The following is a 144,179-nucleotide window of genomic DNA, read 5'->3' on the forward strand; positions in this document are numbered from 1 at the left end:
ATGCAGTATACCATACATACTGGTACAGTAAGCAGTATAAAGCATATACAGGTACAGTATGCAATATACAGTATGTAAGGCTACAGCATGCAATAGTACTGTATATACTGGTACAGTATGTGATACACACTATGTACTAGCATACAGCATATATAGGTCAATTATTCCATATACAGTACATACTGGCACAATATGCAGTATACCACATATACTTATATACTGGTACACTGTCCAAAAGAAAGTGTTTGTCTTCTCTTGTAAAGTTACTATTTTGGAGAAACATTTATTCTTTGAATAGTGATGATATACTGGTACAGTGAGGTAGACAGTATATACTGGTACAGTCTGCGATATGCATTATATATGGATATACAGTATATACTGTTACACTGTGCAGAATCCAGTTTATTCTGGTACTGTTTAAGAGAATACAGTACAGTATATAGCGGTATGATATGCAGTGTGCAGTATACACTAGTAGACTGTGAGGTATACAGCAGACAGTATACTGTTAAGTACATTGTCTACAGTTAGAACTTAAGTGCAGGATCCCATAATGCACTGTGCTCCTTTAGCACCCACTTCCGTTCTGTGATAAATAGCAGCCTGCCAGCCTACTCGGGTGAATATATTTATAGTTTTACTGATCCAAGGACAGAAGTGGACTTGTCCTTGCCACTGTCAGAATGTGCGTATCTCTATTGTTGTTGAGAGACAAAGAAAAGTCCCCAAAATGGTGGCGAACGGGAACCAAGCGTTATTGTGGTCAATTATATCCGTGCGTGCTATTGTTAAAAGAAACTTTTAGTGCGTACAGAAAGAAGGAATGTGAACATCAGCATGAGTGACTGGACTGCACACATATACAAGTTTGTTTTTATACAATGTCAGGATGTGGAGTCATACAGGCCTATGTCCAACATATCACATATGTATTATACACACGGAGGTATCTATAAGTCATACAGTATCACCTACATGTATTACATATGTGTATCTATGTGTATTAATGTGTCCCAAAGTTTAACCCCATAACATTCCAGGCTTATCTCATACTAAGGCTTGTTATTTAGTAACCACAGGGACTTCAGTGCAAACTTCTGGAGCTATTCTTGAGTTAATAAGTCTTAAGAAGTGTGTATTAAAACTTCGGGCCTGACGAGCAGGCCCATAGCTTGTTAAAGGGTTAAAATATAAATAAAAGTATATAAATATAAGTACAAGTCATTCATTTTCAGGAGAGATTTCTGAGATTACATAAAACATACTTCATTTGCATGAAGAAGGAAAAAGTCATAGGACAAATAATAAAAAAACAGGAGTTTCCAGAACTGGAGTTCAAAAAATGATTAAAAGTTACAGAGAAAATAGACCTCCTAACAACCACCTGGAAGACCTGGTAGACACCAACACTGCCCCCATCAGATAAACAGCACTTAAAGCTTTCATCTTTGAGAGAGAGGAGAAAATCAAGCTGCTTCAGATCTGAAAACATCCACAGGTGTTTCTGTCCATCCTTCCACTGTGAGAAGACGACTCAGCGCTGTGGGTCTGAAAGGATGTGTAGCTGTCAAGAAGAACCTCACTGAGAAAAGGAGACGGACACATCAAACAAAGAAGCTGAACAATGGACTGACCACCCCAGAGTCCAGACCTCAACATCACTGAATGTGTTTTGTGGATCGTAAGAAGCAGAAAATGCAACCAACTTCTAAGACTGAACTTTAAAGAAGTGAAGGAAAGTCTCCTGAATGGAAAGAATGGAAAAGGTTATAAAGATAAACAAAGTGTGGTGTCGTTTGTAATTGACAGGAGGCTTCTGTGTAAACTTTTGTTAAATATGTGTTTTCTGCTTTTTTTGTGATATTAAAAAAATTTATTATTTGTATTCAATTAATTAATCATTTCTCCAAAATAGTAACTTTACAGGAGAAGGAAAAATGATCTTAACTTTGAATGGAAATTTATAAAATATTTTTTTCCTGTGTAATTTTGGAGCATTTCTATTCATTCATTTATTGTGAAGTATTAATACAATGGGAAAGGCACCTGGTATTCTCAAATTCTGAAAAAAAAAAAATCTATATATATATATATATATATATATATATATATATATATATATATATGTGTGTGTGTGTGTGTGTGTGTGTGTGTATGCATGTGTTTGTGTATCTATCTATCTATCTATCTATCTATAGTATATATATATGTATTTACATATTTATACTTGTATATGACTCTCTCTCTCTCTCTCTCTCTCTCTCTCTCTCTCACACACACACAATGTTTTTAGTACAGAGGAATGCTCGTCCAGCACAGTCTGCTCAGTGCGGAGCCAAAGCAGCGCAGGCATGTCTACACTAACGCTGGTTATGTAGCCACAGCACTTCAGCATAACATTTCTAACCTTGAAACAACAGCAGATACACTGTAAAAACACTATTTAGACTGTTTGTGTTATCACAACTTCTCTTTTGTCAAGTCAACTTAGATTCCCCAGCACAGCTCAGACAACATCACTCACTCTTTTACATTGTGTTACTGTTTCAGATTCACTGAACTCTAATATTTATTGTGGCCAGGCTGCCCACTGCGTTATAAAGCTTCTACAAACAGTCTATTCTGTTTTACAGTCTGTGCTCCACTGCAGTACATCTGTCTGTGACTGTTTCACAGAGTAAGCAGAGCACGCTTTCAGCAAAGTAAACGGAAGCTTCTTCAAATGTTTTACATTTTGTATTTAGCTGCGTAAAACAGTAAAACACAAAATTACTCTTAATTTTCTGTCAATGAGGCTAAATTCTCCCACGACAATTAGAATTAGTCTCACGAAATGGTGTAGCGTAGGCTGACTGGTTGGACAGCTTATTTGGGAGGTGTTTATCTGTTAGATTCTGCTCTGGTCTGTTCAAGAGGCTGTAAATGTCCGTGTGATTACGAATGAGCTGATATAATCTGCAGGCTAACAGATGCAGGTCTTTCAAAAATGCTTTTGGTAGCTCGTGGTCTTGGTAACAGCAGTAATAGAAACATGCAGCTACATCATAGTAGCTTTTAGAAATGGACACTTTAGCAGAAAGAGCACACAGTGCTGAGAAACATCTGACAGTGTTACATGAACCGCTACATTGTAGTGTTAAAGTAATATCTACACATTAATAGCTAATGTTGTATAGTGTTAGATTAACTCATTTGGGTCTAATATACGTCTGTCATCTTTGAACAATGTAATGGTACCTAGTACTGTAATAACATCAACACTGTAAGCATTCATTCAACACTAAAAGTACGTTTAAAACTATAGGGGTTGATTCAATCCTATAAGAGTTAATCCTACACTATAACGTTCAATCCAGCGCTATAAAATTAAACCCAGCACTACAAAATGTCATCTAACAATATAAGAATGAATCCAACACTATAAAATTTCATCCAACACTGAGTTAATCCGACAGTATAAAACTGAATCCGACACTATAAAATTTAATCCAATGCTATAAAATTGGACCCAACACTATAAAATGTTTTCCAACACTAAAGCAAATGTAATGTAATGTGACTTTATAAGAATGAATCCCTTACAAATTTTTGTCCAACACTGAGTTAATCCAACACAATAAAATATAATCTAACATTGTAAGAATTAATCCAACACTATAAAAGTTAATTCAATGCTGTAAAATTTAACATAACAAAAAAGAGTTAATGCAAGATTATAAAGTTTTAAACCAACACCATAAAATTTATTCCAATGCTATAAAATGTAATCCAGAGCTACAGGGGTAAATCCAACACTTAAACTTTAATCCAACACTGTATGATTTAACTTAACGCTATAAGAGTCAATCTAACACTACATCTAAAATTTAATCTAAGAGTTAATCCTGGATTAGAATAGTTAATTCAACATTATATGACAATCAGACAACATCAAATTGTGTCTAACACTGTAAAATGTAATCTAACACTACAATCATATCCAACACCACAAATGTTATTTGACAGTATGAATAACACCAGCACCATAAGACTTGATCAAAGATTATGGGTCAGTTTTCCAGACAGGGATTAAGCATAGTCCTGGATTACATTTTCCTTTCAATGAAGAATTCCTTTTCAGAATGCTGTGTAGGCTTAATCTGTGTCCTGGAAACCAGACCTAAATGATGTAATCCAACACTGTAACATTTAACCCAGCACTATAAAATTTAATCTAATACCATGACATTTAACTGGTTATTTAAATATAACACTGCAAAAGTTCATTTAATGCTGTGAAACGTGTAACTCAACACGAATAGTTAATTCAACTTTAACACTATATACATTAATCCAACTCTGTAAAATTTTATCTAACACCATGCGTTAATCCAACTCTGTAAAATGTAGTCTAACACTACAAGAGTTAATCTAGCTCTGTAAAATTTAGTCTAGAACTGTGAGTTGATCTAACTCCGTAAAACCTCTTAATCTAACACTTAAAAAGTTAATCTAGCTCTATAAAATGTAATTTAACTTGATGTGAATTAATTCAGCTCCATTCAATTTAATCTACAATTACAAGAGTTAATCCAGCTCTGTAAAATGTAATCCAACACATATGAGTTAATCCAGCTCCATAACATTTAATCTAACACTTTTAAATGTTAATCCAGCTCCATAAAATTTAATCTAACGCTTATAAATTTTAATCCAGCTCTATAACATTTAATATAACACTTATAAATGTTAATCCAGCTCTATAACATTTAATATAACACTTATAAATTTTAATCCAGCTCTATAACATTTAATATAACACTTATAAATGTTAATCCTGCTCTATAACATTTAATATAACACTTATAAATTTTAATCCAGCTCTATAACATTTAATATAACACTTATAAATGTTAATCCTGCTCTATAACATTTAATATAACACTTATAAATTTTAATCCTGCTATATAACATTTAATATAACACTTATAAGAGTTAGTCCAGCTCTGTAAAATTTGATATAACACTGTTAGGGTTTTAATCTAACGCTGTCAAAGCTCTGTGAAAGTTAACTTTACTAAGTAAAATTTATTCTAAAATTTATAAATGTTAATCCAGCTCAATAACATTTAATCTAACACTTATAAGAGTTAGTCCAGCTCCAAAACATTTATTCTAAAACTTATAAATGTTAATCCAGCTCAGTAAAATTTTACACAACACTATAAGGGTTTTAATCTAACACTGTCAAAGCTCCGTAAAAGTTAACTTGACTTGGTAAAATTTATTCTAACACTATAAAAGTTAATCCAGCTCTGTAAAATTGAATCTAAAACTGTAAGAATTAATCCAGCTATGGTGGCTGTTTAGAACTGGATGAGTTAACTCTCCAGTCTGCCGGAGTGAGCTTCATCATCCTCATCATCACGCATCTTGGAGGCTGTCACATGAGGGTGATAATCCAATGAAGAGGCGTCCAGCTGCGCCGCCAGCCATAAGAGGAGTGAGTTACACACACACGGCAAGATGGGAGCGCATTAGTCTCGAGACTCTAGAGGCTGCAGGGCTGCACGCGGGTTCCTCACGCGCACTCTCCGAGGCTTTGGAGGAAAATCAGAAGCTTCAGCGCAGACGAGACAAATGCTGGAGGCAGAGAGTAAAGGTAACCCCGCGCGCGCTCGGTCCGCTCCGGCTGATCATCAGTCGGACCGTTATTAATGATCGATAATCAGATCAGCGCGGATGGACTGACCTGCGGTATCAGCGCTGATAAACCTCTCAGGCTGTTCTGCTCAGACTTCGGGGCTTTAGTCGCTTTGGAGGGTTTTATTCGGGTCTAGTGCTTTTTAGGGAGCGCGCGCGCCCGAGCGTCTGTAATTACAGCGTTATAAAGCGAACCGACTGAATATGATTTAATCAGCGCCTGATGATGATGATGATGATGATGAAGTGCAGCGCTGTAAGAATTCAACAGACTGAAACTTAATATTAAATATTAAACTTAATATTACATTTTTACAGTAAAATTACAGTGAAATAAAGATTCCCAAATTTCACCGTGTCGAAAAATCATTTTTAATTTTTTTTAGAAATCATGCAGAAGTGTATGCTTATTTTACATTTCTGTACAATACTAAATTATGATTCTATTTTTATTTATGTAGGATTTTTTTTTAATGCAGTTATTTAAAATCTCTTCAGAAAAGCAGAAATACAGAAAATTCCAGGATTATTTACGCTTTAAATAAAAGAGCTCAGCCTGATGTCGCGATTAAAGTCGCCTTATTTATTTACATATTTATTTATGTATTTATTTATTTATTATTGTTATTCTGTGTTAGAATTAAAACTAAATTTTGCGTTAACGTCATTACTACGTATCTAAAATAAAGGCTGTAACCTTTATTACCTCATTTATTTATGCTCTGCATCATATTCGCGTGTTTCTGGATCATGATATAAAATAAGGCAGGAGGAGGGAGGAGGGTGTGTGAAGTCAATACAGCCTAAACAAATGAATTGCAATTAATTATGTACAATTATGTTCCCTAACTGAGGGGACTGAGACCCCCAGTGACGGCTTAGCCCCTTTTTTCTGAGACTGTAGCCACAGTATGAGAAGAGAACGCGCTGTCAAACAGGCTACAATATTATTATAGAGTATATTAGAGTAATTATTTATAAGAATAAACTGTCATTCTGATTTTCTTCACGGCTCTCAGAAGAAACGGCTGCATGTTTTTCTTTATCAGGGTGCAAAGCATTTAAATGGACCCTCAAAGGAGGCACAGCAGTGGTCTTTTCACTTGAGGGTGGCACCGCAGTCTGATTGATTTTGGCCAAAATGATGGAAACATCTTAGACATTAAATTCAGTACAAAAAAAAACCCAAACAAAGGATTAATAATAATATTGCCGTTGTTGTGCTGTGTGCCGATCTGGTCCTGACGTCATCTGATCTCTCAAAAAAAGATACTTTTTCGAGAGTTCTTTATTATTCTGTTTAGAACCATTTGCGTGCTTAAATGGTTCCTTGCGTGGTGAAATGGTTGTTCAGATTGATTGAGAATGTGTTGTAGAACCTTTCTAAAAATGGTTCTATATAGCACCAAAAAAGATTCTTCTATTGTTACAACTTTGACCTCGTTACAACAGGAGAACCCTGTTTGGAGCTACGTAGAACCATTTCCGAAAAGATTCCACAACACATTCTCCATCAATCTGAACAACCATCTCACCATGCAAGGAACCAATTAATCACGTGAAAGGATCTAAATAGAACTCATGGTTCTAAGTGGAACCAGTGCCTTTATTAAAGAACCCTTTTGAATAAGCTGGCGTTACAGCGAGAGGATAAACAGTGCCTGATGACATAACCTACATCTCAAAAAATATGGTTCTACAAGGGTTCTTTAGCAAAAATGGTTCTATTCAGAACCATACATTCTATATAAAACCATATGCAAGCTTAACTGATTCTTTGCATGGTGAAATGGTTCTTCAGATTGATCGTGGTAGAAAATGGTTCTAAAGAGCACCAAAAGGGGTTCTGCTGTTGCTACAAGGTTGACATCGTACCTTTTCTGTGTTACACAGAACCAGTTAAAAAGGTTCTATACGATCATCTTCACAGGGAGAGAAAGAGAGAGAGTGTTCAGTGTGATGCCCGCTCTACCATTTAAGAGTCATGCTAAGATGCTTTCGGGAAAGCCAGGAGTGACCACCACACTGACCACAGTCACATCAGCAGCCTCAGTGCTTACAGTGAAGGAAATCTGATTAGTCTTCTTTAGTACAAAATAATAATAATAATAATAATAATAATAATAATAATAATAATAATAATAATATCTCATCTCAGATCAGGCTCTGCATTATTGGTGGCCACAAATGTGAATTATTGTGATCAGGGGCACGGGACAGTAGGCAGTGTTGACCCGTGGTGTGTTTTCAGTGGGCGTGTCTGCACAGATTCATGCTTTGAGAAGGCGCGGGAGTGGACCTGGAGCTCAGATCAGCGTCCACATCACACACACACACACACACACACACACACACACACACACTCAGCACTGCTGAAAATCCCTCATTCACACTGAATTCAGCCTGATTCCGCTTTATATTAGCACTGTTTTAGGCTCATCTTCAGCCTGTAATGCTTAAAAGCTTTTCAGTACAGAGACTCTTAAATGGTAGAGTGAGCATCGCGCTGAGCACTCTCTCTCTCTCCCAGTGAAGGCGATCTGAGCGCTGTTTTTCGGCTGGTTGTTGTTCATTTTGATCCGCTGTGCGTGATGTATTTTCTCCCGCAGCAATTATAGGGGGCCAAGCACCGTCAGCACCACGCTATTTATTGGTGACTTAATTCTGAATTTAAAATCCTTTAGGGTCCTGAGTGGGCCTTTTTATCGCGGTCAGGCTTGGTAAATGTTTTTACACTGTAAAAAAATAACTGAATGCTTAAACAACCTGGTTGTCTTAAATCTTTAATAAAGACTAAATAATAACAATGTAAAACACAGATTGCTGTCTTTAAATTTACTATATAAGTTCTATAAGTTCAAATTCTGTTAGGTTTTTTTTTGAGATAAAACATTGAATTTTTTTTTACAGTGTAAGTCCTTCAGCTCTCTGTAACCCCCCTCGGTAGGTTGTGTACAGTAGTAGATGTTTCCGTGTTGCTCTCTGCAGTGTGTGAAGGTCTGCTGAAAGGGATGGAGTTCCCGAACTCTGATGAATTTGAGGAGCTTTGTCCAGTGTGTGGGGACAAAGTGTCCGGCTACCATTATGGCCTGCTGACCTGCGAGAGCTGCAAGGTGGGCTGACCATTAGATCTATTACTATTACTATTATTACTACTGTTACTAGTAGTTGCCTATAGTAGTGCTTACATCTGTTATTTCTATAGATCTCTTTACTCAACATCTATATTGATATCTCTATTATCTCAATATCAACATCAATATCTATAGTCAAGTTTATTTTATCTCAACTTTATATCTTGATTTATCTATTTTATATCAATTATCTCATCTACATCAGTATCTATCTATCTATCTATCTATCTATCTATCTATCTATCTATCTATCTAAAAATGATCTCTATAGTATTTTACTTGTTATTTATTATTATTATCTCTAAGTTCAATTAATAGTATTTATATTTTTTGTGTCTATATATCTATATCTAAATGATCTCTACATGTATTATATTTATTATATAATGTAGCTTATAATTATTCTATAATGTATTGTAATTTAATGTATAATTATTTTGTGTTTTATGCTATATTATGCTTTATGTTGTTATGTTTTGTTATATAATTTAATGTAATGTAATGCAGATTTGTTTTGTAATGTAATGTAATATAATATAATGTAATGTGATATAATGTGATGTAATGTGCTCTTGTAGGGTTTCTTTAAGAGGACAGTGCAGAATAATAAGAGGTACACCTGCAGTCAGAATCAGGATTGTGGGATTGATAAAACTCAGAGAAAGAGATGCCCCTACTGCCGCTTCCAGAAGTGTCTGAGCGTGGGAATGAGACTGGAGGGTAGGACTTTTATCATATTATATTATATTATGTCATATTATATTATATTATATTATATTATATTATATTATATTATATTATTTGACTATCAGACTCGAGGGTCAAATTGCGTGTTTTTGTAGATTTTCTAAGTGTATTTGTAAACACACTTCTGCACATTTTAATATACAGTAACTGTTTAATTGCTGAATTTAACATGTTGGGAAAAAACATTAAACGTGACCTGTTCAAAGCGGCTTTTTAAATTTATAATAAATGATATATTTTTCTTCAACAACCCAGAAAATAAATATAATTTGGCACTAAAATTAGCAGAAAAATATGATATTTATTTTTTTAAACTAATTTTCGCTCAGAAAATCAATAAAACGTTATCAGAACCTTCAAACTGTCTCGTCCTGTTGAATATTCTGGTTCTCATTAATCTGATAAAACACCGGCTTTTGCACACGGCTCTGTACTGAAGCGCTGCGGCTGCGCTGTTTCTGCGCTCATTTCAACGCAACGGTAATAATCATTAACAGTAGAAACCGTATTCAGCAGACAGCAATGATTATAGTGGATAATATTCAAATAAGTCCGCACAGGATTTAGCGAGCAGCTAAAACTACCATGAAAACATACATTAATAATAAAGTAATTTAATCAGCCCGTAAATGCGGCTTATAACCTCCTGATAATATATAACAAATACAGATTAGCCCGGAAACGCGAGACTCATTTAAAGAAATGTAATTAATACATTTACTGAAAGTCCTGCTTAATTAACGCCTACAGACACTTTTAATGAGGACGAAACGCCTCAATTTAACCAAACTAAAATAATAATTTCGCCTTTAAGATTTTTTACATTCCAGAAATATTTATTACTCAAATCTAAGACGGAGCAGACAGTTCCGTTTATTTATTTATTTATTTATTTATTGTTGCTTGTGAACTTGTGTGATAAAGAGACTCGCAGATCGAAGAAGAGCTTCATTTAAACTGAAACCGATTTACACAATAAACATCAATTATTACACTATAATTCACTATTTACTACAGAACACAGAACACTACAGAACACAGAGCACTACAGAACACAGAGCACTACAGAACACAGAACACTACAGAACACAGAGCACTACAGAACACTACAGAACACAGAACACTACAGAACACAGAGCACTACAGAACACTACAGAACACAGAACACTACAGAACACAGAACAATACAGGACACAGAGCACTACAGAACACTACAGAACACAGAGCACTACAGAACACAGAACACTACAGAACACAGAACAATACAGAACACAGAACACTACAGAACACAGAACACTACAGAACACAGAGCACTACAGAACACTACAGAACACAGAACACTACAGAACACAGAGCACTACAGAACACAGAACACTACAGAACACTACAGAACACCACAGAACACTACAGAACACTACAGAACACAGAGCACTACAGAACACAGAACACTACAGAACACAGAACACTACAGAACACTACAGAACACAGAGCACTACAGAACACTACAGAACACAGAGCACAGAACACTACAGAACACTACAGAACACAGAGCACTACAGAACACAGAGCACTACAGAACACAGAACACTACAGAACACAGAGCGCTACAGAACACAGAACACTACAGAACACAGAGCACTACAGAACACAGAACACTACAGAACACTACGGTACACTACTGAATACTACAGAACACTACAGATCACCAGTAAATATTATAGAACACTATAGAATACTACAGAACACTACACACTATATATCACTACAGAACACAGAACACTACTGAACACTACAGAATACTACTAAACACTACAAAACACTACAGAATACTACTAAACACTACAGAACATTACAGAACACCACTGAATACTACAGAACACTACTGAACACTACAGAGCACCATTGAATACAGAACACTACAGAACACCACTGAATACCACAGAACACTACTGAATACTACAGAACACCACAGAACACTACTGAATATTACTGAACACTACAGAATACTACTGTATACTATTGAATATTACAGAACACTACAGAACACCACATAATACTACAGAACACTATTGAATACTACAGAACACTACTGAACATTACAGAACACTACAGAACACCACTGAATATTACAGAACACTACAGAATACTACTGAATATTACTGAACACTACAGAATACTACTGTATACTACTGAATATTACAGAACACTACTGAATATTACTGGACACTACAGAATACTACTGTGTACTACTGAATATTACAGAACACTACAGAACACCACTGAATATTACAGAACACTACAGAATACTACTGTATACTACTGAATATTACAGAACACTACTGAATATTACTGGACACTACAGATCACAGTGAATATTACAGAACACTACAGAATACTACTGTATACTACTGAATATTACAGAACACCACAGAACACCACTAAATACTACAGAACACTACAGAACACTACTGAATATTACTGAACACTACAGATCACCAGTGAATATTACAGAACACCATAGAATACTACAGAACACTACTAAATACTACAGAACACTACAAAACACTACAGAATACTACTAAGCACTACAGAACATTACAGAACACCACTGAATACTACAGAACACTACTAAACACTGCTGAATACTACAGAACTCTCTCTCTCTCTCACACACACACTCTCTCTCTCTCTCACACGCACACTCTCTCTCTCTCTCTCTCTCTCTCTCTCTCTCTCACACACACACACACACACACACACACTCTCTCTCTCTCTCTCTCTCTCTCTCTCTCTCTCTTTAACTGTCTCTGGAAAAAAGCTACATTTAACTTTACATAAATTCCAACAATGCATACAAATTTAAATACACAATACACAAAACAATCTATCAACAACAGGCTGCTATTGTTACTGCCTTGTTCAAAAGGTACTGTCCACTGAAATGGCAGTACGTGAATGTGCTTGTTTTCCTAACATCACACAAAGTCAAATGGGCTGTTTTTGCAGCTTATAATAGCGGCTTATAAACAACATCTAACCTTTTATTAAAAAAGATTTTCTGAGATTTAAGAATTTTTAAGGACAGTAACGTAAGAAATACAACATTTTAGATGTTCAGAATGAACTACTTGATTGGAGCATTTCTCTTTCTCTCTCTCTCTCTCTCTCTCTCTCTCCCCTTATCTCTCTCTCTCTGTTTTCACTCAGGCTAAATTGGCTATTTGCCTTATAAGCTAAAACTAGAAGAAGGGTCAAGAGGTCTTACTGACCCAGATCCACTGTTCACATGCTTTACTGAGGTTGATTTGGAGGGTCTTCAAAACGTGTTGATGGCTTCTGTTCATTTTTGTTATGAGGAACTCATTTATTCATGATGTTCTGTCTCTTGGCTGAGAGCATGTACTGTATATGGAGTGAAAGGACTGATGAGGCTCTCTCTCTCTCTCTCTCTCTCTCTCTCTCTCTCTCTCTCTCTCTCTCTTCTCTCTCTCAGCGGTCCGTGCTGACCGTATGAGGGGAGGCAGGAATAAATTCGGCCCCATGTACAAGCGGGACCGTGCCCTAAAGCAGCAGAAGAGAGCCCTAATCCGGGCGAGTGGTTTTAAACTGGAGTCCAACCCACCCCTTGTGCCGTCGGCCCAGGCAGACTACCCCTTCGCCGGCTCTCTCCCCAGCCTCCTCCCCCCATCCCTCGCCCCTCCTGAATATGACTGCCCCCCTCTCTGCCCCCCTGCCTTAGGGGTGGCCCTACAGAGTTATGGCTCTTTCCCGGCTCAGTACCAGTACACTACTCCCACTCTGCCTGGGAGGTCCATCAAAGCGGAGCACCCGGACCCCTATTCTACTTCCCCTGACTCATCTCTGGCGTACCCCTACACTGAAGGCTGCCTGCCTGCTTCCCCCCAGACCAGCCCTCTGAACCCGACAGTACCATCGCTGGTCCTGGAGCTGCTCAGCTGTGAGCCAGATGAGGAGCAGGTAACTGTTCTAACCCATTTCCTAATCTACAAAATGAAACGTTGAGATAATTCAAGATAGTGTTGAGAACTTCAAAGATCATCAGGACAATTAAAGATCATTGGAGATCACTTGTGATCATCAGATCATCTTGAGATTATTAGAACACTTTGAGATCATCTGAGATCACTTAAGCTTGAGCATTTGAGATTAATAGGGATAAACTGAGATTATTTAAGATCATTTGGGATCATTTGAGATCAAGTACTTTGACTGACTTTAAGGATTCCCCTTTCCCTCCATTTGAGATCATTAGAACAGTTCAAGATCATTTCAGATAACTAGAGAACATTTGTGATCTTTAGTGCAATTCAAGATCATTTGAGATCATTTATGATTGTTCAAGATAACAGGAGAACATTTGTGATCATTAGTGCAGTTTGAGATCATTTGAGATCATTTATGATGGAGTTAACTGGAGAATGTCTGAGATCATTAGAACAGTTCAAGATCGTTAGAGGTAGCTAGAAAACATTTGTGATCATTAGAGCAGTTCACGATCATTTGAAATCATTTATGACTGTCTAAATTATCTGGAGAACATTTGAGATTATTAGAAATTGTTAGGAAAATCGATGCTTACTAGAGATCACCAGAGATCACTGGAGATATCTAAATCTGTTCAAGATCATTAGAACAGGTTCAGATTCTTAACACAATTTGAGATCATTTGAGATCAACTGAGCTCATTTGAGTGTAACGGGGATCATTCGAGATCAATTTGCGGCGGTTCTTTGGCTGATTTTCAGGATTCTCTTTTGCTTAATTTGAGATCACTTGAGATCATTTTGGATCATTAGAACCATCTGAGATAATCTGAGATAAACTGAGACCATTTTGAGATGAACTGGAATCCCTCAAGGTCAACTGAAATTAGTTTGAGATCATTCATCTGGGATTATTTAGCTATTTTTCAAGATTAGTTTTCTGTTTCCTGCAGCTTGGGTTTCTATAGCAACAACTTGTCTGACATCATCATGCTGTGTTTTGTTTGGTTGTCCCAGGTAAGAGGGAAAATCTGCGCCTACCTGCAGCAGGAACAGAGTGGGCGTGGCAAGCTGGACAAGCCCCGCCCCTTCAACTTGCTGTGTGTGATGGCAGACCAGACACTGTTCTCCATTGTAGAATGGGCAAGAAGCTGCATCTTCTTCAAGGAGCTAAAGGTAGTCCACCAAGATTGTTTCACAGCTACTGTTGGGTGAAGATGTTTTCTGATCCTGAAATAAGTCTGAATTTGTGATGTATCGATATCTTCCATTCTAATTTTGCCAGGAGTAGAGTAGATCCAGAGTTTTCACCATCACTTCAAATGAATTCCAGACTCTGTTAGTACGTTTGCAGTTGTATTGTTGTGAAATTGTCTGTGCACGTACAGTAAGACAATAGTTGACAGTGGTTTAGGTCCTGTGGTGTGCTTTGTCTCGACTGGTTCCACTTGTTATGGAAAATGCTGATATTGTGTCGCCGGGTCCTGCATCATGCAGCAGATAACATTTGGGAACACTGAGACATTTAGATATGAAGTTGCTGTTGCTTGTGTCGCACTGTGGTTATAAACTATAAACAAGCTTGATAGCAGAATACAGGATGTTTACGTCTTCCGGCTAACACAAACACCCTGAGAAGGACGAGCCTGAGATTTATTACAGCAGGAATAGAGTGTCTGAGAGAGTCAAATCAATAATGTCATGCTGGACCACACTGGTGACCTGAGTAGAGGAGGGTTTAGGCTCATTCATGAAGCCAGACAGTGAAGCGTTGCAGAGTGAAATGACAGAATTGTGAGGAATATCAGAGCTGTTAGTTCACAAAACAGCAAATAGTGACCACAACCCTCAAAGAACCGTAAAGAGATTTCCCAGCCAGTTGACCAATAAAGTCTTCTGATATTTAACCCCTTGTACCTCCTACACCCTTAAAAAGTGGTTCTGTAAGGTTCTTCTTCTTTATGAAAAGGCAATTGCTACATGTTCAACTGTACACACTGAAAGAACCATTTGAATGCCTAATGGTTCTTTGTGTGGTTTCATGGTTCTTCATGGTGGAAACCTGTTGCAAATGGTTCTATGTGGTTGCAAACAGTTGCAAATGGTTCTTTCCATTGAATTCCCAGTTTGAACTTTGAGAGTGTGAAGAACCTTTTAAAGTTTAAAGCCGTGGTTCTCAAATCAGTCCTCAAGATCCTGAGAAGTTCCAATTTTAGCTCTCAAACAACTGAATCAAATCTTTAAGAACACTGAATACCTTCTGAAGCTGAGTTGGGGGCAAAAGCATGGACTGTTTGGGGGATAATGATGAGTGATTTGAGAACCACTGATTTAAAGAACCTTCCACTTGAAGGTTCTATATCAAAGGTTTTCCTTAGAACAACAGAACCATTTAGGGAGCTTTAGTTTTAAGAGCATAAGGGTCTGTGGAGGATGGATGCCTCACTCTTATAACTGCATAACATATATAGCAAATCTATTTTTGTCATTTTTTTAATTTTTGAAAATCTTTATTTTATAGCATTTTATGAGGACTGGGCCAGTAGCAACTTTGAATAAAATGTTTTTACATGAACTTACATTGAAAGTTAGAAGTTAAATATTTTTCCTCCTCCTCTCCTCCTGAAAAGGTAATTTTGGACATATTAGTTTATTTATTAGTTATGGTATTATATAACTACTATATAACAAATATATAACATATTAGTTACACAGTCATCATAAAATCATTCATAGCAGGTAGTATTACTGAAATACAAGCCTACACTCTTAAAAATAAAGATGCCAAATATGAGTTCTTTGAAACAATGCCACAGAAGAGCCACTCTTGGTTCTCTGAAGAACCATTGGATAGATATTTCTTTAAAGAACCACTCTCATAAATTACAGTGTGATGACACTGGTCCAGATGTGTTGGGAGATGAATCATTTGAGGGTCCTGAAAGCCAGTTTAAGAACCGCTGATTTTTTGAACCTTCTACAAAATGTAATAAATTGTCCTAAAACTATACAGTCAAGCCAAGAACCATTTAGGAACCTTTATTTTTCAGACAGTAAGGCATGACACTCTCATATCATTAGAACGTCCATACCAGTTTCACACCAGCTAATAATAACTCAGAATAGGTACTAAATGATAAGATTAGTATCAGAAAAACAAGTCTACACTCTTTAAAACTCTTAAAAGGGGCCAGAAAGGGTTCTTGCCATAGAAGAACTATTTTTGGTAGTTCTCCTAAAGGACCTTACAAAGGATGGTTCTTTAAAGAACCATTGTTGTAAATGTGATACGCTGGAATCTTTTTAAAAGTCCACATAATGTAAAAGTGGGGTTCTTGCCATAGAAGAACTATTCTGGGTGCTTCTACTAAAGAACCTTTCAAAGGCGGTTCTTTAAAGAACCATTGTTGCAAATATGATATGGAGGAACCTTAGTCCACTCAATGAATGTAAAAATTCTATAGCACTTAAAGTTTTTTTCCTAGCACCAAACATCCAATCCAAGACCATTTAGAAACCTTTATATTTAAGTCAGGATTATTGGAATATATTATTTCCCTCGCCCACTAGACGTAGACGTTTTAAAGGCGGGGCAACGTTTTGATGAAAGATCACAGGAAGAATGTAGCTTTTCGAATGATGTGATATGATGAATTGTGCTTGACATGGTCCACTAACAGGGTCATTAAGAAGGTCAGTTTGGATCCCAGGTTGACTTGAGTGTGGTCAGGAGGCCCTGTTGAAATGATGTTCTGCATGTTCCGGTGTTGTGCAACATGCTGCCTCGATGGCCGAGGCCTGAGAGGCTCAAACGGACACTGAGTCGCAGCTCAGAGCCGGGAGTGTGGTGGAGCACAATAGATTTGTTGTTGCAGTGATAAGCGGAGTTATACATTCTTCAGAAGCCGATACGAGCTGCTGTTCCTCTTTTCAGACGCCACCTTCTTTATGCTGCTGCTGCACGTTTTCAAAGAAATAAGGTGACCTGTCAGATAAGCTGCAACGTTCAGAGACCAAACAGATGGATTTTCTTGCGATAAAATAAAGAAATAAACACATAAATAAATGAAGCCGAGCCTCGAGGAGCGTCTGCGCTGCCAACGTATAAATCGATACCCCGGATTTTGCTCAGCTTCTCTGGTGTAGCCATGGTAACCATCCAGCTCGCAAGGCACACGGTGCGAGAAAGTGTCCGAAAGTGAGTGAATGGTGTGTGGTGGGGGCTGCCTACTGCACACACACACACACACACACATACACACACACCGTTCTTTCTCTGCTGTTTAATTACATTCCACTCTGCAGATAGGCGAGGAATTCAGCTCTCCCGCTCCTCCGGATCTCCAGGCGCATTGTTCCAAACTGCTGAAAGCTTTCTGGGGGCACCTACAAAAGACAGTTGTGATGACTGCCCACAATAACATGTAGCTTGTGTATGTGTGAATTAGAGGTGTCACGATACACATATTTTCAAGTTCGATTCGATTCCAAGGTCAAGATTTGATCCCGTTTTTTGATATTGTGTTTATTCAACAGAACTGTTATTCTATGCTACATGGATAAATACACGTTCTCAAACAGAACCTCCTTTCAGTGCCTACATCTGACCAAATAACCCCCCCCCCAAAATGCTAATTTTATAAGAATTTGTAAGCAACTTCAGAAAAAAGGCCCACCCATTGGGGCCTGGGAGTGTCCACAGAGTGCCCCCTAGCCGCCCACTTGACTCAGATAGGATGCACCCAGATGTCTGGTTATGAGGCTTTCAACCACTGATGGTGCTTTCCAGATAGAAGGTAAATGAGAGACCCTTGGAAAAGACTGAAAAGACCAGATTTGTTCAGTTTTCCACTTACCCCAGATGCGGTCAATCAACCAAGACATGTTTGAGTGCCCTAGTTTTACTTTCTTAGTTTATCACTAGAGACACAAGGCAAATAAACTCTAGTCAGTCAGTAGCCACTCAAATCTTTTCCAGTGAGGTCTGGACTTTGGGGTGGTCAGTAAATTGTTCTGAGAACATCAGCAGCTCCTTTTCTCCGTAAGGTCTTTCTGAAGCTACACAGCCATTCAGATGTTCATAGCGTTCACTGTGGAAGGATGGACAGGAACACCTGTAAATTGACTTGCTTTAAGTTCTACAGTCTAAACGTTCAGTCTTAGAAGTTGGTTGTTTGTTTTTCCTCCTTGAGTGCTGTTTATCTGATGGGGTCAGTTTTGGTGGTCTACCAGGTCTTGCATGGTTGTTATGAGTCTCAGATTTCTTTTTTTTTGCTATTTGTTTATGCAAGAGGTTTGCCTTGTTTATGCAAGGTGAACACACTACACTGGAAAAATGGTGTTCTGAATTCACATGGTTAAAATTTGCGGTCACACTTTATTTGGATGGTCCCCTATAAATGACCTGGGTCATTCTACAGAAATGTCCACTTTTCTATCTCTCCATAGGAGTCACTGGTGTTACCGATCCTCATTGGTGTTACATAATAAATGTAACACCAGAAACATTTTTAATGAAAAATGCATTTTACAAATGGCTGCTGCAGAGCATCAAACCACATGTTGTCAGTCATGGAATGTCCACTAAAATATGTAGTTTAATCCATTTGTATTCAGTTTTTTCTATTCTATTCCATTCATTTCTGATAACTGAAAGACACAGTGGACTTACCATGTGCTTTTCTTCATAGATCTTCAGAAAATAGGTAAAAAGAGGTCAAGTGATGTCATCAGTGTGATTATTATTTCAAAATAAGAGATTTTTTGTTACATGGTAACACCGGTGACACGACTCCTGAGGACCACAACTTTCATTATATATTTTATAATATTTATTTGCCATTTGTTCTCTTTTTGTCATTTAAATAATATATTTCACAGTCATGTATAGATTCTTGTAGTTAAAATTTCAGAAAAATGTGTTTTTTTCTTCAAAATATGGCCTCACCCTTCACATATGACTGTGGGGACAAACACTTCTGTGGTGCCTGGAATTCTTGATAATGGATTTAAGAACTAATATTGCTAGATTGAGGCTCAAGAAGGCGTAATTGTTAAAATAACTTATTGTTTTATTTTAAAATGTAAATAAATTGTAACCCTAACATGTTTTTGAAGTGTAATATAACTGTAAATGCTAGGGACACAAAAATGGACGTTTCTGTAGAATGACCCATCTACAGATATTTTAATTTTTATTAAACTTTCTGGTGATACTCAGTTGATTATCAACAAGATTGAAGTTAGGATTAGGTCTAGGAGTAGGTGCAGGTTTTGCCCTAAGGTTTGGTTTAGGGTCAGCTTTAATAAAATCTTTCACACTGCATTTAATAGATATTTAGCTGAATAGTTTATCCAAATAAAGTGTAGTTGCAGTGGCTATTACACTACAGAAGTAGTAGATTTGAGACGTATCGCCGTCCGACAGCACTGCAGCCTACTAGCAGCAATTAGCCTCGTTTAGTCTGTAAAACTGTGTCCGACAGAAATACAGTCTAATTAGTCCAGCAGAGCTGCTCTCTTTGTGTGGAATTATTGACACGGCCTTCAGAACGCAGCACTGACAGGAGACAGAGAGAGCGAGAGTGCGAGAGAGCGAGAGAGAGAGAGAGGACAGGAAACGCACAAAGAAGGACAGAAAGAGAACATGAGAGATGGGATGAATAGAGATGAAGGATGGTAAGAGAGAGAGATACAACAAAGACAGAGGTGTGAGGGTAAGAGGTCACTGTCTGACTCATAAAGGGTCAATCAGAGTTGTGCCAGCAAAGCCATCACTCAACACAAGGACTTTTCAAAGGGCTCAGGTGTGCTTTTGCTTGAGCCGCAGGACTTGTGAATAGCATTTTGACAATTATCTCTCGAAACAAGGCCTCATGTTTTGGCAATGGTGCAGATGCAGGATGGGTGGGGGGCAGAGGGGGGCATGTCCCTTCCACTTTTTGTAGTTATGCAAGATGATTTTCGACATTGCATGATAGTCATTAAAAGAAGTAGCTGAGCTGCACCTTCAAACTCTAATTAAAGCTAAAATAAACTGTTGGCTCATTTATTATATAAGTTCATAATGACGAAGAAGCTCTAGCATGTCCTGGACTCATTTACAACATGGCTTTACTACATTTTGTAATGCTATAATGCTAATTTTTTGTGCGTTATTGAGCCAAAAGCTACAAACTATTAATGAGCTTTTGCCCGATTTTACCGATGATTTCAGACACGCTTTTTAAAACAGTAATTTTAAATGGACCTTCAGTTATGAGTATACTGGTCTCTCCCCATTTAAGAGAGAGGAGCCTGGTCTTAGAAGGCTGGCAAATAACTGCCCGGTGGTGTTGCAAAGATATCTGCCAAGTGGACAGACTTTCCCAACATGGTAACTATGCAGTGAAGGTGAAGAATATTGCGGGCCCACATACGAATCCTTAGGGTTTAAAGAGTGAAGGGTTAAACAATATTCTGGCACCTCTGAGCTTTGGAGAGTGGGTTCATTACTTCATGTTGGCGTCTTTGATCAGCCTGTAGGCAGTGAGAGTTCAGTGGTTGAGGTAGTGTTGGGCAGTGGTGAGGGGTGAGGGTCCTACCTTTTTCTTCCTAGTTATCATATTTATCATTACTGGGGTATTTTGCTGAAAAATTATAGCAAAATCAGACTAAGAAATTGTAATAGACGACAAAACTGAATCTCTATATTGAATATCGTCACTGTCGTGCAAAATAAATCTCCATTTTTAATGCTTATTTTGCATAATAAGTGTAGTTGCCCTCTGCATGGTGTTAACATTTCATGTTATTCTGACCAATAGAAATGCTCCAAAATGGCTTGGAAAAAATCTTGTTACATGAACTTCCATTACAAGTTAAGAACATTTTTCCTTACCCTGTAAAGTCACCATTTCGGAGATGACAATGTGCATAATTATAATTATTGTTCTTGTTTAAAATATTATTTGTTTTTGAAATGTTGACATATAAAGCATGAGATATGGATGTTTCCACTGTAATTGTAGCCATACTTTTCAAATCTGAAGTGCAGTATGTAAGCTTTAGCCTCCTGACATTCCTCCCACTCATCAGACCAGATTTGCACCCCTGCCTTTATGTGTAGTTGTAATTTATGTCAGGGACCCTATATTGCCCACCCCTTTTTTTGGTCTGTTTAAGATCTATTCTTTAGTAGCTGCAGAAACCTGTAGGAGAAAAAAGTACCTTCAGTCGTTCCTCAAGTCGTTACATTGACACATGGCACTGTGGCAGCTAACAGTGCGCTGACAATAAGTGAGAACAGTCATCTTGTTGTGTGTGCTGAGATGATGATGATGGCAGCAGCTAAACACTACGTTTCTCTCTCATGAGAGGGGAGTGAGTGCAGTGAGTGAGTGCTGCCTTTGAACAGGTTAATGAATAATAAGCCTTAGTATGTAATAAGCCTGGAATGCTAAGGGGTTAAAGGGGCACTCTGGCCAAAATAACAAATGTACCCATCGCTTCATCTGTTGTAAACATGTCTATTCACCTCCTGCAGAGGTGCTTCAACAGTGTCTAGAGCAGGAATTTTCCGTTCTAAGACTAAGAAACCCTCCTCTTATGATGTATCTTGAAGGTGGGAGGATCTTCAGAAAAACTACTAACACTTTGGAGCAGATATGTCAGGGTGTTTGATCCATTTATGTATTTATTTATGCTATCTGGGGAAGGAAAGTGAGATAACTAACATTTCTGATAAAAAGTTGCGTATCACGTCTGTATTTATTAGCCTCTACATCAGTGGTCACACAAGCGGTCAGGAATTTTCAGCAGTTGTATGATGTGATGATGTATTTGCGTAATGCATGCTGGGTATTGTAGAGAGAGTGATGGAAGAAAACACAAAACAGTTACAAAACTGTGAATTCTATCGAACTGATGAGCCTGACAGATGCAATATTGTGTAGTGGAATATTACATAACATGACAAATAACATATTAAAGTCTCCCTTTAGGCAGAAATGCCTAAAAAGGACAGAATGACAAATATGATTGTTCTGCAATAACATGGCCTGAGCTCTTATGTAAGCAGCATAGCATAGAAATAGTTCAGAAATGAGGCTGATGATGCTTTTAGATGCATTTCTCCAATTGTTACAAAGAATTCTGGGGGGAAGTTGTCATGTGGGGCTTGATAGCTTGTCTGATTGAGCAACAGTAACCAATGAGAGGTGAGACTAAGCGAAAAGCCCATTGAGATTGAGCAATGAGAACACACAGTATAACAGCGTAACAATTCTCCATGACATTTTAAGAACCTGTTAGTACTGAAATAACATTGTTACGTTGGTGTGATTAGACTACATTTCCCATGATCTCGTGCAGGTGGGTGATCAGATGCGGCTGCTGCACAACTGCTGGAGTGAGCTTCTACTTCTGGACCACATCTGTAGACAGGTGCATCATGGGAGAGAGAATTCTCTGCTCCTTATCACTGGCCAAGAGGTGGGTGTCCTAGAGATGTTTTTGCATGTGTGTGTACATTCTTCTGCATTGTAAACCTGCATATAACTGAACAGCACAAAAACATGATATTTGATATTTTAGCTTATTAACTTATTAATTATTTTTTTGGAAACCCACAGTCTCTGATTACACAGCCATGCTGTTGTAACACGTTTAGAATGTGGCTTGGCATTCTAATGTTGAAATAAACATGGACATCCTTGAAAAAGATGGTGTCTAAAAGGCAGCATATCGCTGCTGTCAGAACAAACCCTCGTATCTCCATTTTTGTCATTTTTCAGTTTTTGACATAACTTCAAACTGCCTGTTGCCCTTTATATTGTCTGTAAATTTCATGGTGAATGGACCAAATGAAACTGGCCTAAAATGACTTGGAAAAAAAGGTCTGGTTCCATTGACTTACATTAAAAGTAGAGTAGGTTTTTACCTTCTCCTGTAAAGTTACTATTTTGGAGATACGAGATTTTGATCCGACAGCAGTGATGTGTTGCTCCAAAATGTCTATGCATCTTTAGGAATTAAAGTTGCCTTCACAGTTATGAAAGTTAGTGACTAATTACCCCCCCCAATACCATGACGGACACTGGATTTTGAACTTTACACTGGTAACAGTCTCGATGGGCATTTTCTTCTTTGGCCTGAAGAACACAGCATCCATTACTGCCATAAACAATCTGAAAGGTTGACTCATCAGACCACAATACATGTTTCCACTGTACGTAAGTCAATTTCACATGAGCTGAAACCCAGAGATATCAGCAGCGTTTTGTGTGTTGTTGACATATGGCTTCAGCTGTGCATGTGAGGAACATTGTGCTTAAACAGTTGCATCATTTGTTGATGCATTTTTCGGCAAAGTGGTGAGTCTCGACCCATCCATCTGAACAATTAACAAAGGACCTCGTTCAACAATATCTTCCTATATTTGTTCGTAAATTTGTTCTTGAGAAAGGTCCTAAAAATAGTCTACATCAGATTTATGATGTGTTTTTAAACCACAAAACTGTTCACACCTTTGTGCTCTTGAGTGTGTGTAGATTTTGTTCTTACCTAAGAATAAATCCCAAATAAGAAAACATTGGTGGATGTCAGAACCTTCGTGAAAATTACGTAAGTGGCTTTGGAACATTTGGTGAATGAGGCCTAATGTTCCTAGTGTTTTTAGTGTTAGAAATTGATGTAAAATATTGCTTTTCCTTAAATGTATTAATTTTGCTTTGAACTGTGTTATTCAGAGTATTTATTTAAGTTAAATTGACCCCTTACATGGCCAGGGCCCACCAGCAGGCCCCAAGTTTTATTACACACTTCTATGACCTAAGAATAGCTTAGCCAGTTTGAATGAAGTCCCTGTAAGTACCGAATAATAAGCCTTAGTATGTCATAAGCCTGGAATTTTAAGGAATTACACCAGTTTAATTTCTTGTTACCACGTGAAGTCATTTTTAGGCTGAATGGACAAACAATTTACAGTATGTATTAGTTTATTGCAGATGTTACTGAGCACTGAATGTACTGAAAGAGGATGATGTGTTGCGTGTTGCAGGTGGAGCTGGCTGGTGTCACGTCTGAATCAGGACTGACCCTGTCCAGTCTTGTGCAGAGGGGACAGGAACTCTCCCACCGGCTTCAGCTGCTGCAGGTGGACCGCCGAGAGATGGCCTGCCTGAAGTTCCTCATCCTCTTCAACCCCAGTGAGTACTGCCCTCTGTGCATCCCTCAAAAAAGAGGTTCTTCAAGTGTTCTTTGGTAAAGACAATGATTATGTCAGTGGTCTCCAACCCTGGTTCGGGAGATCTACCTTCCTGCAGTCCTAGTTCCAACCACAATCTGCCACACCTGCTCCAGCTAATCAAAATCTTCACAAGTCCCTTATCAGCTGGATCAGATGTAATAGAGTTGAATAAGGGGTGGGACAGCTTATTGGATGCAGGTTGGAGCTCAACTCTGCAGGAAGGCAGCTCTCCAGGACCAGGGTTGGAGACCACTGAGTTATATATTGTCAATCTCACACAAAAAGCCTTGGTTGGTATAGTGTAGTGGGTCCTATCTCTGCCTTCTATGCTGTAGAGTGGGGTTCAATCCCTTGCCAGGACAGCACCCTACAGTATCTGTTAGAGTCCTTGGGCAAGACTCCCAACACTACCTTTGCCTACCTGTATAAAACGATCAAATTGTAAGTCGCTCTTGATAACAGCGTCTGCCAAATGTCATAAACTTTTAACTGCTGAAAACCTGAGAATCAGGAACTGAAAAAGATCAGGTCATCAATTTCGGTATTTAATTCACCTTCTATTCTGCAACATTTTTATTTGTATATCTCTAATAATATGCATATTGGTTATAATCTGAAAACATTTGATTCCACAATTTTTGATTATTAAGTTAGTCTTTTTTTCCACTTTTTGTTACAAAATGACATTACTGGCCCCGTACAAACCACTGCCTCCCTTTGAGTACAGGCCTGCGGACCACTAGAGGGTGCTTCACAGCCCACTGGAGGCCTGTGGCCCACAGGTTGAGAAACGCACATTAGAACATTGTGTCTGAGATGTGGAGTAAGCCTTTATGGACTGAGGAGTCTAAATTTGTAACTGGAATTATTTGTATTGTGAGAAGCAGAAAATGCAACTTCTAAGACTAAGAACTTTGGAGGTATAGAAAAGTACCCCTGTAAAACATCTGTGTAATAATTAGTTTAATATCTATGTAATTAATCATGTAATCATGTAATTACATATGAACAATGATGTAATTACTTAACTGTTCCATTAGACCCAGTCACAGCCATTGTGCATAGCCATTGTGAGACTGTGTTGCTGTGCAAATGAGCAAAAGTTTCACCCCTGCTCAAGACATTTTAAAGCAAGAGAAATAGAGGCGTTAAAGATCAATGTCTCCTTTTGCCGTTTCTTACAGCCCCTCGAATAAAGGTTCCTAAACGGTTTCTGGCTTGAATCTACAGTTCTTTGAAAAAAGGAAACTTTAATTGGCAAAGAACCTTGACATTATGTGGACATTCTTTAAGCATAAAAAAAAGTTTTTCACACTTTCTTATCTCACTTACAAAAAAAAAGAAAAAAAAATCCATCAATTGGGAAGTTCTTTAAAGAACCAAAAGTGGTTCTTTTGGCATTGTTCTAAAGAACCCTTTTTGGTTCTTTGAAACTAAAGGGTGAGGGGCATCGTGGAAATTTTCTTGCATTTTGAAATGTTGTAAATTTTGCAATAATGTTTAGTCATACAGTTGTGTGCAAAACTATTGGCGCCCCTGCTCAAATAACGTTCTGCTGGTTTCCTAAGTGAAAGGATGCAGCACATTTTAACACAGAGTCACTGTTTATCTGCTGAATTTAACATATGAGATGTACAATGTGGCCTGTGCAAAATTAATGGCACATTTATGTTGTATGTGGTTTTACCCCAACATGTTAAACTCTTGGTTTTAAATATCTATATGTGTTCTCTGCAGAGGATGTGTTCGCTTATTTTGACTTTAAGCATCAACTAAACATGTCATTTGACCAGGGTTGTTCAAACTTCTGCATATTCAGTTCCAGGCTGTAACACTGAAATTGACAGCAAATACTTGGATAAAATGTGTTCTGGTTACGGTGTAGAGAGGTTACAGTGTTCGAGAATGTGGCAAATATGAATATTTTCGGAATACCTTGGGCTGCATGAGCTTCTGTAACGTTTCCACTTTAATCATACGTGAAAGCATGAATCATGCGCTTCGGTATAAGCCCCGGTAATTGCATTCAAATTTTATCAGGGTTCAATGTGAAGAACTACTTGAATAGTGTGAATATTTGGCTAAACAAGTGTGGTCAGACAATGTCGCGCGCTGGCCGGAGCATATAGAAACACGACCTCTTTTTCCAGAAAATTCTGAGGCAATTACAGTTTTATTGACTGCCATACACAAAGCGTGTGTGTGTGTGTGTGTGGGGGGGGGTTGGGGGGGGTTGGAGGGGATTGGGGGGGGGAAGAATGTCTGAATGCGAAAGCATTTTCATTTCTACTCTCTGTCACATTCAACCTCTCTCGCTCCATCTGGAAATGGAAACAGGTTTATTGGGTAATTTGTGTCCTTCAAACCTATTTAAGAGTAATTCAGCGTTTTAATTAGATGGTGAATGGCTTTTCTGATGAGAGCCAGCTAACGCTCTGAAAACGACCATTCAGCCTATTGTCACTCACAGCACACACACACACACACACACGCTCTCTTTCGCTCTCTCTCTCTCTGTCTCATACACACACACGCACATAGACACACACTGACATATTCATCAAGACATCAAGAAAATACATAAACATGAAATACTTACATACTTTTAAAAAGCCTAACAGATTTAAACATACCGATCACGTTATTAGGTACACCTACCTTTTACTTTTATTGTCCATTCATTATTAGGTCCTACACTATAGTGTTCACAGGTCAGAGAGCACTTGTTCAATTTTCAGTCTAAACAGCAATTAAGTGCAAGTGAGATATTGCTGAGAAGATCAGATAGAAGATAATCCACACAGTCAAAGTGAAAAAAAAAACAGGAGTTTCTACAACTGGAGTTCACAAAATCATTAAAAGCTGGTGAGAAAATGCTCATAACAACCGCCTGGAAGACCTGGTGGGCCACTAAACTGCCCCATCAGATAAGCAGCACTTAAAGCTTTCATCTTTGAGAGAGAGGAGAAAATCAAGCTGCTTCAGATCTGAAAACATCCACAGGTGTTTCTGTCCATCCTTGCACTGTGAGAAGACGACTCAGCGCTGTGGGTCTGAAAGGATGTGTGGATGTTAAGGAGCCTCACTGAGAAAACGAAACTTATTTCACATTAATCAAATCAGGGAAATCCTGTAGCCACTGGGTGCTAAAGTAGCAGGTTTTCATGTCTCACAATGAGCAAATGAGCTAATGCTAATGCTAATGCTGGAGACGCTAAGGAAAACTCGGCAAATTTTAATAAAGCATTGCGAAGAAAGGCACAGGTACAGGTGCATTAATGTTTCAAGCATAAATGTCTGCACTGTACAGTCCTGTGTAATCTGACTGATTTGTCCAGCTGTTAGCAGCTAAGTTAAGACAAGCTAACTTGCTAGCTAACTGAGCCTAACAGTTTCTGTAATGTTATTTGTTGTTTGACATGATTTTTATCAAATATAGTAACCCAAATAAAGTCTAGCTGAACTTAGAGGCAGTATAAGTTTGTCTGTTAGTAGTTTCGGTGTGGTCTACAGTTTCATTGGAATGAAACAAAAACACCATTCTTCAGATGATCAAGATAGCATGTCACGCATTAAATGTTGTGTGCTAGGTAGCGAACCAAAGAAAAAGGGGTTTGTTGTGAAGAAAGTATGTCTTGGTAGGGGTTCTTAACCTTTACTTCCAGCTCAGAACTCCAATCTGTATTCTTTTTCTTTTTGTTTCTAGTAGAAAGAACACACTCAAACATCATTTAGACACAATAGCGCACCCTTCTGATTTTAATTATAGCAACACCCCCTGACGAAGAAAACAGCACAGATTGGCAAACATTTCATGCTACGTTGCATATCATAATACAGAACAGTACCTTTCTCAATCACTCATTTCCATCATTTCTTAGCACAATAATTCTGGCTAACTTGCTGCCACTGCCTTTCTCACTGCAGGTTTGTTGTAAGAAGTTTTCCTTTTGCCTGCAGGAGATGATGATCGTGATCGACTAAGCGACGCATTAATCAATTTTGCAAGCGGTCAGGTGATTGTGTAACACAAACAAGCACTGTTGTCCTGTCTGTCCTCCTCTCTGTAGATGTGAAGCTGTTAGAGAACCAGGCGTTTGTGGAGAGCGTGCAGGAGCAGGTGAATGGAGCTCTGCTGGAATATACGCTCAGCACATACCCGCAGCACCTGGACCGCTTCAGCCAGCTGCTGCTGCGCCTGCCCGAGTTGCGCGTGCTCAGCAGCCAGGCCGAGGACTACCTGAGCTCCAAACACCTGAGCGGAGACGTGCCCTGCAACAGCCTGCTCATAGAGATGCTCCACGCCAAGAGAGCCACCGCCATCTGAGCCAGGTGCGTGGGTGCAGATGAGCGTGTGGAAGCGCCCAGGCTGCAAAGGCTAAAGTGTGCTAAGGACACTGGAGTACTTCTTAAGTGCTATTAACACTGTCATTTGTGCTTTGTACGTGGCAAGATATTATTTCCAATTCCAGCAATGAAGAAATGAAGATGACAATCTTTATATTATAGCCACTGTGAGTTCATTTGTTTGGTATTGTATGACTTGCATTACTATGGCAAAGAACATTATGCTATGTGTTTGTCATTTTGGATTCAGTTGATTTTGTCTCAAAGGGCCCATTTCATGCAAAACAAAGCTTTTTTGAGCAAAAACAAGAAAAGTTTGATATACTATGTAAACATTGTTCAAGTTTCAAAACATGCTGTTCACGCCCCAGTATGGAAGCCAAGCTGCAGAAACAGCCCATTTTGCTTTCATTGTGGTTATGATGTAACAATCGTTCACATCAGCTGCCCGTTCAGCCTACAGCAGATTAGCCCTGCCCATTCAGGCTGAGGGGATATGGAGTGTTGTTACTGCATACGGTCTTTAGCAGTAGTTATTTAGAGTGGAAGATGTGAGGAAAACGGCTAAACATTGTACTGTTCATGGCTGTCAGGAGGCAAATTGATCACATCAGCCTTCCAAGACATCCAGAATTGATTTTTTTCTTAACATTTCTGTCCAAACTTAACATGTAGTTCTGTAAATTTCAGCCCAGACTGCTTTTTAAAGGAGATGCTATAAGGGAAAGCCAGTCAGAACAGAGATCAACAAATATCAGTCTGAAATGCTCAGTCACAAGGACGGCCTGTTTAATTCTAAGGGATTAAGAAAGGTTGGAAAGTGTTCAAGTGAAATAACAGCTGTTTTTGTTATATAAAACCACACAAATGTTGTAAGTGGTCTTGAGATGCAAGATGAAAGTAGTATAAGGGCCCTTAAAGCTTTTATTTTCATAACTTTTTTGTTTAAGATTAAGTTATACCAGTTATAAACAAAAAGCAGTAACACCAGAGTTTTGTTTGGTTCTTCAATTCTGGTCCTACAGCCATCGTGATTTGGGGTACTGCTGTTTGGCTGTCTGCTTTGCTAACATACCTATAATGTTTATATGACGGTAAGAATAGCTGTCTGAAAAGCATCACTGTAAATTTTGGTTCTGCAAAGAAAGTGACCAAGGACCTTTGTTGAAGTTTGATGGGGCTACTCATGTAGAGATGGCACGATACAACATTCTCTTTTCATATACCAATACTGATACTCCAAGTATTGTCCGATACTGCTGCAATCCGATTTTTTTTTTGTTTGAAAGTACATTTTCAAATGAAATATTTTGTGTAAAGATCATATACTTGATAGGGGTGTCACGATATGCACGTAACGTGGTTAAGAGACAATTCATGCTATAAAATGCATGATACTGGGAATGGCTTCCATAGTTCTATTCAACACAGTCCATTACTTTCCTAAAACTCCTCTGCACAGATCTTGGAACTGGAAAAATTAGCCTGCCTTGGATGGTTGTTTAGCCAAGCTGTTAGAAAAGGCCAGCAGAGAGAGGTGGAACACATAAAATCATCTTCGTATTCATCTCTTTGGGAACACTTTTGTTTTAGTCGAGTACAATAATGACGGCAGAGAATGGTTGGCTGAATTATCCCAGTGTGCTAACATTGCTCAACGTGAGTTTCTCAAAAACGCTAACTCATTAACTCAAGTTACTAAGGCGAGGAGAAAACACAAAGCTGAGCTTCTTATTTGATTTTTTCTTTCCCACTCCATTTAAGGTGGAACAGAAAATAAAGTAAAATGCTCACGAGTAGGAAGCCAACTTCAGCCTTGGGGAGAAAACACAGGCCGCAGCAGTTACTTCGCCCCACAGGATTCAGCCGATTTCTGAACAGCAGAAACCAAAAACTCGCTTACAGCTTCTGTTTTGCACCACTATTTGGTTGTAGAGAGTCCTGGATTGTGCAGTTTGCTGGGAGAGGTTGAGCCACATTAGAAAATCCCCTCCAGCACACAAAGAGACACACTATATACATATATATAGAAACACAAGATCGGATTGTAAATAAGACTGCAAATTTTGAAACATAGCCTCAATTTTGTTGTTTACTTTTAATTTTATGAGCCGCAATAACACGTACAACATGTAACATACATCTTGGTCTCTTCTGAGAACATGACTTTTATCACTTCAACAGGCACTGGACAACAGTAGGAATTCTGAAAAAAAATTGGGAAAGTACCAAAAACGTGTGGTATCGTGGTGCGAAAACAATACGTATCGTACTGTGAAATTTGTGTATCGTTACACCCCTAATATTTATACATCATGTTTAAACTTCTGAAACACTCAACCATCCCACTTTTACATGATGTTATCATGTTGTTACTGAAACATGACCTCACTTCGCTTTACAATTTGTGCCGCTCCAAGCGATTCTGCACTATTTCAGGACAGGTTTGTTACAGAATCAGATTGATTTGATTCCTTTTTTCTCCTGTGATTTTCAATCTAGCGTTTCTGTTGACATCAGCCTGCTACTGAAAACACGAAGAGGGTGAGAAAAACAAGTAAAACAATATGCAAATAGAGCCAAGCAGGGTCATGCTGAGTTTTACTCAACACGATTACACTGACCATTTATGAAGTAAATCTGACCACTCACTTAATTTCATTGACTTAGTCAGTTCCACTGATTTACATGCCTTTGTTAAGTAATAACAGCTGGAGAAACTGATTCAAAACAAAAAACAGCCCTTTCATTTTTCTAAGTGTACCTTTGAGAATTATGAGATCAGTGCCATCTCTACAGCCATGTGAAGCATTCAGCTTCATCTGCAAGTGCTGAAATGCCTCGCATTCCTCAAAATAGTGCAGAAGGACAAAGTGTCGCTCTTAAATGTCGTTGACAGGAGCAACAGTGAAACAAAGATTTCTGCTTCACTTGGACTGGTGTTTGAGTTTTCCTTGTTTTTTGTATTTTTTTGTGCACTTTTCAAAATGACATTCTGCATGTAATTTAAAGCCCCACTCAGGATGACTTGACCGTCTTATTTTGGGTCATTCACATTGCCATAGGCATGACAGATGCCAAACAAATTGAATGGTTATCTTTTTATTTTCGTTTCACATTCACATTGACACTGAGCTTGAATTGCTTTATGATCAATATATATATGCGACCTGACGGGGACTTTATTCTAGTGCATTTTCACTCTTATGTTTGTGTATTTCTACGTTGTAATGTGCCAAAAGCAGATATTTTCCTAAAAATACGCTCGTGCTTTTCTATGGAGGATTGTAACTGTGACTGTTCTGTACTTTAACCCTGTTGATCAACATCACTGTCACTTAGCCATCGTTTATTCAGAGTTGTTTAGACGCTCGGCCTACGAACAATGTATTCCCAGAATACAGACATAGTATTTATTTAAAATAATTCCAATAAAGAGGTAATATCTTATCTTATAATACTGAGATACTTCATTTATGTCAAAAAAATAACTGTGCTTGTCCACATTATCTGACTGCAAAGTGCTTTATTTCTTATCGAAATGTGAATAAATAAATAAATGCATAAATAAATAAATGAAATTATTTATGGGTTTGGAATTATTTTCTGAGGCCAGTGCTTCTGACTTGACAGCAGTGAAAGAGCGAGAAAGAGAGCGAGAGAGAGAGAGAGAGAGAAAAAAGCAATCTTATTTTGAATGGCCGTGTTTGTTTGAGTGCTGAGGAGAAAGGCGCGTCCCCCGGGCCGCCTCTAAGAGACTCTCCAGCTAATTTCTATAGAAAGGCTATGTGAAGGTCACAAAACATTCACATATGTTGCCATTCCTTTCGCGAGCGCACAAAGAGAAAGCGTATTTCTTGGGTCTGTTTGGAAGAACAGATATTAGGCCTCTCAAAATCCTGCTCATGCTCCTCCATTCACAAAGGCATCTGCTGCACGGCTGAGCACGTTAATTGTTTTATTACTATCAACAGGGTGCCAATATATAGGCGGCTGACATATCATTGAGAGCAAATTGGAAAATTTCATTATTGTTATTAGTCTGATTTCCAGTCAAAACAGCCATTAGGTACAAGTTATTCATTCATCAGTCTGAGGAAAAAAGAAGAAACATTTATATAACAGAAAATTACACAGAAATTACCTCAACAACTATAAATAATATCATTTTTTGATATTTAGTGTGTCCACTTTTGGCCTTTATTACAGCTTCCATTCTTTTCAGGAGACTCAGTTTCAGTTTTTCAAAGAAATCTGCAGACACACCCCCAAAGTTCAGTCTTAGGAGTTGGTTCGGCTGCCTTTGAGCAGTCAGTGGATTACCATGTAAACCCTTTTTAAAAATGCAAAATTATATTAAAATGATAAATGATTGGTTATTGGTTTATTAACCACAACAGGGTAATTACTGTTACTATTATTACCCTAGATAATTGATAATTCCATATCAAGGCATCCCTAATTACAACAACACAAATACAAATAAATAGATGTACTGAAGTTTGTCTCAGTTTTATTTACCATCATTACCATTACTGTCACAGAGATTGATGATCCTTTCTGACACGGTAAAGAAACTCAATTCATATGCTTTGTTTTTAGAACATACAGCTGTGTGCAAAAGTTTGGGCACCCTTGGTCAAACACATCCTCTACACATGTACAGTTAATGCACAGGCACTGCTTATTTGTGGAAAACATAAAATTTGGCCTGTCAAATTTGACATATTTATGTTTACAACAAATAAGTAGAAATTATGCACTAAAATAAGCAGAAAATTGCTCTATATAAGGTGAATCCCTGTAGAGGACATCTTAAGTGTTTTTATTTAGTTCAAACTTTTGCATATGACTGTAAATAAAGCAAGCGTCCATCGTTTCCTCAGCCAAAAATGCTAAAGCATTTTTGTTTTGGGGAAACTATTACAAATATATGGCTACATTTAACCCCTTGCTGATCCGAACAGTATCTGTTCTTGCTCATATTTAAATATTGGGCCTTTATTTAGGCCAAGCAATACTGGAGCAAGCCGTTTTGCCCTCTGCATAGCATATAAGCAAAGAAGCAAAGAATAGACATGTTGATAGGTGACATTGATAGGTTTCCTATTGTTCTGAACCGTCAGTAATACACTATCTACATTAACAACTGTTAAGTCTATTCACTGACAGCCACGGACTGCCTGGTCAAAACGTAACATGCGATGTGCACAATATGATGAGGTCTGCCACTAGACTACCGGTCAAATGTTTGGAATCACTTTATTACTAATTGTTATTTTGTTCAAGAATAACGTATACAGTGTACACCGAAAGGTGCAGTACTATGCAAAAGTCACAGACCACCCTTCACTTATTTCAAGGCAAAACAGCCATCAAGTACGAGTTCTTCATTTTTCAGCATCAGAAGCATTTATGTAACAGAAAATTACACAGAAGCTTCAACAACTAAATACAGTACCAGTTTTCAGTATTCATTGTGTCCACTCTTTACCTTTATCACCTCCCTGCTTTTCAGTAGACTTGCTTTGAGTTTTTCAAAGAAATCTGCAGGGATATTTTTCCACACCAAAGTTCAGTCTTAGAAGTTGGTTGCATTTTCTACCTTTAATAATCCAAGTAATCCCAAAAACATTCGGTGATGTTGAGGTCTGGACTCTGGAGTGGTCAGCCCATTGTTCTGAGAACAGCAGCAGCTTCTTTGAAATAGTTGCAATTATTTTGTCTATTCTCTTTTCTCAGTAACAACTTCTTGACAGCTACACATTCTTTACTCACTGGCTGTTTTGACTGGAAATGAAAGAAACGAAGGGTGGTTTCTGACTTTTACACAGTAGGGGAACGCAGGGAACAACCTAACACAGGGCACAAATTAACACAGACTATTGACGTTGTTAAAGAAGGTCAAGCAGCATGTGCTTCGGGCCACATCACCACATTTCCTCACAGCCAGTGATACTTAGTCTCCGTACTACAGGGATAGCTGTTACACAGTGTTACAACGAAGCCGTCTTTATTAAACAAAGACAAATAAAGTAAATTGGGTCTTTTTGTTTCATATGTCCAGACAGAGTTTAAAATGAAAGAGAGAAAACATCTGAAAAGGGATTTTCTTCTACTTTATTAGTATCTTTCAGATGTTAGCATTTTAATGGTTTTAAGCAAGTATATTAATGAAATTACCATTAACAGCTGGTAAACCTGCAGTTATTCAGAAACAATGTTCCATATTTTACTAATGTGGTGTTTTTTATTTGCTGACCTACAGTGGACAAAAAATAAATCTGTCATTGTTTGACACACAGTCTCATTGTCAGTTTTCATCATTTCATTATCAGTCGATCTGTCTGTCTTATAGACAGATGATATATAATGCAGTACAATTGGAAAACATTTGTTTCTTAAAACTCAACATTATATTGAATTAACTTTGTTTGCAGTGATTTATCAGACTTCTCTAGCAGGTGTTAAACTGACCCCTCTGTCTGTTACAGTGAACCCACCCATGGGCAAAACTGGAACATTATACTTCCCTGTCATTTTGGGGAAGAAATTATGTTCAAGTGTTCATTTGTAGCAAATAAAATATGATTATTCCATCTTAAATATTTTTTAAAGTTATTCATCAAATACCAAAATGTGTTAGGTTGTGCCCTACTGTACTGTACTGTTAGGTTCTCCCCTATTTCATGTTTAATTAAAAACAATACTTAAAGATAGTTTAAAATAAAAAAAAACAATTTTAGTATGTATTATAGTAACTTTTTCTCAAGTTATGTGCCTTTGAAATAGAAGGCATTATTGAAGATCTACAGCTTTCTCGGTCATTTTATAATCATCTACAGCTGGACACATAAATATTTCTGAATTTTCTGTTACTAATTTGAAATTTATGGTGTTGTAGAGTGCTGGCGTCATATTAAAATCATTTAAAGCAGTCATCTACAGCCAGAACTGGTTTTAAAGGCATGAAAACAGTGATTCCAAACCTTTGAACGGTAGCTGTACATTTAGCAGTGTGAGTTTCAGTTCTGCAACCATTACGAGTGAAAAGGAAAAGCACGGACTGGTGTAGTGCCAAAAAGGCCGCTGCCCAGCGTCCTGCTCACTGCTGGACAGTGAGCTCAGTTCACTTGCTCGCTCGGCAGCTTCTCACGTTATCACGCAGACGCTCTCTCTCTCCCAGCGCAGTCTCGCTGTAACCCTGGGAATGTGAAGGTGTGGAGGAGTTGCTCTCTTCTCCAGCTGCTCTGGTGAGTGTGTGAGTGTGTGTGGGTGTGTTTATGAGTCGTCTGATCATCCCAGAGTAGAGCATGAGCACATTAGCGTCCTCTCTTCAACAGGCTGGAACAGAAAGAGAAACAGAGAAAGAGCTGTTCAGTTAGCAATGAAAGACCCAGTTCAGCAAAATCAAATCTACAGTTTTCAAGGTCTTAAGTGTTGCTCTGGAGCTGTAAGGCCAATGTAGCTAACAAGTAATAGAAGCTTATACTCTCCAATTAGTATCACGGAGGCTGCATGCCTAAATCTTCACACACTTACAGTACTGTGCCAAAGTCAGAGACCACACTTCATGTATTTAATTTCCATACTGCAAAAAATGGTGTCTTGTCAAGTGAAATTATATTCAATCTAGTCTAATTTAAGTTCATTTCTAATAATAATTTGAGAATGATGTAACTTTATTATATGATAATTAAACATATTTCTACACTTTTACTTCTAATTCAACTTCAAATTTACAAGTCAAATTATCTCCCTTTTATGGCTTGTTGTAAGAAATATACTTGAAACAAGCTAAACTATCTGCCAGTATAGTGAGATCATTTGATTCACTAAAATCATACAATGAGCCTGCAACAATACCAAAATATCACATATATATATATATATATATATTTTTTTTTTATTTTTTATTTATTTTTGCTGGACTTTTTCGACAGAGACTCTTATTTTTAATTTTTTTTTAAGTTGTTTAGGCTTCTGTGTAAATTTCTGTTGAATATATTTTGTTCTGCTTTTTCTCTCAAATGAATTTCCTTGTACACAACAGGTGGTCTCTGACTTCTGCACAGTACTGTAATGATTAAACTTGCGTTAATGACCAGGTACGTATGTTTTTACATTAGCCTTGCAGCTCAACTGCAAAACTCTGGACATCAAACATATCTGATCACTTGGGGTTACAGGGAAAATATCATCTTAATGCTTAAATTAGATTTTTGTCCAAAACTACTAAGGTACAGATCATGATTATGCGAGACCCCCAGGCACAAGAGTCTTTGGAGGCCCACGCCAAAAAATAAATAAATACATTTATTTATAATAATAAAAATAAAATGTATAATAAAATATATATGATTTCTAGATTTTTGTATAAGATTTGAATCAAGATTTCTGCTTTTTTGGTTTCGAGTCGTAACGCAAACACTGAAGCAGTCTTACTTATTTGGAAGGGTAAACAATAACATTCCATTTGTATGACAATAACAATATCCATGAGCTAATAACAGTATAAAAAAGTAATATTATATTTATTTCTTTCATTTAGTCATACATATACAATGGGCACTGGATCCAATGGCCTGGTCGGTAATCTATCACTGATTATATTACATGCATTGGTAGCATTAAACAGTACTAATATTACAAAGGGTATTAAGGTATTTAAATCTATATTGGGTAAAGCATTTAAGAATTACTGCCCTTCCGTATGTAGATGACCATAGATAACTGTAGAAATTAGTATAAGCTGTAAGAGATGGTATTCCCTGTGCTTCGTGATTTAGGCTCAGTGTTTTGTTTCTTGCTTTATTTGGTTTATTTAGATTAATTCTGATTTTTTAGGCTGCTTTAGTGACACTTCCTGTAAATAGCACACCTAGAATCAAATCTAGACCTTTTGTTAGCTCTGCATTAAATAACGGTGCGGCGACACACAAGCAGGCTGAAAAACAACTGTCCCCTGAAACGAGGAACAATGTTATGATTCCTGTGTGATTCACTCAACAGAGGTGTGCACACAAAATTTTTTGCATTATATTCCATTATTCTATTGCATTATATTCCATTATTCTATTGTATTATATTCCATTATTCTATTGTATTATATTCCATTATTCTATTGTATTATATTCCATTATTCTATGGTATTATTTTCCATTATTCTATGGTATTATATTCCATTATTCTATTGCATTATATTCCATTTTTCTATTACATTATATTCCATTAATGCTGAAATTCTGCACTTTAATCTAACTGTTACTGTTTTATTTCAGATCCAATGTGGTGGAGTGCAGTGCCAAAAATGAACTGCAATTGTAAAACCTTCTCATTATGTAAAATGTTCTCTTCACACTCCTCATTTACAGACATGGTTAACTGATAAACAATCCACTGAAAAGTTCTTCAAGGAACCAACAGTGGTTCTACAGTCTGGGCACTTTTTTATGGGTGTACTTACAGACTGACATCTCTGAATACATACATCCATATATTACTTCCAAGAGACCAGTCAAAGCCCTTTCTCTTTTAGTGTGAGAAATAGCAGCGCCATCTAGGGTTGATGCCTCAGCATAACTTTGCTACATAATATCCCTCAGAGTGCAAACCAGCTCTTGCATTACTGAGACCTAAAATCACACAAGCTGAGCAGAGCTTACCTGACGGTTTGAAGGCCATTAGTTGAACCACCTGAGGAGGAGGAGGATAAGAAGAAGAAGAGGAGAAGAAAAAGACCATAAGCATGAATATAAAGGAAAGCTGTGGGTTTATGCATGCAAACAGTATAACAGTCAAACTTTAAGTTTACCTGGTTTCCTGCAGCTGGTTTTAATGAGAAGTTTACAAAGCTGTCGGTTCCAAAACTTTCTAAGGAGAGATAAAGGTGAGGCGAAGGAGAGACAGAAGCACAGAGATTACTTTTCAACCCTGCTGCATTTCTCATTCTGGAGATGCAGCTGGTAGTGCTGCCCTTTTGCAAACCCATTTCCGAAATAGCTTTATTTGGTTTATTCACTCCACAGCAAAATTAATGAAAAGTGAAAGCGCATGGAAAACTAAATCTTCTTTAAGTGCGTGTATGCAATGTGTTTTTTGACTCTCATAAGGGCTCAAACTGAGCCCTTATTATACTGTATTATATTTCTATAGTGCAAACCCCTGACACATATTTAAAAATACATTACATTATTAAAAATAAAGGTGCCCAGGGTTTTATGTATAAAGCCAAAGAATAACCACTTTTGGTGATTTATGACAGTGATGAAACTTATATAATGTACATTATACATATATAATGTAGAACCTTACTAGGTTCTTAGAACCTTTACATTATGTGGAGGTTCTTTAAAAAAGGTTCCTCATGCACATGTCATGGTCCACAGTTTTGCTCAACCCCAATTCACAAAGCATAGAGATATGACAAAATATGCACTGTCTGGGGTTCCCTCTGGACCAGTCTGAGTACCACTGCTCTCAAGAATCATCCACTGACAGATTTTTTAGGGAGTCCATTTGACACCTTTATTTTTATAGATAGGGTGCAATTTTTCACTGCATCAGTACGGCAGAAATAGTTTCACAGCACAAAGAATTACATGGATAAACATCTTTTCCTACAGTGTTACTTCCAGTTTTCAGGATTTTGAATAGTATTTGAATTTAATTTAATTTTTGGGGAAAATGACAGATCTTGTTGATTTTCTAAGTGAAATTAAACTGCACATCCTCTACAGAGAACACACTTACACAGGGCTAAAGAAGTGGCATTAATAATTGAATGTGCTAACATGTTCCTAACTGTGACAGCACTATCTGAAACACTTCTTTATGCTCTTATTAATAGCTATAAGATCAGGGCAGCTAGCAGATAAGATTAGAAAGCATACCGTTCTTAAAGATGAGTGAGCTGGACGTGGAGTTCGTGATGTGGCTGGAGCCACTGCTCTCTGGGCTCGAAGGGGTCGGCAAGCTATCTGCCCACGATGCACCGGCGGTCTTCTGTGATGGCAGAAAGCTGACTGGCTGAGAGCAATTCTGCAAGATCAGACCAAGACAATACAATAAAGTGAAAAGAAGGAAAACAGCACCTTCTATTTTTTGTTGTGACTGTAACCCCCCCTTTTTTAAATACCTTCCAGCTCTCTACAAATATCACCCTGGTATACAGTATTAATGGGGGATGCGCGGGGGGGTTTAGTAAGTAAAGTAAAAGTGTTTATGATGAATTTGGTCTTGTCCTGCGTTATTTTAAAACAGAAACTAATCAAAAAGTCACCTACATGGTCACCAAATAAGTGAACATAGTGCAGAATTTTCAAGCCATCCTTCAACAAATGTCAAACTATCTATCCTTAAATTGCTAAATGTTAAACATGTTAAATGTTAGTTACTAGTAGAGAGCACCTGGTTAGCATTAGCTTAGCTAGCATGATGATGGCTCTGCTAACCACAGAACAAGTTCAGTTATGGCTAAAACTACAACACCAAAGTTTAGATGACAATGTTGCGAATCTGAGGGAGTGAAGTCGAGCAACTGGGGCTGAAGACGAATTTAGATCTGCTCAGTAGTGTTTGGATCTGTAGATTGATCAGCTAACCTAGCTTTGGGCCATTATACTGCCCAAACCTAACCCAACCCAAGTCTGATGGGGCCTGACTGCTGTTTAGTTTCAGGTTGATTTTTCATGTATAACATCAGACTTTTGTAATGAGTGACGTAGTAAATTCATTTAAAGGGAATGGAACTGTTGAAAATGGAAACATTATGACCTGGTAAGAACAAATGCACACTGGTGATGTACAGTGCAATAGTATTTGAAGATATGTGACAGTATTTTGAGATATGATAGCATATCTAAATTTGGCAGTGTTATTTGGGCCTGGTTGGGTCGAGTCTAATGCTGCTTTTCCACAGGGCAGTGCACTACGATGCAGTTCTGAATCCACAATCATGAGTTTTGTTGTCATTTCCACTGACAGGTGAGCCGTGATGAATTCGGTTATCTTTCTTATGGTGCTACCAAGCGAACCCAGCCGGATTGTAGACGTGGAGCTAGTAATGGTACAAACCACTGACTGATCACAGAGTCATCATGCAATGTCACTGCAGTCAGATGACCACCATTAAAAATCTGTGGATAGCCAAAATCTGTGACTCACATAAAAGCAAACGCAGAGTCAGTGTGCTAAATACCCTTGAAATTCAGAGGGACCCATTTGACCTGCTACTCCAGCGCTGACTGGCTGCTAACTCACCTGCCATAGCAGTGCTACAAAATGTTTGGTTTACGTATTCTTCTTTTGGAAACACTCTTTAATTGTTTGGTAATGCGGCCTCCAACACACTGATTGAGATCTTACACATCTCCTTTTTTGTCTTTGTTTTGCAAAATTATGAACAATTCACTCTTTCCACCAGTCTCCTGGGAAAGTTTTCAGGTTTACAAATATGCTATGGCATATTGTGAAATGTTTCAGAGGTATGCTGGGCATAGTTACAGGTGCTAGGCTATGAAGAGCCAACTGGGTGAACCAACTGGCTACAGCCCTACTATCAGGTAGACCACTGTCTATAATAATGTCATAATATGTTTATTTCAGGGATCCCTGAATTTTGATTCTGAGACATTCAGTGGGCCCAAGAGGTTAATTAGGATGTCCTGGACCTCCCAGGACCCCCTATATTTCACACCTTGTTCAGAGTAAAAGGTAAATCAGAACTTGAAGCTCCTCCATTGTTGCTGCTGTTGTTTGTGTTTCCTGTTAACACTAGATTCAAGTGAGAAATCATGTGACCCTACAAACTAAAGAGAACTCTGCCCACCTTCAGAGTACAGGGTACAGTTCTGGGTTTGGATTTGTTACCGTACCACGCTGTACCGTTCTGCTGTACCGTTCTGCTGTACCCTAAAAGTAGCAGGTACAGGTTGGGTTTGGGCTTCAGTTTCATACCTGTGCAGACCTCTAGTGTATGTAAGTGTGTGCATTTTTTCCTCACAGTAAAAGACAGTGCTTTCCTCTTCTCCTGAATCCTCTTTATGGCGTTCTGCACCTGTCGGTCAAAAGCACATTTAGTCCTGACGCAGCACATTCTGAATGTAACGTCTACACGACTGGAACACAATGAGTCGTTGTATTACTATTAGCAGTAGTTACTGTTACTGTTATTGCATACCTCACTGTTGTAAACAGCATACACCAGAAATATGTACAAGCCCTGTAGAGAGAAAACAACAGTTAATGCACATTATGACGTAAAATTTATAATAAATAATACATTTAATAAATAAGCAAAAGCAAAAAATTGAATGGCATTTAATTAGTGACAAATGTAAATAATGACGCATTTTAAACTGCACTGGCCCAACAGTTGTGTGCAGCTTAAAAATGTAAAAAAAAACAGTTTCTCAGAGTGGAATCACTCCAGCCACAACACTTTCACACACACGTTTCCTTTTTTTGAAGAGGCTGAAACAGATTCTTCTTTCTTCACAGATCCAAACCCATCTTCGCCGCCCCCAGAGCAGCCGTCACTACATGCTGCATCAGTGATAGATTAGTGGCGGCTAATTATATCAGCGTGGCTTCCTTCCAAATGCGGAACCGACTCATGAGCCTCCCACTCCCTCTATATCTCTCGCCCCTCTCTCTATCTCTCCCCTCAGCACACACACCATAAATCTAAATTAACAAGCCCTGCGCGGGGTCAATCAACGGCCAGACTCGCTGCGTGAAAGAGAGAGAGAGGGAGTGAGAGAGAGAGAGAGAGAGAGAGAGAGAGAGAGAGAAGAGAGTAGAGAGTGTGAGACTGAAAGAGAGAAAAGTAAAAAGAGAGATTGAGGAGGAAGGGTTGAGGAGGAAGGGAGAGAGATGAGGATGAAAAAGAAGGAGGAAAGGATCAAAAAGAGAGAGTTAGTTTTAAGCAACATTTTATTTGAGTTATGACTTTTATCAGGGCACTAATGAGCAAATCTAGTTGGGGTCATCCTCAAAGGTCCTGCTGATCTTTTCCTCTCTCTGAGTACATAAAGACACAGTATATTCTATAGGCTTATCCAAAGGAAGCAAGCACTGCTTTTATAAAAAGAAAATAATAACTCCACAATTATTACTGTCAGACTGTAAAACCTACACACACTGCAGATTCATACCGGATTAAAATCACTCCACAATTATTACTGTCAGACTGTAAAACTACACACACTGCTGATTCATACTGGATTAAAATCACTCCACAACTATTACTGTCAGACTGTAAAACTACACACACTGCAGATTCATACTGGATTAAAATCACTCCACAATTATTACCGTCAGACTGTAAAACTACACACACTGCAGATTCATACTGGATTAAAATCACTCCACAATTATTACCGTCAGACTGTAAAACTACACACACTGCAGATTCATACTGGGTTGCTGATGCTCATTACTGTATGCCTGTTTAAGTCGCAAAGTCAATGCACAAAGGGTAATGGACGACAGTAGAACATGAAGGGTACTCCGGTAGTGTGCTCGAAAATTGTCTGAATGTAGGCTGCATTTCGCTGCTTTTTTGAAGGGTTCATCTGATTTTAACAGCCTTTGATGATGTAGTGGTCTAGAAATGCAGCCCACCTGCACCACTGCCTAACTACTGGAATGTAGCCAATATGTGTGATGGTTACCTGAAAGGCATTGAGTGCAATGAACAGGTAGGCCAAAACCACAGAGAGATGCACCAGAATTCCACACAGCCAGGTGAGGCCCAGGACAGGTAACAAGATCAACACAGGCCGCGTTGCTGCCCTGAAAACACACACACACACACACACACACACACACAGAAACACACACACACACACACACACAAAAATTCTCAGACCACTTAAAAAATCATATTTACAGTTATTTATCTGGGCATTAGATGTTTACAACACAAAAACAGAGCTTGACCATTTCCAAAGCTCTCCTCGAGGACATTCAGTATTTACAGTCACCATCCAATGCCTAGTTTACCTAATTAAGCCTTCGTTAAATCAGATGTGCTTTTAATGGAATTATTATTATTTTTATAATAGCTTTGTTTTATGTGTAACTATTCTCGGAATCTTTGCCTGTGTTTTCACAGGCAAATCACACTTACTGCTCTGACAGTTTTAGAGTTTTCTCTATTTTTTTGCAGCACATCGCAGAAAATAACAAAAGTCAATCTGTTCAGGCCTAAACTGGCTGTTCACAGCAGCTGGAGCCTCCTGAGCCCCACGATCAACTCCAGTGGTATGTTCAAGGCCACAGGCTGTCGTTTGGCTGTATGTTGCATATGCTTTTCAAGCTATTCTTTCCATTTGATTGTGGAAGGGTGCCTACAGCGCTTATGGGAATCAACCATTATGCAGGGAGGTGGAAACAATGTGCGTGTCACAGCAAAGCTCCGACAACGTGATGGAATACGGACAATATGGACAGCAATGAAAATGAAAAATATAGCTTTCTTCAAAAAGCACCGACATTTCAGATTTCAATGTAAATGTAAAATGATGGTGTAACTGTTCGTTCAAATAAACATCTACAGTCTCCAACGTCAAAAAGTTCCTGATTTGACTGATGAAAGAGAAGTGTTAACATCAACGATATCTCAGTCTTGAGTGGTGTGCCAATAAATGTAGCAATTATGAGAAGATCAGAAGTGAAGAATAAGCAGAGAGGAAGATGGCGTACACTCATGTTGGAGGCGTGAAGGAGAATGGAAGGTTTGATTGTCTGCGCTATTTGCAGAGACGGAAAGTAGGTAGCTGCATTTATTCACTTACTTTGTACTTATGGGATGCAAAATCTTGATGGATTGGTGCTTCTCAGATCATAATACTTTCAATTATATTCAAGTACATTTACTTTTCACTCAGTTACATTCAGGGTCATTTCTGAATGCTTGGGGGCCCTAAGCAATGTTCGACCCACCTCTGTCATTCTTTTGCATGCAAGAATAGAAATACAATGAGGGATGATTTCATTCTGACCTGAAAAGATGTAATAAGCATGGATACAAACAGGTAAGGGGTAAAAAAGGTGAGAACATTGTGTGGATAAAACACCCACGGACCACCCTTCGTCAGCCCAGTGTGAGATCAAACACACTTAGACTTTCAAAAGCAAGAAATACGTTTGTTTTGTTTGTCACAAAACCCAACATGTTGGGAGTGGACATCTTCACATTTCTCTACCACATCAGCTTAGAAAAACTGTGGGCTACATAGTCGTCAGCTAGTTAAAGCTAACTACCTACCTAGCTAAGCCAGCTATGTAGACCATATGTTGAATCTTACCTTCAACTCATGATGTCCAAATCTGTTTATCAGATTACACATAAATATATAGTTAGCCTTTCAAGCATACCTACGTTCCCAGGTGTGCCAAGTACCGTCCCCCAGGCCCCGATGACAGCAACGAGAGGCAGGGCCCAAATCCTGAACACCGCTGAGGGACGTGAGTGATGGTGGGAGGAGGACATCAGCCGCCAGAGAGGGGACGCCGACGACAGTAATGACGGGCATCAGAGGCATGGAGGCGGGACATGAGCCTTCCCGTCACTGCCCCCGCTCTGCATTTTGGCCGCCTGCCTCGAAACGTAAAGTGTCTAGCGGCCTTAATACAGAACAAGAGTTCTAGGTGGCAGAGTTCGGGACTCATGTCCCTGCCTTCGTGCCTCTCGTGGCCGTTGTTGTCATCATCCTCTCTCTGGCGGCCGACATCCTCCTACCGCTGTCACTTGTGTCCATCAGTGGTGTTCAGGATTCGGGCGCCGCCTTCGGGCCGGCTCTCACAGCTGTCATCGGGGCCCAATGACAGGATCCTGCGTTCTTAAGGCTCTGTTTTCCTTCAAGTTTTATATGATTCATCACACCTCAACATTATGAAAGGGTTACTAAGGTCATGCTTAGCGTTAAGATGCCAGGAAAGGCCATACCTCAAAACACCACTGTGGCAGCTAACTAACACGTTTTTGATCTGTTTTAAAGCACAGTACGGTATACTATGGCTACTAAGGGCCAGGCTAGTCCTGGGCTAGTAATGTTTTGCAATGTTGTTAATATTCTGAACATCATGAGAAACCAAAACATTCGAATCCTGCCTGGCAGTCTACTGAACCAGAGGGGGCATCACTAGCCACATTTACATGCAGCCTAATAATCCGTCAATAACACGATTAATAGCTCAATCAGAATAGAACACGTCCATGTATACACCTCAGTCAGAAAAGTCTAGTCTGATTGAGGCCATTCAGAACACAACTTCTATCCGATTGAACGAGGTGAGTAATCCTGTAAATAATCCGTTAAATAGAAGAATAATAACCGTCAAACGCCTGTATCTGATTACATTTCAAATCAGAACGTTTAAGCCTGTTCTGATCATGTGTGTCGCACCGTAGCGAAACGTTTATAACCCTCAAGTTGGCAGGGAGCAGAAACTGGTCTGCAGAGGAGACGAAGTTTATGCTCTGATCTTTAAAAGACAACGGTGGGACGGACGTCCAGCTTAGTGTCTCAGAACACGACGTCTTCCTCTCGGCCTTCTTTAATAAGGACATGTGAAGGACGTTTACCTGACACGAGTGCACCAGATGAAAACTGCTCCTCGCCTCACTCTGACTGGACTCACGTGAAGCTTGTTGTCATAGTAACGTCTACACAAAGTGGTTCTCTACAAACGTGCGTGTGATTACTTGTAGTGTACATGTAAACGAGGATTTTCCATCAGATTGTTGTAGAGTGAGCATAAAAACACCTCCGTCTTAATCTATAATGAGAATGTATTAATTCGACTGGCAAAAATCTTTGCATGTAAACAGCCAGTAAGATAATCAATTTAGAAGCAGTTTGTAACACAGTTTCACTTATTGCTAAACATCCAAAATCTGATTATGTACATTTGTAAGTTTACCAGAGGTATCGACGTTAGTCCTGTTGTCATGCTGAGGAACTGTGATTGAGGAAACATGGTGCTGAACTGTTTCCGAGAAAAGTTTAATCAGGGAACAAAGCTGTACACAGTCGTACGTAACAGTCTGACTGCCCCTGGTCAAACGACTGTTTCTCATTTCTTACAAGTGAGAATGAGTTAATTATCCTCTGTAGAGAATGCACCTCTGCATTTTTAATTATTATTTATATTTATTTATTTTCCCAGTATGTTAAACCTAGCAAAATATAAAAATTGCGCTCTAAAATTTGATGAAAAATGCCGTATGTAAGTGTGCTGTCTGTAGAATGTGTGTTCACTCATTTTCATTTTGACTGGGGGTGTTATATAGAGATGTTTCCAAAATCCAAGATTGCAAAGAGGGAACACAAAGTTAGGGGAACATTAGGCCCTGGTAACTATTTCATAAATGGTCATGGAGTGAAAAAAACAGCCATGGGAACATAGAAATGACCGGTGCTGAAGGATTTGGTGAAATATCTAATTGCAATTTTTCTAATATTGCGACTGCAATTTAAACTGTGATTATTATCTCTAAGGTGTGAAGTTCTGAACCCTGAATGTAGTGCGCATCAAGTTGTGGTTGTAATGTAACAACACATGGAGGTTTGGTTGGCTCTAATTTGTCTAATTTATCTACAGGCAGTTCACAAGCTCTGTGTTATTAGGTCAAAATTCCCCATTTAAAACTTAAGACAACACTTTTGATGACACAGGCTTTAATAAAAAAATTGCAGGTCTTGCGATTTAAAAATTGCACTGCTAAATTGCGATTTCGATGTAAAAACGATTAGCCTTTCAGCCTTAGCAATGACCCTGTCATTGTAACCTGGCAATTAGCTGGGTGTAATCTCTGCAGTCTAGTCCAACTAGCTATAGCAGCTCCCTAAACTTCAGCTAAATAAGGAGTTCCACCACCTTTCACATTCCAATTTAAGCCCTGAGTCAGATGGTGAACGAGAGAGTTTGACCCTCACCAGGTCAGGTCCAGAGTGTGGGGTTTGGAAGCCGAGCTGGGCGCCAGCATTTTCGCCCGACGACGCGCGCTAGACACGGTCACCATGACGACACGACACAACACCACAGTGTTGACCTGAGAACAGACAGTTCGAGCAGACATGAACCCCAAAACACGCACAGCATGTCTCAACCTCAGCACATAAACACACAGTCATATCACACTTACCGCCAGCACGAACAGAACCGGCCCCACAAAAGCCCAAATAATATCAGACTCCGTGTTCAGCCAGCAGTGCTGCTCTGCCTTGTACTTGTTCAGAGAGACCGTCAAGGTTACAGCAACAATGAAAAGAGGCAAGCCTGCGACAGAGAGACAGAACAAACACACTCATTATTCACTATTCCCACACAGAAGTCCAGTGTTTTAGTGTTTTTCAACATTACAAAACCGAACAGTGAAGCGTGGTACATGCACACACACATACAGGCATATGTAAAAAGTTTGCGCACCCCTGATCAAATGACACGCTTTGTTAATTGAAGTGAAACTTAACACACCTCTACACACATCTGCACATTTTAATTTAACATTTTGGAAAAAAAAAACAAAATATGGCCTGTGCACAAGTTACGGAACATTTTATATTATAATTTATTTTCATTCTAAAATGTTAAACCCTGGAAAACATGACATTACACAGAATCAAAGTATATATTTAAATAATGCATAGATATTTGCTGCTGTACAAAAGTTTAATATCACTTGTTACATTAAAAATGACGTGTTTTTTATACAGTAATAATACAGTGGAGATTGTTGTGTAGTACAATGTAGATCTGAAAATTATAAACTGGACACCAATGGATTTTACATGCTTTATGCAATATTTGAAAGATGCTGAGTTATTATATACTGTAAATTCAGCTCTGTGATGATCTATTTACAAAGTTTCTGTCAAGTAATCTACCGGAAGATTTGAACACCAGTATGCAAAGTGCCGGCGCCCCTGGTCAAATGACATGCTTTATTGATTTTCTAAGTGAAAGTCAGTGAACACATCCTGTACAGAGACACATTTCTACACATTTTAATGCATGATTGTTGTTTATGTGCTGAATTGAACATATTGAGAAAAAAACATAAAATGTGGTTTGTGCAAAATTATAGCACATTTAATACATTATATGTAAAATTGTATATAATGTGTAAAATTGAGCTAATTAATCGAAATTGGGTACAGAAAAATGCCATATAGAAGTGTGTTCACTGTTGAAGAGTGTTAACCTATTTGCACTTACAAAATCAACAGAGCATGTAATTTGACAGAGGGTAGTGCTGTCCAAAGAAAACTGCATATCTCCATTTTTGTTGATTTTATTCTTCTACATCATTTCAATGCACCAGCTCTCCTTTACGTTGTGTGAAAAATTCATGATGAATGGACCAATAGAAATGCTCTAAGATCACTTGGAATAAAACCTCTTTACATTGACTTGTCCTCTCCTCTAAATTTACTATTTTGGAGATACTTGTTTTTCTTTGGACAGCGACGATATGACTGCATAGCCTATAGTGAATACACACACATTACCCCAGCCTAGAGCGTAGTAGAATCTCATCCTCCGGTCCTCGCTGATGTTGACGGAGACTACTTTACTCCAGAGCAGCAGCCCCTCCACCAGCATCCAGCAGAAAGAGGACAAGAAGAAGAGGTGGAGGAGAGCCGTCACCAGCAAACACAGCTCCTACACAACACACACCAGCGCACCTTTACTCAGACATCAGTGTGCATCATCACTGTCATAACAAACCCCTCAGCTCCCTTTACAAGCAAAAAAAAAGTACTTAAAGTTATTAACTTTACTTTTGTAAAGAGTAGTTCTGTGTCATTTCATCATGAAAAGTTCATACAATGTATAAAATAAATATAAAATAGTACTGACTGTTTCAGTAATGACAATTTTAGCTCATTTTGAGCATAACTGAAAAACGCTAACCAGTATGTGATCAGGTTTGTTATAGTTTTGAAATTTTAATTAGTTTCTATTTTTATTTATTTTTCCTTTTTTGTTTCTGATTTCTGTTTAGTTTCAGTTATAAAAGTGTAATAATGTTAGTTTGGATTTTATTTAGTTTCAGTTTCAGTTTTACTTTTTAGTATTACACTGTTAGAAATAAAGGTTCTGTTCAGGTCCATTTTTTGTTCATCAAGGTACAAACAATGTAAATGTTCCCTCAAAGGTACAACAGTGGATTTAAGGTCCGATTGTGAACCTTAAATAGGTTTTTCCCAGTGGAAAAGTACATATTTGTACCTTTTCACAACCAAATGTTTTAAAACAGAACAATAAAATAAAAAGCCTGGAGACGAGACGGGGTGTGTGGAGTCAACACAACTTAGAAAATATAATTTCAATGGATTTTGAGTGTATGATGAGCATTGTGATAGCAGGTATTTGATAAAAGAATAAAATTAACACAACAGTAGACTGACCTCAGATCCAGCTTTCCTGAAAAAACTGCTGAACTAAATCCATTTAAAAAACGTTTTTTCTAAAAGTTTTTTTTCTCAGTAATTCTCTTTCATTTTAGACAGTTTTGCAGTGGACATTATAGTTGCGATTTAGTTTTCATGTTTTTGAAAACTAGTTTTCATTTTTATTACAGTCAGTAACCTTCTGTTAGTTTCATTTCAATCTTAATAATCCTGTACCTGACTAGCAAACACAGCTTTGAACTGTTGTACACACATAAAATCATAATATATTTCATTAAAACCCAAAAATGTTTACTTAATTCCTGCAAATATGGGTTTCGGCAGTGACAATTCTTAATGTTTCACACTGACTTTCAGACTTTGGGACACATTTAGTTCAAAACAATGACATCTAACTGCTCACCATTTGGCCATGAGGGGCAGGGATGTAGCCACATTTCCTGCTCTAAATTACAGGGGTGTGGCTAAAATAAGGCTCCGCCTATGGACTAAAATTCTGTTTTTCAGTACTGACATGAAAATGTAGGACAGCATTTCTTGAGTTGGAAGTTGAAATTTAGGGGTTGGGGTTTGGGATAGATGATAAAATGATGATTTTGAATTGATTTAGCGTATTACTATCTTAGTTAAAGCCTTGAGTTTGAATAGATCGTAACATAATCCCTGTAAATATCTAAAGTCTTAACTGGATTTTTTTTTGTTTCTTTTACTGTGGGATTGCAGTTTGAACTAATTTGGTATGGTCCACAAACATGAGATGGGATATATGTAATTTACTTGCTAGACTGTGCTACACTGTGTAGCAGTGCTATCAAAAAAATACGAAATATATACAGTATAAATAGGGACAAAGAGTCAGTCAGTGTTTGCAGTTAAGAGTTCTGATGGCCTGGGGGAAGAGAGCAATACAACCCCAACCAGCTGGCCATCTGGCACACTACATACAGCATTTGCAGGCAAAAAAACAGACCCAAACCTCAATTTATAGAAAATAATCACAATTTCAATGTTTTTTTAGAAAAATCACAATTAGAAAATTTCACCAAATCGTTCAGCACCACAACAAAACATGACATCATTTTTTTATTTTGATATGACAGCGACAACACGCATGACTGAATGAAGCACTGTACCTGGTTAGCCGAGGCCCAGTAACTGAAGATCAGCAGCAGCTGAGCTAGAGCCAAAGCAACTATTAGATTCTTATGCACCGTGGTGCGGTCTGACTTTGGGACACTAGAGGGAGACAGAGAGCAGAAAATAAAGGAATTGGTCTGCGCTGCTGGGCTGTAATGCATTAAGTGTGGATTAGGATTCTGCTTAACAGCCTCACTGTTCAAGTTTCATAATTTACCCATCATTTACTCATCTATTCACATATCAGGTGATGATCAAATAAGTCGATGTAAGACAAGATTTGAGGTGCTGTGGTAGAGGGATGCACATGCTGTGAGGTGAATGTACAAAGTTGTACAGGTTATATGTATGTACAGTCGTATGCAAAAGTTTAGACACCCCTGGTAAAATGGTGTATAAAGTGAAAATAACTACAGTAGACACACTTATGCAAATGTTAATGTAGAACTACTGAATTTTCATATAAATATATATATATATATATATATATATATATATATATATATATATAAATATGTTGGGGTGAAAAATTAAACACAGTTTGTGGCCTGTGCAGATGTTATGGCACATTTTGTTTATTTTCTTTCTATTTTTTCAATTTTCCTTCTAGAATTTGCCAAAAATGACATATTTAGCCACCCTGTAGAGGATGCATACAGCTGTACATACACAGTAACTGCTCACATATACAGTATTTTATTGTTTTTACCTATATCCGAAGGAAAATGCCTTCCTTCAAGTGGATCTAAAGCCGAATGTAATCATACTCAGTACCTACCCAACGGCGATGAAGAGGATGAAGGTAAAGATCAGTCCACAGAGAGACACTCCACAGCCGATGAAACTAAGAATCTGCAGGCCTTTCTCGTTCTCCTGGCTCCACTGCCAAACATACACAACTGCTTTGGCACCCAGGTTTTATCAAAATGCAAATATCAACTGAGGGGAATGAAAAAATGATCTTATCCATCAAGATAATCTCTCTATGATATTACATTCATCACTACTGGGGCAACAGAACAAAAGACTTAGTGTGGGGGCGCAGTGGTGGCTAAATGGATAAAATCTCTGGGCGATTGATTATCTAAGTAAAAATAGGATAACACATCCTATACAGGGAACAAACTTAAAAACAACATTTTTCTGCATATCATGTGCCACAGCTTCTACCTAGGACACATTTTATTTTGATTCCAATTCCAAATGTAATATAAACAGGATATAAACAGTAATCATGCATTAAAATGAGCACAAATGGGTTCTCTGTGGAGGATGTGTTAACTTATCTTCACTAAGAAAATCAGAAAACATTGCTTTATAAGAAGCTCGGTTCTGTAGCTTTGTGCACACCAAAACTGAATTTACAGTATATAATAACTTAACACCCTTCAAATATTTAATAAAGCATCTAAAATACATTGGTGTCCAGTTTTTAATCTTTAGATCTACATTGTATCTACACTGTAATATCACTGCATATAATATAACACTAATTTTAACAAGCGATACTAAACTCAATGTTAGGGGAGTGAACATCTATCCCTTATTTAAATATATATCTTTAGATTTTGTGTAGCATCTTCCAAAGCCAATCAATCTAATACCTCAGACTGTCTGCGGGGCTAAGATTGCAAGATCTGTGTTGCTTTTTGTCTGATAATGAGACGAGGCCTACCTGAACATCATATATCTGTAAGAGCAGGGCAAAGTTGGTGGTGTGGTTACAGTAACAGGATGTAGAGTCTTGTTGCAAGGAAATGACCTCACAGCCCTCAGTGGACCATCCTCCTCCATCCTCTGGCCTGAGGAGCCACAAAACAAGCCAAAGAACTATTAGAATAAATGCAAAATAACCACTGCTGGAGTTTGTTAACTGAGATTGATGACAATAAGAGCACACTCACGTGAGGCTGAAGTCCCAGAAAGCACAGATTGGGTTATAAAACATCCCTGAAGTATTCTAAAGAAGAACAGGGAGAGCTGTACTGAAGTAGGGGAGTCAGCCAAGATTTGTTCAGTGTCTGATATATGATGCTTCTTTGGTTTTGCACTCAAGCCAAGTGGCTAAAGTAGCTACCAAGAGGTTTGTACAGTGATTCTTTGTGTTTAAACTCCCACTACATGTTCGCTACATTAGCATCATAGCTCCAGTGTTAAACTAAGGAAGCAAACATCAGACACCATCCAACCGATGTCTTGGCTGATTGATTACATTTGCAGAAAGGGGTATATTTGCACCACAGCCCTTTTACATCTCTTTAACCCCAGTAAATGTTACCTGAGTGCGGTGTCGAAGTTTAAACTGCACTCCCAGGCTGATGAGCTGTCCGTCCCCCACCACTGCACTGGAGATGACCGACGAGCCCAGGACTGTCCCCATATACCTGACACATTTAAGAGGAAGTTAAAGAAAAAGAGTAGACCAAAGCTACAAACCTCAGTTCCAAAAAAATTGGGACAGTATGTGAAACGCTAATAAAAACAGAAAGTGAATTCTGTTTGACCCGTGTTGTACAGAAACAGTACAAAAACACAATATTACACTTTTAACCTTTTTAAAAACTTTTTTTTTCAATTTTTTAAAAAAGGTTTTTAAACTTTTTTAAATTTAACATGATAGTTTTTTTTTAAATATACCTTCATTCCAAATTTGATGTTCAAAAAAGTTGGGACAGTAGCATGTTTTCCACTGTGTTACATCATAATTACTTAATAAAGTACTGGGGACAGAAGACACACATTGATCCAGTTTTGAAAGGGTTTTTTTTTGCTATTCTTCTGTTAAGTGTTCACCATATTTTCACAACCGTGAGGTGTCTAGGAACCAATCACACACCAATTGAAAGAGGGGGTCACAGAGTTCGTGACTGTCACTGGAAGATGGCTCCCTTCAGTCTGCGAGGAGACGGAGACCCCTGAGCAGAAAGCGTTTTGCGTTCTCCACTTCAATAAGAATGAATCCGTCATAGCAGTGCAACGTGATTTTCATGGGCAGTGAACCTCCAGCAGCTCAGAGCGTTCGTTGTTGGTTCTACAACACTGGATGATCTCCGAAATCACACTGAAAGAGCCGTGAGTACAGAGACACCCAACATGCTCAATCGAGTGTGGGATGAATTTGACTATGGCGTTGATGTTGTCTGTACAGCTGGAGGAGGTTCATATTGAGCACTTGTAAAATTACATATTAAACGTTATGCTCATTTAAACCATTTACAATTTACTGCATTGTTCTGTAATGATTTAAAATGTGAAATAAATCATTTTGAAATCAGATGAATCTTTTTGAATCACCCTGTATAATGTGTTTTCAATGGGAGGCAGGAAGGCCAGTGTAGCACCTGCACTCTTATATATTGTGTAGCTCATGCAGAATGTAGCTTGCCCTTGTCTTGCTGAAATAAGCATGGACATCCTTGAAAAAGACAGCGGCATATTGCTGCTGTCCAAAGAAAAACGCATCCCCAAAGTAGCAACTTTAGAGGAGAAGGCAAACATTTTCTGATATAAGTTAATGTAAAGAAGTTTTATTCCAAGTTATTGTGGGGCTTTCCTATTGGTCCATTTGTCATAAAATTTCCACACAATGTAAAGGACAGCCACCATGCTTGAATAATGTTGAAAAATAAAAATGGACAAAAATGGAGATTTGCGGCGGTATGTTGCTCCAAAATGTGTAGTTACTCATGTTATGGGCACTAATAGACCCCTATACCATGATGGATACTGGCTTGTGAACTTTACGCCGGTAACAATCTGGATGTTTTTAGCTTCTTTGGTCCAGAGAACATAATGTCCATTATTTTTATAAATACAATGTTTCCACTCTGCATCTGTCCATTTCAGATGAGCTCCAATCCAGAGACATTATTGATGATATTCTGCACTGTAGAGGGTGAAATAACTAATATCCATGTAGTCACTTGTTGAGGAACACTGAACTTAAACTGATGGATTAGCTGCTGATATATTTTTGGCAAAGTGGTGAGCCTGGACCCATCATTGCTGTTAAAGGGCTTGAACTTTCCATGCTCCTTTTATTCCCAAGCATGACTGCATCATGATTTAAGATGTTTTTTTAACATTTCGCAATGTTCCTAGTCTTAATCTAACTCTGTCCCAAGTTTTTTGGAATGTGCTGCAGACAACAGTTTCAGAATGAGTGATTAATTCCAAAAAAAAAATAATAAGTTGGTAAAATCTTAGATATCTTGTTGCGATTGTGTTCAAAATGATGTCTTAACTGTTGTTTACTATTGTAAACTGTTATCTGTCAACAGGAGCTTTTCCAAATGCTTTAAAACTGCCCTGGTGAAGCCTCTGCTGAAACAGATACATGGGTCCTTTTGTATTAAAAACTTTTAGACCAATTTCTAATCTTCTTTTTTTAGGTAAAGTCTTAGAAAAAGGTACCTTAAAACATTTAAATGTGTATCTAATATCAAACAAGTTATATAAGAAGTTTCAAACAGATTTTCATTCTAACCACAGTACTGAGACAGCACTGGCTCAGCGCTGATGCAAAAAATCTTTCAAATTTGGTCTTATTGGATCTTTCGATACTGTTGATTACAAGATTCTAATACACTGACTTGAACACTACGTAGGCCCCTCAGGTACAGTTTTAGAACAGTTTAAGTCATATTTAATGCATAGACAATTCTTGGTTTTACTGGAAAATTATTATTGCATTTTTTTTTTGTGGAGTGCCACAGGGTTCAGTTTTAAGGCCCTTCTGATTGTACGTGTTACCTCTAGGTGATGTTATTATGAAACATTATTATGAAACATTATAAAATTTTCACTGCTATGCTGATGACACGCAATTACACATTTCAATTCCTTCTGATGATCGAGACTCTGTAGACAGGCTTACCAGCTGTGTGTCAGATATTTGTCAGTGGACATCACAAAATTTCTTACAACTTAATAGCAAAAAAACTTAAATACTGATACTTGGTACTAAAACTCAAAGAAAAATGCTTTATAAGAAGCTCAGTTCTTTAGATCCAAAACTGATGTACAAAACCTGAGTGTAATCTTAGATTCTGAGCTCTGTTTTAACCGCAGTCACTAAAGTAGCTTTTTATCATTTGAGAAATATTGCTAAAGTTTAGCCTTTTCTATTGGTGAGCAACGCAGAGAAGCTTGTTCATGCATTTGTTACAAGCAGAATTGACTACTGTAATGCTCTTTTTACAATGCTCCCTCAGAATGCAATCCGTCCTTTACAACTCATATGCACCAACACAGATTCTAACAAAAACAAAAAAGAGAGCTCATACATCCCCATTTTGAAAGCACTGCACTGGATGCCCTTATCTTTCAGGATAGATTTTAAAGTTCTGCTACTAGTTTTTAAGACTCTAAATGACCTTAAAGCACCTGCATACCTCACATAATATCTGTCTGTTTGTGTTCCAGCAAACGATCTCAGATCTGCAGATACTGACCTTGTGCAAACACCTTTTTAAAATACATAAAATGTGGAGAGACTCTTTCAGTTATTATGCTTCTAAACTGTGGAACTCAATTCACCTTTTATTAGACAGCCAAGAACAGTGCATACTTTTAAGAAACATTTGAAAACGTATCTCTTTAACTTGGCTTTCAGTTGAAATTTTATGTGTCTTTGGTATTTCTTCTTAACTTCATCTGTCACTGTCTTGTCTATTATTGTAAAACATTATCACCTGTCTGTAAAGCACTTTGGGCTGTCACTGATATGAAAAGTGCTCTATAAATAAAAATGATCATTATTATTATGTTATTATACTGTTATTATTATTGTCTGTGTCCCATTTACATACAAGTCAAAGAGTATTTACAAATCACTGCTTTCTGTTTTTATTTACATTTCACATAATGTCCCAACTTTTTTTGGAATTTTGAGGTTTCAAGTGCTGTAATTTGCTTTGCTTATTTGCTCTAGTGCTTTCAGAGCCAAGGCTTACTTCAAAGAGCCGTCAGTGATGGTGGGGACGACTGTGATGTTCTTCTCTTTGTTCATCAGGGGTTTTAAAGAGCTGTACCACGTACTCAACACGGTCACTTTCCCGAAGCCTAAACACAGACAAACATATAGAGTGGAACACTGTGAACACAGTGCAGCACGACGTGACACTGTTTTCTCCAGCAGAGGCTTTGCTTCTAAAGCAGCATCTAGCCAATCCAGAGAGAAAGAGAAACAAACCTTTCACATACCATTGTTATGGAGCTCCTGCATGCTTTTAGGTGGGACAGAAATGCAGTCCAGGTCAGTGTTATTGGTCCAATCTGAACTGCAAAATTCAGAGCCTCCAGTACTCTCTGACACTGTCTTCTGCTGGACCTGCAATCCTGAATTTGACAGTATTTAAAGCTTTATACAGAATTCAGCCTCATAAACTGACAGCCACAATAAATGCAAACTAAATCCCTCTAAAAAAATAACATAGAGTCGTTGCTTTCAGGCCAGCCACCCATTACATTGTATGAACATCTCATATTTCAGCAGAAATTTTGAAAAGCAAACTTTAGCATTTTAGATTGTTAACGTATTTGAACATAGTTAAAGTTTCTGTTTCTTACATTATGCTGAGCGAGACTCACTGATATTGTTGAAGTGTATCTGCACACTGTCCGTGTCCCCCAGGAGCAGGGGGCTGAGGTTCGTCACCATGCGGTCAATAGTCTGCACCACAGCCATTGGTCCACTCACAACCTGGAACACAGCACAACAAAAACATAATTCTATGTATATATTCAGGGATCACAAACTTACACTGATAGAAGGATTCACCTGCTGTTAACTACTGACTCAAATACTCTTTACACATGAAACATTTACAGAATGTTAAGGGTCGGAAAACTTGCCCAGAGTAAAAATTACTTACTGTTGTGTTTACCTGTACACAGGTAATATGTCATACTTAAATAAAGTAAATAAACTCTATATCTCCAATAAATACGGATCCCCGAGGGGACGGAGGTAAAAATAAAAATTAATTAGAGTGAACGTTTTGCAGTTTTTCGCACATTTTCTTCTATTCGTGATCATGATTAACAATTCATTCACTCGTTTCTGTTTAATCATGCTCATGTTTTCTTTTTGATTGGACGCACGTTGTTTGTCTTTTTTATCCATCGCAAATAAAATAAATGTAGTAGATTCAGGCTGTTTTATTTGTCCTGTGCAGAAGTAACTCACAGCTCCCTGACACTGTCTGACAGGTTTTTATGTGCTAGATTGATGAGATAATGCACAGAGATGCTCATCAGGTCTGATTGTGATTTGGGGACATTATGAGGTCACTGTAGCTCCTCTTCATGATCACGATTACAAGAGCACGAGAGAATTAATTAAGAAATCATGATCACAAATAGAAAACCATATCTATGAAGTAAAAAAAGATGTGCGCGTGATAAAAAAAATAAGAGAGAAAGCATTGTTAATCGTGGGAGCAGATTAAGAACTCGTGACCATGAATAAAAGAAAACGTGTGTACGAACTGCAAAACGTTCACTCAGATTAATTTTTATTTTGACCTCCTTCCCCTCCGGGGCTCTGTACATTAAGTTACGCATTGCAATGCCTCTTCTTACATTTTGTTTCTCACCTGAAGCTCAAAACAAGTGGAGAAATAATGTGGAATGAATTAATTGGAGATATTTTATTATGATTTAAATTTGCTGCAAAGTTATTGTTGTGTTTACAGTCTTATGTTGCAGAAAAAAAAAACATTTTTGTCAATGAATGTAAATGTAATTTACTGCATAACTAACTAGGTAAATAATGGTGCTAATATGTAATAATATGTAAATAACTAACTAATGTAAATAAGAAGTGTAGCAAAATGAGAAAAGACAATAATAACTCTTATGCTAAAGATAACAATAAACTCTTGTTCTAACAGAAAGCAAGTGTTCAAATGTAGCACCGTAAAGCCTTTAGGTTAAATATCAGGTATGCGTGTCAAGTCAAAACATAAACAAAAAAAAAAGAAAAAACCCACAAAATGGGAATCTTCAATGTAAACGCATGTAGACGTGTATAGCAGATAAGATTATATGTATTAAATGGTCATTTGATTAACCAACTGACCTTAACGGCCTAACATTAATGACATGGCCAAATAGTGTAGCTAACAATATTCCTGTTATATATAATGTAATACCATATTTTTTATTATTAAATTTAGAAGAAAGGACATACAGCGTCCTTCAATTCCCCAACTCATGGATTTCTTTTCATCAACTTTTGTTGAATTGGAACATCAGCCTGACAAAAAGCTTCGCACTGTGTTGTATAGGCACTGTGGTGATTATACTGGGAGCGTTCTAGTTTTGTTGTTGTCACTGTGTTTGCTGTTTAGATGCACAGGTGTTTAATCTGCGGATGTCTCTGCACCTCTCTGATGGCCTGCCATTTATCTGCGTTCTCCCGGCTGATGAGTGAGTCTGCAAGGCTGATGAAGCTGTGGCTGAGCTTGTGTGCGGTGGTGAGGCTCTGGTTCCCTGTGGTGGGCAGCTCAGCAGCTCGAGAGAGCATCTGCACCAGAGAGGGAAAATCTCTGCTCTCCAGCTGCTCCCTGGGACCCCCGTAGATACTGCTCAGAGATGTTTAGCAAATGAGTGACAGATGTCCCAGCTTTCATCTGCATCAGGCCTGCCTAGGACATCACCAGTGTTCTGTAATAAGAGAAAGATAGCAGCTTCACTACTGCTGTACTGAATGTTATCAATACAATGAAGAAAGACAGCAACAGTTGGTTATAGAAACAGACAAAGCTACGCAGCCAGTCGCTCATTATAATACCCTTGTAATGCCTTAACCAGCCAGAAGTTGATAGTTAACTGACTAGTGGATGGTTATTACAACATTATTGAACTGTAACTAAGGTTAATTTTGCATTTTCCAGGGCAACATTTTAGGTGTACATCATTATGTCATTATGCCATAGCTGGTCACTTATCAAGCGAATAACTGCTAATTAACTGACTGCTGCATTATTAAGGGGTGAAAAGGGTGACAAAGAATTAATAAAGATTTGAAATGTGTTTGTAGTTTGGTTAATATGCATTATACATGATAAATATCATAAGAATAAATGGTAACACTTTATAATAACAGGACCTAATAAACAGCCAATTAAAAATTATGTAATACTTTATTAATGCGTATTATTAATTACACTATATTTACCTATGAATTAATAAATTGTATCATTTGAATTATTAACCATGTACTTAGTGAAATGTAAACAATTCAATATTATTGTGAGATTGTGAGCCTAATTACATGTTTTAGACAAGCATTAATAATGATTTTGCTAATTTATAGTCATAACTAATAAATCATATAACTTGAAATATTAAGTCTTTACTAAGATGCATAAAATCAGGCCAGAATAAATGTCACTGAATTGTCTAGATCCTGTTTTAAATGATGAAGTAGTTATTGACAGTCTTACTACTGCAATGCATAATTTCCTGGATCATCCTGTGGGTTTCATGGGCACAAACAATTATGCCAAATTTCAACAGCTGTTTTGACTTGCAGTGGGGAATTTACTAGCAGAACAGCTTAATTAACTAATTAATTAACTCATTTCAACCTGATCATAATGTTTCTGCTCTCAACATCATTCCTACATGTCCACTTTGTTTTGTCCTCCAATCACTGATTCGTAACCGTTCCACTATCCGCCATTACCTCAGTCAAGCTTTGCTTTTTTTTTCTTTGATGTGCCCAACATAGTTAGTTTACTGCCATCATGGTGCCATTTGTGCCCAGGGGCCTGTACCTTGATGATCTGGGTCTATGCATAAAAATCCTTTCCTTAATGCTTAGTCAATCAGTGTATTTAAACATTAATATTCATAAGTTAATTATATTTAATATAATTATTATAAAGTTACCACTCGTATGTAGACATTTATAATGCACTGTGTTACTTGTTACACTCAATATGACACATTCATAAAATGTTTTTACAGTGCTTCAATCATTTTTGCTTCACTAAGTAAATGATTTGTAACTTATATGGCAGCATTTATTAATGCAACTATATAATTAATAATTATTATTAACAAACTATTAGATGATGAATAAGTTGCTATATATAGGGGCCTGTTATTATACCTAGTACCTAATCAATTCATAAATAATGTTAGCCTATCAATCAGTTCTGATGGTTAATTACCAACTACTGGCTTGGTAAGGCTCAATAACAGCATTAGAAGTGCTGGAAGATGCGTAATGTGTCCTAGTTACTGCTTAATAATGTAGTAATAAGCAGCCAGTTAATGAGCTACAACTGGTTTGTTCAGGTTTAATAAGTGCACTTTAAAGGCATTATAATGTGCCCTTATTTTGAAATGTTGCCATTCCTTTCACCTTGTGTAATTAATCCTTCCAGAGCAAATGTAATACAGTGAAGCCTATAAAGCTACATGTGTAGAGAAGATCTAGCTGCTTGTGAACTGTGTGTAAGAGAGAATATGTGGTGTGAATACCACTCCATGCTTCATGAGGTGCTGCAGGAAGGGGCTCGGGTGGGCGCTCTGAGATTCCTCCAGCTCCTTCTGCTTCACATAGCGCTCTGCAGTACAAACAGCACTGTTAGTCTTTCTCACATCACACAGACAACTCACTCGCAACACAAATGTACGCAGCCACTCATACACACACCTTTGCTGGTTTTGCAGATGAAGGGGAGGGTGTGTGAGCACGGGGCAGTGCTATACTGCGCTACAGCTCGAGTCCAGCCGTCCAGAACTCTACAGTCCTCTTGTTCTCTCTGCTTCTGCTTCAGCAGCCCTGCCAAAACATACAGCACCATCACTGCCCAGGACACCATAAGGAGATAAAGTGGATAAAAAAGCCCATCTCAATACAAAAGCTATAACAAAAGCTTTACGGCAGCCTTGGGCCGGTCAGTGATATTATCGAATATCAAGATTATATATACCAATATTATGTACATTTCACTGTCACATGATTTGTTTTATCGCCTTGCCTTTACTTAACCATTCCCATTTATACAATTTATTCTAGTCAGTGGTGTGGTCAGGCATATATGCTCGTACACGGTAAGGATGCACCGATTCCATCTTTCCCATCTGACAGATACTAAAAACAAATATAATTAGTAATAAGAATCATATTGAACAACTGAAGTACATGTTAAACATTTTTATTATGCAAAATAGCTAAAAACAGAACTGAATGATATAAAAATAAATCTGTGGTCTGTACATGTAAACACGCAGCAGCTTCTCTGGCTCGGCAGAAAGGTGCTGAATGTTGTTGTTTCACATCCGAATTTCTGTCTGAAAGTCATTTGCCTCATACATGCGTCCAGTTCACTCGCACTACATCTCTTCAGCGTGATGCGAGTCAGTGCAGGCGCCTGTTAGCTGACATAACAAAACTAAATATTACAATCAAGGGGCTTCCGAGTGGTGGAGATCATGAGTTTGATCCCTGGTGATGATACAGCCACCCGTGGCCGAGAGTCCAAGAGAGCACAATTGGCCTCGCTCTCTGGGTCGGTAGGATGGTCCCCCCACTTCTCCCTCCATCACTCAGCGTGGTGCTAGTCAGCGCAGGCGTCTGTTAGCTGACATAACATTACTGGCCGCTTTTCGTCTCAGCGTGTTCAGCTGTCCAATGACGTTGCGTTAGTGGCAGTTTGAAAAGCGGTGGTGCTTCACAGGTCCCTGTGCTAGCTTTTGCCCTCCTAGCGCTGGTGGTATTGTGTAAGCCGAGCTGTACTCGAGCCCTTCGAGCTTCGAGTACAGCTCGGCTTGATCCGCCATCCTTCAAGGCGTGTGGAAGGCAAGCATCTAGACTGTTCTCTGTGCTGGCACCCAGGTGATGGAACGAACTCCCACTGGCTGTCCGTACAGCAGAGTCTCTCGCTGTCTTCAAACGCAGACTGAAGACACACCTGTTTATTCAGCACTTAAATGAGCACTAAATTAAGTATTGATTGTAATGTATTGTACAGCACTTATGTATTGTATTGCACTGTTCTGTGTTTAACTCTGTCCCTTTTTCACTAGGTGTCTATGACCTTCTGATTCTAGCAGTATCTGAGCTTAAGACTGGCTTTCTCTCTAACCTATTGGTAGCTAGCGAAGATTCTTTCTCTGGATAGACAAAGCACTTTTTGTAAGTCGCTCTGGATAAGAGCGTCTGCTAAATGATGTAAATGTAAATGTAATTCGGGGGAGTCTTAGCTGGTGGGTGGAATTGGATATTGTAAACTGTAAAAAATTACAATTATTCACACTGTCATTAGTAGCAGTTGAGCTGCAGATTTCTCACTTTGGTTGAAACAAAAGGCCGTGAGACCTGCTGTTCCATGACGCAACTGACTGACGGAGGCACCGCAGGCAGGGCTAGTGGACACACCCGCCTGGCTAAACCAGGGCTAAAGGCTGTCATTACCCTAAAAGACTGGTGTTTCTTTTACATGTCTCTCTAACATTCACTCTCTCACAACAACCTGGACTAACATTAACACACACTGTAACTGACTACAGAGTGAGAAAGAAGTGATTACTGAAAGAAGCTGCTCGGCTCCTGTTAGTGTGTTTTATGTTGTTTGTATGAAGCATTATGTGGTGTGACATACTGGTGAAACTAAAAGCTTAGGAAGAACTCCAACTGGTATAAACACCTGTCTACAAATACTGCAATTACAAATTCTGCCATGAGCTTTTTAAACCACTGCTTGTTAACCCACATGCCCACATATCGACATGCGTAAGAAATTGTTTTGTGGTCTCGGTCATAGTTATTGGTATCCCTATCGCCAATACCGATGCTGTGTTTGAGTGCCAAGGCTGGTATAGTAAGACAATTTAGATTGGTTCGTTTTTGTCTGTTTCTACAGATCCCACCATGGGAGATGTTCAAGCCTACTGCAGTCAGTCATAGACATGCTGATATGATCTGAGGTAAATATAGACTCATTGTTATTGAAAACTTCTGTGAATGCTGATTCCGATATATTCTCCAGTAAAGGGTAAAATGGACTAGTGTAGATTGAAGATAATGGGATCAAATGTAGAGAAAAACTGCCAAGAAGAAGGCAATAGTTTTAATTTCCAACCAAACGCACGCAGAGAACCAGTGGAAGTTAACAGTGTTTCATGCTATTTTTATATGCAACATTGTTATCATTATAAATGAATAAGCAATGTTAGAAGCTCGCCCAGTTGGTAATTATATCACTACTAGGGAAAATGTATGGTGTAGTGTGAGGTTCTGTAATACTTATATGTGGTATTTTGTAATTGAATTTCGATCACTTATATCATTTATTATGATAAAACTTTAATTGCGCACATGTGGAACTGTGTTCTCCGGAGTGATGGAGCTTCATCCAGTATCTTTGGGATGAGCTGGAGTGTCCAGAAGCGATCATCCAAAATCAGTACCTGACCTCACTAATGCACTTGTGGCTGAATGCATTTAGATCCTCACAGCAACAATCTGACATCTAGTGTAAAGCCTTCCCAGAGGAGTAGAGGCTGTTACTGCAGCAAAGTCCCTATTAATACCCCTGATTTCAGAAGAAACGTTGGATAAACAGGTGTCTACAAATTTAGGACATGTACACACACCGATCAGACATAACATTATGACCACCTCCTTGTTTCTACGCTCATTGTCCATTTTATCAGCTCCACTTACTGAATAGGAGCACTTTGTAGTTCTACAATTACAGACTGTAGTCCATCTGTTTCTCTGCATACTTTGTTAGCCCCCTTTTACCCTGTTCGTCAGTTGTCAGGACCCCACGGACCCTCACAGAGCAGGTACTATTTGGGTGGTGGATCATTCTCAGCACTGCAGTGACAGTGACGTGGTGGTGGTGTGTTAGTGTGTGTTGTGCTGGTCTGAGTGGATCAGACACGGCAGTGCTGCTGGAGTTTTTAAACACTATGTCCACTCACTGTCCACTCTATTAGATACTCCTACCTTGTCAGTCCACCTTGTAGATGTAAAGTCAGAGACGATAGCTCATCTGCTGCTGCACAGTTTGTGGTGGTCATCCTCTAGTCCTTCATCAGTGGTCACAGGACGCTGACCACAGGACTCTGTTGGCTGGATATTTTTGATTGGTGGACAATTCTCAGTCCAGCAGTGACATTGAGGTGTTTAAAAACTCCAGCAGCACTGCTGTGTCTGATCCACTCAGACCAGCGCAACACACACTAACACACCACCACCACGTCAGTGTTACTGCAGTGCTGAGAATGATCCACCACCCAAATAGTACCTGCTCTGTGAGGGTTCATGGGGGTCCTGACCACTGAAGAACAGGGTAAAAGGGGGCTAACAAAGTATCAGAGAAACAGATGGACAACAGTCTGTAACTGTAGAACTACAAAGTGCACCTATATAGTAAGTGGAACTGATAAAATGGACAATGAACGTAGAAACAAGGAGGTGGTCATTTTTGAAAATTTGATTGTTCATTAAAAAGCCAAAGCCTTTTAGCTTTGAAAATACTGCACTGCAAATGTTTATTTCTCAGTTAAGCTATGAGGTAAAGTGTATTTAAAAATCCTACCTAAGTCCTGTGTATTGGTGTGATAGCGTACACAGACAGTGTTAGGTATAAATGAAGGCTATGGTAGAGTAGAAGACTTAGTGTTAGTGTTTTCGGTGCTTGCTACTGGACATCCGCTAATGTGTGCCCCTATTTATTTCTAAAGTCCTATTTAAACTGGATTAGATTTACCAGAGGAGGTCTGGTAATGTCATTTGTAAGGGATTCGACTGGCTAGAATAAAATATCTATATAATTTTCCCGAATTACCCCAGACAGCCGGATCGAAACATTATCGCACATTCACTTCAGCGTTAAGATTAGAAAAATTTAATAAACCCCAAATGTAAATAACAGTTTCTACTTAACTTGATAAAAATTGTAATAAAACTAGTGATGGCTTCAAGAAATTTTTACATGGTATGATATGACACAATATGTCTTTTTTTTCAGACATCTGACAGGTTGAAACAGACAAAAAAAAATTCAGTAATCCCACATTTTGAAAAAAGTACTAGCAAAAACTTTTAGTACAACTTATTTGTATTTAATGTTCTAAATACAAGCAAACAGGACAAATTATGCTCTCTTTATAATGAAACATGCAGCTGGTCGGTGTTCTTTAAGTACTGACACTTATAATATTCACAATACAATCAGAAAAGCTTTTTGTGATGTATTTAAGCAATAGAACACGAGAGGTTGGCGATAACACACGACCTCAAGTGTTCTATTGCTTTTATACAACAGTTAAATAAATAAAGTATTAAATTAATAAACTGGGCCGTGAACGCGGCATTTAATATGTTTTAATGTTCGCAGTTCCTTCACCAAATTATAGTTCCTTAACAAGCAGCTTGTTGCTGCGTCGGAGTAACGAGCTCCGCCCACTCGCTGCACAGCCGGCAGTTCGTTCTCCAGCTCCACACAGACCGACTGACAGTTTGGGAATTTAGTGTCGTCTCATCTTCAGAGTCTGAGCAAATCGGCTGTCGGTCAAATGTGATCTTAAAAGTGTCCATTTTCTGTTTGTGGCAAAGTAAGAAGTATAAACGTTCAAATGGCTTGAGCGTCTCCTACAGCTGTCAAAGTCGTTACTTAGCAACCGCGTCTCAGCGGAGTGATACAGTGTTTGTGAAAAACCTGTGATGTTAAGGTGAAATAACAGCACGATTAGAACACTTCTCAACCAATCAGCTTGCACGGCCGGAACTAACTGTTGTATAATGTGACAAAATTTATCCCAATGCTGTCATATTGCCCAACCCTAAATAAAACCCAAAAACATATAAAGATATTTAATATAGTAATATTTATTCCCAATAAATTTCCAATAGTGTGAAAAGGTATTACATTATCATTAAATGTATTACTATATTATCAGGTAAAATATTGTATTACACTATTGGGTGAGTTATTATTACTGGGATTTATTACATTTACAAGTGCTACATTTATTACATTTCTGGGCTATGAAATTAATGGGAAATGGTTATGTTATTGGGTGCTACATCACTCTGGCTTTTAGGTTCTCCTTCACAGATATTTCACTTTCATCATTCTTCTAATTAGGCCAAAAATGTTTTCGATCACAGTCATCCTGTTTTGAACATGAGGATAACAGAACTGTGCCAAGATTTCATCGCTTAGACTCGTCTAAAAACAGGTGTCGCTGTCTATTAGCAGGATTTGTTATTACATTATCATGAGGTTAAGCGAGCTGGACCACTGTTAATGACGGAGCTCTGAGGTTAACAAATTTAAAGGTAATTCGCTGTGGAATTATTACTTGGGAGACTTTTAAAACTACGGACATGACAGATTCACCACCTCAGTTATCACTCAGATTACAGCAGCTCACCAGGTTAAACTAATCTACCTACAATAGGACTTAGTGCACCCTGTGCGATTGTGTTCTGGGACCAGGCCTCTGTCCATTACTTCATCATCCCTAACTCCTACTGTAGATACTAAAATCTTCTCTTATGAGACAAAAAGCTTCAGAATTACTTGGATTTCTGCATGATCTAAAATGTAATGTGTTCTGATATTTAACAGACATCACACATAGCGCAGTCTCCTGGTTTAGTCAATCAAGGCCACTGTCCTTGAAACCTATCGATAGAAGCACCTCGATCTCAAACGCTTTCTGTAGCTGCTGATGAGTCCTGAGTGGTAGAAGATAGACGGTATATCAGCACATTCCCTCACGCAATTCTTTCAGCTTTGTGGGATTCAATGCATTTTAATGGGATTGATTTAGGAGTCAAATTCTTCTATTTGAATTGTTCTGAGGCTCATTTACTCCTTGATTTTGGATCACTGACATGCTGCATGATCCAATTTCTTTCTAGTTGTAGGTCACAGACATCCTGACATTCTGATTCAACTTAAAATTCATCTGCCTTGCAATGATTGCACTCATCCACCATCCAGTCCCTGATGCAGCAAAACAGTCCCACACCATCATGCTACCTCCGCCATGCTTCACAGTTGGGTTGAGCAGTCTTACAAACTTGTTCCTAAATCGTTGCTGATTCTGACATCAAATCTTTAATTTATATAGAGCCTTGGCTCTATGTGAAGCTCCTTTAAGAAGGTTCTTCACTCCTCACACACCTTAGTTACAAAAATGGTTAATTAAAAAAAACATTTTTTAAAAGTTCTTAAGGAAATCAAAAACTGTTCTTCTATGGCATCACTGCCATTAGCCTTTTTGGCACCTTTATGGTGACATTTTGCAGTTGGCTCTGAGCAGTCACTAATTCATTCTTGCTAATACCTCTGACTTTGAAGCTTTAGCATTATAGTTTAGACTGAAAGGATGCCAAAAAGAGAAAAACCGAGCCTAACAATCTTCAGCTCCTATGCTGATGCTGGATGTACTAAGAAAGTTCTACAGGAAAGGACTTAGAAGAGCTGATATTTCTTATCTATAAGTTTTGTAACACATACAATATAAGGCCAAAAGTATTGGGACACCCCTCCAAATTATTGAGTTCAGGTCTTTTAGTCACACACGTTGCTAACAGGTGGATAAAATCAAGCACATAGCCTTACAGTCTCCACAGGCACTGGCAGTGGAAAGGGTAACACTGAAGAGCTCAGTGACTTTAAACATGACACTGTCCCCTTTGCCACATGTCAGTCTGTGAAATTTCTGCCCTGCTAGATCTGCCCCAGTCAGTTGAAAGTGCTATTATTGTGAAATGGAAATGTCAACTGACCACAAAGAGGTAGACCACGCAAACCCACAGAGTTCCAGATGGCCTCTGGAAGCAACACCAACACAAGAACTGTGTGTGATGAGCTTCATTAAATGGCTTTTCCAGGCCAAGCAGCCGCACACAGGCCTAAGGCTGCATTTACACTGCTCCAGCACGTCGACACACCGCAGCGTATCCCATTCATTTTCAATGGAAGCAGAGCATGGTGGGTCCGGGGCGTTGAGTCTGGGGAATGTGGTGCGGCAAAAAGTTGAGCCGAGCTGAACTTTATGCAGATAAATCCGGCCAACGCGATACGTCTATCCAATCAGAAGACAGCTGGTGTTTGCACGATATATGTTCACAACGCAATGTATAAAATATTTGTGCCATATTCAAACGTTCCGGTGGAGCATGGAGGAAAAGCTCCAAACAATTTTCAACCTAGATATTTTTAAATATATGTATATATTTGTAATTAATAACATACTAAATTTGGTTTTTGATTATTAGAAAATCAGCACATTTATTAATTAAAGTTTGACTTAGCAGGACATTATTTAATTGGAACGTTTTTGTTAAAGCCCACATGCAGCCAGCATGAGGGAGTGCGTTCACGTCTGTCTATGTGCCGGAACAGTGTAAATGCAGCGTAAGATCAAAATGCACAATGCTAAGTGTCGGTTGGGGTGCTGTGAAGCACGCCGCCATTGGACTCTGGAGCAGTGGAAACGTTCTCTGGAGTGATGATGTCTGATGGATGAATCTGGGTTTGGTGGAAGCCAAGAGAACGCTACCTACCGGAATGCATAGTGCCAACAGTAAAGTTAGGTGGAGGAGGGATAATGGGTCAGGGGCTGTTTTTTTTAGGTTTTGGTCTCCTTAGTTCCAGTAAAGGGTGATGTTAATGCTACGGCATACAAAGACATTTAAGACAATTACATGCTTCCAACTTTGTGGTAACAGTTTGAGGAAGAGCCTTTCCTGTTCCAGCATGACTGAGCCCCTGTGCACAAAGACATGGCTTGATGAGTTTGGTGTGGAGGAACTCCAGTGACCTGCACAGAGTCCTGACCTCAACCCCCCTAAACAACTTTGGGACGAACTGGAACGTTGATTGCGAGTCAGGCCTTCTCATTCAACATCAATGCCCACGGTTTTGGACTAGGATGTCCAACAGGCTCACATGGGTGCGATGTGGAGGTGACAGGTGTTCGCATACTTTTGGCTGCACAGTGTTTCTGTTTTCTTCACAGCTGTGTTTGTCTAACTGTGACTGAGCAGGTCTTTACTCACCTGGGCACTGCATCACCGCGGCCACCTCCTTCACCTCGTGGAGGGTCAGGTTGAGCTCGTGCCAGCTGAACAGCGGCTTCGGTTCCACTGGACTGGTGCAGTCCTCGAGCCTCCGGACCTGCTCGTCGTCCAGCGTCACGTCCCAAACGTTTACATCCGTTATGTTGCCCACAAACGGCTCCGTGAAGTTTCCACCGAACGAATCCTGGTCTTGTCCCAGAATAAAGATCCCTTGCCCGTGCATGTCCCGGGACGGCTCCGTGCCCGTGCCCCACTCCCCTTTCTCTCCGTCCACGTAAACCGCCCACAGTCCGTCGCGCTTGCGCCACGTGACGCACACGTGGTGCCATCGCGCGTCGTTGGGGAACGAGGCTCGGTACGCGTGGTGTCTGCCGTGCACGATCGGCGCCAGCAGCACGCGCCGCCGCGTCTCGTCCGCGCGCGCGCGCAGCTGGAACTCGTTGGTGAGTGCGCGCGTCGCGTACGAGAACAGCGTGGACACGCTCTCGTGACGCGCATCGAACTGGACGCGCGCGCACATGCTCGCGGAGGCCAGGGGCGGGAAAGAGGCTCGCGCGCGAGCGTGGCCGTCCCGGGAGTCTGCGGTGAAGGACAAGGCCGAGAGAAGGACATCTGTGGAAGGAAGAGAAAAAGAGAGAATGAAAACGAGGGCAGAATGGCCGAAAGAAAGACTCGAATAAAACCAGGGGCGCTTTATTCTGCTCGGGGGGCTCTGGGACCACCGGTGGTCGTCGGCCCTACAGGCTTATCAACACACAGTGTCCAGTCAACAACTTTCAGAACCACCATCATCGAGGTTCTCTTACTGTACAAGCTTAAACCAAGCTGAAGTTAACGTCACATCCGCCAGGTTCGTCTTCAGATTTTCCGTTCCACCTTAAATGGTGCCGCAGTTGCATTCTGGTGCAGCACCATTTAAGATGGAACACAAAAGAAGCTGGCAAATGCATTCAAAAAAAATATTTAAGACCAAAAGTTAAAACTTGTGTATTTTAATTTCATTCAATTCATTCCATTTTCCATTCAGTTTAAATACATAAATCCAATGTAAAACTGGTATTATAATCTGTTTCTCCATCATGTTCAATAAACCTGAATGAATTAAATAACGTTTAAATTAGAAGTACTTGCAATTATTTATGCACTTCTTTTACATAATATTTATGTATTTCTAAAGAGTTAATAGTTCCTTCTGTATTCACAGCACAGTTACTGTGTAAATGTATTAAATGACTATACATGTTAAATTCACAAACATTATTGTACTCCAAACTGTATTAAACAGTATTTGCTGAGGCAAATTACAAGAAACGTAAACTTTAAAGTCTAATGTGAAAGAAATAAACATAACTTTATATATTTCAGCTGTGATCAGATTCCCTGGATTAGAATTTCTATTCACTCGCAGCTGAACTACTAATTAAAGCAGATGTTTATGTTCACAACATTCCTATTGAGGGGCAACTCTAATGCTAAACATCATGCCAGTTAGCCAGCTAATGCTATCAGTCACTTCATGCCATGCTAACATGTCGAGGTCACCTACAGTTACAACAACATGAACTGTTGATTTGAATATTGATGTAATACATCTTTATATACTGCTTCACAGTAAATCACTCCCATTGTTTATTTAATCTACCTTTTGTACCTGTTAACATGACAGCAGACCTAGCAAGGATGCTAACAAGCTATTCCACTGGTGTTGTCTAGAGTATCTCTCAAAATAAGCAAAATGAAACATTAATATAGTCTAAAACATTAAAAACCCAAATTAAGTTGATGAAAATTAAGAAAAATCTAAAAGGTCTTACACAATTCAATTAAATCAGTTTTGGATTTATCCAACTTGGGTTGCTTCTAATGAATATAAATAAGTAAAGTATATTTTTATGCTTTTTAAGTTTTATGTAAAATATTTGCTTAATTTTTATGATGGCCATAAATCATTTTTTTGAGTGTAGGATGTTTCAGCCTTACCAAATTTAAACAGCCAAAGGACACTTTCCTTAAACCAAGTTCATTTTATGTCACAAAACTCTTTAAAATGTACTTTTTTAATCAAAGTAAGCGTTTAAGCTTCAGATAATGTTATTTTCCAGGCTGTGAAATCAGATACTATATGAGCTATTTTCACCAGAAATGACTGGGTAGCTAACAGAGATCATTTTCCCCATTTAGTTGATTTAATCCAGTAAAAAACACAAAGTATACAACATAGAGCAGAAGAGAAAGCTGAAAAAAATAAGTTAAAATGTTTTCATTAAAATCTTTGTCTCAAGCCATTTTCATTTCATTTTCATTAATATAACTGAAGGTTAAAAACTGGTTAACAGGGTTGCGAATTTAGCCTAAAATAAGCTTGATAGCGTTAGCATTCAGGAGTGGTTAGCCTGACAGGGTGCACATGTTGCATGCTAACTGCTAATGACCACATAGTTTACATAAATTATAAAATGTAAATATTTATTCTTTTTTCTAACAATAATTTTGGTAACAGGGTTGAATGATCAAACTTTATCCAGGCAGCCAAACGAGTTTTTTGTACGTAAACAAAATGAGATTACTGACTTGTCTGACGGTCATTCAAACAACGAGATGAAACAACAAGATGAGGCAACTTCCTGTTTATATCAAAGTAAATGGAATGTTCCATTGTTTTACAAGGGGGGCAAGTCTGGGCTTATTTTGTTAAATTAAATAACTTATTTGTTAATTCTTTTAACATTAAATTCCTTTAACCAAATAACAATGTAATTATGGCGCTACTGCAAGATTTTAATTAATAAATTTCATAGAGAAGTTCAATGTCAGTGAGGTGGGAGAGACCGAAAATCAGAATTTTTAAGGTGGATATGGACAGTTTATTTGTTATTGTGATCATTTAAATGCTAACTGTCCTAATTCTATGTTAAGTTAAAGTACAGATCACTTTTTACAGAAATAAAAAACAACAGTCATTTCATTGCTTTTGAAAAGGTAATGTGGCGTAATTGAACCCTATTCATAGAAAGAGCCAAAAGTCATCGATGGGCAAGGATTGAAATATGCACAGAATCTGAGATGAACTTTAACACAGAGCTCATATGTGATTGCTGCACTCAGTCCAGTCATTTGCGTAATGCTTCTCCAGCGGTATGTGGTACAGTTTACTCAGTGAAACAATCAACATCACCAACAAAACCGCGGTGCTCGCAAGCTATTGTCTATCATATGATCAACGGAAATGAGCAGGTAGGTCTGCTGAAAAGTAGGTAGGCCAACTTGGTGGACACAAGTAAAAGTAGTAAAACAGCATTGTAAAAATGTGCAGAAAAAAGGAAGTTGATGACTCTATGGGATGGACTCTCACTTTTGCACATGCTCAGTTACATCTCTTAACCGCAACTGGAGCTTGAGAGTCAAAGACTGGCTCGCTGATAGCAAACTGAAGGCTTAAGGCAATGGCAGAGAGCAATGGTTGCTAAACAGTGATTGGAGGGCTGAGAAAATAAGGCGGAGCTTGGTGTAGAGTGTAATAATGTAATTGGACATAATACAGTGACATCGCTTACAGAAAACATATCAAATTTCATTATCATAAAAGTCAGCTTAATAAATGTTCTTTCCCCATTTAAATTCTGTAGGCCTGTGATCAATCTGGGTAGGGGGAATATATAAATCTATTTAAAAAAATGGCCAATCAGAGGCCATGAATTACTCAGGTAAGCCTGTGTATTAAATCACTCCTGAGTAAAACTCTTGTTTACATCGATGTTAACATCGAAGTAATGACTCAAGCAGAAGTAGAAGTAGCTACCAAAACCAAATTAAGTTAAAAAATAGAGGCAAATACTACATCTCACCACTGAACTAAAGTAGAACTTCTATTCAACATCTATCAAGTTATTACAACAAAGTGGGGAGAAGGCAATTTCGCTAAGTGAAAGTGTACGATACAGTGGCTATGTTTACATGCAACGATTTTTGCCAATCCGATTGAATACAATCCGATTACAGATGTAGACTGAGGTGTTTATATGCACTCTATTCAACAATCTGATGGAAAACCTTCGTTTACATGCTCACTACAAGTAATCCGATGCAAAATGACGCGCGTGCGTGGAGTAGCGCTTAGAGTTAACGTTACCATGACAGCGAACATCACGTGAGGTCCAGACCAGTTTCTGCTCCGCCATGTTGAGCGGTGTAAACTTTCGCCGTGACGCGACGCACATGCGCAGAACATACTTATACGTTCCGATTGGAATGTAATCGGATTCAGGCGTTTACATGGCTATTATTCTTCTATTTAACGGATTATTTAGAAGTTTACCCACCTCGTTTAATCGGATAGAAATTGTATTCCGAATGGCCTCAATCGGATTAGACTATTCCGATTGAGGTGTTTACATGGACGTATTCTATTCCGATTGAGCTATTAGTCGGATTATTCACGGATTATCAGGCTGCATGTAAACGTGGCTAGTGTCTCAGTTGCATTATTCAAAAGATCGTCATGTCCCAAACATTTGAAACAACAGTTTTGCTTCATACTGTCCCTATCAAACACTCTAGCCACTAATATGTTAGTCCCGAGCTAACACACTAGCCACAAGCAAACATACTAGTCATGACATACAATATGATATGATACAATACGCTGTATTACGATCCAACCCAATGCAGTATGTTGTATTGTTACATATCCTACTTGATATCCTACCTAACTCACCCCAGTTATTTTCCTCTGAATGCATAAATATGTATCGAATAAATGAACAAAAAAGTACGTTTTTTGCAGCCCCCTAGTGGCTTGGGGACGCTAAGTGACTGCATACACCACTGATAAGAAGAAACGCCCTGCTTAATCCTACTTGATGCTAACTGCTAACCAATGCAATATATCAGAGAGACTAAACAGAATAGCTGTGCATGAAATACTAAGCCAATTTCTTTATATTTATATACATATATACACCGATCAGGCATAACATTATGACCACCTCCTTGTTTCTACACTCATTTTCCATTTTATCAGCTCCACTTACTATATAGGTGCACTTTGTAGAACAGGTACTATTTGGGTGGTGGATCATTCTCAGCACTGGAGTAACACTGGCGTGGTGGTGGTGTGTTAGTGTGTGTTGTGCTGGTCTGAGTGGATCAGACACAGCAGTGCTGCTGGAGTTTTTTCAAACACCTCAGTGTCACTGCTGGACTGAGAATAGTCCACCAACCAAAAATATCCAGCCAACAGAGTCCTGTGGGCAACGGTCCTTTTTTAAACTAATCTGCGGTCATTTTTAAGATAATCTGGTAAAATGCTCTTGTTGTAGTACCAATTTCTGGTGCACGGAAACCAGCATATATATACCAATCAGCACAACATCAAAAACACCTCCTTGTTTCTACGCTCATTGTCCATTTTATCAGCTCCACTTACTATATAGGAGCACTTTGTAGTTCTACAGTTACAGACTGTAGTCCATCTGTTTCTCTGTGTACTTTGTTAGCCCCCTTTTACCCTGTTATTTGATGGTCAGAACCCCCACAGCAGGTATTATTTGGGTGGTGGATCATTCTCAGCACTGCAGTAACACTGGCGTGGTGGTGGTGTGTTAGTGTGTGTTGTGCTGGTACGAGTGGATCAGACACAGCAGTGCTGCTGGAGTTTTTAAACACCTCAGTGTCTGAGAATAGCCCACCAACCAAAAATATACAGCGAACAGTGTCCTGTGGGCAGCATCCTGTGACCACTGATGAAGGACTAGAGGATGACCAACACAGACTGTGCAGCAGCAGATGAGCTATCGTCTCTGACTTTACATCTACAAGGTGGACCAACAAGGTAGGAGTGTCTAATAGAGTGGACAGTGATTGGACATAGTGTTTAAAAACTCCAGCAGCACTGCCATGTCTGATCCACTCAGACCAGCACAACACACACTAACACACCACCAGGACGTCAGTGTTACTGCAGTGCTGAGAATGATCCACCATCCAAATAGTACCTGCTCTGTGGTGGTCCTGTGAGGGTCCTGACCACTGAAGAACAGGGTAAATGGGGGCTAACAAAGTATGCAGAGAAACAGATGGACTACAGTCTGTAACTGTAGAACTACAAAGTGCTCCTATTCAGTAAGTGGAGCTGATAAAATGGAGCGTAGAAACAAGGAGGTGGTCATAATGTTATGCTTGATCGGTATATACCTATATATATATATATATATATATATATATATATATATATTATATATATATATATATATATATTATGGCAAGCCAAACAGGAAATATTTAATGAATATTGATATATATATGGAATGAACTTTGATATATATTGAATGAAAGTCGCTGTTGAAGGGTTGAGGATGGCCAAGAAAAACTGTACATCAATAAATGGGCATTAACAAACTCCAGGTGGAGTTAAAGGAAGGGAATTCTGATAAAGTGACCAGTATCTATACACAGTGATCCCGTGGACAGAATGACCTGAGAGTGGCTGATATATAATGTGAAGACACAGATGGGTGGAGCTTCAATATATACACAATTTGACATGGTGCAGAAGAAGAGTCAGATGAGGCCATAACTTCTGTTTGAAAAATGCTCTTTCATTGAGAGCAAGGGAAAACACTGCCACTTGAAAAGCAACTGAAAATTGAGGTAGGTCACTCCTAGCCCTATTCTTTCTTCTGATGGTCACCAAACACAAACACACTCTCCCTAACTCTGAGCTGGACACAAAATAACACAGTAAACACAAACACACACTGTAACTGAGGAACAACAACATAGCAACATTACATAACAATGTAAACAGTCTGTTTAGGGAGGGTGCAAGGCTACAGTCCCTCTCTGTCTAAACAAAACATTTTATGAATTATATTATTCATTTTTTCATCTCAATGTTCGATCCATGTACATCAAAGTTCATTGTATATATATCAAAGTTCATTGTATATATATATATATATATATCAATGTTCATTAAATATTTCCTGTTTGGCTTGCCATTATATATATATATATATATATATATATATATATATATATATATATTCTATATATATATTAAACAGGAAATATTTTATATATATATATATATAGAGAGAGAGAGAGAGAGAGAGAGAGACATTCATTTTTAAAGTTTAAAGTTTTAAGTTGTACTAGCCAGTTTAGGTAAGTAAAGTTCAGGAAAATATAAATCCATCACAATTTGAAGAACCTGTACTATAGTAATTGTAGCTAGTAACCCATTTCTGAAAAAGACACCATTAATCAATGAAGCATAAGTGTCACCAATACTCTTACTATCACTAAAGCACAGCAGCCATGTTTATCAAACTTCTCAGAGTAAGAATACTGATCTAGTATCAGTTTTGGCCATTTACATTCTAATGAACAGTAAGGAACCCTGACCACAGATCAGATATCTGATTTTAAATACTTAATGAATGAACAGAAAATGTCAACGATAGAAATTTAGCTTATAGGGGCACATTGCCCTCAAACTACCAATATTTCAGCCAAAATGGTAAAACATGCCTGTAAACATCTACTCACTTGGTTTGGACAGGGTCAGTGTGGATGTGGGGGCCAGACTGTTGCTGATTCTGACCCAAATGGGACCCTGCATGTTGGCCTGATTGAGTAGCTGTCTTGTTCCATCTTCATCCTCCAGCTGTCCCAGAACGGTGAGGGAACTGAAGCAGCTCTGACAGTAATGCCAGGCCTGAGAGAAGCTGCAGGAAGCGTTCACAAGCTGGAAGACTGTGTGTGAGCTCAGAAACACATGGGATTGGCCCCCAGAGCCTGTCATGGGAGAAGGTTGTATACTTTGTTATGATCGTGGTTCCCTCACATTGTGTTTTTTTCAAAAACACAGTGTGCTTATTGACTAGAGACGCACAATGACATCAGAATCATGTTGACCGATTTATATCTGATGATGTATTTATTATAGCAGAACGTTTAGGTGTCGCTGGGTTTCTGTGCTAAAATATCTGTATTTTACTCATTTTACTGCATTTGTAACCCATGTACAAGTACATGTTACATTTCTCTGTAATGCTGATTAAAGTATATGTAGTCTCAATTTCATTTTATAAATGTTTATGTATTGGCATCAGCATATATGTATGTGGAAATATCGGCTGCTGGCATCAGCCTTGAATTCTCAATCGGTGCATCCATATTAAAAACAAGGGTGGAGAGAGTACTGAAAATCTAGTATCGCTTTGTGGATAACTCACTTAAATACATATAAGTGCTAATAAAGAAAATGTAACTTAAATAATATAAATAATTAAGAATGACTTCATTCAATTTTAGGTCATTATTACAGTAAGAAAGTTCAGTGGTCCAATGCTCAAAGTTCCACCCAGTTTATTGGCTAACCTATTAGCTTACCTTGAGTGTTAGCTTATTAGCTAAATTAGCTAGCTAACAGGCACCGGCACTATAAGTTTAATAAAACTGCACTCTGAGTTTAATAAAGAGTTGTTGTGATTCTCATTCTGTAATGACAAACAGAAAATAGAAACATGGTAAGTATTTAGCAAAGAAAAGACATTTTATTGCATCTTGTGGTGGTAAGCTAAGTCATTTTTATGCTGACTTCAACTGAAATTCGTAACTCAAAATTTCCCACAAAAATATCCCTCAGCTGTTAATTCCTACTCAGAAAGCTTACCATATTTCTCCATTCGACTTGACTTTGAAGTGGTAAGTCAGCTTGGAACTGTGACATTTTAGACCCCCGTGTATCAATAGGCCTCCATGAAAGCTAGTACTGTTAGCAACAAGCTAGCAAGCAAGCTAATGTTTGTGATAAGAGTGATAACTTTAACATTCGTGATGTATTTACCTTCTCAAAACAGTGAACTTTATAGCCAGTGTTGCAGATTTAACCAAACTCTGTGTCTGTTTGTTGACTGATTTAAAGCAAAATCACCTAAAAGTAGAGAAGTGCTGCTTATTAACATTGACGGTGTGAGCAGTGATGTTGACTTGACATCACATGCTGAGCTTGGAGTAAAATTTCAAGTACAAATTCCCAGTTGTGAGGGGCATTTTCCTTGATTTTTCCTGGTTGGAGATGTGAAGTTACAAGCCTCAGCTGAACTCAGCATCTGACATCAAGTCATCATGGCTGCTCACACCATCATTTGTAATAAAGTACAGTTTCTCTACTTTTAAATGAAATCTGCTTATATAAGTCAACATACAGACACAGAAGTTGGTTTAACCTGCAACACTGACCAAGTTGACTGTTTTGAGAAGATAAATACATCATGAACAGTAAAGTTAGCCCATGTATCACTTATGTTAGCTGGATAGCTTGTTGCTAACAACTCGCTTTCATGGCAGCATCCATGTTTTCCCCACTTTGTAGCTTGAATAGGCAGAGGTTGAAAATTGAGCAACTCCATGCTATGACTTCCCACTTCTGAGCCAAGTTGAACACAACATTATTTTGTTCTAAAAGGTGATTTGAGTACTGAAAAGAAACGCGACAAGGAAATGCACACTTAGTGAATGTAATGAGCGTAGCTTTAATTTAAGTTCTGGTCACTGATACTGTAGTAGTGACACAGTTAGCGGTGATACTGGTGACAGTGCTAGAAAAATGCTGCTGTTCAGTGTGTTTTGGTTATGTTTTAATGGTGTTTAGCTGGACAGAACTCTGTTACTGCAGTTCTAACCATATACTCTTAAAAAGATGGTTCTCAAAAGGGTTTTTAGTACTGATCTATTTAGATATAGATATATACACACACATCCATTTCATGCTTAAACTGTTGTTTTCATGGTGAAATTGTTCTTCAGATTGATGGAGAATGTGTTATGTATGGTTCTATATGGAACCTTTATGAAAATGGTTCTATATAATGCCAAAAAGGGTTCCTCTATTGTTACAAGCTTGACATTGTGACAATGAAGAACCCATTTTGATGCTATATAGAACCATATACAACACATTCTCTATCCATTTCACCATGCAAAGAACCATTTCAGCATGAAATGCTTCTATATAGAACTCATGGTTCTAAATAGAGCTATTCCCTTTACTAAAGAACCCTTGACGAACCATCTTTTTAAGCGCAGTGCAGTTCTATTGTGTTTAGTAAAAGTCTATAGAGTAACTCAGTGACTCACCCACAAAACACCTCTCTGGCTCAGACTGAACTGGCTCACATACACCAACAACCTTCATACGGAAAAAACACAGAAAATAACACAGTCACGAAGGCGTTTTAATGTGTTGCATTTGCTAAATCTTAGTAGGAGCTGCAAGGTCATTTTTAGCACTATGGCCATCAAAACGCATCAAGGACAGACAAAATGCTTTAAAATGATTTGTTATTTTTGAGATTTTGTAATCTAGTTTTATGTAATTTTACCATTGCTTTGGCCAAAATCACCATCAGTAGCACAGGAGGCATCTTCCCATCTGGATAAAGCAGAGACGAGCAGTAAGGAATAACAATCAGCAACCATAAAAGGCCATTAAAAGTCAAAGAAGAATGAAAAGAAGCGTCTAGTAAATCAGTTGTCTTGGTCTCGAGCGTTTAGTTTGGAATTCTACACAACAGCAGACTTTTCCTGTCTGACAGACTGAACAGCACAGCAGTGATGTAGCAACTGCGCAGACCTGCAGTGAGACTGAGTTCCTCTATTTTGAAAGCAGTGTTCTGCTTTCCCCCAAAAAAAGATTACAACTTCTGCATTCTCTGCAAAACACCTCAGTGTGTAGCACACATTACAAAAATGAAATGAAGCTCATACACTACAAGTACTTTGTGTAGGAATAAGGAGAGTGGACTTACAGGAGCGAGTGAAGCTGAGGCAGGGTCTCTTTTGTTCCTCACAGCGCTTCTTGGTGTGTGTTCTCACACATCTGTCTTGCTGTGGTTGAATGTGAGACACAAGATGTCGGAGGTAGAAGATGCATAGGTCAGCCTTATTATATGTATATGTACTCTGGCCTTAAAAGTCAACCTAATCAACCTAAAAAAATACTTTATGTGGTAACGAGCGATAGAACTAGTTTTATTCAACTCGAAAAATTACACTGATAGAAAGAATCGTTCATTCAAAGTATTTATTTAGGTTAAATAAATGTAGTTAATTTACTTGTTGCCACATGATGTCGTTTTTTAGGTTGGTCTGACGAGCCACTTTGTACAGTGTAGCTTTCCCAAAAATAAATAAATAAATAAGTTGGTAATGACATAACTCATAAAAAACTAACTCATTTTGTTAAAAAAAAACAAAACAAAACAAAACACAGAATGATGACTAAAAAATGACTATACTGTGCGAATGTCAGTGACCAGTCAAAAAGGCTATTTTTCGGCATATATTAAACAGCTTCAACAACTACTCAAATATCTAAAATTTTTAGTTTAAAGTGTCCACTCTTTTCCTTTATTACAGCCTTCACTCTTTTCAGGAGACTCACTTTCAGTTTTTCAAAGAAATCCGCAGGGATCTTTACCACACCTCTAAAGTTCAGTCTTAGAAGTTGGTTTAGCATTTTCTGCTTCGTACAATCCAAGTAATCCCACATTCAGCGATGTTGAGTTCTGGACTCTGGGGTGGTCACTTCATTGTTCTGAGAACACGAGCAGCTTCTCTTTCTTCTTCTTTGTCTGTTTCCTTTTCTCAGTGAGGTTCTTCTTGACAGCTACGCATCCTTTCAGACCCATAGCGCTGAGTCGTCTTCTCACAGTGGAAGGATGGACAGAAACACCTGTGGATGTTTTCAGATCTGAAGCTGCTTGATTTTCTCCTCTCTCTCAAAGATGAAAGCTTTAGGCGCTCTTTATCTGATGTGGACAGTATTGGTGGTCTACCAGGTCTTGCATTGTTGCTATGAGCCCCATTTTCTCTGTAGCTTTTAAACATATTTTTGAACTTCTGTTTTGGAAACTTTTACTTATTTTCATTTGACTTTCTCCTTCCTTATGCAAATGAATTATCACATATCTAATCTCCTCAGAAACTGGAACTGGAAATTAGATAAACAAAGGCTGGGCTCTGACTTTTGCACCATAATATACATTATTAAAAAAAACATTCATTATATGATCCAGTATGTCTATAACTATAATCAGTATTTTAAGACACCTAAGATACTGTATGTCTTTATGTGTTTATATGCAAATGTAATCTGGTATGTATTGACTAGATTTGAAGTGACTTTTGCTCATAGAACTATAATTAGTATTTTAAGACACCTAAGATGTGTTTGTATGCAAATGTCATCCTGCCTGTATTTAGTTGAATTTAAGTTACTTTTCTCTATAGAAACTATAAAGAAACTACATAGAAACTTAGTATTTAGGACATCTAAGATACTGTATGCCTTAACGTGTTTGAGTGTGAATGTGATCCAGTATGTATTTACCTGATTTTAAGTGTCTGTTCTTTTCTCCTCTTCTATCCTTAGTCCGGTCCAAGCTCCAGAACCAAATCCATCCAGGACCATATCTGTGGCATCCAGTCTGTCCTGCCACCGTCCACTGTGTCCAGCACTCTGTGTGGGGGAAAAGGTGAGTACAGCTCGCTCTCCGTGTCCAGCCTCCTAGCTCAGCCCTCAGTTCAGTAGAGCGCTTTGTGATGCTAATAGCTCTCATTTATTAAAGCAGTCTTGCGCAAGCAGTGTGAAACTTGGCACATTAGACTTCATCAAGAACAGCAGGCGGTCCAGCACTCCAGAATGCTGCTTATTTATGTCCATTAACAGGCAAGCCACACATATGTACGTAAACACACCAGCAGGATGCTGTTTGTGCAGATAGCTTTGGGCTGGACAATATATATATATATATATATATATATATATATATATATATAGTCTGCTTTACTGAAAGCTGAATAATATATACATAAAAATACTTGAAACTTTAAATTCTCTTTTTGTGAAAGATTACACAAAGACATCTTTGGGCTGATAGAACAAAAGAAAGAATGGAAGAAAGACAGGGCCTTGTGCAGAGCTGGGAGGAGCTTTCTTTGTTTTCTGTGGAAGCATTCAATTTTGCGACCTAAAAAATGTGTAAAGTACACCACTGCGCACAACAAAGCCTTCTATTAGTATTCAGCATAGGCACAACCTCACACTAAAGGCCATAGGCTCTGTAGAAATACTGATTGAACAACCTGTTCACAGCCTCAGTAAGTCTCCCAAATGGAACTGTGAGAAGGTAGTAGGCTTGAAAGATTTATATACAGAATTTAATAATGATTTGCATCTATGCACTTAATAAGCGGTTTAGATGATTGATGGATGGATCTATGCACTTACTGAATCCCATTTTCACATTTTATATACTTTATATTAGATACTTTTATATACTTTACATTATATACTCAGTATATAAAGCTTTATAATATTATATATATAAACAAGCACTAGACACAGTTTATGTACATTACTATTTAAAAGTTTGGAATCACTGTTTTCAGTACTAACCCATTTTCACAATAGCCAAAAAATGCTATTTCCACCTGTTTTCCCTGTTTGCCTGGAGATCTCTCCAGCCTTGTTTAGTCAGGTGGCTGACATCTGATTATACAGGGAGATTCACTCGAAAGAGGCCCCGAATATTCTGTAATAACTCTCGCTAGGACGAAGCAATCTGAACGAAACAATGTGCAATGTGCTCCTCAGTATATGGAGCTTCAAACAAGCTGGGACGCCCCTGCGTCGGAGCGATGAGGTAGACTTTTTATTATTTGGGGTGTGGTGGCTCATGTGCGACAAAAAAGTCAGTGGTGCATATTCACATATTACAGCTTCAACACAGAGAGTAGAAGCTTTTAACAGACATTCAGGCAGAAAAGAGGCCTAAAGATTTCTGAGAGCTAAAAAATACATTTCTGTAATTTTTAGTTCACTTTTATTCAATAGAAACATGCTTGTATTATTACAGTATTACAGTACTATTCTTGTTTCATTGTGAAGTTTTGGGAGGAATAAATGGTTAAATCCTTGAAATGCACAGCAGAAATTTGGCTTATCAGTTTTTCTGTGCAATGTCTAGGTAGATATAGGAAAGCGAGCTCTCCTATTGGTTAGGACTTCAAGAGCTGAAGAGAAGGACTAAAGCGTTGGATTAACTATCAGCATAATTAGGAAGTGACAGAGAAATCAACCAGTCATGTTTTGATTTCCAGTGTGTGGGAGTAGTATTATGAGAAAAAATGTCACTCTAGGTCTTCTAGAAATCCTAGAAACATCACTGACTCTGAATACGAGCTGTTGCAAGTTGTTAGAAATGGAAAACAGTGGCGGCAGCTCTGTACCAGAGCTCATTGCTGAAAGAGAGAAACTACTACTGCTTAAAATGTCTATGCTTAAAACATCCATGTTATCTAGAACTGCCAAAAAATGTTAATATGAACCACTGTTAGCTTAGCGTCGACAAACAGCTAGAATCCTACAGGGATGCTAGCGGAAGTTAACTTCATCGTAAGGTAAGTTTTTTTCCTCATGTTTTGGTCAAGTTTTGACATTTATGGCCCAAATTAAAGGGCTAATAGGCATGTTTTCATTGTCTACGTTGTTGTCTACAGTGACTGCTTCACTGAAAGATTTGAGTCTGTCTTTGACTTTTACTGCTACAGCCTGTAGCATGTAAGGAGTCTGGTGACCAGGTCAACCTATACTAATGTTATGTTCTGTTCACGCTGTAGGTAATAAAAAGTGAGACGCTTGTTGTGAAATGGATCTTGATTGTTTCTATTAGGTGCCATTACTAAGGCAGCCAGGGTGGATATGCAAGCAAAAGCAAGTAATACAGATCAGATTTGATCGCTTGTAACTTGAAATCCGAACAGTCAGTCTAAAAAGTCAGATGCAAGAAACAAATCTGATTTGCCCTACAGTGTGAACAAAGCCTCAGTTGAGCGATGCACTTTTTCTTCAGCAACATTCATGAAACGTATATCACAATTTATAGCAATTTATAAAAATATCTTCATTCTTGATGTTATTATGTTAAATGACATCAAGAATGAAGTTATCATCCAACATGCCCTGTATTTTAAAAGTGCTGATCTAAAAGAGACAGATAAGTTGATGAGAAACTGATTTACATAGTGAATTATAGGATACTACTTATAATTTAAGTATAGTGTATTACATTCAGTACCCCAAAAGATTCAAAATATTGAATAAAACTTCTAAACATATATTAGGATGTTTAGTTATAACATTTAATGTACAATGTGTACATTTTTATTACATATAAAACAACAGAAAATAGTAATAGAACAAAGTGCACATCACATAATGAATTAGACAAAAATCTTCTCACACTTTCTACACAAAACCCATCCAGACTTTCCCCCTCAAACAGAATTCCCCCTCGTACAGAAGGCATGACTCCTCTGGGCCTCAACAATGGCCAGCCTACTGACCAATGTGACCACACACTGGCCTCATGAATACCTGCCCACTGCTCTGGCCCTGCTGTCTTAGTGACTCTTTATAAGCACTTAAACAATAGAAGCAGAGTTATGAGCCAGAGAGCCCACTGGAAACTAGTTACAAGGGTATACAGTTATACTGGGTGGTAGAACGAGACCACAGAGCTCAAATTAACCTACTTACGTGAAGAAGTCATTACAGCAGCAGTCAGCAAAACTGTCCACACGAGGCTCATGTGTTGTAGTATTGCTGTAAAATAATTTGTTTTAGCTTCAAAGTAGGACTTTAAGACATAAACCTGGCTGCCTTAAAATTTAGAGTTTTTTGAATGTTTGATTAACAGAATAATAATCAGCGTAATGTTCTGTTAATTTATTGTTTGAAGTTCAATCAGGTCTAAACTTTAAGGCAGCCATGTTAACTTTTTTAGATGCGAAACAACCTCATGGATCTGGCTTGTAAATCATTCAGTCACTCATTCACTCACTCACTCACATTTAGCAGGCTGAAGATCCTCCTCAAGGGGAAGGTATTAGCACTAAACATAGCTTTCGTTGCTTCTAATCACTGACTGTGTATTAAGTTAAAACTAATTATTTTTACAGTGAGGAACTAACAACAGGATTGCTACAGCAGCAAAGCACCAGAAATTGCTGGAAGTGAGAACTTTGTAATGCTGCATACAGTGCTGTGCGAAAGTCAGAGACCACCATTCATTCATTCATTCAATTTCCAGTCAAAACAGTGATTAAGTACAAGTTACTAATTTATCAGAAGATTGCTGACTTTCCAAAACTGGAGATGAATCAAAACAATGATTAAAGGCTACAGAGAAAATCTCATTCCTAACAACCACCTGCAAGACCTGGTAGAGACTAAAACTGTCCCCATAAGATAAACAGTACTTACAGCTCTTGTCTTTGAGAAAAAAGAAGAAAGTTAAGCTGCTTCAGATCTGAAAACATCCACAGGGGTTTCTGACAATCCTTCCACTGTGAGAAGACAACTCAGCGCTATGGGTCTGAAAGGATGTGTAGCTGTTCAAGAAGACATTACTGAGAAAAGGAGACGGACACATCAAACAAAGAAGATGAACAATGGACTGACCACCCCAGAGTCCAGACCTCAACACCACTGAATGTGTTTGGGATTGCTTGAATGGCGAGAAGCAGAAACTGCAACCAACTAAGACTGAATTTTGTAGGATGTGAAAAAATACCCCTGCAGGTTTCTCTGAAAAACTGAAAGTGAGTCTCCTGAAAAGAATTAAAGCTGTATAAAGGTAAAGAGTGGACACTACAAATACTGAAAAAAAGATATTATATTTAGTTGTTGAAGCTTCTATGTAATGTTCTGTTAAATATTTTCTCTGCTTCCTTCCTGATGCTTAAAAATGAATCACCTGTATTTAATTGCAGTTTTGAATGGAAATGAAATAAATTCAGGGTGGTCTCTGACTTTTGCACAGTACTGCAAATAGTTCACAAATAACTCCAACAGCATTGAGGCAACTTGCCTTTAGTTATTTTTCTTTATGTCCTGGTACCCTTGATGTATGTATGATTATGTGATTTAATTCCATGAGAATTTAATTTTTTGAGCTCATACTTATTTGAATATTATTACAATTAATTATAGTTGATTCTGAAATTTAAAGAAAGTTGAATCGCAAACTTCAGATCAATGAATTGCAATGCATTAGTGTATTTTAACACCTCGGCTACTCATGCTGGTTCAGTTTAGTGGCTAAAAAAGGCCCATTTTGACTTTTTTAAGCAGTCACCAGAAATTGCGAGCGTAGGCCGTACAGGTCAGTGAAAGACTTGAGTGTGACTCACTTAGTCCTTTAGCATGTCAACTACAGTGCAATGAATCCCAGGCTGTAAAACTCAGCACTTCTGCACTTAAATAGGCCTCAGTGCTTTAGTAGCAGGAGAAGAACTCCAGGCATGTTTTTAAAGAAACCCTGAGCAACAGACAGCCGTGGGGTGAGGAGCGTTGAGCTTAGAAAGTACCTTTTAAACACTCGCTTTGTCACGGCAGATGCTCGATCCGTCACTAACCAGCTGACGGAGGCTTTTCAGAGATAACTTTGACCCAGATCCACAGATGTGAAGGAGAACTTAAAGAAGACTGTCTTTATTAGTAGTGCAGTAGTACACAATGCAACCAGAACATTTAACAGACCAAAATTTACTGTTCCAATGAGCCAAAAAGTCCTTCAATTTAAGACAATCTTATGTATGACACAATGTTTTTATGCACAGTGAAAGTAAAAAAAACAAAACTCAACAAAATGTATTTCACTTTCCAGTAGGTTCCCCCTTCTCTTTTAAGATGCATGGTCAAACTGCTCTTTTTAATCAACACTGGCCCATGCATTCTGGCTGGACAAAAGAGTACTGGCATCTATTTTCTTTTTTCCCCTCCTCCATAACAATTAAATTCATTGACTGGCCCTTTCTCTTCCCTCCCCTCCTCTTGTCCGACGTTGCCGCCATTTAGCCCCATGCATTTCCATGGTGCTGGGCGATTTCTAAGGAAGGCATGGCAACGTCAAATAGACTCCAGGCCCAGAGGCGAAGAAACAAAGGAACAGTGACCTACATGTGCAGAGAGGAAGGGGCTCCTTCCCAGAAGAACTCCAGGCTGAAGATCCACGCTCCACGGGACACTGATATCTCCAAGCTGAAGTTTTGTCACTTTTTGTTGACTTTGCAATTTGACATGCAGTGGTACTGAATGGAGGCGCATGTGAGGTCTCTCAGATACATGACAATGCAAAGATTAAAGTTCTTCTGATCTCATTAAAAAATCATCACCATGGTTGGGAATGTTGTCATAGAAAGTTTGCTTTCTGATTTCAAACAGGTGCCACATTGTCTTCACGTTGTGTGCTGCAGTTACCATAGCCACAGCCTAGAAAAACACCTTAGCAACCACCTTGATGACATAACAAGAGTCTAGCAACACCTTAGCAACCACCTGGGATGACATAGCAACAGTTTAGCAACACCTTAGCAACCACATGGAATACCATGGCAGTGGCCTAGCAACACCTCAGCCATTAGGATGCCCTAGCAATGACCTATCAACACCTAGGCAACTCCCTGGGATTTGGGACCATATTAATGACCTGTCAGCATCTCTCCAACTACATGGCGTATCATAGCAATTGCCTAGCAACATCTTAGCAACTACCTAGCTTAACATTGCAAAGGCCTAGCAACATCTTAGCAACCACCTGGGATAACATAGCAACATCCTAGCAACACTTTAGCAACCACCTGGGATAACATAGCAACAGTCTAGCAACACCTTAGCAACCACCTGGAATACCATGGCTGTGGTTCAGCAACACCTTAGCAACCCCCTAGATACCATAGCAATGGCATAGCAACACCTTAGCGACTGGGATACCATAGCAATGACATGTCAACAGCCTAGAAACACCTTAGCAACTACCTGGATACGATAGCAACAATCTAGCAACACTTTAGCAACCACCTGGTATAACATAGCAAGAATCTAGCAACACTTTAGCAACCACCTGGAATACCATGGCAGTGGCCTAGCAACATCTTAGCAACTACCTGGCATAACATGGCAACACCTTAGCAACTGCATGAGATTTCATAGCAACAGCTTTGTCAAGTCAACTTAAAGTTCATTCACCAATGTTTTCGTTGTGGTTGTTGGATTCATTATGATTTCTAAGCGAATGAGCTCAAACAGATCAATTAGTGCTTATTCTCGACTTTTTTTATCAGAGTAACAATAAAACACGCCTAATGTGAGACATATTGCTTTTCATGCATTTTCTTGTTCAGAAAGGTTGTTTGTGAGACAAATGAAATAAAAATCTTTCACCTTAGTACGATTGTGTCCTTTGCATATTATTTCCGTGCAACAACAGCATTTAGAAATCACTCTACTAACAGAGAAGAGCAGATTAAATGGCAGAAATACACATTTTTGCCTGACCCTTAAAGGGTTAAAGAACCACATTCATAATTGTGATGTGTGGGCATTAAAGGGCCCATATAATGGAAAACTGAACTTCTCTCACTTTTTTTAAGAAGTTTGAACCATTCGCTCCACAGTCCACATAATCTATGTATAAAAACTGACCTGCAAAAACAGTTTTTGTGATTTTTTTAGTTTTTGTGAACTCATTTACATACATCCACCCATACAGCCAACAGCAGTTAGCTCCACTCATTCACACTGAAGTTATAAGGAGCATTTCGGCTCTGAGTGCTTAATCATGACTACTTTTGGTACATAAAGCCACTCAAATATAATAAATGGACCTAAAATGCGGGAAACATTTAGAATAAGATCCTTTTCAAAGTTTAAAGAACCTCCACTTAATGTAAAACAAAACAAAAAAAAATTCTAAAACTGTACATCCAAGCCAAGAACCATATAGGAGCCTCTATTTTTAAGAACGCCCTACTGTTAAGCTGCAAACACCCTCCACCCCGCTGTTAGAAATATATGATTAGTTAAAGCCTTCACAGTTGGCCCAGGACCATAATTTAAGGACCCCGCTGTGCACAAGCAGTTACAACCATCAGCCCTCGTAAAAGACACTCATTAAGAGCGAAAGCCACAGCAACTGTAAAACTGTAAAACAGATTGCTGCTTATCACGGCTGGCCTACGTTTAGGATCGTCTTGTTTGCCTAATTGCCTCCTTGACACGATACTAATCCATTACTTTCTATGCATTCTGACTAAATTATGAAACAAAGCAAATAACTCAGGCTCTCAGTTGCTCACCAGTGGGAGTGTGCACTACAAATTCTCCAATTGTGAAATAACGGAATGTTCCCTGATAAACAAATTGTCCTACTAGACGACACGTTTGAGGCCTGTTTGTGGAACCCTAATCTGGCCACAGCAGACGCTCTTTATGGCCATTTTCTCTCCACCATCAATCAGGCCGGCTGCCGGCCAACGCATCCCCATAGCGACGATCTTTCAGGACCGTATGCCATAAATGCTGTGTGTCCAGGGCCAAACAAAGGAGTGAAAGAGAGGAGAGAGTGTGGGCCAATCAGGAAAAGGCAGAGAAGTGATGTGTGTGCAGCTTTGGTGATGGTCACATGACCGGTTTGTCCTAAGTGACCCCAAAATTCACACTGTCACAGTGAGAAAGGACAGGTGTGAGTCATCCTCCGGCTCCTCAATGTGCTCTTTGTTATCTAATTCCTGTCTTCACTATACTTCTGCGGTTCTTTAAGTAGCGGATGACGGTTCCGCCACTGCCGTCAAATTCATGAATGCATATTGATAAGCTAATCATTTTTAAATTTGACCATTTTTCAAACATAATGCTACAAGTATGGCATTTGTAGTTGTTATATAATAGTGTTTAAGGCATTCACAGAGATACTGCAGAAAGAGCCTTTTTTCAACCTTCCATTGAACTACATTGCCAAAAGTATGTGGACTCTTGGCTATTTCTACTTAGTGCTCAGTGAGGTTTTAGTTTCCAACAAGGCAGTTCAACAAATTTCTACCCTGCTAGAGCTGCCCCAGTCAACTGTAGTGCTGTTATTTTGAAAGTGAGACGAGAGCTGCAACAGCTCATCCTTTTTATTAGTATGATTAATAAAATATCTACGCTGCAAAAATGGTATCTTGTCAAGTAAAATGATCTTAAATCTAGTCAATAAATATATTATTTCTCCTGCTGAGATTGTAGTAAGCTTCTTTTAAGATTATTTAACTTATTTCCAATAATTTTTACTTGTTTAAAGTGATTTTATTAAATAAATTTATCTCACTTTTTAAGAAATGAGCTTGAAACTAGCAAAATTATCTGCAATATAGTGAGATAATTTTGATTGATAGTGAGGTTGAATTTTGATAAAATTACATAAAACAGGTCAAAACTGTCTAGAAATGAGCTTGATAATCTTATAAAATTGCGCAACCATCTCAAAACAAGACATATTAGATAGATCAACTAGAATTAAGATCATTTCACTTGACAAGATTCTATTTTTTGCAGTGTAGAAGGCGATTAAATGATCAAGACCAGGCCAGACTTCATAAGAAGCCATGTGTTTTGCAGTTTTACAGTTGCAATGGCTTTGATTCTTAATAAGTAGCTTTTATGGGGGATGATCATTTTAACTAGTTGGGCACAGCAGGGTTCCTAAATTATAGACCGAGACCAACTGTGAAGGCTTTAACCAGTCACATATTCCTTACAATGGTGTCTAGGAGCAACAACGGCTCAGCCGTAAAGCTGTGGGCCACACAAGCTCACAGAACGGAATCACAGAGCATATAAAAATCATCTGTCCTCAGATACGGCGAGCTACAAAGTTCCAAACTGCCTCTGGAAGCAACGTCAGCTCAAGAAATGTTGGCCGAGAGCTTCACGCATTGGGTTTCATGGCCAATTAGCCCATAGAAGTCTAAGATCGCTATGTGCAATACCAGGCATTGGATAGAGTGGTGTAAGCACAGCACCAGTGGATTCTGGAGCAGCAGAAACACATTTTCTTCACCATCTGGCAGCCTGACGGACAAATCTGGGTTCGGCAGTTGGAAAGGGTGATACTACCAGAGTTTGGTAGAGGTGGGATAATGGTCTGGGGCTGTTTTCAGCTTTTTCCTGACCTCGTAGTTCCAGCAAAGGTTAATGTTAACACTACAGCATACATTCTGGGAATTCTTCCAACTTTCCTGCAGCAGTGTGGGGGGCGGGACTCTCTGCCAATGGTTTGGAACTAAATATTCAGCAAGTACATACGGATATGTAGTTCGAGGATCCATATAGTTTCGCCATGTGCCCTGCTGTAAAAATAATAAAAACTATTAAAGGTTTCTGTTGGTTCCCTGTGGTGTCTGATAGTCACTGATGATATTTTGTTTTGCTGATGAGTTGATATCACAGAGAAAAGGATTCTAAAGGTTTAACAAGTGTTTTGGAACAAATTCCAGATGCATTTGATGGTTGGGATCTAAAGGTGTCCTACAGGAAACTAGTGGTCTCTAACAGGAACCATTAGGCCAGTTCCTATTAGAAAGCAAAACCATCAGGTTTTAATCCCAATGATTCTAATGGTCTTTTTTCAGCAGGGTAGTGTATCTGTTTTTGCAATCGCTAACTGAAGAATGATCGCTGCTTTTAGAAATCTTTTAGAAATGGACAGTTTTCAGTGCTGCTACAACAGTGTGAATGTTCTTTGTGGAGGCTAAACAGGGGTGTCAAACTCAACCACTAATGGGCCATATTAAAAAATCTCATTAAACCTGTGGGCCAAAGAAAAATGTTTTTATTTCATTTTTAATGAATGATGTGCTGTAACCCGGACTGGTCGTTGTTTATTCAAAATATGCAAAAACCTCAGCAGTATAATATAAGCACTTGTAGTAGACCTTGAAATATTACATGAATACTTTTGAAATATTCTGAATGTAAGTGTCCCCAGGTGCTCAGTCTTTCAAACCTGCCTATTTGCTTGAACTAGACACCTGGCATCTTTCATTTGCTGCACATTCATTAATACTTGGGTTCAATTTCTAAGCTGCTGAGCTGTTAAGTGTTTATATTGGCTGAACTGCAGCTGAAAGGCAGTTAGTGTGTTTGGTGATACGACTGTTGTGGAGTTGCGTGGAATGGTGTAGAACTGTGGTGTTAGTGCTGTCCCATAGACTGTTGTTGGGGTAGGAGAGTCAGAGTGCACTTTACATTGCAGTGCGTGCTGGAGACTGTAGTGCAGTGCTCTGTAAAATGGGCTAATATTAACAGAAAATTAAAACAATTTTGTTAGTAATTCCTGTACAAATATGTACAAACCTACAGACATTTTTGTTTTATTTTCCACATTTTTATCCAAACTTTTATGTATTTTTTTGCCTTAAAAACACTTTAAAACACATCAACAGCACAAATAAATCAGTCAAAATGGAAATGGATGTTTGCAAACAGATGTCATACAACACATGCTTTATTAGGTTGGCAGATTTCTATAGTGTTGTATAATAATAATATACTCTATACATTTTTTGTCTCCAATAATATTTATTTCTCTAGTACTACATGATAGTAGTGGAGTATCCTGTAGTAAACTATAGTGATTGTCTGAATGCACAAAAAAAATCTTGTTACGACTCCTGTAATAATTTCTGCTGCATTGTAGATCGTTTTAAAAGTGTACAGATTTCTTAATAAAATCTCACTGTGTGCTCGGTCAGTCCTGGGTTGCGTCCGAAATCGCATACCTCCATACTAAATAGTTCGCCAGAAACAGTCAGTCCGCGACAGAATGTTCATTAGTGCACTATGTGTAGTGCAGTGTAGTGCAGTGTGGTTTTGGACGCAGCCCTGCTGTCAGGCTGCACTGCTGCAGCGCCGCCTCTAGAGGGCAGCTGGAACCAACGCTGATGTACTGGCGCTCGAGCTGCTCTGTTTTCATCTGGAGAGTTAATGAACCGGTATTTCCACAGAAGAAGCTGATAAAAAAATTAAAAATTATTAATTTTTACTCTTCAGGTGAAGATAAAGGCACAATGCACTATAATAGGCTCACTAAGTACTCCTGAATGTGAGCTAGACTGAATTGTTGATCTGTAAAATGCTGTTTTTGGGGTTATGAACTGCTTCATTTGAGCAATTAGATTGCTAAGCTAACCATATTAGCATCGGAGGCGGAGAAGGAGTGTTTCTGAACTCATATTTGCACAGTAAAGAGTCAAAAGTAAGATGTTTGCATGCATTATTGTGGACTGTGTGAGATGAGGCTTCTTGTTCGAATTCCAGTTCCACCTTAAACAGTGCAGTACATGTAACGGCTGCACCATTTAAGGTGGGACGGGGAAATTCTAACAGGAAAGTGGAGAAAAAATGTGAAAGCAGTGTTTTATTTCATTCAGTTAAAGGTCAGTTGGAATTTACGGATCCCCGCTGGTGACATCCGGTATAAATAAAAATAATGCGTGGCCACAACTTAGTAAGGCCTGGGAATGAGATGATTAAGTCGTGGCCATGACTTAGTAAAGTGTGGGAACGAGATCCTAATGCGTGGCTACGACTTAGTAAGCAGTGATCTCGTTCCCACGTCTTTCTAAGTCATGGCCACGCATTAGGATCTCGTTCCCACGCGTTAATAAGGCGTGGTCACTAATTTATGCCTATTTTTACAGCAACTGTCCTATAAGAAGTATACAGAGCCCAGCTGGTGACATCCTGTATCAATATAAATAATCCTGGCCGTTTTAACGTGTGGGAACAAGATCCTAACATGTGGCCACAACTTAGTAAGACATGGGAAGGAGATCTTGTCTTATTAAGCTGTGGTCAAGGCTTAATTATCTCATGCCAATGCATTAGGATATTGTTGGCGTGGCTTAATTATCGTGGCCATGCATTAGTTGGCGTGGCCATGCATTATTTTTATTTACACCGATCAGCCATAACATTATGACACAGCACTGCTGTGTCTGATCCACTCAGACCAGCACAACACACACTAACACACCACCACCACATAAGTGTTACTGCAGTGCTGAGAATGATCCACCACCCAAATAGTACCTGCTCTGTGAGGGTCCATGGGGGTCCTGACAACTGAAGAACAGGGTAAAAGTGGGCTAACAAAGTCTGCAGAGAAACAGATGGACTACAGTCTGTAACTGTAGAACTACAAGGTGCTCCTATATAGTAAGTGGAGCTGATAAAATGGACAATGAGCATAGAAACAAGCAGGAGGTCATAATGTTATGCCTGATTGGTGTATATAGGATGTCACCAGTAGGGCTCCATAGTAAGGCATTTGAAATAGAGCATGTCTTAATAAGCCGTGGCCCAGGCTTAATTATCTAATTCCCACGCCTTTCTAAGTCGTGGCCACACATTAGGATCTTGTTCCCATGCTTTACTTAGTTGTGGCCTCATATTATTTTTATTTATACGGTATGTCACCAGCAGGGCTCCATAGAAATATAGTTTGTGAAAAACTCTTCTAAAATAAGAAAAATGGTACTGTAGCATCATCTTTAATGTCTTTTGTAAAACAGGTTGCAGCGCAGAGCGAGAGTGAGCTGACATTAGTTTGCCTCAAATCTGAACAGGAGAGTGAATGGAGCTGTGAGGCAGTTGGGAGGAGAAATGGCCTGCAGTGTTTGTGTTAAGGTGAGTGAGAAAAAGTATTAAAGGTTGCTTAACAATCCGTTTCACTTTCAAATCCATGATAATACCATTCCAAAGCTCGGACCTGCTGTTTGAAACCAGTGTTTTCAACAATATACAACCAATTTGGTTGCAGACAAGTGTATAAAGGATTCTAATATACTAGCCCTGTGCCACTTTTTTACAGGGTCAAATGAAATAATTAGTAGGACGCTAGGATGCTGCAAATAATAATTAGGAAAAGTTAGATATTTATTCTATGTAGTTTTGATAGCATGTGTAGTGAAGTTATAATAAAAAATAATATGCATAATACATCACATTTAAAAAGTGGAGATGATATAGAAATCTTGACTTATTAAATAAAACTTTTGAAAATACCTTTTATTAAGTACATTTAAACCTGTTTTGTTTAAGCTACAATTGTATGTAAATAATAAAAAATAATATGGAAAATGATTCCACACTTTTGAAGGATAACTTTCACATGTATTCATATGTATATGTATTGTTCTATGTAATTTTGGCAGCATCTGTAATGAAGTTATAATAAAAAATAATATGCATAATTCATCACATTTAAAAAGTTTTATTCTTTAAAAAGAATCATACATTTACATTTGAATATAAGAATACTTTACCTTAATCGGCTCACTCTTTATCACGATAAACCATGCAGAATAACTGAAAATACCCTTGAACTTTAGCAAAAATGTTCTTGTTGTTAATAAAATTTAATGGAATAAATAAAAATAGGTCTTTGATAAGCTATTTAAGTTTAAGATAAACTATTTAAAGTACTTTGTGAGTTTATTTCACTCTGTTTTAAAAGGAGAGTACTCCTTAACTCAAGCAAAGTTTTTGGTCACATTTTATTTTTGTGGTCCAATATACACCATCCAGAGATACTTGAATTGTTGACCACTTATATGGTGAAATACAGTTGATTGTCAACATGGTTAGGTTTAAAGGTTTAAAATACAGGTTAGTGTTAGATTTAGGGCTAGATTTGTTACATTCAAATTAAAGTATAGTTTTACTTAATAAATATTTGAATTAAATGATAGTTCAAGATATGGGCGAGTCTTCAGTGAACTCTAGCATTGTATCTCCACAACTCATGTGCTTTTGCATGCATGTATAGCTAAATACAAACACACACTGACACTGTATTGGTGTTTAACAAAAGGTCATTTGGAAAATTAAGTTTACATCACAACATATGCGAAATTGCAATAATATATGTATGTACCATAATCCATTTAGATTATATTTTCTAAGCTGTACTGACTCAACACACCCCGTCTTGTCTCCAGGCTTTTTATTTTATTGTTCTGTTTTGAAACATTAGATTATGAAGAAGTACAAATATGCACTTTTCACCTGGAAAAACTAATTTAAGTTTCACAATTGGACCTTAAAACCACTCCTGTACCTTTTAGGGGACATTTACATTGTTTGTACCTTGATGAATGAAAAATGTACCTGCACAGAACCTTTATTTCTAACTGTGTAGTCTAGCCAACTCTATTGACTGTTTATGTATTATTCTATTTTATTATCATCTTTTCAGCTTTGCTACCAAACATCAGTGATATAACATCCATGATATCCTAGCACCAGTATCTATGGTGTTACTGCACCTTCTAAAAGTTTATCTAAATGGTCAAAATCCAGTGTGGCATTAAAACACTGTCTGTCCACGAGAGGCCGCTGTTAAGCTGTTGGTCCTTTTGCCAGCAAGTAGTGCACTCACCATTGTGACTTCAGGATGTTTATCACAAATAATCAAACCTCAGTTTAATCTGTTAATTTTCAGATTCATTTGACTGTGCTAGAGAACAATACTGGGCCCAGAATTGCTCCCTGTTGAACGCCGCACTTTGATTTACAGCATTTAAAATGCTTTGTCATGAAGCGTAGAGCACCCAGCTTTCTTCTTTGGACTGTATGAGGGCATGGTGTGACTCAGGTGAATGTGTTGATTCTAGCCGCAGGGGTTGGTGTGTGCCAATGGGGAGTGTGTTGCTGATCAGCTACGACGTGACAAGACCCCAGTGGGACGGCACTTAAAAGGTTGGGTGTCGATTTTTTATGGCTTGTGGATTTTTCGGATTGCGTACAAAGAGGATAGCTGACATTCAGTGAGACAGTTATGTTACATGGGTGTATAAATTCTAATATGTTTAAACAAAAGGTGATAAATTCCTGGATGATATGGATAAATATAATATCAGAGCACTTAAAGACACATTGTGGTATTTCATTTTTTAATGTTTGAAAAGTTGGAACAGACAAAATGCACCAATTCTATCAAACACTATGAGTAAGGTGATTTTTTTCTGCAACATTTTCATGCTGTATGAAATCTAATTAAACAGGACTAATAATGCTCAACTGTAGATTAAACATGCAATTGAGTTCCTTAAATACTGTTGATATATATGATATGTACAGCAAAGCATGTTGTGACATAATTTACCACAATAACGATAAAATATCATCATATTGCCCACCTCTTTACTTCTCACAGAGAATAATAGCCAAATAAAACAGAAAACAGAGACTAAAAGTAAACATAAAAACATAAAATCTTCTAAAATAAAGTTGACAAATATCCAAACGTAAGAGGTTTCGGTAATTAGAAATATTAAATATAAAAGCCATTAGCTGGCTGTCTCCAATACTTGATGGCCTTTTTGACATGCGTGAACTAACTATCTCCCTTGTGATAAGTGTTAATATCATCAGTCATTAAAACCCATTAAAACCATCATTGATCAGAGTAATGACATAATAACCCCATTAACATTTCTCATCATTGATTCATGTCTCCACGCCTTATCAATCTCCCACAGAAGCCGCCACATTGGAGCAGGCATCTCACGAGTCCCACTAATGTGGCCCTTTTGTGTCGGGGAATATCATGCTTGTGTTGTGGCATCTAGTTACAAAGTATGTGTGTGTTGGGGAGGGGAAGGAGGGGGGGGTGTTTTTTCTGTCTTGGAATGCATGGCTCTGTCAAGAAGCTCCCCCAACCCTCCCCGACAGGTCGTGAGCCGGAGAAGGAGAAGAGTGTTCGTTGTCGACGCGCGTTGAACTGTGGGTGACACAGGAGCGAGAGAAAACGCCGTGGAGGTGGGCAGGGGGGGCAGATGCGCGCTCGTTTTATTGCCCGGACCGAGCAGGGGGAAGCACACAAATGGCAGCGAGGTGAAGAGGTTAGGAACATAATTCTGAAATGCACAGATAAATCAGTGCGTGCAGCCACACCGAGGGCCGCCTCAAACCACCTGATGTTTCCTTTGTAAACAGTCCAGGCCTGCTCTCCCCCCGAGCTGGCACCTATACTGCTGGCTTTCCCTCTCCAGCACAGACACATACACACACATAAACATACATATAATCATGATCACTGGGGACTCACATACATCCAGTAGTTGCACACGTAAACAGGCATATACATGCAACATATAAACAAGATACATTTGGGGTGTGAAAATGCATCTAAATGGAAATTTGGAATATTAGAATCTGTGATAACCATTTATAATATTGAGCCTCAATCTCCAATATCGTCATAAGTAATTTATTAAGTTTGTTCTTGATAAAGGTTCTAAGAAAAAGTCTCTGTCAGATTCATGACGTGTTCTTAAAGAGCAGAATTTTTTACACCTTCGTGCTCTTGAGTGTGTTTAGATTCTGATCTCATCTAAGAACAAACCCCAAATACGAAAACGTTGCTGAATGTCTGAATCTTTGTGAAAACTGTGCAGGTGGGTTTTAAGAAGAAATTTCTTCTTGAGAACAGCTGGTGAACAAGGCCCAATATATGATGAAGCATGTACTTACATGTTATCTTCAAACATATAAGTAGAGAAACGGTATCATCTACAGTTCTTGGCGAAAGTCAAAGACCATCTTTTGTTTAATTTCCAGTCAAAAACACCATTAAATATAAGTTATTCAGAAAACATGTACATGAAAAGTACACAGAAACGTTAACGAAATAAACATTTCTCCCCTTTTCTTTCAGAAATCTGCAGGGATAGATTTTCCACACCTTCAAAGTTCAGTCACAGAAGTTGGTTGCGTTTTCTGCTTTTCTTCAGCAAGTAATCTCAAACACTTTCAGTGATGTTGAGGTCTGGACTCTAGGGCGGTCAGTCCATTGTTCAGCTTCTTTGTTTGATGTGTCCGTCTCCTTTTCTCAGACAGCTACACATCCTTTCAGACCCACAATGCTGACTTGTCTTCTCACAGTGGAAGGATGGACAGAAACACCTGTGGATGTTTTCAGATCTGAAGCAGCTTGATTTTCTCCTCTCTCTCAAACATGAAAGCTTTAAGTGCTGTTTATCTGAGGGGGGACAGTGTTGGTGGTCTACCAGGTCTAATTTTCTCTGTATCCTTTAATCATTTTTGAACTGAGCTTTGGGAAACTCTTGTACCTGTTTTCTTTTGACTTTTCTCTTCTTAATGCAAGTGAATTATCTTATACCTAATTTCCTCTGACTGTCTCCTAAATATAAATTTCTTGTACTTAATGGCTGTTTTGATTGAAAATTAAATAAATGAAAGGTGGTCTCTGACTTTTGCACAGTACTGTATTTTCCTTTACTGTGTAAATAGTTCCTCTAGTCAGATTTCTGTATTCAGTTCGTCTTAAGGATATGAGCAGACCCACACTGCACGTCGCTGGGCCAGGGCAACGAGAGGACATTCACACCTTGTTAAGTTTTACTGCTTGTGCATTTGTTGGGCCCAATCCTCTATTGCCCCTTTGATGTGAGCAGAGCTGCCACAGGCACAGAGACATGGAGGGAGCAGGCTGTGCCCTGCCATGCAGACAAGAGGACACAGGAACATGTGCGAGATTGCAAGGTTTCAGAAATAACATACAGACCACTAAGGTGCCAATTCTGTCCAACTGTAAAGGAATATTGTATATCGCTGTTGTCGGAAGAAAACCTTGTATCTCCATTTTTCTCGTTTTTCAGTTTTTGACATAATTTGAAAATACTTGTTGCCCTTTACATTGTGTGTGAATTTCATGTAGAATGGACCAAAAGAAACGGCCCAAAATGACTTGGAAAAAAGTCTGGTTCCACTGACTTACATTAAACATAAAGTAGGTTTTATCATTTTGGAGATACGAGGTTTTCTTCCGACAACAGCGATATATTGTATGTAATATATTGAATTGCAACATATCTTCATGCCATATTGTTCCCTCTGCAGCCTATGTGGATATTTGCCTCGCAAAACACATTTTGCTGTCTCGAGACTTTTGTGAAACTAATCCAGATATGTGTTTTGTCATGTTTGGCGCTGTGAATGAGAACTACACTACCTGCAAAAATGGAAAGAGAGACACAGCAATAGAGGACATTGTGTTTGGGACGTGATGTCAGTCATGGCTTGTATGGATTGCTTCACTTTTTTTGTTCGGAAATTCTTTCCCTTTTACCTGTACACGAGAGGCTTTCCTAAATTGCATGAAGGAATGCAACGTCGAGTGATTAAAGGAGCAAGAGAGCGGGCGATATTTCAGAGTAAGGGGTACTTAGTATGTGAAGCCTGACTAAAGGAAAAAAGGTAGAACGACAGAGAGAGAGACAACAACAGACAGAGAAACCTAAGCCATGTCCATAGGTGATAGCTTAAGAATAACACCCTATGAGGACGACTCTGACAAAAGTGTATAATGTTGCTGTCGAAGCGAAATCGCATCATTGTTCTCATTCATTTTTTATTTTACACCAGCTGATGATTACATTGATGACAAATCGACCAATAGAAATCGTCCAAATTAATTATTAAGTATCATTAACTAACTATTTGATAATAACTAAACTGCTGTTTATAGGAGCCTGTTATTAAGTTTTACTGATAAAATATGTGTTAATATCTATTACAAGCTCAAAACTAAACAGAGAATGTCTTTAACAAGCTTTAGATGTCAATACTTAAACTAGAATGATAAAAAAATTAATGTGAATCAACATTAGCTGAGTGCTAACATACTACTAGAATCCCATAGGGGAGCTAGCGGAAATAAGCAAAATTATAGAGGTATTTGACCAAGTTTTTACATTTATGGAACAAACTAAAGGGCTAGCTCTGATAGTAAAGGTTCGCCACTGATTTCTACTTGTATAAAGTTATGATTTTGGAGATTTTAAGTTTTGTCACCTGAGCAATGATATATTGTGTCTTGTTGTTTTTCTCAGGTGGTGAAACATTAATTCACATACAGAGCTCTGTGCAGTTGGCCATTTGGTCAAGGCAAGCCTCAAAAAGAAGCTACTGACGAGAAAAAGGAGTAGGATAGACAACATGGGAGTTCTCTACACTCCAGCCAGATCAGATTTCCTCTCCATCGGACCTTGGAATGGAGCGGGAAACTTTCTAGAGCATTCCTATCCAGCGCTGGGAGAAAAAAGAAAGAAACGAGAAAAAAGGAATCACTATAATTTAGGTAATTGGGTTTTTTCCTCTTTTCTTCTGACATGGCTGGGAGAGGTTTTGGAGGGGGGATATAGAGTGGTAGAGCCCAGGGAGGGAGGGCTTACCTGAGAAACAGCAGCAGCACCACCTTTTCGCGTGAAAGGCCTCTCTTGTCCCACCGGGGCTCTGAATGCGGGATTAAGCCTTTTGAGCATACCTACTTTGTAGCACCTGAATGTGAAAGAAAGACGGCTATTGTGAAGCCCCTGGACTCAGGCGCTGAGCCTTCTTCTTCCAGCCATGGGCCCCCTCGGCCCCACCGCCAGCTGAGCCCAGAGCCTGCAGCCCGCTCCGACAATTAGCCGGCCAAATCAAACCCCCACCCCGCATAACTAATTGTTTCTAACGAGAGCTTTGGGGAAGATTACATGCTGTTTTCCCTTCGGCCTATTCAGGCCTCGGTCTTTGACTTTGTGTGTGTGTGTTAGATATGGGAAGGCATCGTTCCGCTCTGGTTAAAAGGAGATAAGCCAGTTTTCTCCAATAAAGGCCCCCCTCCAGCACCAGACTTTATTTCCACCCTCTTTTCACAGTTCAGGTGCACTTGTGTATTGAAGTGAGGCTAACAGTTAGGAGGCAGGGCAGAGAGAGAAATGAGAGAGACCACCTCATAGATATTTGCTGCCACTTGCCCTTTTTTCTTAAAGGCTTTGAAGGTTATGTATTTGAACAAATGAACAAAGTCATTATTTTTTCCTGGTTTATTTTAGTAATACCTTTGGGATGAGTTGGAGTGGTGCTTGTGATGAAGAAATCCTCACAGCAATGTTCCAACATCTAGTTTAAAGCCTTCCCAGAAGAGCGCACTGCAGAAAATGGTATCTTGTCAAGTGAAATGATCTTAAATCTAGTCAATATATCTAATATTTCCCAGTTATTATAAGATTATCTATCTTATTTCTAGACATGTTTTAGGTCATTTTATCAAGTAAAATTATCTCACTGTACTGGCACATAATTTTGCTGGTTTCAAGCACATTTAGCAAAAATATCTGCCAATATAGTGAGATAATTTTACTTAATAAAATTACTTAAAGCAAGCAAATGTCTAGAAATAAGGAAAATAAGTTTAAATTAGGCTTACAACAATCTCAACAGGAGAAATATTAAATATTGACTGTATTTAAGATCATTTTACTTGACAAGACACCATTTTTGCAGTGTAGAGGCTGTTACTGCTGCAAAGGAGGACACACTCCCCATTTCTACCCTGATTTGAGAGGAAACCCTGGATGAACAGGTGTCTGCAACGTTTTTTTTTGTTTACATCTTTTTTGGGCAGAAACCTTTTACATATTTGAGTGGAAACATAAGACCTATATTTGTGATCACTGTGGCAGTGCATCTGTACCTGCTGACATGGCATGTGACAGAACACAAAGAACTACAGTGCAGTGTGTGATGGACACTAAGCTTCTTCCCTATCTAGATCCTCACTGTCATCCTCTCCTGGGGTGAGGGGCTTAGGGTGGGGAAACAAGGCTGAAACAGTGAGAGGAAAATATTTCTCTGGAATGCTCTTCTCATGTACGACTGACACATAGCCATTGACCATTCAGAAGCCTCTGTGGAGTGGGTGTGTATACTTATCTTGCTCTGTCTGCTTCTTCACATGTTTTAGTTTATCTGGTCCACTGCACCATCGAGGAACACATTTTTTCGTGCTTTATTTTCTGGACTCAACAGCTGTGTTGTTTCCATTGGTGTGAGTACACAGATACAAAGTACCTTTGTCGGCTAACTATTTAGGAACCCACTCTGGAATCTCGGAGGGATTGATCCACTCACGTATTCAAATAAACAGAATCATCATGATGAAGTTACCTTCTTACTTGATGCAGTCAGTCAACTGCATGTCTCAAATCTCAAATCCAGAGTGCTGTTGCAGAATTTACAGCAACTGGCCTGAGATTAATTAGAGATTAATTAAAAATTTCCAGAGATTACAACCAATATGCCCATAAGCCAATTCCATCCATTCCACCTATCACGTGATGCTACCAAGCTAGGAGGATGAAGGTTAGTACATACCTTCTCCAGGTTTTGGAGGAGGACACTAACTGCCAGGGGCCTCTACCCACCCAGAGAAAGCAAGAACAATTATGCTTTTTACACCTTACATTGTCATTTAGACCTTCAAAGTACCTGCTACAAATCTCGAAGGCCAGATTTTTTTTTCTATTCTTCTTTTTTATTTTCTCCTGTCATTTGGTTGATTTCCTGTGCATTTTAAAGTACATCCAACCAAATGAATATTAATGTAAAATGAAGTTGCCCACAACTTTGCTAATTTGTCTTTTTATGGAGCTACACAAACGTTTTGAAATGACTGTTAAAACTGAGAGAAATTGCATAAATGGTTTGTAGAATTTGGTTCAAATAACCAGCAAAAAACATGTTTTGTCAGCTTGTTCTCACTACTACACCCAAAAAACAAAAGGTATGAAACTGTCACTGGGGCTGTACCCCCTTCTTTCACTGAGGAGTAACATGAATAAGAACCTTTATTAAGACTTCAGAATATAAAAGCTGGATAATGTTGTAGTAAGCTGTGGACACACCAGAGTCTGCAACACCAGCTGCATATGCACAGCTTGTTTCACTCATTTCCCCCAGCTTGTGCTATTTAGTTCTGTTTCAGTAGTGTAGCAGGCTGGGAGCTGTGGACTGAGGGCTGTCAGTCACACCTGCTCATTAGAATATTAGGACGACACCCAGACGGTTCTCAGATAGATCTGAAAAGTGATTTTTCAAACTGTATTTTAATATAGTTCTGTTTTTGCATTACATTTTTTTCTGTATCTGTTTAATATAACACCCAAGTAGGAGAGATGAGAGTCCATTTGCAGATGAAGATGAGCATTATTATCTGAGGACACTGGTGAGATTACTGGGCTCCTTTTCTCAGAAATATAAAGGAGGTCTCTTTATTTATTTTTATTTTTTATGGGCCTCCAGTGTACAAGGCTGAATGAATGACAGTCATTTTTAATATATCTCCTGTGCTCTTCTCAAACAGTTACATTAAGATAACTGCAGTATGGATGGAGTGCATCACTGTGGGTCATCGGATGAGCGTGGCCCCTCAGTGGCACAGTGGAGGCTCCTGCAGGAACTTGCTTAGTGCACATGTCCACACAGGTGAGGGAAACAGGAGCAGTGTGTATGTGTGTCTGAGTGTTTAAGTGCTGTCTTTGCTGGTGTTCAGTTACCGTGCTCTCTCTTCGACCTCACACAAACACTCCTGCTGGCATCAAAGCCCACTCTCCATCACTCCCAGCCTGCTGGAGCCAGTGTTACGGTGGGTGTTTGATTTGGGTTGTGTGTAATGAGACAGATCTGCCACTGAACGCCATCTCCAAATTTCTAACAGAATGCTTACATTTCAAACGCTCTCATATTTCAAAGAATAGCACAGTGTTAAAGGGAAATTCCATAGATTTTTCAACATTTTTGCATAATTCAGTTATTGAGATGTAAACAAAGTCATTCAGAGTGGTTAAGAATTGTAGATAAACTTACCAAATCTATTTTCTTTACAGTGGTGGTGATAGGAACCAGTGGTTGTGATGCCTGGAACACATAAATAGCCATTTTATTCGCTATTAAAAATTACCACTGAACTTACACATGTCTTCTGAGTTTGAATATGTAATGTTGATGATGGTACAATAGTTGTTAATATTAAAAAAATAACTTTTCTTTGGGACTGTTTTGCCTTACCACACCCTGCACACCTCTTCACCGTAAATGTGTTTTGAAAACACAAAATTATCTCAAAGCTATTGTAAAACATCTCAAGCATCAGGCAGTGTTTTTGTAACCATTTAGTGCAATAACTTTTTCTCATGTAACCTTTAGAGACATTAAACTTCTCAGACATCTGGTTCCTATCACCACCACTGTGAAATATTCTGGCTCGGTAAGTTTACATCTTAACCATTTAAATATACAGAGATTTTGAAATTCCCTTTTATTCTGCTGCACTGCTTTAACAAAATGATGTCTCAGTTAAATGATATGCAAGTAACATGACCTAATAAAACTGAAAAGATAGATTTTTATTTTGCTAAGCTGCCTTTTTGAACAAGTAAATACGTGCAGATGAATATACTTCACACTTTGTTGGCCTTTTATTGTTTTTCTGATGAAACAAATCAACAAAACAAAACAAAACAAAAACAATTCCATAGTGATGTGAATTGGGTTCTGAGTTAAACTATCACAGTGCATCCAACAATAAAGGCAGCATAGAGCTTCTTTTATACACTGACAGGAAACACGGTAGCACACAGAAAGCTCTGTTTCACTTAATTATACAGAAATGTTGAAAGTTATTCGGTGCAGAAAGCAGCTTACTGATTATTCTGTTGGTTTGCAATCAAATGTTGTAAAGTTAACAAGCTGTAATACCTTTTATCAGCTAGCTCTACATGACGCCAGGACACACCTGCATTAGTCCAGTTCATCCCTCATTTTCTCACTGCAGGGTGTCACTCCTCGCCTTTGAATCAACACAGACCTGCAGCTCCTGACTGTTTGCCTATGGCATTAGCCCCATGTCTTACAGATGTGATTAACTGTGAATTTGTCCTCTTAAATGACTTTGAGGTGGAATATACAACTGAACTTTGGTATGACGGGTAGGTTTTCTATTGTTTCTATCTTAATCGTTAACTTATTGTTACTCTCATGCATTTTATTCTTCATTGGTTATTTATTATACGAAAACCATACATTTTTAAGGAAACTTGAATTTGGTAATATAAAGAATTTTCTTGTGGAAAATTGGATAGTTTGAGAATTTGCTCAAAATAATAATAGTAGTCAGTCAGTCTCATTCCTACATACAGCTGAAACTTCTCTGAGTGCAAGTGTGACAACATTCCTCAACAAATGGGATTAATTGTAAGAGACAAAACCACAATTAATTCAATATAATTCTGTGTTGTTTGAAATATGCAGGCTTTGCAAACTAAATATCTGCACCAAGATGGCCGCTGAGTGGACAGTTTCCTGTAAGAACTTGGCTAAAGGCTGCATGGCTAACATCAAAAACAAAGGCTCTGCACCACATTTTAGCCAGATAAAGTAATTATTTACAAAGTTTATGTATGTTACAGTGGTATGTAAAGGTTTGGGCACACCTGGTCACAATTTCTGTTATTGTGAGTTAAGTAGGACAGACATACAAAAGGCATAAAGTTAAAGATACATTCTTTTTTAACATGTTAAGCAAGATTAATGTATTTGTTTTGTACAGTTAAGAGTGAAAAGGACCATGCAAAAGTTTGGGCACACCAAGAGATTTGAGGTCTCAGATTTTTTCTTTTAACAAGGTCTCAGACCTTAATTAGCTTATTAGGCCTATGGCTTGTTCATAACCATAGTTAGGAAGGGCCAGGCGAGGTAGATGTCAAAGCTTTATAAATGCTTTCCTCAAACAGCAATGTGCAAAGGTATGTTTGGAAAAAAAGAGCGCAGAATATCATGAAAAGAAGATCACTCAGACTGTTAAGCATAGGACTGAATTGATCATGCATTGGGCTTGTGTTGGGTAAGGAACATTCCTCTGGTAGAGGTAAGAATGGATTCAAATAAATACCAGCAAATTCTGGAAGCAAGCATCACACCATCTGTAAAAAAAAAGCTGAAGATGAAAAGAGGATGTGTTCTACAACAGGATAATGATACTAAACACATATCAAAATCCATGATGGACCACCTCAAGAGGCACAAGCTGAAGGTTTTGCCTTGGCCCTCACAGTCCCCCAAACTAAACATCATTGAAAATCTGTGGCTAGACTGCCCAAAAGAGCAGTGCATGCAAGACGGCCTAAGAATCTGACAGAGCTAGAGGCCTTTTTTTAAGGAAGAATGGGCAAAAATCCCCAAAGAATTGAAAGACTTTTAGCTGGCTAAAAAAAGCATTTACCAACTGTGATACTAAGTACTGACCATGGAGGGTGCACAGACTTTTGTTTTGGGCCCTTTTTCATTTTTGATATTTGAAACTGTAAAAGATGGAATTAAAAAAAGTAATCCTGCTTAAAATAGCCATTTACAGTAACTGAAATTTTGACCAAACCCAAGCCCAAACTTGTATGTTCAAACCACTGTATGTTCAAACTTCTTCTTTCGCACTGCAAAGTTTGCATGGTTCGCTGATTAGCTCACCTGCCAAGAGTGAGTGTGTTCCCTCCTCCCCCTCTGACCACTTGTGTAACACAGGTGTGATGCACATCATAGTTGTTAGAAGAAGTATAGAAATGAGGCCCAGCTACTAACATTAGCTGTGGTGAGAGATGAATAAAGCTGGTCACTTTAGAATGACTGCTTTTTTGTGTTCTGGTCTTGGGTGTAATTTAATGCATTCTGTTAAATTCTGTGAAAAAAGCACTCAGCTCATCATTGCATCAGTGAAGAACGTCAGTAGCATGACGAAACACATTTGTACTGACCATCAGCTCAGCTATACCAAGTAGGATTTACCAAAGCAGTCAGACTCTTTTACATCTTCAATCAGGCTGTAAGCTTTCTGAACAGTCTCTGTCCCCGGTTTGCAGGATTGAGTGAGGGGCAGCTGAGAGATACCGCTGTAGATTGCAGAAGGCTGAATGAAGAGAATGAAAGGACGAGAGAGACGAGAGGTGAGGAGAGATTGACAGGGGGTCAGTTGTTCTTCTAGCAGGGGTCAGTCACAGGTAAGAGGGCATTGTGGCTGACCCGAATAAAGTTGAGCCAGTTCCCATGACCGGTGACCTCTTAGCTGAAGGAGGGCTTGGAAATGGCCATTTATTGAGAATGAACACTGCTACATACACCTGACATGGTCTTTGCAGGGAAAACCTGAAATTTTTAACCTCACCAATAAAAAATTAAAGCAAATTAAGTACAAATTAAAGTTAAAAACTAAAGTAAACTTATTTTGTTATACACTTTGAAAGCAAGACTATCTGATAGTGTGAATTATCAGATATAGCTGAAGATTCTTCAAATCTGTATCTAATAGCGTCAGTACAGTACTCTTAGAAGTCTGAAGTTGCTGGTATGGTTCTTAATTATATAGGTACACAATTTATGGCATAGTAGTTAAGTAATGTTAAGACTAAATTTACATTTGATTTAGAATCAATAGTTTTATTCTCGGAAATAAACATGGCAAAAATGTCTTTTCCACAAAACAGTGTTCAGAATGTAGCTGATTGAAGGCTCATTCTCGTTGCTTATAAATAAAGCAAGGAAAAGTGTTAAATAGGAATATTTTGGTTTTACTTTCCTGAGTTAATATCAATATTATTATGTCTGATTGAACTATTCCTTTAAAAATGTGCTCTGTCATTCTCTTAGAAGTGCTGTCTAAGTGTCGGTCCTAAGATGGGGGAGATTATGAGTTGTGAAGCCACAGCCATCCATAACCAGAAGTCCAAGAGAGCACAACTGGTCCACTCTCTCTGGATGGTATGATGGCCTTCCGTTTCCCCTCATCACTCAGTGTAATGCTAGCATGTGTTAGCTGGTGTAACAGAATTGGCAGTTACCATTCTCCTTTAAGTGTATTGAGCTGTCCAATGATATTACACTAGTGGCAGTTTCAAAAGATGTGTTGTATTTACAGAAATATGTTTTAAATTTATACACAGTAAAACTTATTACATCCATGTATGGCATTAGGTAGACAGCCTTATCCAGAGCAACTTAAACTTTTAAGATGTAGGCAAAAGTAACGTTAGGAGTCTTGCCCAGGGACTTTTTGGTATAGTGTAGTGTCAGCCACAAGGAGAGCACTATGCTATATCATCTGCAAGGCTTACTGTTGCTGGGTCCTCCAAGTAGTGATGAGTATCATTAGGATTTTATCGATACTCATATCAATACCAATACTGCTTATCTGTACTGATACTTAACGATGGTCTTAGTGATAATACTCCATAATATGGTGCAAAAAATAATGACATAACATGAAAAGATGTGAAAAGGCTATGGTCATCTCCCTACAGCTGAAAATATTAACAACCATAAGCAATACAAAATTAGTTACCCCTGGTCGTCAAGACAGCTCACACTAAATTCACACTTAGGCTACCTAGCAGTTAGCTATTTATGCTATACTAGCTATTGGCTTTTTAATTTTAAATTAGTGCAGACTGAGCTGAGCTTAATGTTACTATTTTGCCCCATAAGCAGATTTATGGTATCATAATATCCTAATTGTTCTTTTAATGCTGGGAACATTTTCTGATAAGGACATTTATCACACTATCCTTTCTGCAGTTTTAACAGGAGGCTGAAGTTGGCTTACAATCCACCAGCTTCTTGTTCGAAGTGTCCCGTTCCACTTTAAATGGTGCAGCAGTTATCATAACGCCTGAGGCACCAGCCTGTAACTCCTGCACCATTTAAGGTGGAACGGGAAAATTCAAACAAGAAACTAGTGAATTAGAAGCTGACTCCAGCTTCGTAGTTTTAATGCTTTTACCTAGAATTACACCGATCAGGCATAACATTAAACTCCTTGTTTCTATGCTCATTGCCATTTTATCAGCTCCACTTACTATATAGGTAGACTTTGTAGTTCTACAATTACAAACTGTAGTCCATCTGTTTCTCTGCATACCTTTTTAGCCCCATTTTACCCTGTTCTTCAGTGGTCAGGACTCCCATGGACCCTCACAGAGTAGGTACTATTTGGGTGGTGAATCATTCTCAGCACTGCAGTAACACTGACGTGGTGGTGGTGTGTTAGTGTGCATTGCGCTGGTCTGAGTGGATCAAAACAAGGCTACATCCTGTAGGTGTGGCAGCCAGTTTGCCAAAGCATCCAAACACGCTGCACTCCTTCAGATTTATAAAATGTTGTATTTGTAAGTGTTTCCTTTGTGCTGGTGTTGCCCCCTTTACACACAACTACTGCTTTACATATATTGTATTTAGCTGCTTTATCATTAAATTTAGTAAAGTGAGCCCACACTTTTGAACGTCTTACCCTATCAGCCCTGACCGGAGAGCACAGAATGCCGTTTGGCACTCGAAATTAAGGTTAAGGTAGTCAGAGGCATGTGAACGCTTTCATCACACGAAGCAGAGTGAAACTCCTGCTGATCCAATCTAACACCAACCTTTTGAAAATGCCTGCTATGTAGAATGAATTAACGTTACAAAAATACTGATAGCAGCACCGGTTATGCAGGAGCTTATCAATGTTTCGGTACTGACCAGTCAGGAACTGGTACCAATTTAGTACTGGTTCATGATACCCATTCCTACTCCCACATAGCAGGTGAGAATTCGATCACTAAAGCACCAACCACAAACTGAACCGGCAAGGACAAAATGTGGTGACGAGCAACTCAGCTGGTTTTATTTAAATCAAATATATTCTTTGATTCAAGTGAAGGAAGGGAAAAAAATGTTTATATGAAAAATAATCATTCCAGATTTTACAAACACTTCAGTTCATATTCTGCCCTGCTCTGCTTTATACAGTGTAGGAAATTATGCAGTAAATTACAGTTATGTTCGATTTACTTTCTGGATCGACAAATTTAAATCATTACTGCTGACCTTTTTCAGTTTGTCTTGATGTCAAGAAATGACAACAATGTAAAATGTGACTGCACACCAAGAATAATTTTTCATCAGATCATCAAATTTATTCATCATAATACAATATCTCCACTTCTGCATTTAGACATCTGCACTGTCAAGCATAGAATTTGCTTGTTTCAGAGAGAAATAGTTAAGACAAAGTGACAGCATGCGTCTCGAGGTGAATGAATGTGAATGTTTATGTAGCATCACTTGCTTTCTTGCTAATTTCCAGTGACAACTAAATATCGTGTCCTCATCATCGGAGGCTGTTTCGTATTAATCACCTCCTGTGGTTATTACTCAGCCAATGTTCAGAGAACTGCAAATTCAGTTTAAAATGTATATTTTCTGCTAAATTTAGTGCACAATTTCTATTTATTTGTAGTTTTAACATTTTTATAAACTTTCTAACATAAAGTTTGAAATGTGCCATAATTTTTGCACAGGCCACATTTTAGTTTTTTTCCCCCAATATGTTAAGTTAGGCAAATAAACAGTGATTACGTATTAAAATGTGCAGAAGTGTGTTCTCTGTAGGGGATGTGTTCACTTATTTTCACTTAGAAAATCAACAAAACTTGTAAGTTGACTGTGTAATATAGATTTAGGAATATATGAATGATGAAACTGTGTGTTCACTATGTCTAAAGTTTCTGCCCCCAAAGAACTCCAACCTTCAAGATACATCATCAGATGGGGGATTTCCTAGTCTTTAAACTCAAGACAAACTCTCAGTCTCAAGACAATTGCAGCATCGCAAGAAGCAAGTAGGCATATTTACAGCAGATGTACTGATTTTTTTTTTTTCATTTTGGCCAGAGTGACCCTTCAAAGTAATGAAAATATTCCATAACTTTAGTGGAAAGAGGACATTCTGTGTCCCAGTAGTTACTGTGGAGTTCGTTCAGAGGTAAAAGGACAGGAGGGAGGTGCAGAGGGATTTTACTATCATGGTGACTGATAGGGAACTGAGCACAGTTGACGTGTCGTGGTTTGAGGTGTTTATGAAGTGTAGGGGAGAGCAGGGCACAAACTAATGTGGGGTGAAATGTATCATGGTTATTTTATATAGTTTAAACAGGTTGAAGTAGAACGTGCCTTTACTCATGTTCTCGTACTCCCATAGCAACATTATCTTCAAGTTTTGACAGCAATCAGACATTTCTCAAAAAGTTGTGTGAGTCACAGAATCTGTACTACTTGCGCAAACTATATCTCTTTCTGGTACTGTTTTAAAGCATATGAGACTGAGATCTAGTCGGGCTAAAGTACAGCCACCCACGGTGGGGTTAGTTTTAAAACAGTGTTACAACTAAGTCTCCCAAAGTAAAGAATAAGTCCTCTTAAATACAAACCCAATTCCAAGTTTGGACAGTAGGTAAAATATAAACAAATACAGAAAGCAGTAATTTATAAATCTACTTTGACCTGTATTAGAATGAAAACAGTATAAAGATAAGATATGTAATGTTTTACATTATTAACTTTGTTGTTATTTGTAAACGTGCTATTTCTGAAATTGATGCCTACAACATGTTCTACAAAAGTTGGAGCAGGGGCAATTTAAGACTAGGAACTAGGAACTGTGAAATGTTCAAAACAACATCTTAAACGGGTAATGCAATAATGCTGGGGTATAAAAGGAGCATCTAGGAAAGGCAGCATATTTTTTGATGGATATCACACATGAGCTCAGGAATACTTTGAAAAACCATTGTCAACAAAGGCTTTCCATCACTGCATCCACAAATGAAGGTTAAGAGTGTACTATGCACAGCGAAAGCCGTGTGTGAAATATGCCCAGAAACACTGCCAACTTCTCTGGGTTTGAGCTCATCTGAAATGGACTGATGCACAGTGGAAACATGTATTGTGCTTTGACGAGTCAACATTTCAGATTATTTATGGAAATAATGGGCATTGTGTTCTCCAGGTCAAAGAAATAAAAAAGGGACTGTACAGATTGTTACCAGCGTAAGGTTCAAAAGCCAGCGTCTGTTATGGTATGGGGGTGTGTTAGTGGGTAGTTTGTACATTTGTGAAGGCACCATTAACGCTGAACACATTTTGGAGCACCATATGCTGCCCTTTAGATGATGTCTTTTTCAGGGATGTCCATGCTTATTTCAAAATGACACCACCAAGCCACATTCTGCACATATTACAACAGCATGGCTGCCTAATCAGAGTGTGAGGGTGCTAGACTGGCCTGTCTGCAGTCTCAGACTGTCTCTCGTTTGAAAATGTGTGTCTTATTAAACTCAAATTACAATTATCAATGCTCTGTATGGTTGCACAGCCAAATACTTGTATAACAGAAGAATGGCAAAAAATTCTGCTTTGAAAAATGGATCAATTGGTACCTTCAGTCACCAAATGATTATTAAGTGATGTAAAAAGAAAAGGTGATGTAACACAGTTGCAAACATGGTGGTAAATATGCACAGATTCATCAAAACTGCCAAATATATTTTACTTTATTGTGCTGATATTTGCTGTTCTACTGAGTTTTATTTTTACTAACCATATTTATTTTGATGCATGTATTTCTGGATGTTGAGGTTGAAAAGCTCATCTGGTTCAAGCAACATAAAGTTGTATTGAATTGAATGAATTGTCTATGCAATTTACTAGACTCTTCTAGCAACTGTTACATCAACCCCTTTGGTCTGTTACAACGAACCACACTTATGGGGCAAGTTTTAACATTTTCAGTCACTCTGCTTTAAATTGAATGGTTCTTAAATTATAAAAAAAAGTTTAGATTTTCATTTGTAGCAGAGATGTGTAGATTGCCTATTAAAAAAAACCATAAATATTAATATTAATCTCAAATACTTTTAAAGCACCCATATCATGGGAGAATGAATGTTGCTCACTTTTTTGACATATATGAATTTGAAGTAATGTGTAAACATTGTTAAAGTTTCAAAACGTACTATTCACCTCCTATTCCACACAATCCATTTATGATAAACTAATCTACAGAAACAGCTCGTTTTGAATTGCTTCTGTGATGTCATGAGAACAAACTCATTTATATACTGTATATCCATCTAATCAGCCCATTCACACTGAAGATATAAGGAGTGTTTCAGCTCCGAGTGCTTTTTGAATAAGGCTCAATACAGGACAGCCAATCAGAACAGAGGTCAGTTATCTTATATCAGTCTTAAAGGCACAATAACAAAAATCAGACAGTTTAATTCTAAGGGATAAAGAAAGTTTGGAAAATGAACATGAAACAATTAATTATGTTGCTCAGATATGTTATAAGTAGACCCCAAGGGGAAAAAAATAAAATAAAGGCCCTTTAAACTTATTTCACCAAAAATCTACCTGTGTTAGGTTGTGCCCCACTCAGCCGTGTGTTGTTATGGTGCCGTATTTAGTTTCGTTTGGCGTGTGGCTTGATGGTAATCTAGTATGTTTGCCGCTTTGGGTATGTGTATATCTGAGTGTAAAGCAGTCCACTGCATCATGTTGTGGTCAGCGTGCTCTAGACAGACACTTGTGAGTGTGGCTTTTGTGGTGGGGGGGTTGGAGGGGTGGTAGCTGGACTAGCTGCGGGTGAAAATAGAAAATGGAAAATTCCTGTGTGAAGTGCAGTGGTTTGTGATCAGGTGTGAACTGCAGAGAGATCAGAGAGAGAGAGAGAGAGAGAGAGAGAGAGAGAGGAAAGGGAGAGCTGAAGTCTAGACAGCTGCCTAAATCTAATACTGCTCCAAACTGAAGAACCCAGGCCTCTCCCACCACTGCACACTATGCTGTCCTGATGTGTTGATATAATACACAATTTAACAAGTTAATCTGTTAGTGTTATAACATACAGACAACTCACTGAATCATATAATGCATACAGTCATATGCAGAAGTTTGGGCACCCCTGGGCAGATTACATGTTTGGTGAAATACATACTTAATACATAATACATCCTCTACAGAGAACATGGTTTTGTATATTCTAATGCAAAATGACTTTATTTGCTGAATTTTGCATATTAGAATAAATAAAACACATGGCCTGTGCAAACTAAAGGCTATATATACATATATATATATATATATATATATTTTCTTTTCCCAATATGTTTAACTCCAGAAATAAATTGAAATTGTGCACTAATATTTGCAGCAAAAAGCCATAATTAAAGTGTGTTTTTTCTGTGGAGGATGTGTAGTTTTCACTTTCAAAATTCCCAAAACATGCAGTTTGACCAGGGATGTTCAAACTTTTGCCTACGACTGTATATTTGGGACTGTGTTTTTGAAATGCATTGTCATTTATCAGTAAGTGAATCACTTCCACACAGTGTTTCATTAATGTCCATTAATGATTCTCAGGCTGTATTTTAATTTTAGGTGTTATTTTTGTTGAGTTTGAGTTGAGACATGTCGAAGTGTTTCTGAGCCTGGAAGCTGCTAATGTGTTAATGTGTGAGCAATGCAGAGAGATGTTTGGTGGGCTAATTTTATCAAAGGGAAGGTACATCTATTGGTCAGCTATTGCAGTTACTTGCGAAGAAGATGTACAGCTGCAGTACAGAAAAAAAGAGTAGCGATAGGCGCCGGCCAAGAGGTTTACTGTATTAAATAATTAAAAAGTAGAGGAAATCTAATTAGGTAGATATAAAACTGCCAATACAATGACACTTAAATAAGAGTAAAAAGTAGTAAAAAGTATTTTATATTTTAAACGTGAAACTCAGGTAAAAGCAATTTTTCCAATGTATTTATGCTGGTCAAATCTGGGATAGTGTGCACAAAATAAATAAACTATTGAGATCATTGCATTAAAATGTAGGAGGTTTTTAAACAGGTGAGCATCCAGTGAAATGTACCTGGATGAACATTTTAAATGTAAGGAATGACGTGGGGAGTGGGAGGTTCCACTTAGATATATTTAAAAACATTCAGTGCTGTGCAAAATTAGAGCCCACACTTCATTTATTCAATTACCAGCCATTAAATTCATTCATAAAGCTATATATACAGAAAATTACACAGAAGCCTCAGCTAAATACTAAATCAATTTTTCAGTATTTTAGTGTATCCACTCAAATAAATCTGCAAGGATATTTTCCTACCTGCCCCCCCCCCAAAAAAAACTTCAGCCTTAGATGTTGTTGCATTTTCTCCTTCCCATGAACCATGTAATCCCAAACACAATGAGCCTACACATCCTTTCAGACCCATAGCGCTGAGTCGTCTTCTCACTGTGGAAGGATGGACAGAAACACCTGTGGATGTTTTCAGATCTGCAGCAGCTTGATTTTCTCCTCTCTCTCAAAGACGAAAGCTTTAAGTGCTGTTTATCTGATGGGGACAGTTTTGGTGTCTACCAGGTCTTGCATGGTTGTTAGGAGTCTCATTTATTTCTATATCTTTTGATTATTTTTTTTAACAGTTTTGGAAATTCGTGTTTTTTCACGTATTTTCCTTTCTTTATGCAAGTAGATTATTTTCTATCTAATCCCCTCAGAAATATCTCTTGAAAAATGAACAACTTTTATATAACGACCTTTTGACTGGAAATTACTGTACAGATTCAGTAACAAGAAATACAGCATTAAATAGAATTAACAGGTTTTAATCCATGGAGAGATGGAAAGATACAAGTGTAATGAGTAAACCCTTTTTACTGAGAGGACTGAGAAGGAAGCACTTGTATGCTGTGTATCTAGATCTACAAGATATACTTAGCTACCTATCTTTTTTGGTTTAAAAATTGTCTCAAATAATTGAAGAAGGAAACAATACAATAAATTATTAATTTTCTTGTTGAACTTTGTTGTTCAACTGCAAAACAAATTTAACACACCTGATCCAGAAAAGCGCAGTCTTGTTTAGTTGTATCAGCTAGTGCAGATCAGGATTAAAGCCCGTAATAACATAATAAGGGTAGAGCTCTATAAGAGAAGCGTAAGACAGCATATAAGCAGTTTCTGGTTTTGTAGCTGATATAATTACCATCAGTTAATTCACAAGACATAAGACACATAGCTTTAACATGATTTCATTTGAGGCTGTTTGACTTACTAATGGCTAAAATTTGGCCCAAGAAGTGAAATGAAAGTGTATGGAGTGCTGTACGTCTGCGAGCATGCAAAGTTTTGTTTAATAGAGGAGTGTTATGTTGCTTTAACATAGCAGAGAGATGGCTCATCAATCTGAAAGGCCATATTAAAGCTACTCAGAAGCATTTTAATGACCTCACAGCATTAAAGTGAAGTCGAGTCAGGCCCCAGGCGAGCTGACTGTAGCATAACATAGAGCAGTGACTTCACTCGTCATGAAAACCAGGTCACTCTAAAGAGAGAGGAGGAGTGGGAGAAGGGGAGGGGGGGCAAGAGAGAGCAAGAAGAAGAGTACCAGTTATAACGTATAGTTTCATGGTGAAATCTGAGTGCGTATTCCTCAATTATCACCCGGGATCACAGACAGTCTGCGACCACTTCATCTACCGCCCAAACGCCCACGCCTCGGACCCCCCAAACCAGTCACGTGACTCACCAGTGGCAGTTAAAATAGCCAGCCGGCTGGAGAGAGGAACAGGGTGACGGGGGAAGGGGGCGATCAGCAGTCCCGGCCAGCTTGCGCACCACCAGCGAAACATCTGTGTTATTTTTAAGGAGCTAAATGTCAGCATGCAGCGAACAGTCCTGAAGACCCTGGGTCTGTGTGTGGCTGGAGACGGGAGGTCAGGTCAAAGACGTAATACTGAAGCTAACTCGGCACAGATCAAACACCACAGCTGAGTGTGTGTGTGTGTGTGAGGAGAGCGTGCCATACAATAACTGATGTATGACCTCATTCATCGCCAACTTTTGAACTGATGAAACCGAATCGAAAAAAGTTAGATTACTGAACAATTTATTGGCTTTTAAAGTCAACTTGAGATCAAAATTGGCCCTTTTTTACTTTGTTAGTTGATGTTCCTGTTTATTTTAAGCACAATTCATCAAATAATTTTCTTTTAAAAGAAAATTCATGCTTTTTTTTTGCCTGCCTCTAAAATGTAATTTTTAATCACATCACCGTGCACCAGCAGGCAAAGAAACATAATAATAACCAATAACATCATGTTTTACCTCCTTGCTGATAACATGTTTCACTAGTGATTTTTAGGAAGTAAAAAAGTCATTTTTTTAATTTTTTATTTATTTTTTTTTTAATAAAGGGTCAGTTCTCTTTACTGTAAAACTGGGGTAAAATGTATGTGCATGCTGGAATTATGGAAATTGTAGAATGTCTTAAATGTCCATAATTTAATCTAGAATGGACAAAAACTTGTGCACAAGCAGTAGTGTTGACACACTATTAGAAATCACATTAGCTAGCAAAATTAAATGTGTCACATTACGGAAAATAAATGCTTAATGATTTCCATTTCACAACGTAAAGATGTCTAAGATTTTCTTCTCACCAGAATCTCAAATGAGTGCCAGTTTCCAAGTACAAAGGGAAAAGAAGTGAAGAAAAAACGAAGCATCTCAAAAATGTGACCTCCAAATAGCAGCTTTTTGGAAAAATAGTCATTTATTAGAGATTGGTTCTGCTCATGGACAGCAGTGACCTGGTGTCCCAGTGGGCACGTAAGTCCATTCTGTTAGACTGCTCTGAAATTTCATGGTTTCGTCAATGTCATGCTGAAGATTCATGCTGTCATCAGCCTACACAGATGCTTTGTCACACACACGTCACACTCAGACACACACACACACACACACGCACACTCACTCACTCCACTCAGCTAATCTATCAGCTTCATCAACTTCATAGAGTCATAAGCAAAAGACTGTCATGTTTTGTGGATTTTCAGCTACAGCTCTTCTACAGGGGACTTAAATATGGCATTGTTATGCACATTTAATGCACTATTTCTTTTTCTTGTTTTTCTTTCTTTTTATTTATTTTTACAAATAATGTAAAAATTTACTGTATACAATATTTATTGTATTATGTGTCTCATCGGACCTTCTTATGTATAGATATTCACATCTGTATTCTCTTTATTGTATTTCTATGTTATTTGAACCTTCGTGAATATCTGTTAACAGTCTCTGTTCTTGTCTGATTTGTTTAGTGTGTTCTGTCATGCATGTGTGCACTTACCAAGACAAATTCCATGTATGCATAACATACTTGACAGAATAAAGTGACTCTAATTCTGATTCTGAAAAAAAACCCATAAAATTTCAAATGTGACATAACTTTTTCCACGATTTATTTTTCTTCCAGTATGTTAAATTCAGTAAACACACAGTAACTGTGCATTAAGATGAACATGCAGAGGTGTGTTCTCTGTAGAGGATGTGTTAACTTGTTTTTTACTTAGAAAGTCAACAAAACATGTCATTTGACTGGGGCTACCAAAACTTTGTGTATGTTTGCATATAACTGTATGTCTATAAGTATGTTCATTAAAAACAGGCAAAATGTCCATCTAGCTAAAGTACAGCTGAACAAATGTTTCATCCTGTTTATCCTGCCACTCTGAAATAAAGTCAGATGTAGCCATAATGTATTAATCAAAAGGAGAATATCCAGCTAGCCACAGTTTCCATGTCCAGAAGGATCTAATTTAAAAATCATTGGACTAGAGGTCATAGTGCAGCAGTTGTTCTATGAATGTAACTGTTTATGAATGTAAGTGGGGGAAAACGCCTCTCTTAAGAACTGTGCCTGTTTACTGTAAGGCTAAACTGTATTCATGCATGTTCGGCATGTGAAGGTTAATGATGCATAAATCAAGGCACAGTTAGGGCACATAAACTGGTATAGCAGTCAATTTTGTTTTTTATTGCATGAAAAAGAAAATCTCACAGGGGATCATCTTGCCCTACACCATTTTGGCAGGTGTAATCATTTGAAACCTAATCAGTAGATTTATTATTTGCGAATTTTGAAATTATTGTAAGAATACTTTTTTAAAGCGTTTTTTTTACTTCTCTTAAGTCATTTTATATAGAGACTTTATCTGCAAATAAACACTTTCTCCAGATAAAATTACTAGAAAAATCTGATGAGTAATCTAAGAGGTGCAAATTTGGTCTGATGGGTGGGAGGGACCAGTATGTAGGCTAAAGCTTACATACTGCAATTCAAATGTAAAACTATAATTAACAAAGTATTCCTACAATTATACTTATCATATTTGCGTTATATGTACATAAATAATATTATTAATGAGAATAACATCACATGTATTCAGAGCAGAGATTCAGTTTCGTAGTCTGATCTGCATGTTGCTATAAATATTTGAGCAAAATACCCTCATAATGGCAAATATGACGATAAAGGAATGTTAATTACTGTTGCTATAAGACACAATTTTATTACTGTAAAGAAGTGTTGAAAATCTCTTCTGGGCTCCATTAGATATTTAAACTGAAACTACTGACAGCTTTATAAAAACTGATATCTGACAGCTGTTGCAACTCAGCTGTTTACTTTTCCAACAACTATCCCACAACTCCCTAAATGATATTGAATAATTTCAAGTGGAGGAGACACGTCTACTTCTGTCCCCCTTTTACAGTCACCTTATAATCTTATAATATTCCTAATAATATAATCCAAATATAATAATAAGAAATATTATAAATGTATGAAATAAATTCTTGTGATTTCTACTCTAACCCTGATGGTCCACCCAGTAAGCGTTGTAGCAGTGATGCTCTACAGCTAAAATTCAGGTTTCATTCCCAGCTGTGCCATGTGCCGTGCTTTGAAGATGCAATTGGCTGCATGCTCGGTAGGAGGGGAGGACGGCAGGGTTCCTCTCCAACATCATAACAGCCTGTTTGAACTGTTACAGAGGCCTTCACGTGCCAGAGTGTCTGTAACTGAATAGGATGAAAATGGGTGAATATTAATAGAAAAATCAATAACAATGAAAACCTATAGATATATTGTAAGCAACATTTGGTGCAGTATAGTGTAGTTCATGTGGTGTTTATTCACCTGTGTAACCAGTACAGACACATTATCACACTTTTTAAAAGGTAAAATGAATATTTCTAGCTGCCCACCTTGATGACAGATCAGTAAAATCAAGTAATTCTTGGCAATTGTGAGAAGATAACTACAAAGAAAGCTATTACATGTAATTACACACAAGCATGAAAGAAGCGTGATGCTGGCTTGGCCGTGGTGTCCATAACAGGGAGAAAACAGGGTTTGGATGGAGATGGTGTGTTCTCTCATTCTCTCATATGTGTGTGTGCTGGGATGGGTGTTCGGGTGGGGGAGAGGAGGTCTAGGCCTCATTAGGGATCAAGGGGGTGGGAGAACTAGTTCAAATTTATTGCCTGTGTCAGCTGTGTCAAATTTGGCAAGCTCAAATGGTCAGCTTGCAAATGGCTGGGGTAAAACTAGGGGTCAGCAGACCTTGTAATAATTAGCCATTTATACGGCCTGAATACTTCATTAGCAGGGAAAACAAAGCACTACATGTTTTTAGTTGTGTTACTTGTCCCGTATTGACTCTCTTATCATTTCTCATATCCTGGTATGTGCTCACTGACCCTCAGGCCAGTGTTGGGTTTTTACAGCATCCCAATTCGACTGCAGTGCACCCTCTTCAAGGAGTGCACAAGACATCTAGATCGCTGAGGAACAGGTAGCATGACCAGAAGCTCTTTTTCTCAAATGCATTTACACACATTCAGAAAGTTCATTTTTCAGTGGACGCTGGACCACCCACTTTCCGAGGCTTTGTCTCTATTTTTGTGGGGTCAGAAAAGAGTTGCCAGTTGTTCTTAATGCCAGTTGTATTTTACGATGTGGTTTAAGCTGTTAGACCGCCAATCGACCTTTCACTTGCGGCTTGCACTGGGCTCCAGCCAGTGACGCAACCAGAATTTTATTTTAGTGGGGGCCTGGTTACAGCTTGGGGGGGGCGGGCTAGCTAGGACGTTTTATGTCTCAGAGACATCATTATAGTGAGTTTGACAACTGCCAACAAGCCAACTAGCCTATCTCACTGTAGCTTCCATAACCAGAGAAAAAGTAATGAAATTTTAAACGACTTTTGCAATTATTTGCCTAGTTACTATGATAACTGAAAGCATACGACGGTAGGTAAAGGCTAATTAACCAGAGTCCTACCTTTTAAAACACTAGGCGTGTATGTCTGGGGGAATGATTGAAGACTGGGGGAACGATCATAGAGATTTTTCCACAGCATTCAGCTTTGTTTCCTTTAGTCAACTTCACTGTTTTACCTGTATCATTACAATTAGGTAAGTAGTAGCCTATGCTAGGAACTAGCATAGCTTAGCTAACTTCCCACAGTCTGCAGAAACAGTTGAGTGGGATGATGCAGTGTTTGCTGCATTGAAAAAAGCATCATTCTGTACTTTGTTGCAGAGTTGGTTTAACACCACGATTTGACACGGCTTATGGTGGCTAGCAGCCATATAAACGCTGCCATGGTGATAGTTACTGCCAAAAATTATTGATGAAAAGCCTTAGTGGACACAAACAGGCTAAAATTTGGTGTGCATGCACTGCTGGGAGTCACCTTTGAAGCCTGAAATAATTATTTCAGTATTGGTGTGAGTTTTTCAGACCACGTCATACATCTTCACATATTAACGTCACACTCACAGCCTCAAGAGGAAGGTCCAGCTCGATGTTTGGGTCTTAAATGCAAAATTATACTGATAATGAAGATATGATGACAGTAGTAGATGATTCACTTACATCCTCAGAAGACATGTTCTTCACCAAGTTTTGACCAAGTTCTCTTTGAATTCTCTTAAAACACATTTGCTAACGTCAGATTCATTCACTCCGAAGGGGTCTGAAGCACAACCAACATTACAAAATGTGCTTTCCCACACTGTGTACAATTACACATCTTACACAGTGTAACTTTAAGGTGGAAAGAAAAGCACAAGGACACATGAATTGACTCTATTACATTCAGTCTATATCTTAAAAACACAAAATAAATACCTTTTTGTGTAGCTTTTTTGCTGATTTAATTAGCATCAGAGGATTTTTCACACTGAGCAGTCAGAAATCAGGGCTTAGGCCTCCCCAGCCACTTTTGTGGCTTCTTCTAGCCCTTAGTTGGTAGTTGTATGCTGTTGGAGCCAGAGTAGTAGCTATTGGGGTGGGGGATATAGCTACGGCCCCGGCTCCAGCAGCATACAACTAGCAGCTAAAGTTTCGAAAAAATAAGTGACACTGTTTGGAACATTAGAACTACAAAAAAATCAGGTTCTGATTTTACTCTTGAACAGGTTTGTCAAGCAGTGTCATTCAGCTTATAGCAGCATCCAATCCAATCTAAGCTGCTTTTCTTCTCCAATCAGCAATAATAAAAATGTTGTAACTAGTTTCAAATCACTTTTTTACTGTCCATAGTTTTGGCCTTCGAATAGGTTAGAAGATTTATGCACTGATGGAGCAGTTCAGTGTGTCTGCCTGCTGTCAATACATGGATGACCAGTCAGCACCACATGATTCACTGAAGCCTGTAGAATGAGTCATCATCATGAGTAATAGCTGGATATATAGGATGACTACGTTGGGTTATGTTTTATAGCTAGCTTGTTTTAGAGTCTGGACACGGCTGGTGGAAATGAATGGTTCAACGCGTCCACACGCTGTCGTCACGTCAACACATTGACATTGAAGCTCTGCACCCAAACAAGAATATCCTCGTCCACTTGTCATCTCTGTTTTCTTTTTTTTTACAGCATCTAAGTCTTTATTTAAAGGGATACCCGGCGGGTGTGTTCTGAGCTGGGCCACTGTTGCTAGGTGCCTGTATACGACTCAGCATTGGGTTATTTCCATCACAGAGTTAGCGCCAGCAAAGCTGGCCGAGACACAAATAAATAAGATCGGGTTGCCAGGTCTTAGATCTCACCGCCACTTTGTAAACTAAAGGAGTAAGGGAGTGGAGAAAGAGCAAGCGACAGAGAGGGGTATGCAAGTGGCATTTCATTAGAACACATCACCTCTCTCCTAATAGGGGTTTATCAATGTAGAATTTCTTTGCCTTTTTCAGTGGGGTAGCATTGGGATCGACTATAGACACATGAAGCGCCATGGCACGTTTTTGAACTGCTGCTGCTGCAAAGTCATTGGAGAGCTCATAATAATTGGAGAAGAACACCAACTAACAATTCTGATTTGTCAGCTAACAGACACTGAAGCCTGAACCCAACCAGTACCTGCAACTTTGAGGCCCAACCAGGTCCGAGCGGAAATGTTGTGCTGTGATAGACTTGTATTTTACACACCTGTAATACACTAGTATTTATCATCAGTAGATTTTTTATGGAATTTCTAATCATACTTGGCAGAAAACATCATCCGCCCTCCTCTGATCAACTGTGAGCCCTACTGCGCTAAAGTTCCTCCCGCTACTGCTGCTACTGCAGCAACACACTTCAGGCAAACTCAACAAGAAAGAGAGCGAAAGACAGAAGAAGAAAGAAACCAAACCCAAGCCTGACTCAAACCCCATCAGACAGCAAGCCTCTAACAGATTGCTGTAGTCGTGTGTCATTCTGTAGTCCTATTTATTCCCATATTAGGAACTCCAGGTCTACGCTCGATTTCCCTATGGCAAAAATGAATGGGGTTTTTGAAAAATTGCCTCTATCGCACCCTGTGATGAATAAAAATGTTCAGAACTCGATACGTTTTGTCCTGTGTACATTTTTCTCCTGTATATTCATTGATCCTCTGAATTACGAGATCATTAAAGATTTGTAATACCAAAATTGCTACAAGCAAACAAATGATGCTGCTTATCAATTTGACGTCATTGAGCTACACGAAAGTAAGACAGGTGTTGCTACCTTGTCGAAATGTTCTTCTGTAGCGCCTGTTTATCGGAGGCTCTGTAGGTAAAACCTCTAGATATTTTGATAGCTTAACTCACTTTTTCAAAAAATACTAAAAAAGCAACTAATTAATCATGTCTGAATCCTGTAAAATTTAAATTTAAGGATTGAAAATTTATGGATACTCGGTGAATGATACACATGCAAGTGTGACGTTTATGACAAACAGCCAATCACGCCTGAAACATGAGAAGGAAAATCTTCTTATCCTACTAAAATATGTAGAAAATAAAGCATTTATACATTTATATAATTTATACGGCTTGTGCTAGCCATTGTTATTAGTTAGCATCTGATTTTACAGTAAATCCGCTGAGGCCAGGGCTGGCTGTGGCGTCACTATGGATCATGCTTGCGGTTTCCTAATGACGGTGCCAGAGCTTAGGTGGTTGTGCCATTAAGAGGCCCTGATATAGAATTTCTGGGACGGTAACAATAACCAATAATTAACACCTTATTGGTGGAACAGGAAAATTCAAACAAGAATCTGGCGAATATTTGGCTTCAGCTTCGATCACTGAAGAATTACGGGTGGGTGATAATAAATAATTGCCCCCTCCCTTTTTGCAGGCATATGATTCCCTAAATGTAACTAAAGCCCAGCAGTGAGGAGCTGAACTTTACCTTCCTCTGCTGTCACTGCAGACTGGCAGGGTCGCCTACAGAGCACCGCTAGTAGCTGATAATGAAGTAATGCTCTTTTTATTTGAGGGTCCCGTTTCATAGGGGGAAGATTTCAACCACTACCCCTTGTTCCAAGGTGACACTCAAAAACAAGGTGAAATTAAGAAATGGGATTCGGCCCATGTTTGAGTAAAAGAGAGGGTTAAATTATTGCTGGTAATGATCTTCCTCAACTTTGATATCGGACCTAAAATATTCATCAAAATTTCCATTTATCTTCTGACTGTTGATACACTGTGCACTCCTGTGAGCAACCGTTCCCCAAAGTACATGGCCTCCACCCTTGACGTCCTGCTGGGTCTTAGAGGACTCTAGACTGATGGGGAGAGCAATAAAGCTGAATCTCTTCGTCCCTCAGTACACAAAGTGATGCCAGATCCTCAGCTTGGCACACTGGCTAGAGTTAATTGTCTCACATTGTCCTCTCTCTGTGTGTCTAGCAGGGTGTGGCTGCTTAAAAGGCCAGTACTTGTCACACAGGGACCGGTCAGCATATGCTGTAATGAACATCTGTGAGGATTGGCTGAGTCTGAGCTTGTCCTCGGATTGGGGCGGGGGACTGATTCTTGAAAAGTGTGCAATTTGCATAACTATGGTGGGCTTTTGTGGCAACAGGAAACTGTTTTGTCAGGACCACAGTGTTAAGACCGGGTCACTGATTGTACTTTTGAAAAACAAACATTAAAAAAAAATACATAAGGAAAGCAGGGAAATAAACGGGGGAACCTCTTCATGATTTAATAAAATGAAAATAAAATCCAAGCTCTTATTATTTTCTCAAACTGGGTGCATTCGCAACACGACCTGTCTCACACGTCTTTATCGCATCTGAGGATTCACACCCGAACCACGTCAGTCTCAGGGGGGCTGAGCAGGCATCAGTCTGTCCTCAGCAAAATACAAACTGATGGGTGGAGAACACGTTGCAATAAACGCCAATGCCATTCGTCTATCACTGTCCCAGCTGAGATGACCTGTTAACAACCATGCCAAGAGGAAATCTGCTAAAAGGACCAAGCAGCTGATAAACTGGCCATCATAATACACCAAATGAATGGTCTGTTTTATCATTAATACACACATTTAGATTTTTTGGAATGATCTGCTTACAAATATCAATTGTCAATTTCTGTAACATCATAAAGGATTCATACTCCTCTCAACGTCTTCAGGCTGTTTCCCTGTTCTGGCCCCATTTATTTATTTATTTATTTACTTATTAAGTCCACACATGATTTTTTTAGTTCACTCATCTCAAAGATGGTTCTTTGAGGGTTCTTTAGTAAACAAAATGGTTGTATATAGAACCATGAACACTCAAAAAACACTTTGCATGATTAAGGGGTTCTTTGCATCATGAAAGCGTTCTTCAGACTGATGTCTTATGTGCTGTATATGTTTCAAAGTAGCAGCCAAAAGGGTTCTTCAACTGGTACAAGCTTGACATCGTCACATTAGAAGAACCCTTTGGGGTGCTATATAGAACCCTTTTTAAAGAAGTTCTGTACAGAGCCAACTACTGCACATTCTCCATCAATCTGAAGAACACTTTCATAATGCAAAGAAGCCTTTAATGATGCAGTGGGTTTTTTTCAGTGTTCATGGTTCTATATAGAACCCTTGAAGAACCATCTTTTTTAAGAGTGTGCCAAAAACAGTTATGATGAATTTTTACATGACCATCTTCCAGCCATCATTTATCCATTAGAAATAACCAGGCTTTATTAATGTGCCTTTAAGACTGATATATGTAAATGAGCCCTGTTGTGATTGGCTGCCCTGCATTGTGACGCATTTAAAAAGCACTCCAGGCTGAAACACCCCTTATAACTTCAGCATGAATGAATCGGTGGGTATATGTAAATTTGTTGTAGTTTTATATGACATCACAAAAACTAATAATATGAAAAGGACTCTTTTGCAGTTTCTATATATGGAATCAATGTTTACATATTTACATATTTTTACATATACTACATATTTCTTTTACAACAAATCAGCAGGGAAAGTTTGTTTTTTTCATGATATGGTCCCTCTATATTTAAGCTGCAAAAATAAGCTAATTTTAGCAGAATGGGATCAAATGACCACTCCAGATCATTCAAAGAGAGCCAAGTGGTGGTCCCACTGCCATAAAACTTGCAAGATAACACTAATTGCTGGGAGGCCTCCACTAAACATGCACGGGAAAGTGAGCATCCTGTTAGCGATGTGTTGCGAGCGCTTGATGTTGATTCTGCATAAACTAACAAAAGCCCGCTGGAACTCCTCTGATTAAAAGGCCCCATTGTTTTCTTATTAGGGGCCTGCCACGTTAGCAAAAGGTGTGACAGACCAACATTGAAATGCAAGCGTTCAGCTTAGGCCTCTAGCAAACGTCCCTTTTCCCCAAGAACACCTCAAAGCCTCAAACACAGTCGACCATGATGAATACATCACAGCTGATTTGGGGGAGATTAACTTTAATCATCCGTCAGAAATTAGGTTTAGGGTGAAACCGCGGGTCACAATGGCAACAGGGGGGCCACACCTTAATCTCGGCCTGCGTCACTCTCACGCAAATAAACCATCTCGCTGATGTCTGATGTCTACCTCGTCCTTCTCGACTCGATTGAGACCACCGCAGAAGTATGCAGGCTGCAAGTAGTTTGGCTTCTCGTGTAGGCCACGTGGAGAGCTGTCACACACACCGATCAGCCATAACAGCCTTGTTTCTACACTTACTGTCCAATTTATCAGCTCCACTGACCATATAGGTGCACTTTGTAGCTCTACAATTACAGACTGTGGTCTATCTGTTTCTCTGCTGACCTTGTTAACCCCAGAAATCCTGTTTTCCAATGGTCAGGACCACCGCAGAGCAGTTATTATTTAGGTGGTGGGTCATTCTTAGATACTGACATGGTGGTGGTGTGTCAGTGTGTGTTGTGCTGGTACGAGTGGATCGAACACAGCAGTGCTGCTGGAGTTTTTAAACACTGTGGCCACTCACTGTCCACTCTATTAGACACTCCTACCTTATTGGCGCAACACACACTATCACCACCACCACCACGTCAGCATCACTGCAGCGCTGAGAATGATCCACCACCCAAATAATACCTGCTCTGTGGTGGTCCATAGATTGCTTTGCACACTTTGTTAGATGACCACCACAGAGCATGTATTATTTGGGTGGTGGTCATCTAACAAACTGTCCATAGATTGCTCACTTTGTTAGATGACCACCACCCAAATAATACCTGCTCTGTGGTGGTCATCTGACAAAGTGTGCAAAGCAATCTATGGACTGACCGTTGTATGGTCACATAACAAAATAAGTTGGAAATCTCTTATTAAAACCTCAAGCCCACCAGTCATGACAGAAGAGAGCAAGGTAAAGCACCACGGTCTAAGCAAGAAAAGGGGAGGGATCTGGACATCCATCATTTTTGGCTCAGCTATGGAGCACATTATTTGTTTTCACACCCGTATTCCGGCAAGTCCCGCCTCCTGTGTTAGAGTGCTAACCAACATTTGGATAACAGGATCGCCTGCGTTGGGATTGGCTTCTAATATACCGAGCATTAGTTACTAGAACCCCGTTCCCAGCGCTATGATTGGCTAGCAAGCCGCTTCCTAGCCAATCCTAGCGTAGGAGGCGTGGCTTCCGGAATACGGGTGGGGAAACAAAAAATGAGTGGGACAAGAGCGCTGCGAGCACATCCCACTGATAGCCAAGCAACACTAATAAACCAGAGGCGCTGACACTCCGCCACACGATGGGACCTTCCCAACTCGCCGGGCTGCGTCTGGATGCGTTCATTTACGATTTGGGCTCCCAAACTGGACTTATTCTCCCAGCTCCGTGGGCCTGAGGACACTTGCCGCACAGAACCTTTGCGATTAGTTATTAATGGATGGTGGTTTAAGCGCTGAGGAGTTTCCACTGCGACCCTAGAAGAGCGAGCACTGTCACTGCGCACTTTCAGGACAATGTATGGGATAAACCGGCGCTGCTTTTACATGTAAGTGCGCCTGTTTTTGAGCTCTGTTGTGTCTCTCGTGGGGATGTTTGGTGGGTAGTGGTGCTAAATCGTCTCTGTCTGCTTCTTTCAGATCGTTTCACTTCTTCGTGGTGTGGTGTCACGCACAGGTAAACGTTCAAATCTGCTTCAGTCTGTTGTGTGTAGCGAGTCGAGGCTCATGTGAAGAGTTTAGGAACTTTTTGGGCTGGTTTAAGAGGCTTTGGGGGGCAGCGCGAGTAGCACCGAGCAGTACGAGTTATTTGTGTAGGCTTCTGTTTTCATTTACTGCCAGTCAGAGTCACTGCGGCTGTGTCCAGACGTAGAGGCAGAGAGCAACGTGTGATCTTATTTCTTCCTTTACATTAAAAAGGGGGAGAATCCCCCTTCTCCTAATTTTAAGCAGCATGTGAGGCAGCAGGGGGCGCAGTCGGACGGGCTCAGCCGGCGCCAGCTCCGGGTCTACCAGCTCTACAGCCGCACCAGCGGACGACACGTCCAGATCCAGGGGAAGAGAGTGACCGCCACGGCCGAGGACGGCAGCGCTTACGGTGGGCAGCAGATTTGACCCCTTCCTGCCTGATCTGTAACTCATGGCTTCATTACATACACGCTTAAAAAGATGGTTCTCTAGTTCTGTGTAGACCCATGGGTTCTACATAGAACCATTTCATATACATAGTTCTTCACACTGATGGAGAATGTGCTGTATACACTCTTCAAAAAGATGGTTCTTTAAGCGTACTTCAGTTCTGCTTAGACCCATGGGTTCTGTATAGAACCATTTCATGCTTACATGGTTCTTTTCATGGTGAAATGGTTCTTCACATTGATGGAGAATGTGTTTGTGCTCTTTAAAAAGATGGTTCTTTAAGGGTTCTTCAGTTCTGCTTAGAGCCATAGGTTCTTTATAGAACCATTTCATGTTTACGTGGTTCTTGTATACACTCTTTAAAAAGATGGGTCTTTAAGGGTTCTTCAGTTCTGCTTAGAGCCATAGGTTCTTTATAGAACCATCTCATGTTTACGTGGTTCTTGTATACACTCTTTAAAAAGATGGTTCTTTAAGGGTTCTTCAGTTCTGCTTAGAGCTATGGGTTCTTTATAGAACCATTTCATGCTTACGTGGTTCTTGTATACACTCTTGTATACGTTCTTTAAGGGTTCTTTGGTAAAGAAAATGGTTCTGTTTAGAACCATGGACACTCAAAGAACCCCTTGCATGATTAACGAGTTTGTTAAATGGTTCTTCAGATTGATGGTCCTATATAGAACGTTTCTGAAAAGGGTTCTAAATAGAACCATATAAAAAAATATATAAAATACATTCTCCATCAAGCTGAAGAACCATTTAACAATGCAAAGAATCCTTTAATCATGCAAAGCGTTCTTTAAGGGGCTCATAGTGCCATATAGAACCATTTTGTTTACTAAAGAACCCTTGAAGAACCATCTTCTGAGGCGTGTATAGTTCTATGTATGGTTCTATGTATCTATGTATTTTCAGAAGGTTTTATATAGAACCATATTCCACACATTTACCATCTATCTGAATGGCCATTTCTCTAAGCGTGGAATGGTTCTATATAGAACCATCTTTTTAAGCGTGTTTAAAGGCAGAGCTGAGTGGCATGTGGATCTGGATGGCTAGCAGATCAGACAAAATCTAGGAAAGAAGGTTTAACCCAACTGTTTTGGCCTGTTACCTGTTCTAACGCCTGATTCGACTAAGCTCCTTTACCCTTATGTTGTAATTGAATTACATTCGTGATTTTTCACTCGTATCTCTTTGACACAAGCGGTTAAATTCTCTCGACAGTGCAGATTCTAAACTTTTCATCCACATTTGTGTTAGTAGAAGAAGAGATATTCACTTATGATTTTAAATATTAAAAAGATACAGGAAAGAAAAACAATCTTTATATTTTTGCTAATACACGCAAACCTGTTAATGGAAGTCTGCAGAAAGTAAATCGAGATTTTGTGTAAATAATTGTATTATTAGTGATGCGCTTATATGAGAGTTGTAGCAGTTGGGACCGGATTGGCATCATGGAGAAATGTACCGTTAATGTGTAGAGATCCAGTTGCAGTAGAATTAGTAAAATGTAGATATTTTAACACAGAAGTTCAGGATCACCTAAACATCCTGAGTACAATAAAGACGTCAGTTTGATCGTCTGCCGATACCGAGATGATTCCGATGCCATCGTCCGTCTCTAGTAATTCCTTTGAAGTAGTCTCGCCATAGAACAATAACAACTAGATGAATCAGTTAAATGAGACTAAAACAGGTCTGTTAGAGGAGATAAAACAGTGTGTAGTGCAGAGGAAACTACAGGAGCAGGATTGAGGAACAATGATTTTAACTGGACATTAAGTTACATTAGGTTTCGGGTGAGATAAGGACACTTTGAAATGTCTGATTGATTGGGCTGTTTGTAAAGGCAGGACACACAGAGAGTTTGCTGCTGCTTCAAAAGAAGTTCTCTAATTGCTCTCCTTTCGCACTTTGAGATGTGTTAATTTACTTTAGATATCAAAACCAAAGAAGTGGCCCAGCTGACTATGACTGAGAAAAGTCTTAGACTGCACTCATAAGTAGCAGGAACAGATGTATGTAATCCATTTGTTATCCAGTAGATTTATCAAATCATGTACTAATCACAGCTTCAACAATGTGGATTGTGAATGAGGTATTACTGAACGAGTGAGCTCAGCCTAGCATGTTGGAACAAAACCTCGTATCTCCATTTTGTCGTTTTTTTCAGTGTTTGATGTAATTTGATGCCTGTTGCTCTTTGCATTGTGTGTAAATGTGTGTGTGTATATATATATATATATATATTACTTTACTTTTAATGTATATTTAATATATATAATATATATATATATATATATATATATATTACTTTACTTTTAATGTAAGTCAATGGAACCAGAATTTTTTCCAAGTAATTTTGGCTCATTTATTTTGGTCCATCCTCCATGAAATTTACACACAACGTAAAGAGCCACAGGCATTTTCAAATTATGACAAAAACTGAAATAAGACAAAAATGGAGATACAACGTTATATGTATATACATATATAATACATATATATATATATATATATATATATATATATATTTAGGCTTCAAGCGTCTTTCTGTGATGCCAAGAACCACTTTCAGTCCACTAAAAACCTGTCAATGGTTCACTATGCACTTTTACAAATGTGATATGTGAGTGTGTCTAAAGAACATCAACGTTATGTTAAGGTTCAATACCAATTAAACCTTTTTCCTAGAACTGTACATCCAAAGCGAAAAACACTTTGGATCCTTCACACTTAAGAGTGAAGCTTTTTATTCTTTGCTAGTAGTTGTTTTCTCCAGAGAACCATTTTTGTAAATGAAATGTACAGATGGGAGGATCCTGTCAAAGTAATCATAATGTAACGTTGTAGAAAGAACCCTTAAATTGGCATAGAACCTTCATATTATATGAAGCTCATACTCACAAATCTCTTTTTCAGACATGCTTTTTTTAGGGAACCAGAAGGGATTCTTCTGTGGTGTCATTCAAAGAATCCTTTTTGAGTCCTTTTATTAAGAATGCATGCAAGATTTCAGTCATTCTTGCTATTCCTGAATGCCTGTGAATTCGCAGAACCTGCTTGAGTCTAACGCTGTGGATGATTTGCTGTGTTGCAGCCAGGCTGTATGTGGAGACAGACACGTTTGGCAGTCGAGTTCGGATCAAAGGAGCCGAGAGCGGCCGATATCTGTGTATGAACCGCAGGGGGAAACTGGTGGGCAAGGTATGTGACAGAGTCTCTCACTAGTTCTAGTTCACTTACTACAGCTGTTAACACAGACAGAAACCTAGACTTCGTAATGTAGTGAGTGTTCTGTGTGCAGAGTGGCAAGGATAATGGTTGGCACAGCTAGTTTCAGTAGCACAGTGCTTGTATATGTGCATGTTGGACTCGTATACGGCTGCCAGAGTTCCCTTCACACCCATCTGTGCTGGTCAGATGTCATGCTGCTACTTCCTTCAGGGAAGTGGAAAAGATGTCTTCAGCACTATGGACTGGCCATGAGGAAAGAACAGGGAGAGCTTGGTACAGTCAACTAGGAATTAGTTGGCAATACAAGCTGTATTTCCTGCTGGCATCTTAACAGGGCACAAACATATTATTAGTGAATATTCAAATGCTTAGAGAGGAATTTCACACCACCCTTCATTTATTTCTGCTAAATTTCTGCATAATTCAATGGCTGAGACATTCAGAGTGGTTTGATGTGAATTCGTTCACTGTAGAGAAACTGACTAAGATTTCTTTACAGTGGTGTTGATAGGAACCAGGGGTCACAATGTCTGCAACATAAATATAGCCATTTTATTTACTGTCCAAAACAGCCAATGGAATTCTTTTTATTTTTAACGTAATATTGATAATGATAAAAAAGTTTTTTGGTGACATTTTAGGCCAAAACCTTCTCAGAATGACTGTAAATCAGTGTCTTAAGCATCAGGCAGTTTATTCATATCCATTTCATGTAATCACTTTCTGTGAAGGAGCATTTAGAGCCAGTAGACGTCTGGTTCCTATCACTGCCACTGTGAACATTTCTGACTTGGCAAGTTTCTCTACAGCTGAGCTTTTCACATCAAACTGTACTGAATGACTGTTTGCATCTCAGCTGTTTAATTATGCAGATATTGTATTTAAAAAAAAAAAAAAGGTGAAATTCTCTGTTAATGCATTATCAGATTTTATGATATTTGTCGTTATTGTGATTAATTGTGATCCTAAGCACATTGTGGACATCATCAGGACTTGTTCCATTAAAAATCAGCATAATTAGACCTGGTTCATTAGATTTAGTGCAGTCCAGAATGTGAAACGTGAAAATAAAATCACTGTAATTATTGTTTATGATACATTTTTCTAATGTGGCACTTCTGGTTGTTTTTCTCTGTTCCAACTTATCAAACCTCAGAAAAATTAAATATTGTGATGTTATACAGTCTTAAAAAGGATGGTTCTTTAAAGGTTCTTTAGCAAAAAAAATGGTTCTATAAACAACCATGAACACTCAAAAAACCCTTTGCACGATTAAAGGGTTCTTTAAACCATGAAAGGTTCTTCAGAATGTGCTGTAAATGGTTCTATACAGAACCTTTTTGAAAAGGGTTCCATATAGCACCAATAAGCGTTCTTCAATAAGGTCGTAACAATAGAAGAACCCCTTTTACAAAGGTTCTAGATAGAACCATCTACAGCACATTCTCCATCAATCTGAAGAACACTTTCATGATGCAAAGAACCCGTTAATCATGCAAAGGGTTCTTTATAGAACCATTTTCTGTACTAAAGGACCCTTGAAGAACCATTTTTTTTTTAAGAGTGTATGTTTGTTCCATGGCCCACCTTTAGTGTGATTTTAATGAAACAGTAAACTAATTACAATTACGTTCTCTAAAAAAAGGTGCCACAAAGGGTTCTTTCGCTATAGAAGAACCACTTTTGGTTCCTTCCAAACCCTGTTTGAAAAAGACCTGGGTGAGTGTGAGGAACCTCCAAAATGTTTAATGAATGTTTACATAATGTAAAGGTTCTATACGCATTTCTGTGCACATTTCTCGAACCTTTACACTATGTGAGGTTCTTGAAACGTTAAAAAGGTTCTTCACACTCCTCTCTTTTACAAAAACAAGTTCATCCACTGAAGCAAAAGTGTTTTTTCTATGGCATTTTGACACTTTTATTTTTAAGAGTGTGTAATAATTCTTGGCTTTTAACCCCTAAACACTGTAGTAATAGTAGTATTATATTATTGTATTAGAACATTATTAGCGCTTTAGAGCCTTGCCCAGGGTTCTCGAGTTTTACTGAATGCCTCGTCCAAATTGGTTACAGAAGAAGAATCTGTTCTTTCAGTCTGTTGAGAAGATTTAGAAGCCTCTGTTAGGAAACTTTGACATCTGCTGTCAGCGTTAGGAACTGGCCTTACAGGGCAGGAGCTGTTTGATTTGTCTTCATGATTGAGAATTATATTCATGAATTACATTTAACTTCTTTTTCCACATTCCTAGAGAGGTTCACATGCACATGTTCTGCACACCAACAAGCTTATTTACAGTTGTTCTCAATGGGAAAGATGTTTTTTGTGCACTGGCCGCCCTGCGTGCTATAAATGGCCTGCATGGTCAGCCCAGTCTTTTGTCCTTCTATGCAATCAAATAGCCTAAATTATGAGTTTTTCTGTGCTGACTAATCAGATCAAAGGGAAGACAGACCTTCAGTGACAGTTGTAATGGGGGGGGGGGTTGGTAGTGGTTGCACTCTTTGTCAGATTTAAATGACATTTTAGATTTATGGCATAAATATAAATGAGCTTTTTTCATATATTAGCTTGTTTTTGCTAGCAGCACCATGTCTGTAAGTGAATAGTTATAGTTAAACTGACAAATACAAAGGTGTTGTTGCTTAGCAACAGAGACGCCCATCCAGAAGCAGCATTCAAAAAATGCAGTGTGAACCCCCAAGAAAAAAAGTGCCTCGCAACCTTTCCACCAGTGTGACTAACAGGGAATAAACCACTACATTCATGAAAATAAAAGGTTCCTAGGTGGTTCCTGGCTTGGATGCATGGTTCTAGGAAAAAAAAATTGGAATAGAAGTGAACATTATGTGAAGGTTCTTTAGAAGTTCTTCACACATCTCCTTTACCATTAAAATGTTCTTTAAAGAATCAAAAGAGGTTCAACGACATTCCTCCAAAGAACGCTTAACAGTGTGGTGTTGGGAGATACCATAGTGTCATGAAACAGTGGTACCACTGCCCTTAATCATCAGAATGTCCATTTGAGATGAATGTAATGGTACTATAACACCCAACGATGTTTTCCCACAGGTCAGCGGAAAGGGCAGGGACTGTATCTTTACAGAGATTGTCCTGGAGAACAACTACACAGCTTTCCAGAATGCCAAATATGAGGGCTGGTATGTGGCTTTCACCAGGAAAGGAAGGCCAGTCAAGGCCTCCAAAACGAAGCAGAACCAGAGAGAGGTCCACTTCATCAAGCGGCTGCACAAAGGGCCGCTTCCCTTCCCCAACTCGGACCAGCCCAAACACTTCGAGTTCGTCAGCTTTCCTCCAATACGGCGAGCCAAGCGCAACAGGAAATCGCACGCGGCTTCCTAACGCTGGGCACCTCAAACCTACAGGACTGGTTTTATAACTAATAACAAGAAAGAAGAGGCAGCTTTATTTTTTATATTTTCATAGTTAACGGACACAAAAATGCTCAAAAAAAAACCACTGACTGGACACTCGGTATGAAGGGGTGACTTGTAAATATGGTAAGATAGTGAAAGAAGATGTATATATTTAATAAGCTCAGAATTTTTTGTGTGTGTTGTGTGAGCGCCTTGTGAAGAGGTGAAGAGAGGCTGAATTGTAACATATTCAGTAATAAACAAGTTATTTAAAAAAATCTAGTCAAGTTTATTTTTGGTAATAATCCATTTCGTCCATTTCTTAGGCCTCAATATAGATGATTGTATTTTCCCTGGACAAAATGGAAGGAAAATTGGAAATTCTAACAGTTAATCAGGAATATATTTGCTAGTGTACAGTGTAGGATTTCTGAGATAAACAGTGAGATAAAGCTACAGATAGAGACTTAATGACTTCCTCAGGCTTACTGTCTGGATGGATGGCCAACACTGGATGGTGGCTAGCATGCATTTTCAGTTGACTGCTATCACATGACTCTCTGTGCCATTGAAGCAGAATCTGGGAAATTCTAAGGTGTTTATTTCAAAGTCCAGTTGTACAGTATCAACCATATATGTTCGTCCATGCTGACTGTTTTTGCTGGACACAAGACCCTGCTGGATCAGGTATGTTCATTTTGGATTGAGACTAAATCATGTGGAGTTTTAGATCTTCAAGAGCAGCAGGTATTTCACAAAGCAGAATTTCTCAGCTAGCCAGATAACTTAAGCTCAAAGATGAGGACTATCCAATGGGTATGCCCCTCAGCCCTTTTCCTGTTGGACAGGCTTGACTCAAGTTATCTGGCTAAACTGAGAAATCTTGCTTTCTGAAACACTGTGTCCACAATCAGACACAAACACCTTGCTGGTTCACCTTGTAGATGTAAAGCCAGAGACGATAGCTCATCTGCGGCTTTACAGTTTGTGTTGGTCATCCTCTAGTCCTTTATCAGTGGTCACAGGACGCTGTTGGCTGAATATGTTTGGTTGGTGGACTATTCAGTCCAGCGGTGACACTGAGGTGTTTAAAAACTCCAGCAGCACTGCTGTTTCTGATCCACTCGTACCAGCGCAACACACACTAACCCACCACCACCACGTCAGTGTTACTGCAGTGCTGAGAATGACCCACCACCCTCTGTGGGGGTCCCGACCACTGAAGAACAGGGTAAAAGGGGGCTAAGAAAGTATGCAGAGAAACAGATGGACTACAGTCTGTAATTGTAGAACTACAAAGTGCTCCTATATGGTCAGTGGAGCTGTTAAAATGGACAATGAGCGTAGAAACAAGGAGGTGGTCATAATGTTATGGTGTTCATACCACTGATCTGTAGCTCACATTAACTGTCCTCTTGTTTTTAGCCATGCTACATATTTTTGCCCATTTTATAGACGACAGTATGTCATACAGTGACAGATACCACATAAACAAGTCTGACTACTTCAGCATGGTTTGAGGCGAAGGGTGTGATGATGAGTTAGACATGCAATTAGCATGGCGCTAATTGATATTTGTGAACTTTGTTAGCTACATTAGCCTCGTAGCTGCAGTGCAAAGCTAAAGAAGCAAACTTCAGACACCAAACACTTCTCGGCTGATGGATATTTGGGGGTAAATTGCATAAATTTGATTCTATTATATTCTTAACAGCAGGTTTTTGAAATAGGAATGAATGTCTGGTGTGGAAGCAGTTAGCCAAAGGAAATGTAAGGTTAACATTAGCTTAGCTTATAGAGTAGTTTCATAATGTCATGTCAAACTCCTTTTTTTAGCTCTTTGTTTCTCCTTTTTTACACTGTGTGAACCAAAGAAATCGATCAGAATTGCTCAGAAATAAAATATCATTATATAAACCCTGATAGCAAAAGGACAGTGGTCCACTTTTGGTCCACTGATGGCAAAGCTGGCGGCCCACTGGCCCATTGCTCAGCATTTTCTGGGCGGCCACCGGTGATTAAACAGAGTATTAGACAAAGTTCCACTTATCGTCGCTCATTTTCCACTCACAGTCCAAATGACTGATTTTTCCTTCTCTGCTTTCTTTAGTTATACTTTGTAAATCAGTTTAGTAATATTAATCTAGCTCAGGGTCAGCAACAGCATTTTCTATAAAATCATTTTATGCTAGGCCTAGTCATTATTTTTTCTCTCTCAGGTGTTTGTAATATTTATCTTAGTTTATTTTCTAAAATAAGAGGCTATGTGCATTTACAATCTGTTTGAGGAGATTAAAAACTAGTGTGCAGGACAGTAATCTGGGTGGTCCAAGAGTGAACCAGTCAGTGGGGTGCCGAACTTATTAAGCCAGCAGACCGATGTATGCTTGCTGTCTGGGAACTTACATTAATAGTTAAGAACATCCATCCTTTTCCTATAACGTTACTGTTACAATCTGAGGTTTTGAAATGGCTGATTCTAAAATGTTAACATTGCAGGCAAAATTTGGGTTCACCACATCACCCAAATGGCACAGCTTCAGACTCTTAAAGACCACATGACTCCTGTTCTGTTGGACCCTCTGGAGAGTTTTGAAGGTGGAGAATAAGTTCTGTCTCTAATGAGCTCATACTCATAGATGGCTTCGCCCTAGCAGTGATCTCTCTTTAATCTCAGACCTTCAGAGCAATTTCTGTAAGTACAGTGCACTGAATGCGGTTGGTGTTCTTTAATCAAGTCATGACTGCAGTGTCATTCCACAGCGCCATGTCTGACTAATCTCACTGTCGTCTCTACAGCACGCATGCAGTGCAGTACGTAAATAATCGGACAGCAACATACATGAGTATGCATGAGTATATTTAGCGCACTGGATTTGAAATGAAACAACGATTATAAGATTAGAGTGTAGACTTGTCAGTTTTAATTCGGGGGTATGTGTGTCCATATCGGGTGCAGGAATTACAGTCCTTTTTTATTATGGTTCACTCAATATAGATGTAAATACCCTCAAATTAAATCTGCCATTCGAACTCTTTAAGCTCAAAGTCTTTGCTGCGTTTCTGTCCAGTGTGCTGGAGTACAGAGCCAATACAAGAAAAAAAACATTGTCCATACTGTCCATCAAACCACATTCAGTTTCTTATCACATATAGGAAAATATAAATGCTTAAAGAGTAACTCCACTGATTATTTCTGCATTATTTCTGCATAATTCAATGGCTAAGACATTCAGAAAGTCATTCCGAGTGGTTTGATGTGAAATGGTTCATCATAGAGAAACCAACAAAGATGTGTTTACAGTGGTGGTGATTTCAGACGTCTGGTTCCTATCACCACTGTAGTGAAGTCTCTTTAAAACGAAACACATCAAGCCACCCTGAATGACTTTGTTTACATCTCAACCTGTTTTTGATACAGAAATGTTCATAAATCAGTGGGATTCCGTGCATAATTCAGTACAGAAGAATGCTTTTTTTCCAGAAATACTGGATCCATTTGGGAAAATTAAAAGAATTGGTGAAGGTGTCCTTTAAATATAAGCTGTATTCGTGTAGCTTCTCATGGAGAGGCACACAGGGGATATCATATGCTTATCACTGTCAAAAACATGCCGTCTTTTCATCAGCGCTGGCAATAATTAATCAGAACACAGGCGTCTAATTCATAAGCAGTTATGTTTGTATTAGGATCATCACTGCAGCAGCTGCACAGCACATGCATTCAGCGCTTAAGTCCCCTGATCCAGTTTTAAAGCCAATATGATTGTAAACTTATTGCTAGTGATGAAGTTGGCACTGTATTAGACATGAGCATCACGCCGGATCAATTTCTGTGAATTAATAAAGCCAATAAATATTCTCCCCTTGTATGAAGTGTAAACATAACGTGCTATTCTTGTCATGCTGAGCGCTCCATTTCAGGACAAACTATTTGTCACTGTGAGCATTGAAAAAGCCGGTGAAAGGCCAGGGTGACAGCACAATACGGACTGCTGGAGGTCAATAAGGTCCCCCAGTGCAAATCAGAAATTCACTGACCATGACTGAATAGCTATTGAGTAGCTTAATTTAAAGGGCCTGTATTCTACACTTTTCTTGTATTTTATTTTTTCCCTTTGAGGTCCTCTTATCACGTTTGTGTGGTCATAATTCATTTTTTATGACCACGTTCTAACCTCTCTTACTGCCTTAGAATTAAACTGTGACTGTGACTTTGAGGTCCTGTTTACACCTGGTCACTTCATGCGACTAGTATCCGGATTGTATCCTGATAAGATTTTAGCCACGTGCATTTAGGCTGCGTTCACACAGCAGGTAAAAGTGGCCCAAATCCTTTTTTTCATACGTGAAATCTTCTTTGTGCAGTGTGAACAGCAAAAAAACTGAATCTGACATTTTCATTTCTGATTTGGGACACTTTCATATGTGGTACTGAAATCCGATACATATCCAATATACGGCAATGCAACCAAATCGGAATTTAATTTATGTGACTTTTATGTCAGTCCAGCATGACCTTTGTCATAAGAGATTTTGAAAGAAATGGCCGAACGCGGCCGTAGGAGAACAGCTGCGGTGTCAAACAACGGTTAAAGGTTTAAAGAATCTGAGGACAGGAACCAAATAAGTGACCACACCCTTTTTACGGCGAGCTCCAACACATTCTGGGTGATGAGCCCAGCTGTCAGTCAGTGAAGCTTCATGATGGCTCCTGTTATGCTGGTGAAGATTAAACTGAACCCTCCAGGAGCGACTGGCGTTCGTTGGCAGTCATGATTGTTTACCTCTGGATGAGCGCGCCTTGTGAAGCATTGTTCTTTTGCACATGCAGGTCAGTTTAGGAGCTGAACAAATAAATTGGATTTGGTGAGAAAATCAGATTTGGGTCACTTTTACCTGCTGTGTGATTGTAGCCTTACACTTGGTAGTCAAATACATCTCCAGTTAGTCAGTCTGAATTCCGATTGCTGTGAATATGCAAATCCACTCATTAAGCGGCAACCAATTACCAGTGGTTTATCCATTCAGCACCTGGCCACTTTCACAGTTGGCTTTCCTGGTATGTTGGCTTCAGACTCTTTATCTCCCACTGGCACTGCAGCCGTGCTCTTTGTAGGCCGTTCTCCAGTTGTTTCGATATTTGTTTGAATATTAAACGGTGTCTGTAAGTCGTCTACCGTTCGTTTTGCACAGTAATGTCTGTCCATATTGCTATTAAGCATTTCATTTCGTCCTGCACCCAACTGTGTGCATCCTCCATGATTACCTTCTTCACAGACTCAGATCATGTGCCCAGTGACGTCCTGCAGGGGGAGAAGTTTCGGTTGGTGAATGTCCTTTTTTTTATAATTAGTGTTTTTTAATTGGAATTCTTGCAGGATGTGAAATGTTGAATAGAGATCTTTGTATTCTTTGTTTTTCATAGTCATTTTTTAAATTGTGACACTGTTTTTTTTTCTCTGTTCCAAAAGATCAGATGTCAGAAAAAAATAAACATCGTGGAACATGGTGCATCATAAAAAGTATTGCGATATATATATTTTTTTTTAATGCCCAGCTCGAATCTTCCACTGCTTTTCTTTTTTAAAGCACAATAAATATATACAAAACAAGACAGGAAATAGGTACACATTACAACAGACAAAGTTCAAACAGCAATGGTGGAAAATGATGTTTACAACACAGTCAAACACAACAAGCAACAACTATATCAATATAGTTATTAATTGTGTCTTGAAGAGTCAGATGTGTTTACACTGCTATTGGATTAGTATCTGTTTAAATGAGTCTTGGGTGTGTTTACACTCGTATTTTTATGTGGTTTGGCATCCAGATATAATCCTGATACTTAAAACGCATGAAGTGACCAGGTGTAAACAGTCCAGGACTGTTCTCTGTAGAGGATGTGTGATAGACAAGGATCAAAGAGAGATCAGTTAAACATAC

At 38.7% G+C, this 144,179-nt stretch overlaps 3 protein-coding genes across 3 annotated transcripts; 2 read left to right on the plus strand and 1 right to left on the minus strand.

Moving 5' to 3' along the window:
- The first annotated feature begins 5,531 nt into the window (after positions 1 to 5,531).
- On the plus strand, positions 5,532 to 29,124 carry nr5a1a (nuclear receptor subfamily 5, group A, member 1a). Its single transcript, XM_036577966.1, has 8 exons — positions 5,532 to 5,644; positions 8,674 to 8,798; positions 9,398 to 9,539; positions 13,060 to 13,544; positions 14,588 to 14,746; positions 22,922 to 23,041; positions 24,609 to 24,756; positions 28,868 to 29,124. Exons 1-8 carry the CDS (start codon positions 5,623 to 5,625, stop codon positions 29,122 to 29,124), a joined length of 1,458 nt encoding a protein of 485 aa, XP_036433859.1. The 5' UTR covers positions 5,532 to 5,622.
- A 6,727-nt stretch (positions 29,125 to 35,851) lies between these two features.
- On the minus strand, positions 35,852 to 91,178 carry adgrd2 (adhesion G protein-coupled receptor D2). Its single transcript, XM_036579700.1, is given in 29 exon segments — positions 35,852 to 36,488; positions 38,810 to 38,840; positions 38,959 to 39,017; positions 40,037 to 40,184; positions 42,148 to 42,201; positions 42,325 to 42,366; positions 43,820 to 43,940; positions 48,092 to 48,207; positions 48,301 to 48,434; positions 49,667 to 49,820; positions 51,706 to 51,808; positions 52,488 to 52,591; positions 53,385 to 53,511; positions 53,614 to 53,669; positions 53,988 to 54,093; positions 57,664 to 57,772; positions 57,914 to 58,048; positions 58,301 to 58,412; positions 60,099 to 60,281; positions 60,283 to 60,333; positions 60,335 to 60,379; positions 62,207 to 62,292; positions 62,382 to 62,510; positions 70,761 to 71,393; positions 78,330 to 78,578; positions 80,925 to 80,976; positions 81,170 to 81,219; positions 81,596 to 81,674; positions 91,116 to 91,178. Coding segments are annotated over 29 exon segments (3,339 nt in total). The 3' UTR covers positions 35,852 to 36,480.
- Positions 91,179 to 130,743: 39,565 nt separating this feature from the next.
- fgf17 (fibroblast growth factor 17) lies at positions 130,744 to 138,239 on the plus strand. The gene is made up of 5 exons (XM_036577967.1): positions 130,744 to 131,020; positions 131,112 to 131,148; positions 131,391 to 131,568; positions 134,716 to 134,822; positions 137,926 to 138,239. The coding sequence occupies exons 1-5, from the start codon at positions 130,989 to 130,991 to the stop codon at positions 138,214 to 138,216; spliced, it is 645 nt and encodes a 214-aa protein (XP_036433860.1). The 5' UTR covers positions 130,744 to 130,988; the 3' UTR covers positions 138,217 to 138,239.
- Positions 138,240 to 144,179: the final 5,940 nt, after the last annotated feature.

This window comes from Colossoma macropomum, unplaced genomic scaffold (genome assembly GCF_904425465.1).
Source record: "Colossoma macropomum unplaced genomic scaffold, Colossoma_macropomum, whole genome shotgun sequence".
NCBI lineage: Eukaryota > Metazoa > Chordata > Actinopteri > Characiformes > Serrasalmidae > Colossoma > Colossoma macropomum.

Coding starts and splice junctions, on each gene's coding strand:
- nr5a1a (XM_036577966.1), top strand. CDS start 5,623: ATGCTGGAGGCAGAGAGTAAAG. Junction 8,799..9,397: donor TGACCTGCGAGAGCTGCAAG/GTGGGCTGACCA, acceptor GTGCTCTTGTAG/GGTTTCTTTAAGAGGACAGT. Junction 24,757..28,867: donor CCTCATCCTCTTCAACCCCA/GTGAGTACTGCC, acceptor TCCTCTCTGTAG/ATGTGAAGCTGTTAGAGAAC.
- fgf17 (XM_036577967.1), top strand. CDS start 130,989: ATGTATGGGATAAACCGGCGCTGCTTTTACAT. Junction 131,021..131,111: donor AACCGGCGCTGCTTTTACAT/GTAAGTGCGCCT, acceptor TGCTTCTTTCAG/ATCGTTTCACTTCTTCGTGG. Junction 131,569..134,715: donor CGAGGACGGCAGCGCTTACG/GTGGGCAGCAGA, acceptor GCTGTGTTGCAG/CCAGGCTGTATGTGGAGACA.